The 144,179-nt window shown below is 42.1% G+C and overlaps 1 protein-coding gene across 5 annotated transcripts; it reads left to right on the top strand.

Annotated features, from left to right (window-relative positions):
* Nucleotides 1–70,803: 70,803 nt before the first annotated feature.
* Nucleotides 70,804–136,354, top strand: LOC144931729 (adhesion G protein-coupled receptor B3-like). Of its 5 annotated transcripts, none has more exons than XM_078855953.1 (29): nucleotides 70,954–71,184; nucleotides 74,657–75,609; nucleotides 77,970–78,137; nucleotides 78,879–78,986; nucleotides 96,087–96,185; nucleotides 97,173–97,279; nucleotides 97,453–97,647; nucleotides 103,571–103,639; nucleotides 103,928–104,036; nucleotides 105,164–105,310; nucleotides 107,893–107,962; nucleotides 109,645–109,747; nucleotides 110,429–110,472; nucleotides 114,741–114,870; nucleotides 117,688–117,794; nucleotides 118,139–118,241; nucleotides 118,986–119,136; nucleotides 119,777–119,846; nucleotides 120,889–120,955; nucleotides 125,414–125,499; nucleotides 125,843–125,941; nucleotides 126,502–126,673; nucleotides 127,658–127,753; nucleotides 127,946–127,985; nucleotides 128,419–129,077; nucleotides 129,393–129,428; nucleotides 130,762–130,866; nucleotides 131,203–131,247; nucleotides 134,030–136,354. In XM_078855953.1, exons 2-29 carry the CDS (start codon nucleotides 74,838–74,840, stop codon nucleotides 134,204–134,206), a joined length of 4,134 nt encoding a protein of 1,377 aa, XP_078712079.1. In that variant the 5' UTR covers nucleotides 70,954–71,184; nucleotides 74,657–74,837; the 3' UTR covers nucleotides 134,207–136,354. The 5 variants fall into 5 exon arrangements, with proteins under 5 accessions (XP_078712082.1, XP_078712079.1, XP_078712077.1 ...); XM_078855951.1 differs by having other exon boundaries at nucleotides 74,654–75,609; XM_078855955.1 differs by lacking the exon at nucleotides 125,843–125,941 and having other exon boundaries at nucleotides 74,654–75,609.
* The last annotated feature ends 7,825 nt before the right edge of the window (nucleotides 136,355–144,179 follow it).

Here is a 144,179-nt window from a genome sequence, read left to right as displayed (position 1 = left end):
GGTTTTGATTTTGTTTTTTAAACCACACAAATAAAAGCGCAACTGTTGTCATTGAACTCTCGAAGGCGTCGTTAATATTTTAATAGCATTTCAGAAAATTTGATGAAATCGTTAAATCGCGGCCACGGTTAACATGAGTGGTGCATGAACCGGTCCTGAACTCTGCCTCTCACCCACCCACACCAGCTCAAACTGACCAGTGTGGTGAAGTATGGTCAATTAACTCCCACGACTGACGTGGCGTGGTGATATCGGCATCCTGCCAAAGATTGACAAAATCTTTATACCACAGAATTGCTACTTGCAGCCAATTACGTTTTTGTTTCATTTGAAAAAAACTTTTTCGAAAAATGTCTACAAGGATATTGATGAAGGTTCAATATACAGCCTTCCCATTTTAAATACATGAAAATATTGAATTATATTTCTAAGTTTACTAGGTTTTGTTTTCTCTTTCATTTGTACCTGATGATGATTGCTTGTGTTGCAATCAAAACGTCGTACGCTATTATTTAATGTATTATTTTTTCTTTCTACGTGACTTTACCGAAAGAACCAAAGAGTAAAAATATTGCTGCTGGAATAAAACTGAACGGGTTTTTTTTTTATCAGTGGCATATTGCTAAAGTGACCTAGCACTGTGCCTTCCAAATTAAATTATGGCATTAAACCACTTGCATTAAATTTTGGAAGCAATTATTATAAAATAGATTAATGAAAACTCAATCAAGTCCAAATAAATGTTTTATAGAGCTACAAAGCAATTTCAAGGGGTGTGGGCTTTTCTTTGTTCTAAAACTATGATTTCATATGTAAAACTGCCATTCGTTCGACACCACTGAATTCCCATTATAAAAAAAAAACCCACTTATTTAATTCCAAGTGATTAATTGCAGGTGTCCTAGAGAAGGCCCGTGACAGCGTGAAAGCTGCCAAATGCAGCCCTCCTCATTATTTTATAATTATTTTGCTCAACAGCGATTCATCTATTCGGTAGCCGTCTCGCCAGTCTGTTGCGCAGGTGGCATGCCAATCTGGATGCGCAGATGCTTAAATATTGTTCCCGCTTTCCCTAATGCTCCTCTTGTTGTCTGCTGCAGACGGACCAACTCGTGTGGATCACGGAGAATGGCTTCGCCTCCAAATTTGGTGAAAGTTTTACATTGGAACTCGAGCAACGATATTATTTACAATATTAAATATAGATTGCAACTTCAATCCACGCATGCACTGAATTTGTTTACTTTTACTCCTACTGTTCAAATGCTGCCAATTTGACTTTGACATTGATGTCTGTAAATATTGACACTTTATAATTGTACTGGGAATACGAGGTCTTGGGCAAAATGTATGTATTTTATTTATTTATTATTCCGTGAATAATAAAATATGTATATCTATTCTGCAAGAAACCGGCATATTTTAAATTGAATTTGAGATATCTTTTTGGCATTTAATTCCAAATAACATACGATGATATCAAAATGTGTGGAGGCCTTCATTCAGAAGTACATTGACCATGGCTGATGATGGTTATTATGACAATTGTTATTTAAAACGAGTAAATGGCTTAAAATATTTGTAAAAAAACAAACAAAAAATATAAGGTGTTATCATGTTTAATGAAACTTGTATCATTATGATCACAACACAGCAATATGGCGGCGCGTGTTTATTTTTTAATCAATGGAAATGCAGATGCGGTGCCGGCCCCTATTTAAATGAGTTGTAACAATGACTCATAAGATGAATGTTCCATATTCGTCATTGACAACAATTCACTGAGTAAATCTAGTTCCTCAACCTTAGGGGGAGGGTTGGAGCTCTCCTCTTACAAGTGACTGATCAAGTGCACATTCGTGTGTGTGTGTGTCTGTGTGATTAACACTTCCCAACCCCCGTGACCCAAGCCTCATCAAGATCACTCAGTGGTTTTACCATATTAAAGAGTCGGAAAATGCAAACCATATCAACCGAGCCATAAGTTAATTAATTCGGCCTTAACAAAAAAAAAAATGCGCGTTGAAAGGCGAACACATGAATGGAGTGTTTCCCACACTGAAATCGTGGTTTAGATGGACTGTGCTTAAATATACAGTTCTGGATATCACTGTTGGCTACGTGCGGTGCGAAAGAAGTTCAGCATACAAGCATGCTTGCTTGCGGTGGCACGCACCCGTGATTTAGCACTTTGGAGGTAAGGGTTTTTGCATCACACAATGCCGTCATGGAACTCTCAGACCCACAATGCTGCGAGATGGATGGCATATTGCCTTACAGAACAGTGGTTTGCATTCATTTATGTGTGGAGCTTTGAGTTTTATAGTTTCACAAGCATCGCTTTTCTCAATGTTTTTCAAGTTTCCTTCCCAAATTGAGTCGACAACTCATCGATGGAATCCACCACACATTTAAAGTGTAGAAATCTCCCTAAAAAAAAGTGTTGAGACTCAGTGACGAAAAAGGGGCATTCATATTTTAGTACATATTCCTAATGTTCATTATCATTACACCAGATAAATCTGTGACGCCAATAGCTTAAGTAGTTTTACTTCAATAATGCTACGGTTACGACTGTGGAGACGGAGTGATGAGATCAGTTTGTTTCATACTCTTTGTTCTTTCGGTAAAGTCACGTAATGAATAAAAAATAAAATAATAAAATCACGACGTTTCGGAGGCAACACAAGTCTCCGTCATCAGGTGGGACCGTCACAGCCAGATTTGTTACCTCCGAAACGTGATTTTATTGTTTTATTTTTTATTCATTTTAATTTAATTTTTTACCTACGTGACTTTACCGAAAGAACTAAGAGTATTAATCCTTGCAGTCACGAAAGCTTCAAATCTAGAATCAGTTTGTTTATTTGCGTCAGTGGGATGGATTGTGGCATCACAGAACCATGAAGAATGACGATGGCACGGAGAGGCCTTCATGCAGCAGTGGATACACAATAGCTGGTGAGAATGATGATTAGCTCAACTAATGAATTCAGAACGTGATCACTCGCTTTGTGAATATCCAGTGTGGAGTGGCTGTGTGTCACAATTATATCGCAGGTGCATTTTCCAGTGGGGATGCCTTTAATTAAAGTAACTGCCCATGAATAACACAAGGCATGTTTGCCACGACCTGTAAAGTGACTAAATATGCAAATTTCAATACTGTGGTAATGGTGTAGTGGCTTGCACAGCATATACTATCGCCCAGTCTGAATTATCACGTTTGCAACAACCTGGGCTTAAGGTCTTAAATAGGCAAGCAAAAGGCCAAAAATGTCACGCATAGTTTATGGGTTTGTTAATAGCAAATGACATTATGAGCTATTTTGCCTTTGTAAATGTCCCTAAGTTGGGTCAATTGTTACCAATAGACTAAATAGCATTGTACAATGTTCAATTTGTAAATAATATAATGGAAAACATAAAAAATGCAAAACTCACTCAGCCAAAAAAAAATCTATTGAATAGTTCAAAGGCATTTTGTGGACAATATCTTAAAAATGTAAGCTTATTTGCAGAACAAAACATCGTGGAAATATTTTTGAATCAAAACTGTGGGGCTGTTACAACGGAATGGATGAGATCCTTCTCGCACTTTCATCATTGTCATTTCTTTCTTTCTCTTCCATCAATTTTTATACAAAGGAATTTTCCCAAAGTGGTGTACCCGAACTGGGCGGTATGGGCCGATTAATTTAGATTGGTGTTTCTTTTTAATTAAGATGTGTGCTTTATTAATTTAGATGTGTGCTTTATTCCCCGTGAACAGTGCGAGATTATGAGTCGAGTTTTAATTGCTTTTATCTGGCTGTACGTACGTAACAATTCATGCTATTTCCTCAAAGCAAATCAAAAGAATTGGCCCTTACTATGTTCACATTCACCCAGGGAACCACAACATGCTTGTTGTGTATGCAGGCATGCAATAGATTACGGTTTAAAAAGAAAAAATAATGTATTAGAGGTTCCTGCGTACCAGGATTGCTGTTTTGATATTAAATGTCCCATTCATCTTAAGAGCCACTAAAATCCTGGTGGCGCTCTTGCTCGCATTGTGCATAAACTAATTAGAGTCATCCACAGTTCATAATGTAATTTACTTATACAACATATTTTCAAAGGTTGTAAAAAAAAGTTCGGTACAATATTTTATTTTATTTTTCCCGCGAAGGACATTTTTGCATAATTATTGAGTGAATAAAAGTAGAAGTAATATTGATTTATACACAGATTAGATATGTATGGAATGTTGTGTCTTGTGTTGCAGCTTGGTAGACATAAGATATGTTGGCTTATTGGATTTTACGATTCAAATTGTTGATAAAAAAAACTTAGTGCGCTTGGGGCAGGACACATTACTGGAAAAAATGATGACCAATTATTATTATTAAAATGGTTTGCCCAGGAAAGCCTCACTGAGTCTCGATTCTCTTTTTCAGGATGGTCCTTCCAGGTCTTTGCAGTCGTAGTAGACAATGTTCCCACGTGTAATCCAAATTGAGTAATTTGCAGGTACATTTTCAGCCTTGGAATGTACGCGTGTTGAACTTCTTTCACACCGTGTGTAGCCAACCGTGCTTAATCGGAGGCAAACACCAATTACACTGAGTGGTTGTTTTTTTTTTATCTTATCGAGAATAGTGATGGAGTGGTAGTCAAGGAATGGTAATGTCTCCATGAAGAAGTCTGTAATGGAGATGGAGTGATTAAAGCCGTTTATGTAGGTGATGGGTGGATTGTTAACATGGTAAAGCCATGAGAGAGGGCATCGGTGGAGATGTCTTCAGTAGTGGATTTATCATGGCTGATGATGCTAATATAAATTACAAGATGCTCGGCTACCAACTGTTTTTTTTTATTTGTGGACGATCATGAGCAACATAGCAATGAATACGTATAATGAATGTCCATCTCTCCATGTCAACATGGAAAAAAAGTAACATTCAGTCCATCGGCTAATGTGCCTTTGGACTAATGAATTCCAGAAACGTTTACATTGGCAGGGAAACCGTGAACCAGTTAAATGGGGTCCAGAGGCCCGTAACGTCAGTGGTTGGCTCTTGCCAATAACATCTGGCAACACAACAAGCTCGGCTGCTGATGAGACCAGGAAGGTCAAAGCCAGTGCAAAAGTTGACCGCTTAAACGAATACCGCTAAGAAACATCGGTGATGTAGGACCGTTGGCTGACAGACTAAAACATTATAATGCAAAAATTATATGGAAAGAGGGACTTTAAATTATTCATTCAGATTCTTGCCGAACATTTGTATTTTTAAACTTTTTGATATGAATAATTTGCTCGGGAATGGCTTCAGTCTTATTAACTATGCATATGTGACTTTCGACATACCTCAGAACAGGGCAACCTCAACAAGAAAAGACAGAGTCTCTAGATGTAATATTTGATGTCATGCTACTATCGACCATATTGTTTTGCTCGTGTTTAAAATACAAATGTAAAAATTACACAATGTGTTAATACATTTGTTAAATTATTGATACGGTATATTGAAATGTAAAATACTAAGAATCATCAAATATCTCACCTTAGTTCTCAGGATTTAAAGGGAAATAAAAATTAACCCGTAAAAACAAAGTTTTTCACTATAAATCCTTTATATGCGTGGCGGCTTGAGATGGCTGCCACCTATGGGTCAGATGATTGCCTGCCACCATTAAGCAATTGGTAATTACATGTAAAAAAATGTTCCTAAAAAGTGTAAAATTTTGGAAAACATTTTTACGAAAATTAATTGTCACGCACAACGAGTCTGTGTGCAAAATGTCAGCTCGATTGGATCACGGGAAGTGGGTTAAAAAACGACCGAAAGATTTGCACGGTCGTAAGCGCGCAAGCAAGTGAACTTAATATAAAGGATTTTAAAAAAACATCCATCCTAATGCGTGGATAATAATGATTATGTATTGGGACAAAATAACTGTAAAATGAAACCAAATAACTATCAATCCACCGCTGGATCAAGTCTTCCCCGACAATACTTCACCGTGGCTCAGAGATCACTCACCACGAATGCAGTATCAACCATGGTCTGGGATCAAACTCAAGTTGCTAGGGTGTATAGTGCAGTGCAGATCCACTGTGTCACTGTTCCCCAGTATTAAAATGAGGTAAAGGTGCAGCTCTGCAATTTCTTGCTCATGCCACTGCTGACGAAAGGGCTTTCACCAGAGGCATCTCCAGAGAGCCCCACCCCCCCCCCTCTCGAGAAGGTATTTGGCCTACTCTTTCCACACTGGTCACACATCTTGCAAGAGTTGGGAGTACCCATATTTTACCCCTCCCTACTGACCTGCTCTCACTGCGGTGAACCCTTGCTGAGTGGACATTGAACCGACAACCTCAGAATGTCATGTCCAGTGCACTACCGGCTACGACACACCAGTATCCCTCCGTGTTCATATACCGCTCAAGAATCGTTGAGCTTCTCCTATTGTATCGTGCACACGCGCGCGTGTGTGTGTGAATAGCTGGTAGCGCACTGCGCCACAAACTCGGCAACCCGATTTAGATTATATGAACTGCTTCTGGGCCATCCCCTAGGTCGACTCAGCCCAAAATGAGAACTTGGTGCGGTGTGTAAACATCACCACGAGGGAGACAAAGGCGGCCGGGCGTGTTGCTGAACACCCACTCCCTCGTGTTCCATGCTGGCCTTCATAGATGCTCGCTAACACCACTTGCCCAGGATATGGGAGGATCTTTGGTCTTCGTTGCAGTTTTGGTTGCATCTAGCTTTCGCCCATCTCCCTCTACCCCATGTCTATTAATAAAATACAACACAATTAAAGGAGGCATTCGCCTAATAAAACAGATTTCTCAAATTGGCAAACCCGGGAGGAATATAAAGCAGGGTAGACTGTATTGCAGACAAGAAGATCTTGTTAAGATGGGCTGAACCCTGCAAGTATATCTGCAAACAATAGCAACCGGTTGGGCAAATTAGGATTCACACTGGCCTCAGGCAGTCCATTGATGCTAATGAGGTAATAATGATGCCAATAGATGAACAAATGGATACATCTCATGTGGCAAAAAAATGGGTATGGAACATACTTTTTTATTTTACTGTGTGTATATATATTTTAACCGCCCCATAAAATTGCAGCAATTTTAATGGCAAGGTCACTCACCTCAAACACGGCAGATCAATAAATATCTTATATTTTGTTGAGTCACTTGAAAACAGTTCAGGCAATTTTTTTTTACCCTTATAAAATATTAAATTTCGGCTTTCATTTATATATGATTTTTATGGGCTTTTAGAGCCCAAAACACTTTCTTTCTGAGCGTATTTGCCATGAAACAAATAAATAAGTAAATAAGCACAGCACGTGAATGCAATGGAGATCAATTTACAAAGATTGAACTGAACAGCTGAAATTAAAACTGATGGAAGGGACCTACTCCACGAATGCCACATCAATACACGATGCCGCTGGGTTGCCACCTGTCCTGGTTTTCCCAGGATCATCTTCTTTCTGAACAACTGCTGTCCTGGGAAATCTATAAATATTCCTGGGACATTAAAACGTCTCACGTAATAAAGCATTTCTCAAAGACGATGCATTTACACGTAAAGCTATAAACTACTCATTTATTTTACCGGGTAAGGCCCACTGAGCTGTTTCTCTTTTTCAGAAGCGGTCTGGCCACAAATGATAGCTCAACGAAGTGGCTTGTCATGTTTATAAATGTGGAGGAAAAAAAAACGAAAGACCTGGAGAAAAATCCACGCGACCACGGGAAAAACATGCAAACTCATTCAGCAGCCGGCAAGGTCAATAGATCGAACCAACGACCTCCTGTACATCAGGCGAGGTAGCTAACATCTCGCGACACGTATTTCTCCCGTCCTCCGGTATTGTGAGAGTCGCTTTTCACACGGCATGTCCTTATTGTGTTGCATCTCCAGTGGTGGCAACCCCAGACCGCGTGCACGATACACAGCACAGCACCACGACACGGTGTACGGCATTCCTCTGTAATTTTGACCCTGTGTGGTACTCAGGCGGTAGGGTAGATGGTTGGGTGGCAACTGCAAAAAATTGCTGGCCACCCAAAACCATATATGCTGGGTCTTCCTTCCGGCGGAGGCTTTGGCTACGTGCCCTGTAAAACATTACCGCACTTCCTTCATTTTTAATAACATAAATTGAAGAGAACATTGAACTGAAATGTAATTCTTCCATAAAATGTTCGCCTGTCGTTTAAAGGCGCTCGTACCATAGTTATATGGCTTAAGGATTAGGGGTGGGGTGTTTCCTTTCAAGGGATGCGTTACATTTCCCATGGCGCATTTTTCATTGATTTCTGTCACAGAGGAATGTATGATTCATAGATATTTGCGTGTGGTTGGTTGCTTCCCAAGCTAATCATAATCATGGGCGTATGCACTGTTAGTGCTGTCTGTGTGTTGAATGAGCTTTATAGGAGTGCAGCCTTGTACACAGCTAATATTGTTAGAAACCTATAAATACTTCATTATCATTATAAATAATTATCATCACGACCAATGTTATGTTCTTATATTTTTTGTTTTTGGTTCGATTGTCATGCAGCTACGATGTCAATTTCAGTTTTCAACTATGACCCTCCACCACCCGACAGAGGCAATCAAATCAAAGTGATCACGTGGTGGGCACATGCGCCCAATGGAGGTATGCTTGAGCAAATCGGAGGAAAGTTGTGAAGCAAGGAAAATGTTGATAACTTTACTTGAGATTGCATCCTGCATCATTAGGTATTAACAAAAGGTCAGCTATTGCATCAACACACATGGGCATAAAGCCACACGCGATGTAACAAAAATAAAACGAATTATGAATCGAACGGCAGTAATTGTACCCAGTGTCCTACAAGTGTACAGGCTGCGCTGTGCAAGTCGGGTCTTGAACATCAAAACTTTCCAAATAAAGAAATACTGATAATTAACTCTTCATGGACATGTACACATTCTTGACCTGTAACATCACTGCGGTAAGGTGCCCCAATGCTTGCTATCCATTTTCCTTATCATTAACGTTCTCAGCCATGGTCAATCTACTGCTGGATGAAGACCTCCGCAAGCTGCTGCCACTTCTGGCGATCCTGCGATGCAACAGTGCATCCAGCACCTGCACATGAACTCATCTCGTCACTCCATCTCCTAAGTGGTTAGCCCTCTTGGAAGTGTTCCATTCATTGGCTGCCAATCCATTATTTTTCTTGACCATTATCCATCATTCCTTCGAGCAATTTGACCTACGCAAGCCCACTTACCGTAAAAAAATGTGTTTGGATGATGTCAATAACCTTGCGTACGTTTTCTTAATCCGTGTGTTTCTCATTATCTCTGTCAATGCAATTCCAAGCATGCGTCTCTGTCCATGCTTCTCTGCGCATTTTTCAGTTTTTGTTGTATCTAATTTAACATACGGAAAACTGTTATGCATTAAGTGAAAATGCAGGAATGCGATGCATTTACTTTTGAATGAATATGGTACTCGGGAGGTGGGTCCAGTTTGTTGTCCTTTCCCTGCACCATCGATTAGCGCGGTTGGCTACGTACGGTGCGAAAGAAGTTCAACATACGTGACTGCCATGAACAATGCAAGTATGTTTTTTTTCCCCACACAAACCTGTTCAAACAGTAACATTTACCGTGTGCATCATTTAATGGCTACATATTTGTTTGCGATGGTGCCCAAAACAAACCGTTTCACTGATATAACTGAACGTGCATTAGAATCAGATATTTTGAAAAAATATATATATACGCGTAGGCAATCTCCTTTGCAAAGTAAGGATCGGTGTGAGAATGCATGCACTGCAAAGTAAGGTCCCTTGCTTGTGCACATTTGCACTGGGGCACAATCAAACTATGTGCAGAAGGACGTACGTTCAGTCACCCGCAAGCCGTTAGCAGATTGTTAATCAAGCTGTGGGGATGGCGAGATGGTGGATGTTGGCCCTCCATTCATGGGGTAGTCTCCAGTGCAAAGCATTCGGTGGTGGCTCTAACAGGGAAGCATGCTACCATATTGTCCCAGCTGGCAGCTGATGAATTGCCTCGAGATAATGAAGCAGAAACAGTCCCCCAGAGACTTACAGGAATAGCACTCAATGCACTCCGCACTCTGTGCAGACAATTTCTGGTCACTAGTTTTTGCTGCGACTCTCTTGGACACAGACACACAACAAGTTTAAGTTAAGTGCCCTGGGCTCTAATGGTTCCTCACTAACTTGGGCTGTGCTCTAGCGCAAGAGGTTCCGTCGTTTTTGGGAACAAATACTGCATAGGCTGGGCTGCGTGTCTGTGCGTGCGTGCCTCAGCCTTCGCTTACAATGAGGGACAGACCTTTAAACCGATGCAGATTAACTTAAAATGACAACATATTGAAGTATTCTTGGTTCTTTCGGTAAAGTCATGTAGAAGGGAAGTAATAAAATAATAAAATAAAACATAATAAAATATTATTACTTCCCTTCTACGTGACTTTACCGAAAGAACCAAGAAGATGAATCCCTGCAGTCACGAAAGCTTTAAATCGAAACATATTGCAGTTCATACTTACGTTTGTGTGTAGAACTTATTTCGCACCGTACGTAAGCAACCGTGCTAATTGGAGGTGCGGGGTGTGGGGGGGACAGCAAGCTAAACACAAAAAGCAGTGCGAGATTTGTCCGTGCAACATAGAACAGTTTTAGTCACACATTTCGAACGTGTTTAATAACGTGAATGATCATAATAACAAGGTTACTGCGGCAGTGTATAATGGTCATCACATTGAACCTGCAACCTGACTTGCAATTCTGGGGTTGCAGTTGAAACAATTGGCAATGTTTTTTTTGTATCTCCTCTCCCAGCCCGCCCGCCTCTGCCCTCTTAGCAGTATAAAGGCAAAGTTGGTCGATGCGTGGTGGGGAAAAATGTAGGAGCTTTCACAACTTCACTGTTTCATTGCTTTCATGGCTTTATTTTGGTGATTTCGAAAAGTGTTTTGGTTTAGCCAAGTTTGTTTGTTGTAGTACAGAGTTAGACTGATGGCCTTAATCTAAGTTGTCTTGTGGTTGTTGTTGGTTGTTTGACTTGCATCCCACTGGGATTTTTGCACACAGCGTTGGTGTACGGTGTTATTTTCTGCAATATTTTGCTGTCTTTTCTTGGATTTTCTGTTTGCACTCAGTCACATATCACTTTAAGATGTTTTTTTGTTCATGTTTTTGTTTTTTGTTTGTTGCGGTTGCACCCGATTCAAGAGCCGAATGGCTCACAGGGCTATATCTAATAAATAAACTTGAACTTGAACTTCCAAGATGTCTCACCGGTACGTGCGAGAAAAGTGTGACCGAGTAATTTCATGTGCGCATCTACAGAACCTGTTGCTTAACAAACGCGCTACAGATGTTACTCGTGTGAATATTCATAAGCTATGATTTTCACTTGATGTTACGGCGTAGTATTTCATATTCATCTTCGTCAGCATTGCGACCATTTCACTATTTAGTAGTGGCGGAGGCAGTGACACAAGGCGAAAGAGGAATGCTACTTTGCATGATAATTTGGGCTGAACTTTTCGAGAAAAGCAGTGATTTTTCAGTCGCTTGCGAGGCACCAATTGTATATGATTTGAAACTCTTTCCCGTGCACTTGTTAGCTTGGAAGCAGGCGTTGCGTTTAAAATGAGACCACAATCCACATCGTGCGCCACCAACTTCATTTCAGCCATTGGAATTGTATTAGCTACAATTTCCTTTTGTACTCAGGTAGAAATCAAAACATCAATTTAGTCAATTTAAAACAAATAAACAAATTTTATGTCATTTTTAAACGTAGCATTACAATCCGAATATTAATGTGTGTTGTGCATACATTGTATAAAAACTATTGTCGTCATATATAAATGGAAATAACATACAAATGCTGGTTGAATTTACTAAAGTATAATGTATCATTGATTTCCAGTGCTCAAAAAAAATACAATGCACTGTTCAAACTCATGAAAATCCTATAAGTGTGAATATCGTATTGATGAATATTTACTTATTTACATAGTTCAAGTTTGCAGTGGAAACATTGACAACGTTCTGTTGCTCAATTAGTTGAATGACACATGTATGTACATTGAACTTCTACACGTGCTAGGGCAGAGACGTGCTGATGTGGTATATATAGGAAGACGTAACGTCCAATTGACTTGCTGCTGGCCCGGTATTGGCCTCCATGGAGGCTTCTTGTAAATCGTGTTATTACCCAGCCCATGCCGGTTACCCTTCAGCAACAACAACAACACGAGATGGAGTGGCGATCACGACAATGAGCAAAGCTTTAAGATAGGGCAAGTTGGCACACTGCGCAGTGCAGGTGGTGTCTCTCTGCCAGTCACCGTGCTCTAGTAACCAGTAATGGGGTACCTGGGTCGATCCCACTATCTGCTGTCAGCAAGCCCTTGCCGCTTCACGTGGATTCAAAGTGTGCCTAGCCTGGCAACAGAAGTCAGAGCGATATCAAGGCCATCGCATTGTTAAAGGAAACCTGTTGCTATTTGTATGTCTGAATGTGCATGGATATATGAATCCCGCTGGCAAGAAAGCATACAATTACTCGTGGAAATGTGATAAAAAAAACACATTACAAACCGACGTTCGCTCCGTTTTTCCCCAATTCCAATCTCATTGTGTGCCCCCCTCTCCTGTATTCACCATCGCCACTGTGCACCGTTGATTAGATTGGTACGATTCAAAGCGTAATGTGGCACTCATGGACAGATCAAATGGTGACAGCTTATTACGTGGTGCATTCTAGTGGAGTATCAAATGCTCTTTCAGGTCCTGAAATAGAGGTTCCTTGGAATAAATTGCAAAGTGCATTTGATCCGTGAATTCCATTAGAGCAGTCGCAGTAGAGTGCGCGAGTCGAACACCTAATTGATGACCACGTTTTTGTTGTGTGTGATGGAACTGCGCTGGTGACATCACTTACCCTTGGATTATCCCATGACACTGCAGAATGTATGGTGTGACACTGTAGAAAATGCCACACTTGTTTTTTTTTGCCATCAAATGACCAACGCGTTTTCAATGTCAAACGTTGTGAAAGCTATGGGTGCAGCCCTGCAATTGCCTGCCCACTGCTGGCAGAAGGTCCTCCACTTCCAGAGAGCAGCGAGACTTCTTGTAAGTGGTCGGAATACCCACACTTCATCCTGACGAGTGACTAACAGTGGTGCACCCATCTAGACTGCTGGGTGGACAAAGGCGGAGGGATTGAATTAACTTGTCCCATTGTTTCAACCGCCGTGCCGGAAGATAAATCCGGCGACCTCTGGATTGCAAGTCCAGAGGTAGAATCTCCTCGTGTATGCGAAAAGCAGTTAAGAAAAATAGTAGTTGGGTTGTGGATGCTGAAATAGAGATTGTTTTCAGGTTTTGTGGGTTTACAAAATGGGCACGTTTGAAGTAGGACTCATGATATCTGTCCGTCTTCAAAACCATGATGGAAAGGAGCCTTGTGGTACTGCCAGTAGCTGTGGTCTCCAAAGTCCTATGACATCTCCATGTTCTCCACTGGATATCTGGAAGGCATACTAATGGCTACATCTTGGTTCTACTAAGGGTGCTACCAATATGTAAAGGTTAGAAATGTGATTAGCGCACGAGACTTTGCCAATACAAACATACCACTACTGAAAAGAATCGGTACTCAAAAGCGTATTAGTCAGTGCTTGGATTGCAACACCCGACTGATCGGAGATACAGGAAAATAAGAGAAAACGATTTTATTCTAGATTCTGTCTACTTGACAGACCTGTTCTCCACCTGAAGACGGCTGCTTGCGTTGTGGCCGAAACGTCGTGAGAATTATTTTATTATGTTTTATTTTTATTATTTTATTACTTCCCTTCTACGTGACTTTACCGAAAGAACCAAGAAGATGAATCCCTGCAGTCACGAAAGCTTTACATCGAAAAAAAAAAAAGATTTCATTCTATTTTGCAGAAAGTCGACTCTATTCAACATTTGGGATGGCTGTGGCAATCATTTAGCAGTAGATCGAGAATGGATGATGATGATGGAATTATTCAAGATCTACCTGTATGCTTTGGCCAAACAATGCAATCGGCCCTTTTTAATTTCAACGAGGTTGTTTCTGAAAATTCTGGCCCGTGTAAGCCAGCCAGGGAGTGCTATTGGTATCGTGTAAAACATTTCATACTTGGCATTGTCAAGTTGCAATCGTATGCATAATTAATCGAGCACGGGCGTTCAGAATGCTGTCGGTAATTGCTACTTGGGCTGGTCTTTCTTGCCTCCCTCCTGACAAGCGATCTTCCCACAGAGGCAGTTAAAAAAATGCATTTTAAATAAGAATAAAACAAATCATTCAACAACTCCTGGGGTAGCTGGAGTGGAGAACTATACTTAAGCTTATAAATTAAGGATTGAGGATAAGCAAGGTGAGAGAGTTTGGGTGCTGTGGCTCAAAGTACAGGTGGATTCTTGAATAAATAAATACCAGTACGAAGGCACATATACTCAAACAACAGCCTTGACAATGTATTTATTTGTAGCCTTTAAAAAAAAAAATACGGATGCATTTTTTTGGTTTAACAAATTTAGCGTGGCTGAATTCTGATTCGCAAAGAGCAGCTTACTCAGAGGAATGTATCATCATCTCATCACTACAAACAGTTGCTGTCAAGCATTTAACGTTGCAACATAAATAAATGGTCAAAATAAACGTTGACCAGTCCCCAATTATTGGACCCAAAACGAATGCCATTTCCACTGGTAGCCTATTGCCCAGTAAACTATGTGCTTCCTTAAAATATTCATGATTTAATGCAAGTTGTTTGACAGTGACTTTTGTATGTGGCTGCCAAAGTTAATACTAATTATCATCTCAACACCTTTCCCTCCCTTTGATTTCTACACATCTCCCCCTTTTTTTTTTGTTACAATCCCATCTGGCCAGAAAATACTACGCAGATGCCCTTAACATTTGTGAGCGAAGTGGGGAGAGGGTGGCTGTGGAGGGTGATTGGATGAGTGAGCATGTTGACAGTGTGTCTATGAGCAGGGTGCCTACAATCACAAGATTCCTACCAAATGCCATAGCCTCGCTCACAGAGCCAAAACAACAACAAAAACAAAAAAGGGGATATTGACCTATTTTAATATTTGTGTTGTTTGGCCAAAAAACAGTCACTTCAAACATTCGTGCAAAAGGTTGTGACTTACACACTAATGCAGTAGTTAACTCATGAATGCATTGATTAGAAACATCTGCATCTTTTTTCGATGCAAAGTTGGATGAAGGCCTCTCCATACCATGGCTGACGTGACAGTTGTTTGGCCATGCTTTACCACGCTTGTGGGCTGGTGCAGATGCCCCGTGGCCGGGAAATTAACTCAGGTCACCGGGCTAATAGCTGAGCACGCAAACCACTGCACCTTCCGCTTCCCCCCCCCCTCCCCAATTGAAAAGGCTGACACGTATTTAATATTTTGTCACAAATTACTCGCGGTAAATATCTATCCCCTCCATCAGATGAAATAAATTAGAAAAGTAAAAGCTTCGTGCAAGCCAATTCAAATGTTGACGTTTTATGCGAGATGTTGCAAATTTGACATATACGCACATATGGAACAAAAATATAATTGGATACATCCAGTACATTCTATATTATTTTTAAATTGGCATCCTGAAACCCATGGTCTCGTTGCATCTACTTGCATAGCTGGCTACAGCGTAAGTAAGAGGCTGTTTGAACTTCGGATTTAACAACATATATTTTGCATGTGGCAAAACGCTTGTCAAAGTCTTCATTAAAATTTGTGAAATGTGCACGGTATGTCGCTCGATTGTTGTCAGCCTTCTCCCAGGGGTACGTGGTGAATTGTACATCATTCACACGTTCTTTTGATAGTCAATATGATTAAAGATGTGAGTTCATTTGCTGCTCATCATTCATTAACGTTTTCAGAATAAATGTAATATTTAATTTATTCAGCCTGTGCTGAAAACACAACAACAAAAAAACACTTCTTGTTACTGAAGGCAAGAATGTATGTTTCAGTGTGAACTTGTATCTGATATACACAATTATGGTACTCTACTGAACATTTGTATACTTACGTGCTTATTGATTCATGTTTCAACATACTCATGTCAACATTGGCACGTGTGAATATGATGTATGTGAACCAAATATGCACTTAATTATCCTGCTATTATAAAAAAAAAGATTTCGTGAAATATTGTCGACAGGGATAAATGCATTATTTTTGTTTTACCATTCCATAAAACGAGACCTTCGATTATTTTTATCTTCAAATGAATACCCACTGCGAAGAAAATGCTCGCAGGTGGCTCAGTAATTCTGTCTGAAACAAATGACAATTAAGTCGATTAGCTTCATGAGCATCAATAAAGTGTTGGTGTCAATGGCATCATCACCCCGTTAAAATATGAAAGCAAGGGGAAAATCAATTTCATATTATATTTCGTCTCTATTAACCATAATGAAACATAGTTATTAACACAGCAACAACAAAAAAACTGCATAAAAGACACGCCGTGTTGAATATATAAAACAAATCAAAGTGAATTCTTGTTCAAATTAGAATTGAGATACTCTATATAACTGTGCTACACCCCCTGAGCCCATTTACAGTCCTGAGTGGTGGAAATTTCATATTGCCATGGAATTGGAAAGTCTATCCAAAGGACAATGTTGACAACCATAAAAAAACGAGTACATACTCATTTTTTTATCAACCCTGGGTACAAACGATCGATTGAGTTAACCCTCAACCAGGAATTGAACGCACAACCATCTGATTGCGAGACACTCGCTGTACTGCTGAACCATTTGGCCAGGTATACAACAAACACGACAAAGATCCCCCTGTATAGCCTTAGCAGACTGTTGGGGCAAGTGCTGTTAGCGAGTAGCAGCGCTTATTAAAGCTGGCATGGCACACGAGGGGGTGGGTGGCCAGCACCACGACCATCACGGCCTTTGTCTCCCCAGTGGCGATGACGTTTACACACTGCACCAGATACACATTTGAGGCCGAGTCAACCTAGGGGAGGGCCAGGACCGGTTCACATAATCGTCACTGGCGTTGGCCGTGAGCGGGAATCGAACTCGGCTAGCCGGGTTCGCAGCGGAGTGCGCTAACTGCTGCACCACCGCTCCCACACACACACACAAACACCAAATACGATTGCAAGGATGCCCACTTTACGGTGCATTGAAATGCTCGCCAATGGCCGTGAAGGATCCGTCTCATTGTGCTTCGAAGTGCCGTTCATGCCACGCGTTCACGCACGGTAGGGTCGCTTGTCCGTGACATTGGCGTCACGCACGCGCCGGGTGGCGAGCGATTCCGCACGCAAGGCAAGAAGTTCGGTCAAGGTGGGCGAGGTGGGAGGAGGAAGAGGATGTGTGGGGGGGGGGGGAGAGATGCCGCTCCTCTTGCGTATCCACCACACCCATACCCCATGGCGGAGCCAGGATTTTTAGGTAGAGGGGGGAGAGGCAACCCCTCCAGCAATGAAAACAATTATAGGAGTTGTTAGTAAGTAAGGAATTGTCCCTTGCTTTTTATTCGACGCGTGTACGGCGATGGGGCAGCCATCGATCGAGGGTCGCTGAAGTCATGTCCTGTATACGCAACTGCGCACAATTCTGAGTCACTTATAACCGCTTTGCCGTGACTTATTACCAATTATGGACTCAGACTATTGTCCCATCATCTCATAGAGTCCCTGGCACGTAATAATATGCTACACAGTGGCAGTGGGGGTCGCAAAATGCCGATTTTTGTTACTAACAAACCTCAATGATCCGATCGAAATTAGGGATTTCGATCGGATCATTGGGGGGCCGGGGCACGTGCCACCCCACCCCCCATCTCATCGTCACCTGGCCACCAGGTGAATGCGGCTCTGGGTGGCCACCACCGTCCACACACCGTAGCCACAGCTGTTTGTTTGTCCTGCCGAGTGGGGTGAGGTTTGTTTGTGTGTGTCTCTCTGATGGTTACTGGCGTCTGTACGACGTACGTGTATGGTATATCTATGTATGTGTGTGTAGGGGGAGCGGTAGCCTCATATGAGTACCTGGTGTAAAAAAAAATCATTGCCACTGGGGAGACAAAGGCGGCCGGGCGTGGTGCTGGCCATCCACCTCCTCGTGTGCCGTTCTGGTTTTCATCGGTACCTGCTAACAGCACTTGCCCCAATCGTCTGTGAAGGCTATACGGGGGAACTTTGTCTTTGTTTTGTATACGGGGAGCGGCCGGGCAGCGGCATTCGCGCTCACGGCCAACACCACCAGTGACGATTATCTGAACCGGTCTTAGGCCTCCCCCTAGGTCGACTCAGCCTCAAATGAGCACCTGGTGCGGTGTGTAAACATCGCCACTAAGGGAGACAAAGGCGGTGGTGCTGGCCACCCACCCCCTCGTGTGCCATGCCGGCCTTGATAGGTGCTTGCGAAAAGCACTTGCCCCAACATTCTGTCAAGGCTATATGGGGGATCTTTGTCTTTTTGTATGTACGCACGTTGAACTTATTTCGCACTGTACGTAGCCAACCGAGCTAATCGGAGGTGCGGGGGAAGGATACCAAAACTAAACACGAAAAATAATTTCTACAGAAATTCGTTTTCAACCTAAAATAAACGAAACTAACACTTTTTGTACCACCACCGCGTGTATTTTTTGGCAAGATGGCTCAGATTTCGTACCATATTGACAAGGCTCGTGTCTTACAGTGACAAGGGCTCGTGTCTTACAGTGGCAAGGCTCGTGCCTTGCAGCAACAAGCCACCTGGATTTGATTCCCGACTCACGTGCATTTGTGCGTGGAGTTTCGGTGTTCTACCATCTGTTCAACACGAGGTTTCCCCCTCCCCTCCCCTCCAGGCTCCCCTGTTTTCTCCTATAGCTTAAAAAAACAACCGAACCAACCCCATCCCAATGCAAAAAAAAAATCCTGCAAGTTACTCAATTGAGATTACAAAAAGCAATATCGCCCCCTACTGGAGAGGTTCACATGCCCCTTCTCAAAAAGAGTCTTGTGACTTGCTACGACACTCTTGGGTAAGTTAATACTGGTAGGAATCTCCTGGTTACACCAGCCCTCAGGGGATTATTGTGTCCGTCCGTCGTGCATCTAAAAATGGGAGGAGTGGGGCTGGGTGGAGAGGGGAGGGTGGGGAGGGGCTGGGTAGGGAGGGGCTGGGTGGGGAGGGTGGGGCTGGGTGAGTGGTGGGAGGGGTGGGACCGGATGGGGAGGGGCTGGTCACCCCGTGGTGCCCTTATAAAACTCAACGTTTAACCTACTCACGCCGGCTTGTGCCCGCCCTCACAGTCGGCCATATTTGCGGAATACACCACGCCGCCGTTGACCCTGGCCATTGACCGAGCAACCCAACGTTCCTACCAGCTCCCTCTTCAGGAATGTGTTTCAGTTCCTCACAAAATACACATAGCAGATAAAGTACCAAAAAGCAGTTGAATGGGTAAATAAAACTGTCTACACATAAATACGGTATTCTAGTAGTCCAAACCGTTTGCAGCTGCGCTGTGTAGCTCTCAGAAGGGTTTTATGGTTGTATAAGCTTGATGTTTGGCACGATAAGAAATTGCTGAATAAGCCCCAACACGCAAGAGTGAAACGTCGGACATCCTAGCTGAACAATTTGCGGCACAACCTGAAACCAATTGGAGTATAGCGGTGCTTTTGGTGGAGCCTTGCCGAAATTGTTGCAGTCGCCCATTCCCGGTCCTTAATCGGAGGAAACCTCCGCTATGTCACGGTGGCGAGGTGTTAACGACCTCGCCTGGTATGCAGGAAGTTGTAGGTTCGATGCTGACCCTGACGCCTGCTGTATATTTGGAGTTTGTGTGTCCCCGTGGTCGCATGGACTTTTCTCCGGGTCCTCCGGTTTTTCTTTCCACATTTAGAAACATGCGCTTAGAGTATTTGGCTGCGAAACATTTTTGCATGAAATGTATGGCAGGTCCCTTCTGAAAAAGAGCTATTTTAGCTCAGTGGGCCTTTCCTGGTAAAATAAAAAATTGTTTAGTCAAATTGTTTTCTTTAGTGTCACATTCCTCCTGCTATCCTCGCCCACGCGTTGTGGATTCTACCAAATGACATCCTGCCGCGCGACCTGTGAGCAAGGCCCGGGTTCGCTGGGTCTCGTTTGGGTGCCTCTGGGCGCGGGCAAGGGTCCCATCCCCCCCCCGTCCCCCCACACAGCATGCCACCTCCAATTTGGCCAGCTCGCTGGGAGATAACAAAGCAAGGGTGGAACCGCACAGGCAGGCGTGACTTAATTGGGAGTTGGTTTGGCAGGGTGGGCGCGCTTTGGTGACATGGAAATGTATAGCTCAGTGCTGGTCCCATGTTGTACACAACGTTCCGATTGGGAGCAGGCAATGTGGGGGAGTCCTACATTGCCTTCTGCCAATTGTAACTCCCAATTGTCATCTCGCCCATCGGCAGTGCACCCAGTGGACAAGGAGATGCTGCGAATTAATTGAATGGCACATTTGTTTATGTGCACGGATCTCTGTGGCCATGTATTTGGCAGCGTAACAAACTGTCCCTCCCCCCCTTCCCCCCGAACTCGAGTTATGTGAACCGAATTATGAATCAAAAATCAATTATTCTTCAGGGACTATTGGTGGTCTCCGACTGTTTGCAGAAGAATGCAGTGCTCAAAGAGGAAATTGCCCAATATCACGCCGCCGGATCTCCATGAAATATAATCGTATGAGCTCGAGACTACTCTAAAGTATTGAACGTAGTTATTAAGAGACATTTTTCAGTTCAGCACTATCGAACTCTCAAAAAACCTTTTTCATATTTAAGTCACGGAATCTTTAACGTCAACATTTAACCAGAAGGTGCATATTGATGGTTAATACAACCACTGTGCTAACCACGGCAGCTGCAGGGCTCATTCGGCAACCCTCGGCCATGTCACTATTCCACCCTTAGCTGGAGTTTAACTCATGTTCACAGCTCAGAAGTCCATGCTCCTGTCCATTAGGCTTTCCTAGACCCTTGAATCTGTGCTTATTCATAATTGTATTACCCACAACCCACCATGACAATGCATAGCACATTTTGTAAAAACCTCCTCATAGAGTCTTGCGACAGATTTTCTCGTGTAAACATACAATATAATAATACGATTAGTCGAGTACTTTGATTAATTGACTAACAGCTCTAATCAACTCATCTTTTAGTGGTTAATTACTAGGGCCCCTTTAACAATGGTGACTGCCCTTATATGCTGCCTCTCGAAAGTGTGGGAACCCTTTAGAAGTGGGGCCGGGGTGAGCGCACATGTGATTAATCACACCGTGTATAATTATGAACTCTCTAGCATATGGGAACCTAATAAACCATTGTGCATAGCCAGGTGTGTTTTTATTACTATTACACTGGTCAACAACAAAAAAAACATTTTTTTTCTGGCCTGGACTTTTGCAGCTGTTTTAGACTAATTTCAGGGTGAGGATTACAAATCTGATCTCAGATTTGCTCTATCACATCTCATTTTATGCTATCGGCATACCCCATTTTCATTGATTTTAACCGAAATTAACTCTGTCACTTATGATTGCAAGTTGTTGCGAGTCAGTGACTGCTTTAATGTTAAAATATGGTGCTGTATTTTTAGGATAGTGTGTTTATAATATCATTTTATGTAGATATCCACATTTATTTAATATTTTTATTCTGCAGTTTTTTATTGAAAATGCAATATTTGATATTTCAAAAACCTGATGTGATAGCCAAAAACTGATGCCAGATTTGGAATCAGCACCCCAAAATTACATTGAAACCGTTGGAATACCTTATGCCAGAAAAAGTGTGTTGACCAGTGTTATTGTTGTTGTTATTCAAGATCACAGCAGAGGTACGAAGCACGTCTCTAATTTAGATTTGGTGGCTATCTCCTGGACCGAGGAATTCAGCCGCGGTGTTGTAATGTGGAGGGTATCTCTTGTCCCTATTGTAGATACACAATTGCCCTTCAAAGAGGACCTTTGGAATAAAGTTTTGCCGTTTCCCCCCGCCTCTCCCCCGGTGTTCATCTGTTGTCGAGTCGCCCACTTCTCCGGTGGCAGAACACAACGCAGAGTCTTCTCATCGTCTCCGAACGTTATTGTGTTTTATTGTTATTATTCTTGTTGTCTGTTTAGCCGAACCACCCCCCCCCCCCCCCTCTCGAAAATATTCCCAACGGGAGGAGAGGGGACAGAGCGGACCGGCTACACAAGCCATACCCAGCGTGACAGGGCAGATGGATGCTGTTGAGGTCACCAAGCCCCACTCATGACCTCCCATCCACCGTCACGTGGGAGAGGAGAAGTGACACTTTTTTCTCTCTCCATATATTAATAAAGCAATCGAATTGCTAACCTGTAGAGTAAGCATTTACTCGAAATAATCTGATATCCCAGCTGTATATGTTATATTTAATGAGAAATCACGACCCAAGTTACATCCAACGGGGAATGAATCGATTACATGAGCTCATGTTGGAGGTTCTATATGGTTTGTTGCAATGCAAGACCATTCAATTATTCTTCGTATGGCTGATGTACATGCAGGGCAACAGCTATAATTTTCAATTGAGGTGGTTGAGCCAGATAATTGCGCCAGGAGTAGCGGCGTGGTGCACCGCGGGGAAAATGCCTCCGTCGTATTTCTGAATTGGGCATTGAATGGTTATTTGTTCCACGGTTTGTTCTGGGTGAGAGCTGTTAGCTTTACATTTGTGCATTCGGTATGCGCATCAGCTGCCATGGTTTGTGTGCGTATGCGGTTCTGGGTTGTAGCCCACGAGCTTCTCAGAAGATAGAAGACAAAGATCATCCGTGTCGACGGGTCTTCCACGAGGTGTTCGTTTTGGACTTCTTGACCACTCCATTTGGCCTTCTTGTCCACTCCATTTCGCTTTCCGAGCATCATGAAAGAGGGTGATGGCTTCCAGCAGTGGATGCATCTTGGCTGAGGGTGGTGGTGATGATGATGATGATAATGTTCTATACGAAAAGAGAAAAAAATATGATTTACCGAGAATGCCACTGGAGGCGTTGTGGCACCGTTAACTATGTTTGGTACCTGAGCACATAGCACCTTCACCGCATCTCCTAGGTCCAAAGGGACAAGGCGATGACTCCACATTGGAGTGGTGGCTTGATGCACCGTGATTCCGCTGCAGTTGTGTTTGTATTTATAGCAAGATCTTTCATGTGCTAGGATATTTTTAGGTCGCCAATTATTTTCAGTGCCAAGGTGGATTTTTCATGACAGTGTAGCCACTGGCGTGAATTATATTTTTTACATATGTATGCCAACTCAGTGCAGTGTGAAGCGTTAAACATGCATGCTACATAGACTATCCGTGTTGCGCAATTGTTGGAGTCATTTCAAGTTATATAACTTATAGCTGTGTGCGCAAGATTATTTTAGCTAAGAGTTGAAAAAAGATCAATTATAATATAATTTTTTTAAAATAACGTGTGTTTGTAAAATGTATTAAATTGTGGCTTTCATTGTGTTAATGGAAATATTAAAGTGGCTGTGAGATACATATGCGCTGAAAATATCCAAAATACAGACGAGAATTAAAAGAGCAGACTTTTATAGAGCTATCATTCGTTTCAATCGTAATTGTGTTCCAACTTCAGCTAAGTGATCGCATCATCGAATAGACAAAGTAATGGTGTTAAACCGGTTTGATTTGCAATAGTTTCGGAGTTGCTTGGCTGCATTGTGTTGTTGTTGTTGTTGTTATGAACAACATGAAGTAATGAGGCAGCCAGCTTTTAGCAGAAGACGTGTTTTTTCACATTTAGAAGTTTAAACCCAGCCGCTTGTTGCACTGAACACAGTTTTGCTGATTTCGATTTTCTTTTCTTGAAACAAAACACAACTTCCTTAGAACAAGTTGCCTCGGCAGCTTACGTAACACATTCAGTGGTGTGGGTCGGGGTAAAAAAAAGTGGCAGTGGAGAGGTTTAACACATTTTATTCCTGCTCACCCTTCAGCAAAATTTGGACAACGCGTACCATCGCTGACATGTTAACAGCTGGTGAGTATTTACGTGGTTGGCGCACCGTACTTATACACCTGGTGACCTCACAGTATGATACCTGGCCACAACGATCGGTGAGTGATGTCTCAACCAGTCCCGAGGGCCGCTTCACCGACCAGCCCTGATCAGCGTGACACGCGGTCAAACATCCACGTGGCATTTGGGTGGCCTTCATCCAGCAGTGGATTGACAAGGGCTGTTCATGCATGAAACGGCCAGTTCCGGGTGCTACGTTATGCACTGGTGAAGAGGCGTTCGATGCTCATAAGTTCACACACTCTGCCTTGGCACTTAAGGACCTTAAGTGCCAAGGCAGAGTCACACAGAGTCACAAACCACAGTCACGGCACTCCACTGACAATAGGCACGCGTCCACGAGCAGGAGACACCTTAAATTCTCAGGTGTCGCCGATAAACAGGCACGTGTGCTTGTGTTCGTGAAAGTTTTAAGAATTGTTCGAGCATCGCGCGGCGACCTCAGGGCGCATCTGCCGGGTGTTTGAGCCCCGGGTGAATCCACGTAGTCCGCGTTCTTGTCAGTTCTCAGCAGGCGAGCGGCGGGCTTACAGCCGGTGGACACTGTCATTGCCTCAAACAAAAGCCATTACACGCTTCGCTGAGCTGTTCCTCTTACCATAATTAGGACGACGCCGGAGTACGAGCTTCCTCCCCACCCGTTCCGACCAACAACTGGGAATGACTCTGTCGGGGTTAATGATGCGGACAATATAAAAGTTGGGGCTTTGCGGCAGCATATATGGGGCGTACGGCGAAAAGGCACCTGATGCACAATTTCGACAAATTCGCGTCAACTGGCTTGCACCATTAGCAGCGGTGCCACTAAAAATTACTGCGCATGCACCGCGAATTTCCCCACAGATGGAATGGCCCAACAAAATATATAATAATCAATATTTGAGAGCAAGGGGTAGTTCATTGTGCGGGGCCATCTGCTCGGACCATTAAAATGCGCTTAGCGGTCCCTCCCACACGGCCACATTGACGGTCAGGGGACCCGTTCAGTGGGCGGACAGGTGCTATGTATGCAGCGTGCGTCTCGGCTCCTTCTCTGATGCTCTGGGCTTTACGCGGGACTGATTAGGATTCATCGTTGGGCGCAGGCGTTCAAACCAGCAGATGGCAGGATGACAGAGAGGGCCCAAAAAGCAGACCGGAGGGACCCGGTTTTGTTCTCGCACGGTATCCTAGCCGCCCCGTTTTTAGCAGCACAGCCTAGCGCTGCGCTATTGTCTCTGCATTCGATTAACCCTGCTGTGTCTTCAATTACACGGAATTTACATCACTCTGATATCTGCTGTGAAAAATATAACCTCTTGTATCTGTTGTCTGTTAGCATTATTTCGACAAGTGTCTTCCTATAATGATGGCTTTTTTCTGACCTTGCGCGCCGTCAGAATAAATAGTGTAATGGAGTTTGAGACACAGCCAAGGATGCTGCTACTCTCGGAGGTTTAATTTTAATAAACATGATATCTCTTGACAACAAAAAAAGTTAATCGCCTCAAATTATAGTGCACTGGATGAAAGGCATCAACAGTTGCATGTTTGAGAATGTTTGAATTATGCTCATTACTGCTAATAAGGATAGGCTGCCTCATTTGCAATACTTTAATTAGCTGGTGTAGATTTGTGTTTGTTGATGGACAACTGATTTATTAGCAGGGATTCTGCGACGTTTCGCAAGATATCTATGAATCGGCGTTTTCGAATGCAAAAGGTATGCAGGTCATGGCTTCGATCCCGATCATGACGCCTGTATATTTGATGTTTGCATGTTTCTCTCCTTGGTCATGTAGAATTTGTTTCCGGTGTCCTCCTGTTTTTTTCCCCCTCCACATTTAGAAACACGCGTTTCGAGTATTTGGCTGCTATAAATTGCCACTATATCAGCCACTTCGTTGAAGCTATCGTTTGTGGTAATGCCGATTCTGAAAAAAGAGCTATCGGTCAGTGGGCCTCACCTGCTAAAATTAAACAAAAATAGTTGATAGTAAATCTGTAAAAATAAAAATGTACACATACTGCCGACGATGATAACCGCCGTTCGATGTATTCCCTCCCCACACGCGTTGGTTTTTCAATTGCGTTGTGACAACGCAACAACAGCAAAAACAAAAACGGATGTAAGCGTCGTCTTTGAAATTTTCACGACGCTCATTGGACGTTGTGATTGAGCCAGGAGTTCACGAATGCGGGAGAAAGTTACCAAGTTAATTCTATTTTTATTTTTACAGACTGGCATGCGACAAAGGAGGGTAATTATCTCGGCACGTGGAAGCTCGGAAGAAGTACGCAAAGCAAGGGTTGAGCGTATTTGTATATTTTACGAGAAAAAAATTCCGTACGACGATAGCCGTGGCAGATGATTCGATCAACAAGTGATTACGTAGTCACGGAATATTGCCTATGAGTAAATTTTAAATCGGAGGGCGAAAATATTACAGTGTAGGTTCTCGCCGTTGTTCTGTGGCGTTCCCTGACGGATGCTCAGTCTGTGCCGTGTGTTGTTGGGGATGAGCGTTACGTTCCTCAATAAGCTCCCAGCACGTAGGACGAAACGTCAAACATCGTGCCGCACAGCGCAACCCGAAAACACATTTTGGAGAAGAAAATAATCTTAAACAATGACATGTGAATCGTTCTGAACTTTAACAACTGGAATTTCCCCTCCTCAAAGTGCATGTAAAGAAAATCAGCAACTCATTACATGGCTACTTTTGGCAAAGGAGACAACATTGGTGCACCTGTAGATTCTGCTTCCACAAATGATTTGTTTTACCTGGTAAAGAGTCAACCTGGACATCTCATGGGTTGCACACTCATCATCTTCTTGTGTGCTTCCCTGTGTGTGATAATTTGATGCTTTTTACACAGCATGTTGGAATTATTAATACAACTGTTAGCTGGGAAAAAAAAATGTGCAAAATGATTCCAAATGAGCATTTAAATGAAGGATGAATACGCCTTGTAACATTTTAAAATATTCATGTTGGCTGCAAAATGGATACTCATTGTTACTTGGATAAAGCCTTCAATTGTCCACATTAGACAGTGAAAATTGGCTCTGTAATTGAATATTTTAACCATTTGTAACGTTCTTTTCAAAGTGCAGTGTGACCTTCAACAGGAAATAAGAGGTTAGTTTGAAAGACAATATGGCAGAGAAGGTTTCCAATTAAAACGGGATTATCTGTGGAATTGTACAGGCACCGTGCTTAATACTACAGTAATTCCATTTCAAAACGACTGTAATTATTAAGAAATTCTCCACTTGTATCTGGTAACTGAAAATGACAGATACACGAGCTTACAATGGAACTTTTACAATGGAGGGAAAAAAAGGTGAGCTTCCCAGATCTTAAATTGCAAATACAATTATTCATATGCGTGCGTCTCGTCATCACGACAAAGCCGAGTTCTATTTTCACAAACACAACTTTGTGATTGCAAGTTTGAATCAACGCAATGTCATTTATTTTCCGGCCAGCATGCTAGCGTATTGGAGTGTTTAGATGCACACTGAAAGTGGAGTTTTGTTTTGCTGATGTCAGGTGAAACCACTGGAAAGAGATTTGGCAGGCGGTCAATGGTGTGAAGCGGCGCATCCAGGGATTTTGAGAGAGAGAGCGGGGGCGGGAAGGGGGGAAAGAGTGCAAGTCCGTGTGATGGGCTGCTGGGAGTGGGGATTGGATCCACTCGGGACCTCGTTGGCACGGAGTTTGTGTCAGCCCAGGGGTAGTTGGCACCCTCCTTGTTCAACGAAGGAACGGAATAAATGGGTCGTTTTTGCTCGTAACAATGTGCAGTTTTTCTTTCTTTCTGCAATGTTTGTTTGTTGCTTTCCTTCCTTCGGGTTGTTACCGCGAGTTGGTGGCAGTGATGCCCGACGCCGTTCGGCTGTACGTGCTGGGAAATTCTATCCGGGAGCTGAATGCGTGGGGCTCAAGCTTTGCTTGTACTCCCCGCCTCCCTTACTTGGCAGATAAATATCACCCTGAAGGGTGATGTGAAGGGTGATGTACTTAATAGTAGCTGGGTCAAGAAGGTCCACACAGATTAGCAGGGTCACTACAAAAGAAATAAATCTTTTTTTAAAGACTCCACATGGTGTTGTCACTTCTCCCAGTTGGATAGCTCCTTTATGGTTACAATTGCACCAACGTTACAAATGAATGGGAGTAAAATTAGAAGGTTTAATAATAGTGTATTTGTTGCTTGTAAATAGCAATTCAGAACCGCTGGCGATATATGTATAAATAGTATTTTTATATTTTTGTTCATGAAAAAAATTATGACAATTTCTATAGCGCTGTAACATGGAAAGCGATTACAAGGTCGTCGAATTATACACCAGTTGTACCGTGTAGTATTAGACAACTCTCTCGTGCTTTTGACTTAAAACATTCGTCACTGCAGGGATTAATATTTTTTGGTTCTTTCGGCAAAGTCACGTAGATATTAAAATAATAATAATAATAAAAGTGAGCATACTGGCAATCTATAATGTCGACTGTAGCCTGGTAGACTGTGGCCTGGTTTTTTAAATATTTTTTGTATATTTTTATTACTGAAAGAACCAGAATAAGTCGATATTATAGACTGCCAGTACGCTCACTCAGGTTCAGTTTAATAGCCATTGCTACAGTCTACATTATAGACTGCCAGTACGCTCACTCAGGTTCAGTTTAATAGCCATTGCTACAGTCTACATTATAGACTGCCAGTACGCTCACTCAGGTTCAGTTTAATAGCCATTGCTACAGTCTACATTATAGACTGCCAGTACTCCCACTCAGGTTCAGTTTAATAGCCATTGCTACAGTCTACATTATAGACTGCCAGTACGCTCACTCAGGTTCAGTTTAATAGCCATTGCTACAGTCTACATTATAGACTGCCAGTACTCCCACTCAGGTTCAGTGTAATAGCCATTGCTACAGTCTACATTATAGACTGCCAGTACGCTCACTCAGGTTCAGTTTAATAGCCATTGCTACAGTCTACATTATAGACTGCCAGTACTCCCACTCAGGTTCAGTTTAATAGCCATTGCTACAGTCTACATTATAGACTGCCAGTACGCTCACTCAGGTTCAGTTTAATAGCCATTGCTACAGTCTACATTATAGACTGCCAGTACTCCCACTCAGGTTCAGTGTAATAGCCATTGCTACAGTCTACATTATAGACTGCCAGTACTCCCACTCAGGTTCAGTTTAATAGCCATTGCTACAGTCTACATTATAGACTGCCAGTACGCTCACTCAGGTTCAGTTTAATAGCCATTGCTACAGTCTACATTATAGACTGCCAGTACGCTCACTCAGGTTCAGTTTAATAGCCATTGCTACAGTCTACATTATAGACTGCCAGTACTCCCACTCAGGTTCAGTTTAATAGCCATTGCTACAGTCTACATTATAGACTGCCAGTACGCCCACTCAGGTTCAGTTTAATAGCCATTGCTACAGTCTACATTATAGACTGCCAGTACGCTCACTCAGGTTCAGTTTAATAGCCATTGCTACAGTCTACATTATAGACTGCCAGTACTCCCACTCAGGTTCAGTGTAATAGCCATTGCTACAGTCTACATTATAGACTGCCAGTACTCCCACTCAGGTTCAGTTTAATAGCCATTGCTACAGTCTACATTATAGACTGCCAGTACGCTCACTCAGGTTCAGTTTAATAGCCATTGCTACAGTCTACATTATAGACTGCCAGTACGCTCACTCAGGTTCAGTTTAATAGCCATTGCTACAGTCTACATTATAGACTGCCAGTACTCCCACTCAGGTTCAGTTTAATAGCCATTGCTACAGTCTACATTATAGACTGCCAGTACGCCCACTCAGGTTCAGTTTAATAGCCATTGCTACAGTCTACATTATAGACTGCCAGTACGCTCACTCAGGTTCAGTTTAATAACCATTGCTACAGTCTACATTATAGACTGCCAATACGCCCTCTATTGCATTTGATTGTGTTTGCACCACGTGTTGTTTGGTATGATGACGTCCAACTTCTTGTCTCCACGTGCGCGCAGCTTCCTCAGGAGTTGAAGTCATCAGCTCACATTTCCCCTTGGTCATATTGCCAGATGCTGATAGATTTTTGCCAGGCATTGGCACTCTGAAAGATATTTTGGGCATGGGTCAAACAACGTTGTTTTTTCTTCTTCTTCATCGCTTCATTTGGGACGTAACCCAAACATCTGGAGGAAGCTCGCGACCGCGCAATGTATGCACTGTTTTTGGTTAAACGTGCTTTTGGCGTAAGCCTTGAGCGTGTGTGCATTTTGTACATCGCCTGCTGATGTCCGGGTGAAGCGTGCTTTAGGAGTCTAAATTATCATTATTTTGTGAAAAAATGCCTCCGGTGTATTTAATCCAGCACTTGGTTTAGCAAATGCGAGTGAATTGAGACCATAGCTTATGTCATGCCTTTGGACGTAACATTGTGCCGACCAGCTGAATTGAATATAGAGTATAACGCAAACATTAACCGTACATTGGTATGTCCATCGAGTTAAGCAATGACCTCTTGTCAGCACTCTTGTATTCTGAAAAAAAAAACTGGATAGAAATCATCTCGACCTACTTATTTATCGAACGCTTCATACATGATACACTGAACTCAAATTGATCCATTATTTAGAAAAAAAGAAAGAAACGTAATACATTATTGATAAAAAAAAATTCCAAGAAAAGTTTCCACCGAGTCTTTGGTACCAGGGAGGTGATGAATTCTTTATGACAGCCATTCCTGTGAAGCTTAGGAAGATTTAATGAACAGGTGCAAAAAAAAAAAAATACTGGTTTAAAGGCAATTGTTTTTCTTTTAGTATATAATTTTGTCCACACTTAAATTATTCATTAAAATCTTTAGGTCATTAGCGATATTGACCAACACCACTCAAATCATTTAAGACAGTGTCCAATAAAAAATAATTCCCCCTGGATTTTGAAATTCAATGGCAAATTGTAAGACTTCATTAAAACATGATCCAGGGGGAGCTCTGGGTTTGCTGAGGTGAGGTAACAGTCATTGCCAATTCCCAAGCACAATTAATGTCATCTATAAGTGGAAAATGTGCTTCAATTAGCTTCTCACCTTTTAAGAAGAACATAACAATTGTCGTTAAAGTCCGCAAATGAGCTTGCGTCTAATGAGAATTGCACAAATACACAAGGTGACGTTTTTTTTTCTTTTTCGGCAATACATAATAAAGTGTAGGATACATTGTATTAACGAAGTAGTCAAGTAGAGTCAAGTAGCCTTGACGACTCGGTTGAGAGCTGAGAGGTTCAAACTGGATGCTTTCCGAAATCGCTGCTGACCAATATTGGTCCAGAAAAGCCAAATGGACGTTTTTAATTTGTGTTTACGTATTCGCACGTGGAGACGAATCGGAGTTCCGCTTGTACACGTGCGTAAGCGATGGGCGCATGCAAAGGGCACGGATACCCTCTTAAGCCTCACCTTACCATATTAATAAAAAGTGTGCTGTACTTGGCCCCCCTTCTCCAACCATTATATAAACGGAGTGGCAGCTCCTGCAATCTCTCGTTTACTTGATACAGCTGTCGTGGCTGTGACGGTTCCACCTGAAGACGGAAGCTTGTGTTGCCTCCGAAACGTCGTGATTTTTTATTTTATTTTATCTTACTTTTATTAATTTTAATGTTTTAATGTTTTACCTACGTGACTTTACCCAAAAAAACCTAAGAATATGAATCCTTGCAGTCACGAAAGCTTCAAATCTAGAATTAAATGGCACGGATACCATTTCACCACTGCTTTGGTGGCTGAGCAAATAATGTGCCTGGTATGCTCTTGCACGGGCCGTTGAAGCCGCATTTCACTGCAATGCGGCCGTAGGAACACCACCGGAAGAAAAAAAGTGCGGATCGTAAATCGACCACTTGAAGAGCGGTTGCTTGAAATGCATGCCCACGTCCTTTTAGTGATCAACTTTCTAAGTTACTGATTGTACAAACAATCAGCTGCAATGTCTCTGATGACGACCTGCATTGTGTGTGTATTGTGTGCTACAGGTCGACTCAGTCTCAAATGAGTACCTCGTTCGGTGTGGAAGCATCACCACGAGGGAGACAAAGGCGGCCGGGCGTGGTGCTGGCCACCCACCTTCTCGTGTGTCGTGCCGGTCTTAGTTAGGTGCTACTCGCCGACAGCACTTGCCCCAACAGTCTGTTGAAGGCTACACGGGAGATCTTTGTCTTCGTGCTATTTGGGAAATTATCCTCGTGGATGCGCAGCGAATAACGCAGTAGCGTGACCTTGTTTAGCGTGACCTTGTTTAGCGTGACCTTGTTTAGCGTGACCTTGTTTAGCGTGACCTTGTTTAGCGTGACCTTGTTTAGCTTGACCTTGTTTAAAGGGGCAGGAGGGTTGGGCGTGACACGGCGAATGAAAAAAACAAAGTCGCGGATTCACTGAACTGAAGCCGACGCATAAGGGCACTTTTTTTTTGGTTATGGTTATGGGTGTTCGCCAAATTGGAAGAGCTTCGAAGAGAACCCGCCACTGGGGTTAAATATTCAACCAACATTTTTTTTTTTACCTCCCTACAGGAATTTAGAAGTGGTGGGAGAGTAGAGTTGGGGGTGGGGGCGAGTGGGGGGGGGGCTCAGTGCCCCCCCCCACACTGGCCCCCACCCCCCTCTCTTGCGCCAAAGGGCTGGGCACCATCGCAAATTCTGCAGTCTGATTATAGCCCCTTGGTTCCAATTTGCGCGCGACCAGTGGTATTCCATACACGCGCCCCAATCGAGTGAATTATGTGCAGCGGTGAGGGGTAAATGAGGAACAATTGACTATCAGTTTGTTCCCATTACCAGTGTTGGATGCACTTTGATTATACATTTTTTTTAAGTCCAATGCCTGCTTGGCTAAAATGTGGCTATAGGAGACTAGAGCTGAGCCATGATATCCAGTCCTTGATTATAAACTTACGAGAGAAAGCCCATAGTGGCAACGTTACCACAGTATTCATAAGAGCCCTGGATAACAAAAAAAAATAACCGAGTGCGATTCAGTCACTTGGTGCATTTCTCGTGAATTATTTCAATCGAATTTGTCCGTCTTCTTGGTTCTTTCGGTAAAGTCACGTAGAAGGGAAGTAATAAAATAATAAAAATAAAACATAATAAAATTAAATATTATATTATATTATTTTATTATATTATTATATTATTATATTATTTTATTTTATTATGTTTTATTTTTATTATTTTATTACTTCCCTTCTACGTGACTTTACCGAAAGAACCAAGAAGATGAATCCCTGCAGTCACGAAAGCTTTAAATCGAAACGAATTTGTCCGCTTAACTGAATTACAAAAATGCTTCGAATAGCAAATGAGATGAGAGAACTCGATACCTTACATGAACGTTAAACCCATAAGATGCGTTATCGACAATGATATACGTACATATGCAGCCCGTGCAAAGTAACGTGTCTGTCAGGGCACGTTCACCGAGACGGAGTGACGAAAACGCCAGGTGCATTGTAACGCCACAGGGTCGTGAGAAGGGGCGACAACTTTTATTTTCACCCAGTGGCGGATTGATCATTGGTGACGATGATGTGATCATCCACTCACTTTGTATGCCACCTACAGCGACACATTGTGCACACATATATGACTCAGATTTGATGTTCTACTTGTTATGTTATAGCGGAAGTTTCAGCACGATTTTTGTGAGTATAATTAAGTTGGCCTCTCGTGTTACTTTGAGTTCCAATAACATAACACGCCAACAGGCGTTCCATCTTATACAGCAAGGGGCGTTATTGCTTGATGTGAGTGTATTTTAAAATATATTAACAGACACAACCGTATATTTGTGCATGTCAAGGACAGTGTTTGTAATCATGCGATCTACATTTGTGCCACTGTTTTAGCGTGTAACTTTCTATGTTCATGAACGTTATACACATTGGTATATTTAACATCGAAATTTGGTTAAAGGAAATGCACGAAGTGGTAATGTTTTGCAATTTTTTTTACAACCCACTATAATTTAGCTTGAGGAATTTATGTAGCCACGTCAAATCGTTTTAGTTTTGCCAGCAAATAAATGCATATTTTATATTCCGTTAAACATGATTGCTTTGGGTCAATCTGTAATTTAAGGGATTAATGTATTAGCTAAATGAGAAAATACACGACAATCATAAATTATTCCCGAGAATCCATTAATTCAGAATTATTAGTTACGACCCAGTGCTGATACAGTTTTCACTCTGAGCTTCGTTCCCTGTTATTTCACGTAACCTTGTGAATGCTTTTAAAACGCTGTCCCAATAGGAGGCATGGGAATCTGCACCGTGCCGTAATCTCGTGACTCCATGCGTCAGTGTCACAACCTAACAGTGGCATTCGGGTTAATCCGGTTACAGGACTGTGGCTGGCGTGACGGCCGACGAGACTAAGCCAGGAGGCTTGCCCTGGCCACTCTTAAGGACCTTGCCACCTTTTGGTTGCGACGCTACTCGAATACGTTTACCCACAGAACTCAATATCCAAGCAAAACTTTGGTGCCGGGAAGAAAAGTGCGCATCAAACGAACAATTTAAAAATCGGTAGTTTACTTAATGACTTCCAGCGTTGTCTTAAAGCGAATGAAAACTCTACGGTTTCGGCGTGTGCCCCTGATCGATGGAAACAGTTTAACTTAATTTCAGCTGAAATGTCTACGTTAAATTAACTTTTTTTCCTAATTATAGAATAAACTGTGGGGGCAATTACCAGGCACAAACACTGTGCATTTCCTCGTGGGTGCCGAAGGTGTGTTAGCGTGTAGAATGTTAAAATACATCTGTCGAGACTAACATGTTAAAGAGACACATCAACTCAGAAGTGATTGAGGTCCTAAAAATTCAGTGAAGACCCCCCCCCCCATCACCCATCCCAGTATATAATTCGCGGTTCATGATTTCCCAACCATTATTGGAATACTTGGAAGAATTTATCTACGTTCTCACCCCCCTCCCCCTGCCCCACAACTGAGTGGCCCCCTATTCTAATTGGGGGAAGTAGCAGCTTTTTTGTGAGTTGCGAGTTAAATTAGATGGGGAGCTAAATAAATTGCGTTTGCATGCAAATCCACCGGCTCCTGTAATCCGAGAGAAAAAAAACCCCTGCAGTGTAATGGAAAAGAATCGGTGTGTACAGTGTGCGACGATCCACAATGCTCGCATGAGCGTGGCATAACGATTTTACAGATCGTCATTCCTCGTGGAGTGCCACAGGGAGCTTCGTAGGCATGCAGGAATCTTTTGTTTATATGTTCTTCTCTGTCTCTCTGTCTCTCTCCCTGCGAGCTTCATGAATAATATAGGTATTGAAACAATGCAGACGGGAAATCAAACAAAACAACAATTTCAGTGACCGCTAGCGTGAATAAGCCATTAAAATTTCATCGCGGTACACCTTGCTTTATTATTTGCTGATATCTCTGTTATCAATTTGGGCTGTTCACAATGGACTCAGAAGTCACACGGCTGGGCTTGCAATCTGCCACGCCATCAATAACCTTACACGGTCGAAGACATTCATCTACTCAGGAAGCAAATGAATGTTTTGCCATGCTAAGCATTCTAGCCCTGCATCATTATCTCCTGCTTTGAAGACTCAGAATTACTACACAAGAATAGATTCCATTAAAAACTGTGTACACATGGGTGGCGTTGTTGTACTGTTGTTGTATTTGGGGCATAAATACACCTAATTTGTTCTATCTCGCCGTGGATGGTTAAACCATGTTAAAACCACTGTTTACATGTGATCTTAAAGACTTGCATTTATTTATGGGGTGTATTTATTTTCGGTGGTGTATTTATGGGGTGTATTTATTTATACGCACACATGGGAACAATATGAATTGAAACGAGCGGACATGACATGAGATCGTTGGTCGACAAGGAACCAAAAAAACTACTTAATCAATTTCCTATTTAATTAATTGCATAGTACACTTTGTAGTCGCACAATTATTCGAGCTGAGGGCAATTTTGAAGGCGATATTTTTCACAGACTGATATATAGTCCGCCAATAGGGAGGGAAGTTACTTTGTAATCTCACATGAGTAGTTTCTTTTTTTTTCATTTTTAAGATTTGGCATATTTGGACCTTGACGCCGGCACACAATGGTCTGTGCATTTTTGGATGACGTTGGGGGGGGGGGGTTGGGGAATCTTTAACGTCCACTGTATGATTGATAGCCGCGGTAGTAATAACCAGGGTGGCCTGCCGGATTTGACCCCCGCGAACCCCTGCAACTGGCATTGAACGCCATTCGGCTGGGCCACGTCACCGCCCCTCTGGGCAACGTCACCGCCCCTCTGGGCTACGTCACCGCCCCTCTGTGCGGAGTAACGGTTTAATATACTCCATTTTCTTTTGGCTGTGGCCCAAACCATTGAGGTCTTGACCATAACCCACCACTAATTGATTTAGAATTAATGTGTTTAGCAGCCAAGTTTCCTTTTTTCTTACGCTTGCATTTTCAACTTCCCAAATAATTCACGTGCCGATTTTTTTTCCCGTTCCGTTCAGGCAATGAATCCAAGAGATCAATATGAGATTTGTTTTGCACTTCAGCAGCAATGATCATGTACAATAAAACCTCTTGAAGCCACACTTGAGTAAGCCGGAATTCAGGGTAAGTGAGAAAGGCAACTGAAACAAACACAAAAGCCAACAAAATAAATGAATACACCCATAAATGTTACAACATAAACCAAATAGATATCACTAATTTCCCACAGGCCGTTCTCCAGGAAGGCACCATACGTTACTCTGCATGAGTTGTGAAAAGACATTTACTAATCTCGTGGCATGATGTCGGCAGGACAATTGGAATGAGATTGAGAGGGGTGGGATCCAACGTAATACAAAAAAGTATGACTGGAAAAGTTTGAATGCACAAAAGCTCTACGTAAGTGAATGACAATCCGTTCAGACTTAAGACCTCATCTCATTGTGCAGTTCCGAATTAAATACTTTGGAGGACAAATGCGTGTTGGTAAGCGTTCCAGAATCCATGCATATGTGTGCTTTTTCTGCCTTGTGTTTATTATAAATAGTTTTTTTCTTACATTATCAATCCATCATTTTGAATCATTGCCTCACTTGATGCAGCTAATTCGGCTGTGACGGTCCCACCTGATGACGGAGACTTGTGTTGCCTCCGAAACGTCGTGATTTTTGTTTTATTTTATTTTCATTAATTTTGATGTTTTACCTACGTGACTTTACCGAAAAAACCTAAGAATATGATTCCTTGCAGTCACGAAAGCTTCAAATCTAGAACCATCAGCTTATCACAACTGTAGCAAACGAAATGTCAATACAGGGCAAAAGTTGGCAGTTTGCGATTATCTGTAAAATATAAAATAGCACAATACCTTTTGTAAAGAATATTGCTATGCAACTTTTTATTCCTTGCTCAACTGAACTGGCAACACATTTCAGCTTAAATTTGGCCTCACACTAGACTTTTTAAGGTAAGCCAAGGTGCGGAAAAGCATGCGATGCAATTTTGGCTGTACAACGCAACATAAAATATGACTCATTTGGGATTACACGACAACAAATCATCACCCCCCCCCCCCCTACTGGGAAGACTGATGCCCAATTTTCAGGCCAGGTACCGAGTCACCTTGTGTCCACAGGGTTAGCAGCCGATCTGGGTACTCCTTCTAATATTTCAGGACGACGTGATGGAAAGCGCGATGAGACACCCATGCCTATAAGGTGCCGTATCAAAACGAATGATTAGCCTTATTGGGGAGCATTATCATTCTTGAGTTGAAGCTTTCGTGACTGCAGGAATCCATACTCTTTGGTGCTTTCAGCAAAGTCACGTAGGTAGAAAATAAAATAAATCACGACGTTTCGGGCACAAACAGTCTGCCTCAGCAGCAGACCATGCTTTCCCACCTGAGGACGGACGCTTGTGTTGCGCCCGAAACGTTGTGATTAATTTTATTTTACACCTACGTGACTTTACCGAAAGAACCAAAGGGTATGGGCATAATCATAGCATTCCATATGTGCCTGTGTGTCTCGATTACCACAGTGTCAAATAACTCAACATCTGGAAGCGGCATGCGCCAAAGGGTAAACAAATGGCACCACCGTGACTTACATTGCCTTGCACCCACATTTGACATTTTCAGAAGCACGCCTTATAATTTCGTCTTTGGCCAAATCACCGGGAATGCACATTATCGTTAGATATTGGAAATCTGAAACCACCGTGCATGACAGGTGTTATATGCTGTGGTGGGGCTACGTTGTGGACAGCAGAGGGCACTTCAGCAGAATCCATTATTGTGCTGTAGTTCTATGCTTCCACATCTATGCTCCCCACTTTCATCCACACACTAACCAGTAGAATGAAGTATGCTCAGATAACCTCCATGACCTACCACAGCAAGGGGGAGGCCTTCATCCAGCAACATTTCTGCACGTGATATTATTTACTCGTGACGTGCGCAGTATTCACTCACTTTTGAAGAGAGAGAGAGTGAGCGTGACTAGGAGGCATGGTGAACCACGCGATGCAGCCAAGCTCTGCAAGTCCTCGATATATGATCAACCAATTCACATGTGGCAGAAAACCGGAGCACCTGGAGAAAACCCACGTAGAGATGGAACAGGTGAGGTCCACATTTGCTGTACCGCCTTCTCCTGCCCATTCAGGGCATGGCGTCTCTTCGACACCCCCCAAGGAAAGGGAGTTTCACGACATTTGTGCGATCCACTAACCGTCGTTTCCAGAGTGCTGGATTGCAGGCATGACTTGTGACGCCACCGCATGCCAACGCCAAGCTTTCGTCGGATGCGAGGTAAATTGAAACGTTGAATGTCCTGTTTCTACGTGGGTACGTCGGCATCCACCAGAGAGCAATATAAAAAAATAGACAACCATTGACGTGATTTTATGTTGCTAGTTTTTTTTTCTCTCCCCCTATTTAGATTCCATATTAAATTTTGACTTAAAACTTTCGTGACTGCAGGATTTCATGATCTCGGTTCTTTCGGTAAAGTCACGTGGATGGCACAGTCCTCCTCCCAGCTCTCGTCTCCCGCCCACTCACTTTGGGAGCCCTCCTTTGCAGCAGTTGCATTTGGAGGCTGTCCCCCTCTTGTGTCGCGATCGAAACGTCGTGGGTTTTTTTGCTTTAATTATTTTCAATAATTTTTTTTTCTTTTTTCTTTTATTTTATTTTCTGTCTACGTGACTTTACCAAAAGAACCAATGATATAGATTCCATATGATGTTTTGTAAATAGTCAATTATCATTGCTCATGGTTTTTTGTTCACGTAGTATAAACACCGACTGCAGTCAATTTAAAGCATTCCATACGTGACCAAAGGCGTTGACGTTATTACCCAGGTAATGTTGGGATGTGCAGGTATTCTATTTAAAGATTGCCTTCGTATGAAGTCCATTTAAAAAATGCACACTTGATGACACGCCGCTACTGGACATCCGTGAAAAAAGGGCTTCATAGCTCATCGGATTCCTCCTGTCGAAATAAAGATTCTGATTGGGTTTTTATCTCAAAAGATATTTAAAATCAATATTCAGAAAGCTGTTTTTTTTCAATAATCATACTCTTCCAACATGTATGGCTAACATGGAAGATTCGGCCCAAACCCTCCAGATACCTGTAGTAGTAACAGCCCATCGACCAGCAGTGTTGTAAAAGTAATTTCAAGGCTACACCATGACTTTGTTTCATCAATGTTGTCATTTCTACACAGACACCGCGCACAAAACATTATTTCAATGAATGAGACGAGGCCCGTTTGCCCGGAAGTCGGGGAGTTGAGCTGGCACGGCTGAGGTCTTTCTGAGCTTCAGTTCCTGCAACTACGAGTAGCACGGTTGGCTACTCACGGTGCGAAAGATGTTCAAAACACATACATACAGTTCCAGGCAGCTACCGGGTTTGAAAGACGAGTAAGTGTATGGTTTCAGCCCAGTCACCAATGACTGCACACACACAACAAAGAACTGGAACATTACATTTAGTCCTGCACTTGATTATGCAAAATTATACTCTTGAGTTGAGGCTTTCGTGACTGCAGTAATGCATACTCTTTTGTTCTTTCGGTAAAGTCACGTAGATAGAAAATTAAATAATGAAATTAAAATAATAGATCACGACCTTTCCATCGCAACAACAAGCGACCGTCTTCAAAATTATACCTCTGAGAATTGAAATATCAGTTTGACTGCCGTTTGATGAACGATTGCACTCTCAACTTCAGAGCAAGCGAGAAGTGCTGCCCTCTCCTGTTGTGTGGGCCAGAGGGCACTTGAAGGCATCTCAAGACTCGCTCTGTGGTATCCGCTTCTGAGGGCCATCTTCAACGCGAATACACGCATTGCTCTGTGATAGTTCTGAGAAAAAGATTTTTTTTTAAAACATGTTTTTTAAAGGATGTTAACAAATTTCAATGTTTATAACAAAGGCTCAGTCATTTGTTATGCAGTCTATTCTTAGTCTTAAGCCTCACCTTCCCATATTAATAAAAAAGTGTGCCGTTCCTGGCCCTGCCCCCCTCAACCATTATATATGCGGAGTGGTATCTCCTGTAATCTCTCATTTACTTGATACAGCTGTCGGGCTGTGACGGTTCCACCTGAAGACGGAAGCTTGTGCTGCCTCCGAAACGTCGTGATTTTTATTTTTATTTGTATTTTACTTTTATTAATTTTAAATTTTTACCTACGTGACTTTACCAATACAACCTAAGAATATGAATCCTTGCAGTCACGAAAGCTTCAAATATAGAATTTCAATGTTTATTTTAAAATGCATACATTTTGCTTTAAATGGCAAAGATATACTGATTGCATGTTAAATATAAGCCCTCGTTTTTGTTTTACATTACACTCTGAACCCCCACTGTTCTCTGTGCTCACGATGTTGGTTTGGGAAATTTTTTGTGCGGTAAGTTTGAAAGTCACGTAAGATGCATTATTGAACAGACACGTGAGACCCTTTGTCTAAAAAAAAACTAAAAACGCCGCGTCATTATTAATACTTTAGGAGCGACAGCAGTATTTTATCAAACATGACAGCAATAATAATCTTGTAAAAAATCTATCAGTTTAACTGATACCTGTCAGGAGTAGTTGCACAGTGGGATTTTTTTTATGAGCTCAGTGTATTGCCTAAAATGTGAATTAATAAAGTGTGGCATAAATTTTAGTTTCCCAATGAGTACTCGTTAAGTGATTAATGATTATATTTTGTGTCCATTTCTACTGAAGACAGGTAATGGCTTATACGGCTCTTTGTTATGTCATTATATTGTATCTGTTTAATGTCGTACCACTTTTGGCATATCAGGATGCATAAAGGCCAAAGATTGATGGTCTTTAATTTCCTCTTCATATAACTAATTGCATTTGCCTTCATCGTGATAAATGTGGGCGGATATTAAGGCTGATGAATCCACTCTGCATTTTCTACAAGGTCATTGTCACTTTCATACAAAATTAGCAAATACACGCTATGTATTTTATAATGATTAATTGACGAGTCTCACAAAGGGGAGGTCTGTGATCCTCATCAGACAACAAGCCAATTCTTTGGGGATTGAAAGTATGCTTCTTGGTTTGGAAAAGTATTGTGCACTTTTTTTTAAATCACTTCCAACAAAGTGAAATCATTTTCAGGCCCTCTTAATTTCAGAAGAAAAATAAGTTAATGTGAATGTGGCATGATGGGCACGACGTAACTGAATTAAACCGCGAGGCATAGTTTTGCAATCTCCTGCAATCAGACATAGCAAATATGATTTTTTTTTCCTCCATTATTTTTAGATTTTTTTTATAACTACAAAATTAATAAATAGATTAAAACGGCCAATTCGAAGAAGCTGGGAAATGATTCGCATTGACTAAAATAAAATACTCAACTAGCTTGATGGTGCTTTGACAATAACAAAGGTAAGATAATTCGTACAAATAATATTGGCAGTCATTGAAATGCATGGGCGCACCTTTATTGAATGTCCACAGACTGAGAAAGGGTTAATAGACTGACCTTAATAATATAATCAGTTATTCAAGCTGTATAAATATAGAGTATTTTTAGTTGGTAAAAATAGTGATGAGTCTGATTACCATCCTCAGGCATTTTAATCTGTATTTTGTTGGATTAGGATAAGCACTTGCTTAAGACACATGTCACCTTTTCACAGAACGAGGTGAGATGAGCTAACATTCAAATTGGTCATATTCGCTTTCGTTGGAGTAGCTGGTGTACGCCAGACATGATTACCACGTAGGAAAGGCCAGCTTATGTATATTTTTTAAAATGAAAAATGTAGAAGATATAAAGGTATAGCCCTACAATTTGCACGCTCATGCCACTGCTGGCAGAAGGGTTTCACTAGAGTGAGCTCTAGACATCCCTTCCAGAAGATACTTAGGTCTACTCTTCCCCACTGGCCGGCAGAGGTGGGACAAAGTCATTGTTATGCAAGTCCAAGTCGAGTCGCAAGTCATCAAATTCATGACTCGAGTCTGACTCGAGTCCAAGTCACATGACTCGAGTCCACATCTCATAGGTGGGACAAAGTCATTGTTATGCAAGTCCAAGTCGAGTCGCAAGTCATCAAATTCATGACTCGAGTCTGACTCGAGTCCAAGTCACATGACTCGAGTCCACATCTCAGAGGTGGGACAAAGTCATTGTTATGCAAGTCCAAGTCGAGTCGCAAGTCATCAAATTCATGACTCGAGTCTGACTCGAGTCCAAGTCACATGACTCGAGTCCACATCTCATAGGTGGGACAAAGTCATTGTTATGCAAGTCCAAGTCGAGTCGCAAGTCATCAAATTCATGACTCGAGTCTGACTCGAGTCCAAGTCACATGACTCGAGTCCACATCTCAGAGGTGGGACAAAGTCATTGTTATGCAAGTCCAAGTCGAGTCGCAAGTCATCAAATTCATGACTCGAGTCTGACTCGAGTCCAAGTCACATGACTCGAGTCCACATCTCATAGGTGGGACAAAGTCATTGTTATGCAAGTCCAAGTCGAGTCGCAAGTCATCAAATTCATGACTCGAGTCTGACTCGAGTCCAAGTCACATGACTCGAGTCCACATCTCAGAGGTGGGACAAAGTCATTGTTATGCAAGTCCAAGTCGAGTCGCAAGTCATCAAATTCATGACTCGAGTCTGACTCGAGTCCAAGTCACATGACTCGAGTCCACATCTCATAGGTGGGACAAAGTCATTGTTATGCAAGTCCAAGTCGAGTCGCAAGTCATCAAATTCATGACTCGAGTCTGACTCGAGTCCAAGTCACATGACTCGAGTCCACACCTCTGCTGGCCGGACAGCCTGGAGGACGTGGGAGGACTCACACTGTACGCCACTACACGCAAACTGTAATTCGACTAACTGCGGTACACTCATTTATACTGCTAGGTTCAACAGAAGCGGAGGGGGAAATTGAATAAAGCTGTCAAAACGTTCCAATAGCCGCACTAGGAAATCGAACCGGCAAACCTGTGGATTATTTTCTTTAGAACTTGTGTGTGAACCATTGTATCGTGGCAGGTCATTATTTTTTTTATGAAATCAAATACAAAAACAATGCACATTTGTGTCGCCAAATTAAACATTTGTGTCGTAGGGGTTTATAATTGCCCACATTTTTATCATGAATGTTGTTTAATGTTGGAGATTTTTTTAATCGAATTTAATTACTGTCATGATGCGCAGTCTAATTCAATTATACATTTGGAAGCTTATGAAGGACATGCACACACCAACACATCAAAGTTTAATTATTTTCATAGCATATACTTATGTGAATACATTTAGAGTCAAATTCCAACAAATATTAAAATCAGCATTTTTTATGCGCGTTGTATATGAAAGCATTTGATGAAAAACAAGTTAATTGACACTCAGCGAATATCACCTTTGAAGTCAGTTTCTGACGTTTTAAAAATATTTGAATTAACTATTATACAAAATTTTTTATGTAAAAGTAATACAAATGGTCGTGATTAAACTTGCCTATTTTACAACGGAATTCTAATTACATGTTTGGCATTGCGACAATTTGTTTAAGACAATCACCACACAAAAGTAATTGTATTCATTATTGTAAATCCCTCTTGGTACATCCAATTAAAATTGTACTGAAATATTATTTCATCGTGATATGTTTTCTTTGATTGTTCATTCTCATGTACGTGTATATATACCCTCATTACTAACCCTGTAAGCAAATTATCTGCTGTAAACTTCCCAAAATAACACCTCTAGAGCATCTCTCTATTACCCCATGCCCTGCAGCTTCAAACGCTTTATAGCCTACTATTCGCTAAAGCCAAACAAACTTCATATCCGGCTCTTATGGGCTCAACTCAACCTCAGGTCTCTCTTCCTAAACATTTATGTTCATGATCCATCACAGCCACCTTCTTAGTAACCCTTGGAATCCCATGGAGCTCTCCAACTCGTTTGTTTTCCAACTCACTCCCTTCATTGCATCCTAACTTGAAGACTTAAACTCTTCTCTCAGCCTCTCCTAAATCGCCCAGTGTCAAACTCCAGATGATCAAATGTGCTTCTGCCAGACTTCTTAACCACACCTGCAATGCTCAACTCCCTCAACTGGCTCTCGAAATAATTCCAAATCAATTTCGAGATCATTCTCACTGTCTTCATGATCTTCCATGGATTTACCCCTGCCTACATCTCCCCTATTGCCTCACTCTGCTCCCTTCCACGTGCTCTCCTACCTCTCCCCTCTCATCTCACCCTACTTCCCTCCACGCACTCTCCTACCCTCTTCCCTCTCATATCACTCTCCTCCCCTCCACGCACTCTCCTACCTTCTCCCCTCTCATATCACTCCACTCTCGGCCACGCACTCTCCTACCTCTCCCCTCTCATCTCACTCTACTCCCCTCCACGAACCCTCCTACCCTCTCCCCTCTCATATCACTCCACTCTCGGCCACGCACTCTCCTACCTCTCCCCTCTCATCTCACTCTACTCCCCTCCACGCACTCTCCTACCTCTCTCCTCTCATCTCACTCTACTCCCCTCCACGCACTCTCCTACCTCTCTCCTCTCATCTCACTCTACTCTCCTCCACGCACTCTCCTACCCTCTCCCCTCTCATCTCACTCTACTCCCCTCCACGCACTCTCCTACCTCTCCCCTCTCATCTCACTCTACTCCCCTCCACGCACTCTCCTATCTCTCCCCTCTCATCTCACTCTACTCCCCTCCACGCACTCTCCTACCTCTCCCCTCTCATCTCACTCTACTCCCCTCCACGCACTCTCCTACCCTCTCCCCTCTCATCTCACTCTACTCCCCTCCACGCACTCTCCTACCTCTCCCCTCTCATCTCACTATACTCCCCTCTATGCAACCTTCTCTCCACTCCAGCAACCAAGGTTTTCTGTTGAATCCCTCAATCGACGATCGTTACGATGCTAGGTCGCTCGCCCCCCTCTGCAGGATCCGTACCAGAACCCTAACATTTCCCCAGCCATCCATTCTGGTAAATATCCTGCCCATGTCCAAGTTCAGGCTCGAGACCTTTCATTTTTCTTCTGCCTATGACTTGACTGCCCCTCCCTTTCTTTCTCACGACAAAATATATACGCTCACTTTTATGTACAGCGTACGGAGGAATGGGTTGTGTTTAGACTGTATGAATGCAAAGTTTTTGTAGCTGCACCTTTTCCATGGTCGCGCACGAAACATCGGACTTATGATTTACATTTTCTTAGGTTTTTTCGGTAAAGTCACAAACCGCACCTCTCCATAACAAACAAAGGCTCAGCCTTTGTTTGTTATGCAGTCTATTTTTAGTCTTAAGCCTCACCTTACTATTTTTAGTCTTAAGCCTCACCTTACCATATTAATAAAAGTATGCGGCCCTTGCCCCACCACCTTCTCCAACCATTATATAAACGGAGAGGTAGCTTCTGCAATCTCTCATTTACTTGATACAGCTGTCGTGGCTGTGACGGTACCACCTGAAGACGGAAGCTTGTGTTGCCTCCGAAACGTCGTGATTTTTATTTTATTTTACTTTTTAATGTTTTTTACCTACGTGACTTTACCGAAAAAACCTAAGAATATGAATCATTGCAGTCACGAAATCTTCAAATCTAGAATTATGATTTACAGTTTACCTTGACTGCGCAATCATTATCCACGCAAACATGAATGAATACGAACAAACAGCATAATGGCACGTGGCATCGGCTGCAACACCGACACACAGGCCTATGTGCTGACTACAGATTTACAAAGGGATAGAACCCCAGATTAGGTCGGCGAGCTGGGAATGATTGCAGATAGCGTAGCAGGGGATGCTCACTGCAGCCGTGCGATACACCCGGTACCAAAGGGGATAAGGGGGGGAGGCCAGTGGATTTGGAAAAAGTGTAGAAAAAAGCTAAAACTTTTAATCTGTTATCCACTCCAGGAGATTTTACAGCAAGTCTCGGCTTCCAGCCATGGACCTGCACACTTGAAGGAGAATTGATTATTAACAATGTATACAAGGGTGCACACAGTTCAACGACAAAGATCACCCGTATAGCCTTAACAGACTGTTGGGGCAAGTGCCGTTCGCGAGTACCTATGCAGGCTGGAACGGCACACGAGGGGGTGGGTGGCCAGCACCACGCCCGGCCGCCTTTGCCTTCCCAGTGGCGATGTTTACACACCACACCAGGTACTAATTTGAGGCTGAGTCGACCTAGGGGAGGACTGGTTCAGGTAATCGTCACTGGCTTTAGCCATGAGCGGGACTCGAACTCCGGTGTCCAGGTTCGTAGCGCAGCTTGCTAACCACTACACAACCGCTCCCCGCAGTTCAGACACACACACACGACCACACACACTACACACACTACACACTCGCACAATATCGAGCATATGTGTTTACTTTAATTCCGAACAAAATGCTTCAATGGCACGTGCTGCAGATTCGGAAACAAAACTCGCAGTTGATTGCATGATTCAGAACCCCCTTTGGCCTGTCAGCGCTGCCACACAACTCCCGTGCCTGGGCAAATGGCTATTGCGGAAAACTGCTTTCATTCAAAATAATTTGACATGATGCTTTGACGTGAATCGTCGGGAACAGGTCGCATTAACACAATGAATAGCGGAAGATCATGGGACTACACACGATCCCACCTCGAGCCCGCGGTCGACATTGTGTGTGCGCAAGTGTGTTTTTAGTTTATTGCACGTGCCGCGACTCGTCAACTGGTTAAACGGACACAGCCCTCGCAAGCAACTTCACGTATATAATGCCCGATGATGCATATCGTGAAAGAGCTCTTAAGTGTACTGCTTGCTGCACGACGATCATAATGTGTAGACGCGTGCGTGGGGTGACAGGAAGAGGGACACGTGGAATCCGCGAACAAACACAAACCAGGGACATTATATTTGACTGTTGAAAAACGTCACTGGGATTGAGGAAGACGCATGCCCAGACGGGATGATGGTCGTTGGACTGACGTATATGTGTGTGTGTGTGCTTACGTAGCCAAATGTGCTATCGGAGGTGGACAAGACTGATGACACAATTGCAGCCAAAGGAGGAAGTGTTCACACCGTGGAGGTGTAACTATGAAGTCAATTTACGTGCTCGAAGTCGGATGGATTGTGACTTTGCGCAAGGGATGGCGATGGAATGAAGAGGCTTTGATCCAGCAGTGGATAGATCATGGATGATGATAATGATCCACGTTTCATTTTATGCAAACATTGCAACAATTCTAAATTAATATATATATTCAAAGCGATACGTATTTAATTCCATAAATAACATGTCAAATAATTGTTTTAACTCAACGTCACATCTGATATCTTTAGTTTACTCTTTGGTTCTTTTGGTAAAGTCACGTAGAAATAAATGTAATTAAATAATAAAAATAATATTAAAATACGACGTTTCGATTGCAACACAAGCAACCATCATCAGGTACAAATAAATGAAAGAACCAAACACTAATTGCTGCAGCCACGAACGCTTCAAATCTAGTTTAAACCACCTCTACGGGGAGGGTTTGCCGTGCTTGTTTGTTTCACACTTAACTTCTAATTTAGCAATCTTTGGAAGAACGTAATCAACCAGGCTATGCGTTAACTGTGTGCTAACCGACTCTCTGTGTTGCATTGCATTACACTTCCTAATTTTACTTAATTTTCTTTCTACCGTGCTTGTTTATAGGTCCATTTTCTCCTCCGGCCGCTATGGGCAGTAATTCCACACAACGCTCCGTGCCTGTTTGTTTAGAAGTCAGTGTCCAGCTCGTCCATCCACCGATGGGCAGGAATTCCACACAACTCCCCTCTGCCCCACCCCCCTCTCTTTATATTTAAGGCCTCGACACAGAGACGTTGTCTTTTTGTGTGCCTATGTGTGTGTCTCTCTCTGTTTGTCTCTGTGTTGTCTCTCTCTGCTTATGTGTCTGTCTGTGTGTCTCCGTGTCTGTGTTTTGTCTCTCTCTCAAATTTAGCAATCTTTGGAAGAACGTAATCAACCAGGTGGGTGTTGACTGTTTTGTTGGCCGACTCTCTGTGTTGTATTGCATTATATTTCCAAATTCACTATGTTTGTTTTTTCATTCATTTGCACCTGATGATGGTTGTTTGTGTTGCAATCGAAACGTCGTTTTCTATTATTATTTAATTTATTTCTACGTGACTTTACCCAAAGAACCAAAGAGTAATTCCTGCAGTCACGACAGCTTCGAATTTTTAGTTATATTTAATTCATATATTCTTCATGTGGATTTTTTAGATCGTTATTATTAAAATAACACTCGATGGAAGTCAAATAGATTTCCCGCTCAAACGAGTATGGGGATTTTCTACTTTGATGTGCTTCAACCAGTGGTGAAACTTCTACATTTCTACGTCAGGGGGAAAGTCGATCTTTAGGACAACCACAGTTCACCTCTCTCAGTGTTTTTTTTATTGTACAAATCTCACGGGGCTGTTCGAACCTCAACCTCGGATCTGAACTCAAAACCATCGCAGTGTGGCACTCGGCCATATCACAACAAATGAAAATAACACAGTCAAAGACATACAAAATACAGAATCGTGCCATAGCAATGTATTATTGTTATTATATGTCATGCTGTAGAATGCTACATAGGCTCTCTGGCCCATACTTCTCTTTTAAATATTTATAAAGCGCCCTCCATTCCCAAGCAAGTTGTGAGTGTACACCACTCGTTATTTATGCGTGGTTATCAAGAGATGCTACTCAATTTTTGGTAAACGCGGCTCCCCACTTCAGCAAACACAGGTCGACTAAGTCGTATTCGTTGCAGACGTTGAGCGAGCCTGTTCGCCATTTACTGCTGCCCGTATGTTTTTTTGGCACGCAATTTACAGCCGTGAAGGTGCGAGATTCTCCTGAAAGAGTAATACAGCGGCGATGGATTTTTGGACCCCCGTATTCAAAGCTAATAGGTTGCATGCAGAAAAGTGTAAGGCAAGAGCTGCACAGGTACGGATAAATCAACAACTTTTATTTGTACCCTGCAAAAAGAAAATCACCACAAATTGGGCACACGCATTCCAAAAACTTGTTTAATTAACAGTAACTTGATGACCTGTCAATACATAAACTATTATAACTAATGCCAGATGTTCGGTTATACAATCAATCATGACGTTATGAGCTTGATAATTTAAGGTTGTAGTTTTTTAGTTTGTTTGTTTAACAAACATGTAATAACAGCTGTAAAAAAATATTCTGACTTATTCCTGATGTTAGGAATCGTGCTCTTTTTGAGGTAGCTGACCTGGGAAATCTGCATGTCTTCCCAGGTATTTAAAAGTCCTGTTGTGCGTTGTCGTCAGTCGCATAATAATACACGACTCAAGACAACGCATTCGCATCTAGAGTCCTCCCTTCTGCCCATATTGTGAGATGTTCTTCTTCCCGTGATATGTCCTGCTTTTTCGGACAGTACCTCAGAGGTAGAAACTTTACATATTGGTTATCGAACCGAAAGCTCTTGTTTGATCATATGCAGTTGTATTCAAAGGCTTTACAACAAAATGGCGCCGTAACATTTTTGTCTGATTCTTTTTTTACTTTGAAATATTCGATGGAACATGTTATTTTAAGTGTACTTTTTTGTATTGTCTATGGGAGCGCCATCTGTTGGATACCCCTAAACTACCTTTAAACGACTGTCAAGTTTTAATTCTAGTTTTGTGAATGTACAGTAAATCAATTGACGCGTTTTACTTGCTTTTATCGTCATTGAAAGCGTAATGTGAAATAGAGTCGTGCAAATGAGTTCTGCATTCATTTGCAACCCACAAGATATGATGTTTACAACACAACTTATCAGGACTTAGTGGCGCAGTGGTTTGCGCAGAGCACGTATGCACGCATGTTTAACTTCTTTCGCACCGTACGTAGCCAATCGTTCTAATCGGAGGTGAGGGGGAAGGACACCAAACCAAACGCAAAAAGCAGATCACAAAAACAGCAAGAGCATCATGAACCCGGCATCCAAATTACGCGGCCACCGCTATCATCAGTGACGAGCACAAACAAACGCCATAAACTGACACGGCAGTGCAGAGCAAAAAGTATCGCTAAAGGACTCAACATCATCCTCTTAAAAAATATGATGCTTTTTCTTATGATATAAATGAGTCAATTTCGGAATATGTTTTGATCATTTGAAGATTCGTAACTCGCGAGTTACGAATCGATCACTGTAGATACGCTAATTGAAAACCTTGCCATCTGAAAATCTGTTTTACTTCATGTTTTAATCTCAACAGGCCCCATAGTGTAAGGTGCAGTCTCCAACTGTGAATATACCTAGCTTTGAAGCTTTCGTGACTGCAAGGATTCATACTCTTTGTTTTTTTCGGGAAAGTCACGTAGGTAAAAAATAGAATAAAATAAATGAAAACAACTAAATTTAATCACGACGTTTCGGGCGCAGCACAAGCATCCTTCTTCAGGTGGGGACAACACTTAAGCGGTTGTGCTTTCGCTACGTTGTCCCCACCTGAAGGAGGACGCTTGTGTTGCGCCCGAAACGTCGTGATTTAATTTATTTGTTTTCATTTTTTCTTTATTTTATATGTTTTACCTACGTGACTTTACCGAAAAAAACAAAGAGTGTGAATATACCCCTCTATGTGCGTGCTGTGAAGAAGAACCATCACCTGAAACTTACCAAAAGAACCAAAGAATATTAATCCCTGCAGTCACAACAGTTTAAAATCTAAATTTCCAATTAATGCAGTGTTATTGACGAATTTGTTGACTTTTTAATCATTATTATTTAATGTTTAATTTGGAATTCATGAAGAAACTAAACAAAATATAAGTTACAGAACGTTCTTTCTTTCTGCAGAGCACATCACTTCGATTTCCAAGATAAGTGCTTCTTGAACTAATATATTTTTTATAATCAAAATGAGGTTAAAAAAAATCCACACAGCCAATGTTACAGTTAGCATGAAAATGTGTTATTTTAATCTAATTATATTACGGGTCATATTCATGAGAGCCGTACAATTTATGCAAAGTACATTTTTTACAGCCACTCCATCTTAGGAAGGTGCAATCAAAATTCCACGTGGCATATGTTTATGTGTTTTATAACAATTTACCGTCACTACAGACAAACGTGTATCATGCTACATCGCAAGAATCGTGAGAGGTGGTAATAGTGGAGTGGATTTATCATGGCTGATGATTAAACAAAAAACTCATCACATTCCTCAATAACTCTGCCATAAAAGTAAAGGTGCCACTACAGGTGATGTTTTCGCAATGGCTCTTCTTCATGGCACGTACATAGTGAGGCCAGAGAGGTAGAATTACCTTTTTTGTTGCAATGTTTTGCAACACAGGCAACACAATATCACGAAATATTGTCTTTTTTTTTGTAACGGCTGACGATGACACTGATAGACACTCAAAAACGAGCACTGTGCATTACTTTTGGCAAACCCCACCCCCCACCGCCCCGATCCTTAAACTACTCAGCGTTTTCCGTGGCTGCTGGATCCAGAGCTGGGTGCTCATTGACCTGGCTGGTGGTTTTACCGTTTGACCTTCACTTCGCCATGGTGGGCAGTGTAGCGTTGCAAAAGGGGCATCATTTGACCTCGCCACTCGCCGAGTAGCCCGACTGGTGCTGTTGACCCTGCCCAGCAGAGCTACTCAGGTCTACAAGGCCCTCGAGCTTGTTTGCCGAGGCAAGGCAGTGGCCCCCAAGAAGAAGTAATGCCGGATGATGATAATAATAATAATAAAGTGTTTAAATGAAGGGAAGAGAGAGTGGCTATGAAACTGGCACCAAGCTGAACTAAAGTGAGTGATTAATATTCTTGGTTCTTTCGGTAAAGTCACGTAGAATGGAAATAATAAAATAATACAAATAATACAAATAAAACATAATACAATCATTCTCACGACGTTTGGGCCACAATGCAAGCAGCCGTCCTCAGGTGGAGAACAGGTCTGTCGAGGAGACAGAGTCTTCAGTCTGAAGACTCAGACCTTTTCTCCACCTGAGGACGGCTGCTTGCATTGTGGCCGAAACGTCGTGAGAATTATTTTATTATGTTTTATTTGTATTATTATTTTTATTTTTTTATTATTTCCATTCTACGTGACTTTACCGAAAGAACCAAGAATATGAATCCCTGCAGTCACGAAAGCTTTAAATCGAAAAATTGAGTGATTAGTGTTTGATTTTTTTTTTTGCATCCAAGATGCGTTCAACCCGTGAGCTGTGTGATTCGTGAATGCATTCTGATAGGAGCCATGCCCAAGGTTAAGTGTTTCAATTTGTTTTGCTTAACGGCACCAGCGATGCTGTTTTGGCCTGCTTGTTTAACAGGGCAAATTGCCATTCTGGGAAGAAATCAAGAGCATTTGAAGATTGTGTTTGGTGTGCACAATATTTAACGGCGGATAGAAAGGCAGATCACCGAGAAGGTAAGGTGGAGGGATTAAGCCCACTTCACTACCCCGTATTCTTTTTCTCAACCAAAAGTGGACGTGGTGGCATTGCTTATATTCCGTTTACAGCCCAAAGGCAGTTTTTGGAAATTCCACATTCGTATGGTGGGGGTGAGCCGAACCCTCTACCGCTGAGCTACCAGGCTGGCTTTTTGTCTTTTCTCGGTAAAAGGCCGTCCTGCTGTTGCTTGCTCACGCTACTGCTGGCAAAAAGGCCTCCACGAGATGGAGATATATTGTAGAGAGCCAATCTAGAGGGCATTAGGCTCATTTTTCATGCTGGCCAGACGTCTTGGAAGAGGTGGGAGCACGCACACTTTTCTCAGTGCCCTTCCGTCTATAACAATGCTCTGTCCTTGCCATTATTTCCCCTTATAGCTCTCAAGATATGTTCAACCAATGCGATTTAAAACTTGCATTGAGCTAAATGAGCGTATTCAGGAGAGTTGTTTGGCAATGGCTTCGGTGTGGAGATGTGGTGAGCTGTACGATGCTTTATGGGTAATTTTAATTTCAACGATTTGGCAACACTTGGCTGAAGTAAACCGTTGATGTTTGGAAGTGGCCATCCATTGCACAGTGGCAATCACAAATTGGCAGAGGTCCTTATCCCGGCAGTAGGAATCCAGTTACCGGCTGAGAACCATGACAGCAACATCCCAATGGCAGTTTGACTGCGTCTGACATATTAAAACAAGCATATACAGTTGGATATGTACGGTATTTGTTGAATTTAATTTTGAATACTGATATCGCCTACTGCACCAAACTGAGTTAGTTCTAAATGTGATGGATGCCCAATTTAGCAGAAGCTGTAGTCCCGCCCCCACCCCCCCACCCCCCCATTGCATTTCATAGCCTCTCAATTATGATTACAAAGCATCCTGCAGTTTGACATAAATTAGATATTATCCTTTTGCAATCTTGAACCAAAATCAGACAACAAAAGAAAATGTAATAAAATAAGTATAACGGTAATTAATTACACATATAGTATACCAATTAAATTCTAAAATTACTCTCCCACATGCTGATTTAATTTCAAAGTACAAGATTTTAATTTCAAGCACACAGCATTTGGCCTATCTTGATCTGCAGTTTACAAGATTATAAGTTTTTTTCTGCGTGCATGTGGAACATGAAGCTGTATTGACTGAGCTCCCGGGATTGAGATCCCTCTATATTGGCAAATGTGTCAGAAGCATCCCAAGAAATGAGGTAGCCTTTCTCGGATCTACTGAGCTCAGAGGTTCTTGCATTTATTGATCATATCTGAAGCACCAATTAATGCATAATAATTGATTTGGGGGATTTTGAACCGGGATCATGCCTTCCTGTCAGTGGTGTTGATGTGGGCTGCAAAGTGTGTTCACATTCTGAAATAAGTGTCGGTGCATTAATTTTGGAGTATGCTTCAAAAAGCAGTGGCTTATATATTTTATTGCATTGCTGTGGAAATGCTGTTTTCCACTCCTCCATGGAGGAATTATTGGCGCATCCTATAATCTGTACCCATCTGTGACAATAAGTCCCAATATCGACGCTGTTATCCAGAGATAAACGCGGGCAACAGAACGAATGTGCCACCTCTTTATGGTAACACCTCATCTACTAAAAAAACAACTCCTGTAATAGAAAGAACCCATCCATGGATAGTAGGAATTGTAATGGGTCGACTGGGGCCGTCAGTAATAGGAGTCGTGGATAATAGGGCTACATATGAGAATATGTTTTTTTACCATGTGTGTTTCGGCATGTCACGTGATGTTGAAGGCCAACACGAAAGGTAAAGCGGTGGCCCTGTTCTTGCTTGTCCCATGGCACTGCTGGCAGAATGGTGTCCGCGAGGTGGAGCTCAAAAGACCCCCTCTGGATAGTGTTTGGCCTACTCATCCACATTGACCACACGCCTTGGAAGTTGTGGGACTGCCCACTTTAGCGATCCACTGACTCTGGTTGAACACTATTTGTACTGCTGGGTGAAGAGAGGTGGGGGATTTCAGAAACGTGGACAATTTTTTTTTTTTACCGCTGAGCTAACCATGACAGCCACTTACTAATCAATGCACCACATATGACTATGTTGATATTTGTTTAGTAGCTATTTTTGCAAGCCTAGGGTGACAAAATCCAACAATTTTCTGCACATTGTTGGATTACATATATAATGTATATATTCAGGACAAAATAGTAATATTCTCACAGAGAAGACTCAGTGGAATAAACAGGTGCAAGTCCTTGGCAGCACAGTGCAATCTAATGCATGCGTCGGGAGTAATTGCTGATGTAATGTGTTAAACCCGTAACGCTCAATCGGCCGAGTGCCTGGCTATGCTATCGACATTGGCCTGTCAATAGCGATATCCAATTGAGCATATTTAATGGTGATGCAAAAGGTATAATTTTCAAAATCAGGGCTCGGCAAGAAGCCCTGACAAAACCCACGCAAAATTATGCAGGTGCTAGCCAAAAATAAACGTACAAAAAAAATGAACCTGTCATTTTGCACATTGTGACACGTGCAATACGTTCCACGTGTCTTGTAATTTGTTACGAGCATATTAATTTGCCTGTGGCACAGACGTTTCCGCTGACAAATATGCATCTTGACTGTGAGCATGTTCGTAGACATCGCTTTGGACGCATCGAGACAGGATGGTATTTTCGCTTGCTGTACGAACAACTCATCTCTGACATTGAATTTTAAATGCATCGTCTAGATAGGTGGTTGTGTGTTGTACTGTATGCTGGGCCATGCGGAGATGACTTTTGCTAACGGGAAAGCAGTGCGATGACAGTTATTTTAAATGTGTTAATGCAAAGTACAACGTGGTTCATTATGATCCCTTGCTGTTCCTTTTTGTATCGTGTCTTGAGATACGGCTGCCATTAGATGCTGTAAATCCAGGTTGCCATCTTTTTTATACAGGGTGTTTAAAAAAATGTTACCACTTATATGAGACTATCGGTTTTTAATTTAAAAAGAACGGATACTACACTTTAAAATTATAACAAATGTATGTTAATTCGCCATCTTTGTCAACACATTGCCTGGAATCTTCTCCAGGTGGTCTCCAGAGCCCGAGGCATATTTATCGTGGTATTGTTGCAAATTCTCCGAAGTGTTAACATTATTTTGAAGCACCCTGTATATAGCGAGAGAATGGACGTGTTTCCTGGTACGACATCATCATCGGACAATGGATTATCCCTTTAGGCCATCTTTACTTTTGTCAAATTAAAAATTCACGCAACTTTGTTTATCAACTTTTTAAGCAGTGTCGCATTGAAAAAGAAAAAAAACATCTGGCGGAATGAAAATGCATTCCCTGTTGACGTGATGGGAATATTTAATTCTGACGTTTGTTTACTACCCCCACCCTCTCCACCCTCCCCACCCCCACCTTTGCCACAGTCTGTCATGCACAACATTTCCTCATCGGCAAATTACCCCTCATGTGCCCGCACTCGTCAATATCTCACAAGCTATGCGGGTTTTACGTTTTTAGATTTTCGATTTTATTTAGTTGCAATGGTGGTTCCATGGGTCTCGATACAAACAGCGAGCATGGGTACGTGCTTTACGCGTGGCATGCATCGAAAAGCGGTCGAAAACACAAGGAAATGGAATACAAAGCATGACTACATTTTTTTTTACCAACAAAATTCAAGGAAGGAAAAACAAAGTCATTGAACAAAGCAAACACAATCAGGAGCCTGGAACTTTAAGTACGATCCACGCAGACTGGAGCTCACCCTTCTCTGCCGATTACCTATGACAGCTACCTCAGGAGTGAGTGGAGATTTCTCACGGTCGGCAACGATTGAATTACCAAATCTTAACGTGGCGATAGCGAACCCACAACGGGGACGGAGCAGTCACCACCGAGCCGGCCTCACTTCCATAGAACGAATCAAACCTCGGGGTTTTGTGTTGTTCTTAAAGAGGGAGACTAGGCTCTAATGAAAGCTGTCTCGGGTGTGGGCCAATCAACTTCAAGGACAGTGCATACATTATCAGAGTTGTGTTTTTTGTTTGCATTATGACTGCATGTATTGTGGTCTATGCAAACATGACTCCTCGTAAAAAAAGGTGTCAGTGTTGTTGCCAGATAAAAGGGTAAAAAAATCAATTATCATGTTTTTTTACTGGCAAATGAGGTTCCAACTTGTAAGGCATCGCTTCATTTTCTTTTGGGGTTTAGGCTGACTGGGACTTGGATTGGTGGGCCATCTGGGTTTGTAGACGTGGAGCCACGAGGTGTGATCAGGAGAGGTCAGTGTGAAGTTCCCGTCCTATTGTACGTGTGGTAGGTTTACTCCCCACCGGGTTTTTCTCCCCATATGAGAAACGCTTATGAATGGTAATTGGGCAAACGTCCCAAAACGTCAAGGTTCAACGAGGCTTTTCTGGATAAGTAATTGGTATTATATTTAATAAGTACTTCTGTAAACAGCCAGTGAATCAAGTTTCACAATACGTACCTTTGGCATTTCATTCACAATCATATTCCAATGTTGACTTCTGAGAAATGATGATGATGATCATGATATGAATGGTCAATAGCCATAAAAATGAGTTTATTCTTAATGAATATATAAAGTAAAAAAAATAGAACCAGTATTCAGTGCGTACATTCTGTACTTGAACACTTATATATATTTAATTCTAAAAGTCATACCCATCTGCCACAGCGAAGAACTGCCAGATAATCTGAGGACCCCTTCACAACAACCACAACCCCGTGCAGCGTGAGTTTGGATCTTTGAAGCATGGCACCAGATGGTGCAAATCTGAAGCGTGGGAAACTGTGGAGGGTTACCCACGCTAGTACATATACACGACACGCATGTCCACGTGTTCAGGTATTTGAAATTGCTAATAACTAGTTTTCAAATAATTATGCAATACTGTGACGCATGGGGTGAGGACATTCGTCCAGAGGGCCGAATATTACTCTCAAACACCTTTGACGCGCCACGCATTATCGCACACCTTAGAGTTATCCAGTAAGGAAGTGAAAAAAATTACGTGCATTTCGCCCGGATCTAAACAGGCTTCTTGCAGTGACTGGAAAGTTTGAGACACGCGGTGTTGCTATGATGTAAATATTGCATTATGGTGAGTCTCTGATCCTGAAAACCCAGGCCTTGGCCTCAAAGCCAGATCGAGGACATTACAACCAGCAGTCATCGTCATCGTCATCAGGTGTTAGCAAGCGCCCACTGCAGATCTGAGTCTGGCTATACCATCTTACCATCCTACAAAATTGTTAACGTTTTGCTTGCTTTTCAACATAACAAGTTTGCTGAAGAAAAACCATTGGCACACTTGGCCATGTGACAACTTAATTTGTATTGCTTTGTTCGGTGGATGAGGGTGCAGAACTCTAATTGACATTATGCCTCACGACGTAATCCAAAAATAAACGAATTACGAATCTATATATATTTTCTCTCGCAAAGACCATATATTGCAATATTCTAGCCGCATACGAAAACCTGCAGCTTTTTGCACAAACTAATGGTCCTGACCATTGCTTATTTTTTTTACATCTTGTCTGTTGCGAATTTGCATGGCTTGACTCACATTGTTGTGAGTGACATTTTGCACACATATAACCGGGTAGCGCATGCTGGGACTCAAATGAATGTTCTAAAATGTACGTGGATGCTGGAGGATGTGTCAGATTTGATTTGCTGCAGGGATCTTGTGCCTTTGATCAAGTGAATTGAAGCAGCAAAGATGAATAATCGACTCGAGCCCTGCAGTAAAAAAAGAATACATACTGAGCTGCGTGAATGCCAGGAATGGTGTCAAATGGCTTCTTCTTTTTTACCCTCAATTCAATCGCTTGAAACTTTCCGAGGTTCCTAACATTGGTAAGTGCATAATGAGGTCCCAGTTGGAAATCTTCAACTCACCCTTGAGCAAATAACCCCCCCCACTCCCACCCCATCCAACTGTGAAATCAGAAATTGTGATTTCTTCAAACGTGTTCGAACTCATTATTTTTTTATCATCATTATTATCGCTTGTAATTTTTTTTTTATTAAAAGACACAAACAAAATCCCGCGAACGGATGCGTGGAGTGGCAGCCAAGAATTGAGACGCATCTGAGAGTGAGTCCACGGAGGAGATGGAGCAATGAAATGAGCTCGTGTGCAGGTGCCTCGTGGATTAATGCATCGCAGGATCATTAGAGATGCTGACGGCTTGGTGACGATTCCAAGCAGCAGTGGATTAATTGTGGCCGATGGTGATATTATAAAAAAACACCTAATTTATGTATGTATGTTGAACTTTTTCACATCGCACGTAGAGGACTGGGCTAATCGGAGTTGCGGGGGGAATGTACGACAATCTAAACACAAAACGCAGTTCCAAAGAAATTACTTTTCAATACAGATACTTTACACATGCAGGTCAACATGCGGGTCAACATCTGACTTTGGAGCTTTTCAAACACAAGACATACGGTCTAAAAATGGGGCTTCTTATTGGGTGTTTCTTTGTGCATTGGCCAATTCAACAACGATGCGTTCTCGCCGTTGGACAGGGGAGCTGATACACCGATTTTTGGGTGCAAGGTTTTGTGGACCACACGAATCAGTGAGACTGCCACACCTGGATATCAAGCTGGCCAGCAGAGTGCTTGAATGCGCCAGAAAAAAAAGAGTCGCGTTACGTTTAAAGAGTGCTTGTTGCATGTGCGTACGCGTACGTCTATTTTGTAATTCCACTGCTAGATGAGGGTTTCCCCATCACATGCAGTTTGTAGGGGTCGGTTGACCATATTTCACCGCACTGGTCAGTGTGGGCTTGCGAAGGCGGCGAGCGTAGACGTGGAAGCATAGATTTTGAGTACAACAATGGATTTCCCCTCACTGCCCCCCAATCCCTTGAACGTTTTGTTCCCTCCCCCCACCGCCCCCCCTCATCGGGAAGTTTCTAGATCGCCCTCCAATTCCACGTGATTCGAAGAGTGTTTAATACTCTTTCTGCATGCTGTGTGTACAGGTTGTGTGTTTATTTAGGTCCAAATGTTCAGACTTTCACCTCATGTACGAATCTGAAAATGTCAGTGTAAATTTGGTTGTGTAATGAACGGCTTGTAAAATTAATCTGCATCACGTAATGCATATAAACACCTTTCCTTAAAATGTTGCGTGGCAAAAAATGTTCACTTTCATGATAGCATTTCATTTATGAGGAAGAAACAAAATATATTATTTTATATACTGCAATTGAGCATTGCATACAAACATATATATTTTGTAAGAACAACAAAATCACAGTCATCAGTTCTAAGCATTTATGATGAAAAAAACATCGGTTTATAACATTGATTTCTGTCCCATGATTATTATATTCAAAAATCTCCCGAACGATTTTTCTCTTATCGCCATAATAAGATGCTTACATGCTGACTCGAAGGCGGATTTTCTCCCCTCGCATGCCAGTCACTCACACCCGGTAATCTCCAATTTCAGTCACAGAATTTGTAAAATAAGGGCTGCTGCAACGGCATTCAACGTGTGAGTGGCATGTGTTTAGAATAACACAAACAACTTCTCAGCATAGAGCATATGGCCAGATAGAAGGATGCAAACCACCTTGCCTGGTATACAGGATGTCGTGGTTTTGATCCTGACAACGACGCCTGTATATTTGGAGTTTGCATGTCTCACTCCCCGTGTTCGTGTGGATTTTTCTCTGGGTCCTGCGATTTTTCTATACAACTTAAAAAAAACATGCATTTTGGGTATCTGGCTGCTAAAATCTCCACGTAATAAGCCACTTCGTTGAGATATCATTTGTGGCCTGGTCGCTTCTGAAAAAGAGCCATATAGTTGAGTAGGCCTTACCTGGTAAAATAAAAATAAATTTTCATTTAAATCATCCTTCATGCTGTTAGAGCTGTAGAAAGTTATCTCTACCAATACAACCCCACTGCAGCGTGGTATCTTTTTCATGCACAGTACTGTATGACTTTTCTATTCATCATACTACTATGAATAATAATCATCTATGCCTCGAGTTTCCTGGCTGGCTGCTGGCTGGGTTCCTCTCCAACTTGGCAGTAACTCTGTTGTTGTTCGTCGCTGTGGGCCATTACCACCGAAACTAGCTGGGTAACTGGCTACACTTGATTTTCAGTGTAACAAATAATCACGGAATTAAATTTCAACAAGGGAAGAAGTTCAGAAGACGTTTCATAGATAGCGACGCTGAAGAGGGGGGAGGAACGAATATAGAAAACTGACGCGGCACATTTGAAATTGCTACAACTTTTCAATATGTGCGTTTCTTTTGTCAGAATATTCATTAAATCCTCCACAATATATAAACACCTCACAATACATATTATCTTGGCATTTTATTTGGTAAAAAAAAGATTATTACTGCGAGTGCTTGGAGTACAGGGGGATTGTGAGAATAGTATGGAAATGACAGAAGCCTCTTATTTTCTGTTGCAGGGCGATAGGTTCTCTTCACGTTTTTTTTTATTCTAAACCTCTTTGGCATGCCACATTGGCAGCGGTACACAAGGACAAGTATGTGCTCTGCAGAAGGCCCATTGCCTGAAATGTCCCCTAATGTATATGTTTTAATTTAAAGCCAAAGTGTAATTGACGAATCTGTTGCAGTTGTAAAACTGGGTTCATGGTCACCATTTATAAGAAAGGGGTCCAGAGGGATTGTGCTCCAACTACAGAGATGTCACGTGACACTCCTCAGCGTCCTAGGTAAAGCCAGTGCCAGAGTGCTGGAAATGAGGCTGCTTCCGGTCAGGGTCGTGGAACAATGGACCGGCTCTTTTCTATTGAAAGCTTTTGTGACGGCAGGGATTCATCTTCTTGGTTCGTTCGGTAAAGTCACGTAGAATGGAAATAATAACATAATAAAAATACAACATAATAAAATCATATTTTATTATACAACATAATAAAATATGATTTTATTATGTTTTATTTTTATTATTTTATTATTTCCATTATACGTGACTTTACCGAAAGAACCAAGAAGACAGCTCTCTTCTCTCTCACAGATATTTTGAGGGGTCATAGGAGTACCCTTCTCCAGTCTACCTCTGCTTTGTAGACTTGGGGGAAGGCATATGACCGTGTTCCACGGAATGTCTTGTGGGAGGTGCTGAGGGAGGATGATGCACCGGTGCCGCTTGTGTGTGTGCTCTCCTGTCCCTCTATAACTGGAGCGAGAGCTGTGTCCGTATTCTTGGTGTTAAATCAAAGTCGTTCACTGTGGGTGTTGGACTCCGCCGTGGGTGCGTCTCGTCTCCACTCCTGTTTGTGATGTTCATGGACAGGATATCAAGGCATGGAGGTAGCGTCGCAGCTTTTGAAGATGTCGTCGTCCTCTTTGCCTCGTCAGTCTGTCATCTCCAGCGCGCACTTGAGCGGTTTGACGCCGAGTGTGAAGCGGCTGGGATGAGAATCAGCACCTCCAAATCTGAGGTCATGGTTCCCTCCCGGGAGATGGTGGAGTGTGCTCTCCAAGTGAGGGGGGAACAGCTGCCCTCAATGGAGGAGTGTAAGTACCTCGGGGTCTCTTTCACGAGTGATGATAATTGTGAGCGGGAGATCTTGCCAGCGGATCGGTGTGGCGTCACGTCCCACCGGGCACAGACCCCGGGAACGGCCCAGGACACGCTTCTGGCGGGATAATGTCGCTCGGCTGGCCTGGGAACGCCTGGGAATTCCCCAGGAAAAGCTAGAGTCTGTGTATTGTAGTCCAGTGTATAGTAGTGTATAGTGAAGTAGTGTATAGTAGTGTATACTGTAGTATATAGTAGTGTAAAGTATAGTGTAGTGTTTAGTAGTGTATAGTGTAGTGTATAGTGTAGTGTATAGTAGTGTATAGTGAAGTAGTGTATAGTAGTGTATACTGTAGTGTATAGCAGAGGTGTGGACTCGAGTCATGTGACTTGGACTCGAGTCAGACTCGAGTCATGAATTTGATGACTTGCGACTCGACTTGGACTTGCATAACAATGACTTTGTCCCACCTATGAGATGTGGACTCGAGTCATGTGACTTGGACTCGAGTCAGACTCGAGTCATGAATTTGATGACTTGCGACTCGACTTGGACTTGCATAACAATGACTTTGTCCCACCTCTGGTGTATAGTAGTGTAACGTATAGTGTATAGTGTAGTGTTTAGTAGTGTATAGTGTAGTGTATAGTGTAGTGTATAGTAGTGTATAGTAGTGTATAGTGTAGTGTGTAGTGTATAGTGTAGTGTATAGTGTAGTGTATAGTAGTGTATAGTGTAGTGTATAGTAGTGTATAGTGTAGTGTATAGTGTATAGTAGTCTAGTGTATAGTAGTGTAGTGTATATTAGTGTATAGTATAGTGTATAGTGTAGTGTATAGTATAGTGTAAAGTGTAGTGTAGTGTGAGTAGTGTATAGTGTAGTGTATAGTAGTGTATAGTAGTGTAGTGTATATTGTAGTGTATAGTGTAGTATATAGTAGTGTAGTGTACATTGTAGTGTATAGTAGTGTATACTGTCGTGTATAGTCGTATATAGTATAGTGTATAGTAGTGTAGTGTATAGTAGTGTAATGTATAGTGTAGTGTATAGTAGTGTATACTGTCGTGTATAATAGTGTATAGTATAGTGTGTAGTAGTGTAGTGTATAGTAGTGCATAGTGTAGTGTATAGTAGTGTAGTTTAGAGTGTATAGTTATGTAGTGTTGGAGTCCGTCGCCAGGGAAAGGGAGGTCTGGACCGCCCTACTCATCACGCTGCCGCCGCGACCCTCACCAGGATAAAGCGGATTGAGAAATTAACGAAAGAATAAACTATGGAAAAAATAAAAAGGTGAAACTCTGCAACTGCTTGTTCATACCACTGCAGGTCGAAGGTCCTACACCAGAGGGAGCTCGAGAAGTCCCCTTTGGAAGATATTTTGGCCTACTTCTTCAAACTAGCCAGACACCTTAGAGTAAGTGGGAATACCCACACTTTACCCCACCACTTACAACCTGGTGATCGACTACCGGTAACTGTGGGGTGCCCATTTATACTGCTTGTGTGCACCGGTGGGGTAGGGGAGTGATGATGAGGAGGTGAAATTTCGATTTAAAGCTTTCGTGACTGCAGCGATTCATCTTCTTGGTTCTTTCGGTAAAGTCACGTAGACGGCTGCTTGCGTTGTGGCCGAAACGTCGTGAGAATTATTTTATTATGTTTTATTTTTATTATTTTATTATTTCCCTTCAACGTGACTTTACCGAAAGAACCAAGAAGATTCAGAGACTGCTGCAACAAAAGCGTAGCTGGGCTCACAGACGCACGCGCATTCACTTCATTAACAAGACATAGCCACGTTGACTGCGAGATTTGTCACAGATAAATTATAGAGGATGTTGTGGGTCTTGTAATTCTATCCAACATTTTGTCCAACAGGGGCTGATTCATGATCACACACGAGTCGATACCAAAATTGCTGCTTTTGCCCTTTTGACATGAAAGCATTTAAATAATGTAAGTGGCAATTTCATAAAGAATTTGAAGTCCGTGTGACATAAACCCGTCGACTTTTGTGGCATTCCGTTCAATGTTTGGAGTTTGTAAAACAAATGTTTTCCTTTCTCTGACACAAAATTGACAAATGCACATTTGTAAATGTTCTCCCCCAGAAAAAAAACAATATAATTAGCACAGCAGCAGATCAATGAGAACTAGTATTTAATTTAACAAAACAATTTAACAATCAAAATATATAATCCTGCCTGTAAGTAATACCATTAACGGTACGTGTCAATTAATTTTCACGAAGCAAAAAAACAAAGCGTACACATATTAATTTAAAAGTCTTAATTTCCTGGGTTCAATTTTCTGAAAATCGCCCTGAAGCACTAAAAAAAGAAAATGAAGTTGAAATCACGAGGCACAAGTAAATCTGCTTGGCCGATGTGTTCACCAGGTCCCCGACTAAATTAGCTTATTGAGCCAGATTCATCAGCCGGAATATTGACAGCTAATAAAATAGGAAAAATAAAGCTTCGCTGGCGATTCTAGATCAGGTCCGTGTGGCCTGGCCAAATCAGCCAAACTTGCTGATTGTTTATTATAGAAGAAATCAGTTTAGTCTTTTGGAGAAAAGAAAAAACACGCTTTTCAACTCCAATTAGGGTTTTTATTTGTAAGACGTCACTTCATATTATATTGAAGATTTATTATGATTACGGTACTCACAATAATGTCACCTTGTCTTCAAAAGGAGCGTGGTGTTTAGAAATGTTATTGTCTTCTTTCCTATGCTACAAATGGGATTTTTTACTATGACTTCTTGATTCATCGAAGAATAAATCGAGTACAGCTCTCCGATGTATTTTCGGGATGTACCACGTGTTGTCTGGCATGAAACGTCGGACAATCGTGCCGAGCAACGTGCAGTGCCTCGCAGAGTGATACATCGTAACGGTGAAAGCTGACGCTGTAGAAATTACCGCGTGTACATTAGGACGGGAAACCATTGCTCCTAATGGGGTTGCCTTGTGAAGTTTTATTAGGTAAAATCTATATACACCCATACAGGATATGTAATTCGCGTTGGTTATTAAGAATGTTGTATAAGATACAAGTGTGAACGCAGCTTTGTTTTAGTACATTGACTTAACAGTCAACACGACCATACTACATTCTTAATAAGCGTGTAGTATGATGGCGTTTACTATTAGTTATGACTATGCTTAAAGAAGCATATAACATTATTATTCCTAAGCTCATGTGTTTATATATATATCTCCAGTTGCAACACGATGTAATCAGAATATATCGTAATATGTTACTAGAGGATGAGTAACTACACACATGCATAATGGGTGAAACGATGCAATGGTTCAATAAGGTAAGGTCGATTCCGAAGCACGCGATTTGTACATCGAATCACCTGTGAAAAAAGTCAATGTTTTCATAGAATAATTCATATGCAGTATACATTCCATGTAAATGGCCTCACTCCTTCCCTGCAGCCAATGTCATTCAGACGCTGTCTTCTCGACAGACCTGTTTCTTCACCTGATGACGGCTGCTTGCGTTGTGGCCGAAACGTCGTGAGAATTATTTTATGTTTTATTTTTATTATTTTATTACTTCCCTTCTACGTGACTTTACCGAAAGAACCAAGAAAATGTTAAGACAATTATTGATTTTTAATGTAAATTGCGACCCTTAATAGCAGTAATTCAGGGAATCGCTGATGGGGGTGATGCAAAGTGTTACATTGTTTTAATGTTAATTGGCAACCTTACAGCAAGGCACATCGGCCTAATGGACAATAAATATTTGTATTCGATGAGCAAAAATAATATCTGACTCATTGGCTATGAAATGTAATTTGTACCTGCTGCGTGGTTTTGACTGGACTTGGAATAAGCCCTGGAATAGTATTCCAGCCGGTTTTGACGATGAACCACTGGTTGAGTGGCCAACATCACTCCCGGCCGCCTCTCTCGCCCACTGCTGACATTTACACACTGCGTCCAGAGCGCATTTAAGGCTGCATTGGCCTAGAGAAGACCCAGGACCGTTCAGATATCCGTCACCGATGTTGGCCGTGAGCGGGAACCGAACTCGGGTCGCCAAGTATCGTAGCGCAGCGCGCTAACCCACTGCGCTACTGCTCCCCAGAGACATATACACATGCATATTTCACATGCCTGCAATCATTCAGCCATGTAATCATGCGTAAGCTTTCACCACCCACTAGATTTAATGTACAGGTCAAGGACTCCAGTACCTTTATTCCCATAGGGTCAGTCCATAACTCAGATAATTCATTGCTCAATCAGGTGAGAACCTACTGAGACTAAAAGTCTCGTTGTCAAGGGGTGGACCTGTCAAGTTGCAATGGCAAGCACAGGAACAAGAGCAGTAGCACAAGCATGGCACATGCAAATGTGAAGCTAAATGCCAATAATATAAACCGAACAATTAACACTGAAAACAATTATGAGCAAAGGCAAATGAGAACAGGACGTTGACGAAATTAAGTGGGGGCAACAGTGAAATGAAATCGCTCTCACAATCACCAAACACGGAGTCCAGAGATCGAGAGGCTCGCAATCAGACGGCTTAGAATCAGAATCTTTATATTTTTTTCATCCTGGAGAAATCCGATGAGCTATGAAGGTGTTTTTATTTGTACAGATGTCCAGTAGGTGCGGGTTAGAAAGTTACAACAACGATACAAAAACACCCAACAGGAGCACAAAGTATAGGAAAGGTAAGCAAATACATTTTAATAAATACACGTTTTTTTATCTTACCAAGTAAGGCCCACTGAGATATTAGTTTATTTTCAGAAGCGACCTCAACACAAATGATAGCTCGACGAAGTGGCTCGTCACGTGGGAATGTTTAGCCGCCAAATCCTGGTTGGGGGTTCACTCAGCCCATTATCCCTCCAGATCAATCAAATGTGTTCCACTTTTTTTGAGGGGGGAGTGGGGGGGTAGTGGCGGCAGTCAACAGTCTTGTCCTTCGGATTGACAATTCTCCCACCATAAGATTGTGTAATTTCAATAAATGGCTCAGAGCCGTGAATCGGTGATGGTCACCGGCTCAGTGCTCAATGCATGTTGCTCATCACTCCAACTTTGATTTCACCGCAAGAGATCGCGCTTGGGGAGCGAGGGGCGCGATGGATTGAGAATGCGTTTTTTGATGATGAAACGCTTTGTGCCAGAATATTTGGTGGTCAAGTGTTGGGGATATACAGAGAAGGTTGAAACTGTTTCTAACGTTTGACGCACGTTTGCATGTATGGGTAAATCTCATTCTCATTCACCGTGCGTAGCCAAACGTGCTTATGGGGAGGTGTGGGGGACGGACGGACATACAAACTAAACACAAAAATCAGTTCCGAAGAAATTCGTTTTCAATCTAGATTTAAAAGGGCATAGCTCCAGTAGCTTCCTAACATCGGAAGAGCATTCCAGATGACCGCAGAAGCACATCTGAAAGCGCGCGATGCGGTGACCGTGTTTGTTCGACGGTTAGCCGACAGCTGCTGAGAGGAAGACCGGAGTTCGGGTGATGGTTTATTCTCCTTGAGATCAGCAAAGGGGCCGTGCATAAATGATTTCACGCACCTGGGGGGGGGGTCATACATTTGTGACGATGTGTGACGAGGGGGGGGGGGGGGTTGCGAAATGTGACGTCACATCAAAATGCGCAACTTTAAATAAATATAGACAACACGTTCTATTAAATTTCGATTTAAAGCTTTCGTGACTGCAGGGATTCATCTTCTTGGTTCTTTCGGTAAAGTCGCGTAGAATGGAAATAATAAAATAATAAAAATAAAACATATTTTATTATTATTTTTTTACTTTACCGAAAGAACCAAGGAAGACGTTCTACTTAATTAAATTGACTTTTAATAAATGTTTTCTCCTACAACATCAGAGTGCAGTGGCACATTAAATACGCACGACAATGACAATAGTTTAAAGCGATTTGAAGCATTTTTTTGGGGGGGGGGGCAGAGCTTTGTGTCGTCATATTTGAGAGGGGGTCTGACTTTTTGTGACGCCATGTGACGAGGGGGGGGGGTGTCAAAAATCGTCCAAAGTCGCGTGACGTCATTTATGGACCGCCCCAAAGGTATTTCGGTTTATTTGTGTCAGTTTGACGTTTAAATCGGCCGCACCGTAATGAGGGGGGTGGCCGTGTGCGCGCGAGTTGTTGTTAGCGATGCGCAAATGTGCGCGGTGTTTGCTGCCTTTAGTATGTGCACAAAGTTACATGTCAGTGGGTGCCCTCCAGCTGCCGATGAACTCTGGGTCACTGCCTGGCAAAGTGAGTGGCTTCAGTGTTCTCCAGCTCTGATATAGACGTTAAATAAAACATATGGTGAGAGAGAGAGAGAGAAAAAAGAAAAATTGCGTGTGAAGTAATTTCAATACTCGTAAAATATATATATAGTACATCTGTGATTGTGTGATTCACGGAGCAGCATGTGTAGCCCCACAGGCTATCTGGGAGAGTAACCGTCAAATAAGCGAGATGAATTCATATTGGTTAAAATTCAGAGGGTGCACGGCCACCGTTAATTCGTATCGCTCGCAGGAGGGGGGCCCACAATAAGGCTGGCTCGATGCACGGTTTGCTTGGCCATTCCCCCGTGCCGAGCCGAGCCGAGCCACCTAACAATGGGGAAATTTCGATTTAAAGCTTTCGTGACTGCAGGGATTCATCTTCTTGGTTCTTTCGTTCAAGTCACGTAGAAAGGAAGTAATAAAATAATAAAAATAAAACAATAAAATAATTCTCACGACGTTTCGGCCACAACGCAAGCAGCCGTCCTCAGGTGGAGAACAGGTCCGTCAAGTATTATTTTATTACTTCCCTTCTACGTGACTTTACCGAAAGAACCAAGAAAATGGGGAAATTGTGCACGCGTCTGCTCCTCGCGCTAGGAGGAAGGCGGGGGAGGAATGCACGGTGCGTCGCTGTGTGCACCGAGTCTCTCATCTTCGCTGGGACGCCGTTGCAATCGCTCTCGATGCATTGCGCACGCGATGCGCACTCGCTTAGACCGTCGTGGGCCAATCTGCGGATGACGCGTAGGTGGACGAGGAAGACGCAGGGACATGCCTCGGTGAAACCGGGATGTCGTCGCAACAACAACAAACAAACAAACAAAAGTACGCAACATGTTGAACAGTTTGGTTTAGCACTTCGTATCGCTCCATTCACCAGATACTGACGGAGGCTGTGAGACTCGGGGGTGAATAATGTTCGCTTTTTGTTGTTGTTGTATCCTCTCCCCTACCCGCTGCGTGGATTTAAAGCGCACCGCAGGGAGCGTTCGCGCTGCCGGTGGCCGTGGGGGTTTCGCGTTTGCGAGATTCCAAGAGCGGCGCACGGATTTATTGAAATGTGCGAAGAGGGGTGGCGCGCAGATTGCTTGCGCGCCCTCGCCATCTCCTACTCCCTGCAACTGGATTCAGTGCAACGCGGCGGGGAGAGATTGCTAGGCTGGGTTGTTTAGTGGGAGGGGTTTGCGAGGAGAGTTAAATAATAATGTATAAGGTTGTTCCCGCTGGCATGCAGCGATATCGAAGCGCCAACAAAACGAACGCGTGCTCTTGCGAAGAAGGGGAGGACGCCTCCACGAGTACACACAACCGGCTTCCGTGCCCAACACGCGAATAATAATAATATATAGTTCAGTATAATATATTGCAATGTATAAATCAACAAACATAAACATCGGCCGTTTCGAAGCGTAAGTTACGAGACACAGTCTGGTAAAACAATAGCCTTGCAATTATGAACCACGTGCCAGCAATAGCAATGTTTGGAAGATGTAACTCAGCCAGCACAATCAAATAGTAAATCTCGAGACGCGAAAAAAAAAACCTGCTGCATCCATCCACTGCTGCTGGGACCGCCGTCACGAGCTGCCGAGGGGGTGGGGTCTCGTGGTCTCTGTGTGCGTGTGCGCTGCCTCTGCTGCTGCTACTGCTGCTGCATCTGCGCTTTAAGGACTCGACTCTCGTGGACTCCAGAAGGTGGACACCCCCCCCCCGAAACGCGCTCTTCCGCGATCCAACATCCCCCCAACCTCCACCCCCACCCCACCTCCCTGCACTCCCTCAACTCATCCCCCCCTTCCCCCCCCCACAACCGACCTCCTTTTCCCGACAGCTCCAATCGGAGCAGCCCTCGGGAGCAGCGAACGGGCGCCCCTTTACGCAAGCCCGAGCTACGACGATGACGATGGTGGTGGTGGTGGCAGCATCAGCAGCAGCAGCTCTTGGTGTTGCGCCGGGCAGCGAGCTCCGAGTCCCGCAGCGCTCGCAGCGGCGTCGCTGCGCTCGTGTCCTGGAGGGGCCGGAGCTGACGGAGCAGCGTCCATCGTTCGTTTTGACGCGGGGGGTGAGCGACGAGGTCCATCGCCTCCGACCGGGCTGTGGTGTCGGGGTGTGGGTTGGCTGGGCGTGAGGAAGGAGGGGTGTGTGGAGAGAGTGGGGGGGGGTTGAGAGGATTTTGGGGGGGCGGGGAGGGGGTTGTCCGGGAAGAGTGCGGGAGCCGGAGAAAGAGGAACGAGCGAGGAGCCAACCAGCCCAACGAAAGAGGAGGAGGGGAGGGGTGGTGGACTGTGGTGGGATTTTTTTTTTCCTTCTCTCTTTGCTGCCGAGCCCTGCTCTTGTAATTACTCATTCAAGCGCCAGCGTCCCAGACTCCTCACTAAATGGGCTGTTTTACATTCTAGCCTCGGCCACGAAGACGGTAAGTAGACAATTATAGCTGTCACTGTAATTCGATTAGCGTTCCCCGGCTAGAAACGTGTAGGGAACGTGACCCGTGCACCCAGGGCGTGCGTCTGCGGGAACCCAACACGTACACACATCGCAATTTTTTTTGCTCGACATATCCACACGCTATTCTCTGTTTAAAGCCACACAGTGTTTACTTTCGGCGTGTCGTTTTTTGTTGTTGCTGTTGTTGTTGATGGAATCAAAAAAATCGCAGTGCAGCGACTTTCGTTGCAAGGGGTGGGGGGGGGGTATGTAATCACTTTAAGCTTAGCCCATAATTATGTCCACTACGGGATAGACGTGTTAAACTGACGGGTGTGTAGCCGACAGAGGCGTTATAAGTGCGTAATACTCACGGATGACAGAAATGAACACGTTGTGCTGCGCGGATCAAGACAATGATCGCTAAATGCTTACTACGCAGCAAGTCGTTTACGGATCGAATCTTCGCTGCATGTGAGCTCACAATGCAACCGTTACACTTAACCAATCTCCGCCGCTTGCTTTGAAACGTTCATCATTTAGCAGCCGCGCTTCCTGCGATTACTAATTCAAATTCATCGTTGGGTGTGGAGGGGGGGTGGGGGGCATTCGTATGCTCATTTCCAGAATTAAAAAGTCGATGCTAATTTTCCGTAGCCGCGGTCTGTTTTGGGTGTTTGGAGAGAAAACGCGAGCGCGTGTCAGACGCGATTGGAAACCACGCAAACCCGGCACTAAATGCGAGGCATTATTCCGAGTGTAGGCGAGATACACGCTGGGCACGAAGGCGCTCTCTGCCTCAAGGAGGGGGACTCGTTGCCATTGGGTGCCTCAGCGCGCACAATGGAAAGGGCCCACGGCCTTCGCATAGAAAGTGGGGGGGGGGAAGGAACATTCATAAAAGGCTGCGTCAAGAAAAAAAATTCAAGCTGCGCGCATTCCTGCCGGAGTGTAATCGTGGCCCAGTGGCATGCATCTCACAAGCCGACGCGTGTTTTTTGCGTGGTTCTGAAACCGACCTGTGTTATTCGACTTGATTCTGTTTGTTTGTTGTTGTTGTTTAAACGGTGCTAATCCTTAGTTGGAGTGCAAATTGCAATTGCGTTTGCTCCGAACTATCGCCAGTGCTCAACGCGGCACGAGAGTTACCGCAGTGAGGCCAAGCCAGAGACGGCGCAATGGGATGGGATGGGGCGACTTTTAATCGGAGATAAATAAACAAACAAAAGGCTTTAAACGAACCAGCAACTCGCGCAATAATATTATGATTGTTATAAGTCATTGTCGCGGGTGACATTTTTCGATCCGTTTTTTTCGTGTCCAATCGATCGATTCGACATGCCGTATTGAAGTCATAGATGCCACACACGGAGAGGAGATGATTTCAGCTTTTAGCCAGCGCTGCGTGGAGGTTACAGGAACGGGCTACTCCATACACATCCTCGCACGTTATCACCTACCTCCAGAGAGAGAGAGAGAGAAGCAAGCTTCATCTCCCTTTAGCAATGAGATTTTACAGTCGAAGCTAAGCCTGCCAAGATACAGTTCACCGGCCCCGGGGTGTCTGTATACGAACGCGCGCCTCTCTATACGGTTCCAAATTGGCGAGCCCTTTTGGGGCTATGCGGTTCAGCATCACTGAGAGCCAGGACACTGCTGGCAAATCGTGAACGCTATTTTGTTAGTGCAAATTAAAACGCGCACGTAAACACACACAAAAAAACAAGTGCACGCACAAAAACGCGGTGGGCAATTGGAGAAAGTTAATCGGTCGCCCGCGTTCAAAACCAATTTAAGAGATGTTACTGCGAAATTATATTTCGAAACAAAAAAAACTCACAAAAATGCAGCACGCGGCTATATATTTGGCGAGTGCAACTTACGTAACGGGGTCGAGTCCGGCAGAGCATGGTAATGATTGCGTCCGATATTTACGTGGGGCGTCACATTAATACAACGCTATTTTCGTTGCGTAAACCCATAATGTGTTTCGTGGTGCAGTCGCAGCGGCACCAGACCGTTTTATAGTTTTAAAAAAATCCTTTACCATCTCCTCCTCCTCCTGCAACTCCTCCGCAAACAGGCGCACGCACGCACACAAAAAATAAAAGATTCAACAACAAAAAATATTCAACAAAAAAAAGCCACGCAACCGTTGCCGTAATCGTCCGTTCCCGACGATCGCCACGAGGTGGAGCCATTTGATCAAAATCCGTTCGGCTTTCGACTTCGCTTTCCGAGTGCAGAGCGAGCGCACGAGAAGCGGCGGAGGAGAGGGGGGGGTGTGGTGGGCAAGGAAGAGGGAGAGGAGGTGTGTGGGGAGGCTCGTCACGCGAAGGGAGCGCAGATTCTCCACTTTTAGACAGCGCCGATTATCATCGCGGTCGCGCGCCGCCTGTTCAACTGCGCGTGCATCGCGCACGCGTCCGGGCTCACCCTCGCTCGGGGAGAGACGAAGGCGACCGGGGAACAGAGGGAGGAGGGGGGGGTAGGAGGTGGTGGGGGGTTAAAAAATTAAGGGACTTTAATGCCGCGCTACGGTCGGGGGGTGTTTTTTGTGTGCGTCCTCTTCTTTGCGATGGGAGCATCGTGACATTTATTTTGTCTCAATTCGATTCGCAGCTGCGCGCCCGCGAAGCTGTCTTGTCGTTGGTTGGCGTGTTCGTTGCGATTTAACTGCACGTCGTAGTGACGACGACAATGATGACGATGATGCGTAAACATGCGTAAAAAAAGGAATTCGAGCCCCGTAAACTGTTAACCCCGGCGCGTTAGATAAATTAACGGGGCGATGGACACAAGCAAAGGTTTTGCGCACAAAAGTAGAAATAACGCATTAATCACGCGCGAAACATAACGCGATTAACGGATGAGACGAGCTTGAACCGAGTGGTAGCAGGCTAGTTGGATAAAGTGCAGCAGTCGGGAGCCTGAATCGTTCCCGTGGTGGCTTTCTTGTTTTTACGCGCGCGCCTCCCGCTCGTTCCGCGCTGCGCTGCATGGCAATAATGCCCCGGCGGGCGGGTCCGTCCCGTCCGCTCGAGACGGCACCACCACCACCACTGCCACCACCACCACCACCACAGTTCATCTCTCGCTTACAGCAGAAGGAGGAGCCGGGCGTGATCGGCTAGCACCGGCAGCGGCGCGGGAGTGCGAGTTTCCACCGTGGCATCATCGACTGCGCGACCTTCCTCCTCCTCCCTCCCAGCCCACCGCGACTCCCCCGCCGCCACTGCCACCGCTGGCGTTTCAGCAGCACCCTGCGTGGCCCCGCGGCGGAGGACGATGCCGTCCCCTCGAGTGCTCCGCTTGCTTCTGGCCGCCTGCGTGTCGTGCCGCCTCGTGTGCCTGGCCGCGGGACTCTGCGGCGCCGAGACGCGAGCCGAGGGGGTCTTCATGGGGCGCTTCGCGTTCGGTGGAGCGCAAGGAGCGCCGCGCAACGCGTCCGCGTGCTGCAGCAGGCTGGTGGTGAACCCGGACCCCGGGAGACACGTGCTGCTGCTCAGGTTTACCAAAGGGAACGGATCCTGCGCGGAATACAAGCTCGGGGCGCACGCGTACGACACTCGAGGCACCCCCGTGGTGGAGGAGGAGGAGGTGGAGGAGACGGAAGACGCGTTCTTGGATGTGTGCGACTCTAGCAGCCGCGTAACTTTCATGCAGAGCGACAGAAAGTACGTGAAGCTGCAGTGCACTCGCGAGGAGGCGCGGGGCAATCGGCCGTCGCTCTCCGGAGCCCTCTCGACATCGCCATCGTCACCATCGTCGCCATCGAACAACTGGATTTCGGTGGATTACATCGTGATGGATAAAAGCGGGGCGAACGCCGATGCTTGCCGCCTCTTCTGCGACTGGCTCGAGAGCTGCTGGTGTACCGAGAACCCCAGGGGTCATTGCACGCTGGCCAAGTCTCCCTGCTCTTGCCTTGCCCCTCGATCGGACGAGGAGGACATTGGCCTCGACTCTGGACCCTGCAACGGGAGGAGGGAAGGGGTCGGCTCCAGGCACCTGCTCTTCGTGGCGCATGACTGCGATAAGGCGTCGTCGTCATTATCAGGTGGGGCTGCTTATGAGATGCTGTAATAGAATTCAGATAGTATCTTTCCCAGGGGATTTGCTCGGGAGTTTTAGATAAACGATTTACCAGGGGTAGACTGTTCGAAAAAAAAAAGAGATGCGCTTGATATATGAGAGGTTTGTCATTGCGTCAACGTTGCGCGATTCTAAACATTAAATCCTATCAAAGACCCAAGGTGGGGGACTCGGGTCAGCGTGTCGCTGTGCAATAACCGTAGCTAGACAACGTGTGTGTGTGTGTTCAGCTAAGTTATTAAAAACAAAATATCATTGGCACGCTGATAAGAGAGGGGAGGGAATCGTAAATCTGCGAGTCTGGCTTTCGGTTCACGCACAGACGCCTAATGACAATAATTGACGCGCACGATTCAGTGAAATTCCAAATTGAGATGCAAATGAGGGGAGGAATATTTTAAAGAATTGACCATCCGAATCTAACCGCATCCAAAATCTGGCATTTTTATTACGTGTTTTATTTTGTCGTGAGTATTGTGCACAGTAATCGGGTTTTATATATAAAAAAAAGTGCATGCAAATAAACGTCCCACTAAAAGAACATTCTTATAAAATTTGTAAGCATTTGTGCTAAAGCAATTTTTTTTCAGATCGCTTTGATCTCACACTGCAGGGCTATGCGAGATTTCCACCCCTGACATGTCTTAAAAGTGTGTAATTATGCAGTGCCCGGCTATGGTGTCATGTGATGCTTCTGTATATCCCACGGAAATCTAAATTGTACTTTATTTGAAAGTGGCTGTCCTCTCATGGATAAGTGTCCAGTAAATGAAGTGCATCGGTGATCTCTCACCCTTCTATTACTCAGAGGCTGCACATCATGAATATTTTAATAATATTGGGGGTGGTTTAAGTGACATTTCACCATGAATCTGCTGCCAAATTTATGTTTGTGTAGCAATAACATCCATCAGTTATATATATATAACATGTTGAAGTGCCAGTGAGTAAAAGACGTTTCCACGTGTAAAGCAGATTGTTTCGAACAACAAATGATGCATTGCATCACTTAAGCATTGAGTGCAGGGTACGGATAAACATGCAGTCACTGCAATTATAGCGTTGGAACTGCAGTCATATTATCAAGCAGCATGTGGCAGTCGGAATGATCTTATGATTTGTGGCATAGGTTATAGAGTCTGGTACATCGTCTCTTGGAAACTTTTTTTTAATAGCCATGACCGTAATGAATGGGCCCGCAATGCACGCTTGTGACGACGGTGCCATTCAAAGAGCCGGCGTGCTCAATGGCAATTTGAACAGAGCCGCATTTTTTCACAGTTCATTCTTGGTCATGCAAAAATGCACACTGGCTCTCTGTACATAATCTTACTGGCAGTCAGGTAATGCACCGAATGGAGCCTTAATTAGAACACGCGTTTGGGTTGTGTAATTACGCAGTCTCTACAAGGCATCGTTACAGAGAGGGAAATAACTGCGTTTGTCTTGGCAGGAGGACGTAGTTGGCAGTACAGTATATTGCACAATTTCTGCCCAACAGTGCCTCCCTTTGGGCTGTGATAACTGCTTGGATTTGTTATAATTGATTACGGACTGACCTCCATCTTAACCGACGTTTACAGGAGAAAAGTGTTGGAAATAATTGGCATTAGGTGCGAGGGAAGTGATTGCTCTTAGTGTGTTTTTAATATAAGCACACGCGGCTTAGGTGAGGAAACTAAATTGCATGGTACGTTTGCTTGCTCTGAGAGGCTCCCAATGTTGTTTAATGATGGGAATTTTTGTACTTGAAAAGTAATAATTCATATTCTTGCATGGCATGCTGTTGCAGCTTGCCAGTTTATTATTGAAATGAATTCTTACCTCAATAACAGGGCAATACATTTTCATTTGGAGTACATTGCCATGTCCTGTCAGTATATAAAGCATGCAAGCATTCACTTAAAATTGTACGTGAAATATATATAGCTTACGCACTGTCAACATTTTTTGGGCACAATGTGGCTTGTGGGAATTTTTTTTGTCAAAGCTAATTCTCAATTATTCGGTATCATAAAATTGCATTGTGTAAAAAGGCACATGTGCCCTTACAATATTTAAAACACACACTAAAAACACACCTGTTACATAGAAAATAGTATTACCATTGCAGTAAGAAATAATACATAACACATGGTTTTCTAACATGGGTATACCTGTTAATGGAACACCACACATCTCATCTCACAGTACGGACAATTCCTGAGCACCGCAAGTCAATTGGTTTGCTGAGGCTCCTTCTCTAGGGACGCTTAGCTTTCTGCGGAGCCAATGCCACCATCGTCATCACCATCATCAGCAGTGCGCCGTGTGTTCCGATTGCAGTGCCGTGGTCTTCGTGGGGCATCTGCTCGGAGCCGTGCGGCGGTGGGCTGCAGATGCGGAGCCGGGCATGCAGTGGGCCGTGCCAATGGGAGAATGTGTGGGAGCGTGGGCGGACCTGTAGTGGATTAAGCGAGGAGTGGCGAGAGTGCAATCGCCACAGTTGTGACAGTAAGTAGCTTTGAGCGTGACGCGGTAATCCTCTCCTCCTGGAGGCGCAGCTTATCAGCTCATTCGCCGTCAGGTCAGCTGCCTCCCGGCGCTTTGTGCCGTTAACCACTTTTTTTTTTGTTGGATTCACGGTTACAAAATCAAGGCCAGCGCGCTCGTGCAAATGTTCACATGAGTGGCGAATACGTGCCCATCTAATTTCTGTCTCGTATCTCATGAGGTTATCTCGTGAAAGGCCCGCTGAAATTGTGGGTCAGACCCCAGTAATGACAAATCAGCGAAAGCAAATTGGTGAAAAATCAACGGTTTAATTTTGGTCGTGATTTTTTTTTTGTAATATTAAAAATTGGCAATAGTCTACCTCGAACAATGACAAAATATTACTAAAGAAAATGTGTTTTTTTATGGCTTTCGACAAAATGTGTTTTTGTATTGTACTAATTATTTAAATGAATGGAAAGACAAATTACAGTAATTAATACCATTTAACGATTAGCCACTTAGGTGACACATCCACACACAGGAAAATTAGTCTGACATATAAATCTGAATTTAAACCATATTAATTCAAAATTTCAAGTTTATTTTTCACACTTAATCCAATTAAGTTCGAATTAAAATGTAATTTTAATACAGAATATGTCTAGTATGTATATATACACGTTCACTGCTTCCTCACTAATTGTCCCTTCACAAGACTTGCGTTTTTTTTCTTTCAAGTTCGCCTATTTTCCATTTCAGGCCGATGGGAATCGGGCTACACTGCACATCACACTCACTCACTGCGATCTGGCATCAAAGACACAGACGGCAGCTGGGATCAAATTCCTGCAATGGGATCACGATCAGGTAACTCGTGCTTCTGCAGTCGGTCACGCCTGATGCTGACAACCAATTGTATTTCACCACACCTTTCGTGGCATGTTCTTTCTCACACGTAGCTTGATAATCTTGATAATTACCTTAATGATTAAGGTTGAATAGAGACCGCATCAGAAACGAAACCTAAAACTCACATTTGTAAATAAAGGCCACTTCAAAATATTGGTTTTCAACCACAGGTCTGTGGTTCGATATGGGGGTTTTGTGAACCACTCCAGCATGATCCACAGGGGGTCCTCAGCCACAAAGGAGTTCACAACTGAAAATGTGCAAAACCTCCAGCGCTGGCCCACCGCAGTGCACCTTTCTGCCTTCACAAATATTCTGATGCTAATTGGTGAAGACTGCGCTGTGGGACAACGTGGCGGGTCTTGATATTGGGAGATCTTGAGAAGGCCGGCGCATCGTGTGATTGAGACACGGTGACATTTATTAATACGCTTTATCCCTCTCGATGGGCTTCACGGTTGCACCGCGTGATGCTCAGCGTGATGTTGGACATTTTGCTGTGCATGCTGGGAGCACCAGGGAGCGATATAGCACAACCGCAAAAACCTACGCAGTTATATATATCTCTCGTTTTAATCTTTTAAATATTGTTTGCTGAGCTTGGAAATTGAGTGCAGCTGCATTTGGCTCCGTGCATGGAGCCAAACATTGGACACCGTCCCGAACAACGCGCGGTTCAAACAGATTAAACAAAACAAAACCGCATCGGAGGGCTACACAGCACAACCGCGAAAATCTACGCGGTAGTGTTCATCGATCATCTGGTTATGTCATGTTGAATTTGTTAACAACCCTCAAATATAGTTGGCTGAACTTACACATTGAGAGTTGCCGCTGCTGCTTCTGCTGCTGCAGAGGGTAGTGGCTGCCATGGTGGGGTTTGTTGGCTGCTGCTGGGAGCAGAGCCCCCAGCACCCTCCCCCGGGAGGGAGCTGGAGATGTGGGCCGAGTGGGGCCTCCGCTCCGTGTCGCGTGGCCACGGCCGCCAGGCGCGTTCTCTCCCTGCGCCCGTGCCTCCTCGCCACGTGTCAGAATCATCGATCTTTACTGAGGCTGGAGGAATCCGATGGCCTGTGAAGCTCTTTTTTCACCGATGGCCAGTAGGTGGGCACGGCAGGTCAGAACGTTACAACAAACAATGCAAAAACACGACGAGGAGTGCAAAGGGCATGGAAGGTGCCGGCCGCCGCAGTGGGTCCTGGAGCCAGCTGTGCGGCTGCGATGCCGCCTCGCTGTGCACAGGTGAAGCTGCAGACGCAACGATGCGTCTTTTGTTTGTTTTGTCATTGAGCTCGTGTTGCAACAATGTGGCGGGAAAACGAACCGTCCTTCAACTTCCCACGTGACCAAAAATTCATTGAGTCGCTCTGTTTACATGGTTGAAAGGAATGGGGTAAAGGTGCAGCCCTGCAATTACCTGCTTGTGTTACTGCTGGTGGCAAATCCTACACTCGAGGAGGTCTTAGAGAGTCCCACTAGAGGATAGTTTGGTCTATTATTCCATTACACGCATTTCCCCCCCCCCCCACCATATGCCACCAGCGAACAGACTAACTGTTGTGTACCTATTTATACTGCTAGGTGGACAGAGGGGGGGGGGACTTTAAGAAACTTGCCCATGCCCCGGGAGATCGAATCGACCTCTGGATTACAGGTCCAGTGCGATAACCATTGCAGCATCTAAAATCAATTTGTGAAATCACAAATGTTCGGGTGAACTTTTTTTTTATGGATTGTCATTTCTCATTTTTAAATTATATCTGGATGGAGATGATGCATTTTTGTATTCCACGAAAATATACGTTTTTTGCGTTGCTAAAAATTGCACGTTTTCAAGTGGAAAGTTTCGAGTTATTTTGTGTGCCTTGAGTTATATTTTACAGCTTTCAGTGAATTTATTGCTGGGATATTTAATGGGAAGCTCTTATTTTATGGGAGGCATAAGTTGTGAGAGGAATACACGTGGCCTTTTTCCGTGAGCTTTGTTTTGAAAAGAAGATTGCAACTTGTGGCTTAGGAGGCAATTTCACATACGACTTCCAAAGCAAGCATTAAACTGGCATGCACAGAGCCAATATGGGTTGCCATTTGTGTTTTGTGTGAATCTACCTAATCTATTTCCAAAATAAATGTACGTGTGGAAAATCTAACAGCTGGTATTTCAGTGTTTATATGTCGCTTGTAGGTGTCTCTTTTAATTATAATTATGAGAAAATGCAAAACAAATCATTAACTTTACTTATTATGCAATAAAACCCATGGGTCATTTATGTGCTTATTTATATTCAAATACTGAATAACTCTTTGAAGGGAACTAAAACATCACATTGCATATTTCTATGTTGCTTCTATATATGTGCCCATATTAAGTTAAATAAAAGCTTTGAATTATTACGTTCTTCATCATAAATGCATGCATCTTGTAACAAATTATTTATCTCCAGTGCTCCTCTGTGGGTGTATAAAATGTTTAAGAGCAATGGTTAAACAAAGTTGAATGGATTCTCAGAAGAGAGTCTTGTTACAAATGTCTCTGGACATTGTGTAGTGTATTTGTCAAAAGCTTATTTTTTTAAGTATAGCTATTAAACAATGAAACTAATCATGCAACTTGGCAAGGTGGGTAATTATGGTTATTGTGATTGGAAATTATCATTGCTAGTCATGTTTGAACATAGCATCAGTGCGACCTCAAGTGTGTCAAGGTAAAGGCCCTCTTACGTACGTGTGTTCAACTTCTTTCGCACCTTATGTAGCTAATCGTGCTAATCGGAGGTACGGGGGAAGGTCAACAACCCAAAAACTAAAAGCAGACATGCTTACACTGGTGACTAGCCTGTCATGTTCTATGGGCATGACAGTCACACTACACCAGGTCAAATAAGAACTTTACGTCCAAATGCAATACTGTGCACTGAAGGCTCACGGTTACAAATCATTTTTAAGAAATATACAGTGGCCCAAAAGTCAGCATACATAGGATTATTTCATTTATCTTAACACTGCCATGAAAACATTCTAATTGTTTAAGTTAATATTTTATCAATTGTGGCGTCACCTCAAATCTGTCGTTTACAAAACTCCACCGAGAAGCCGGAATGAAATGAGATTACAAAACGTAATTGATGAACATTCAATAATTACACCTGTAATCTTTTAAAAGTCCTAAATTCATTTCAAAAGAGAATTCATGCATATGTTAGTGGAAGGCAGTTGGAACATTCATTCAATTTTGTAAAAAAAAAAATAACTGCGTGTGATTTGATAAAATAAAATAAAAACCTTTTGTGTCCTAACTTTTGGGCCACCCTTTATATATTTCTTTTTTTTTCCACCACATAAATTAGGTGTGATACCATGTGTGCAGAAATTATGTTTTTTCTAGGGGTTTTATCAGATTATAATTCCTTGAGATGTTTTATTCAAAGCTATATTTGTACATTCATTGCAAATAAACGGGACATATGCAGAATGTATACACTGCATTCCACAATATATTTATGATCATTTTTCCGCGTCTCTCTTTCTGCCTACGTCTACCAAATTGCACTTTATGTACTTAACACGACGGATGCATAGCTGTTAATTAGACGACCAAAAGAAGAGCTTTAACGGCGGACAGTGACTGATGAATAATAACGACTTTGGAGCAAACAATATTGACGACTGTGAATGATTGTTTGAGATGAAGAGAGCACAATAAAGTGTGCTGGTCGATGGGTGGCAAAGCTTTTTGTGAATCAATGTGGCAGGGTCCTTAGGGGGGTCGAGGACAGACTGCTTGTGACCGACGGCAAAGTTGGTTGCAAATTGCCCACCGACTTGACACAAGAGGCATATTTGTTAGGTCTATAGAACGACACAGTGGACACATCACAGTGGCATGGGATGCAGTGACGCGACTACCAGCAGGGCCAGCTTACGCTTGATAGGGGCCCAGGGTAGTAATTGTTTGCACGTGTCCGATGGCCCAATAACTTAATCGTTATTTAAGTTTAGTTCGTATGCTTTATTCATGCCTTTTAATGACAGTGCAGGGTCAAAGTACCAGACAAGGAGATATCAGTGAGGATTTAAAACAATAAGAGAACTTAAGATCTAGATTTAATGAGAAGAACGTTAAACGACAGGGGCGGAGGGACCAGGATAGGAGGTGAGGGGAGGAGAAGAGGATGATAGGGCGAAAGGAAGTGTCTGCTTCTACGTGTGTTGAACTTCTGTCCCGCAGTACGTAGCCAACCGTGTTAATCAGAGGTGCAGGGGAAGGACAACAAACTAAACACAAAATGCAGTTCTAAGGAAATGAGTTTTCAATCAAGATTTAAAAGTGCATCGTTCCAGTGGCTTCCTAATATTGCAAAGAAGAACATTCCAGATGGTCGCAGAAGAGCATCTGAAAGCGCGCCATGCGGTGACCTTCTTTGTCCGATGGTTAGTGAATAACGACTGCGAGGATGACCGGACTTTGCGTGGTGGTTTATGCGCCTTGGCGACATTAGAACATGTATTGTGGTTCATTTGTGGCAAGGACTTTGCGTGTAGGAGTTATCTTAATGCTACAGCGATGTGTTTCAGCCATAGCGCAGTACAGTGTATATTTAACACATTTCTGGTGATACTGCATTGGCAGTGGTGCACAAGCACAGATAACAAGAACAACTCTACACATTAATAAAAAAAACACTGCCTTAAAAGTAAATCTATATAATAGATGACATTTTGGATGATGGGCTTTCTTCATAGCACAGAAATTGACAGGCGATAAAGAAAAAGTGGTGAATAAATATATATTATCTATATATATTATTATTTTATATGCTTTTATTTCTTGGAATCCCTCTCAATATCTGAGGCTCAGGACTGCAGACCCTAAAGCTTCAGTGTTAATCTGGCCCTGGATACCATGAGCCGTGTCTGTGCGAATGATTCCTATCTTCCGTGGAGTTTATTACATTTTTAATATGACTTTTGATGCCAATCGTATCACCTGAGCAGATTGGTGCCAGTGCTTAGTTTAATGTGCGAATGGCTCATAGCAAGGGACTTGTAAAAGTGGTGATAGAGTGCAAAATATGCCTGGGCTGAAATAAAACGTCGCCTGTTAAAGCGGTCCAAGCTATGCAATGCGTTTATTAGCATAAATTGTTTATTCTCATTAACTAATAGCTGCTCCAGTGTAATGAGCCGGAACGTGCTTGATCGTGTCAGATCTTGGTATCTTAAGCACGGTTGAGCTTAGTGCTTGAATATTGAGAGGGCCATAGATTACATATAGACATACAGTACTGCATTATAATGGTTAAAACTTAACACTAGAAGTACTATGATGAATCACGTATGTTAATTTGTTCATTAAAGCTGTAGAATCAAGATGTGTTTTTCTACCATTAATGGGCTGAAATGTAACTTCTTTTGTGTGTTAGTAACTTTATTTAGAGTCACAATTAGTGTCACGTTTTACGAGCTTGAACTGATGTGCTCTCGGTCTGAACTGTTTCTTGAAAATTTGAGTCGAGCTAGAAACCCCCCTGTTTCCCACTCTCTTCTCTAATCTCCTATCCTGCTCCCTGAAAGATGTGTAAGAGATGGCAGAAAATCAATGGATTCCTTCATCCATCTGTGCAGAGCCTTAAACATTAAGCCCCCCACAAGCATAGATTGTCTTCATGTACACCTGCTTTCTGTCAAACATGAATTAATGCAAATAGCAAAAAGAAGACCCTCTTAAAGCGAGTATTCAACATTCCTGCGGAGGGAGCTGGTAGGAACGTTGGTTTGCTCAGTCAATGGCCAGGGTCAACGGCGGTGTGGTGTATTCCGCAAATATGCCCGACTGTGAGGGCGGGCACAAGCCGGCGTGAGTAGGTTAAACGTTGAGTTTTATAAGGGCACCACGGGGCAGAGGTGGGACAAAGTCATTGTTATGCAAGTCCAAGTCGAGTCGCAAGTCATCAAATTCATGACTCGAGTCTGACTCGAGTCCAAGTCACATGACTCGAGTCCACATCTCATAGGTGGGACAAAGTCATTGTTATGCAAGTCCAAGTCGAGTCGCAAGTCATCAAATTCATGACTCGAGTCTGACTCGAGTCCAAGTCACATGACTCGAGTCCACACCTCTGCCACGGGGTGACCAGCCCCTCCCCACCCAGCCCCACCCCTCCCACCCCCCACCCAGCCCCACCCTCCCCACCCAGCCCCTCCCCACCCTCCCCTCCCCACCCAGCCCCTCCCCACCCTCCCCACCCAGCCCCTCCCTCCCCACCCAGCCCCTCCCTGCACGACGGACGGACACAATAATCCCCTGTGGGCTGGTGTAACCAGGGGAATCCTACCAGTATGATATACCAAGATGCTACATCTATTTAAGTTGCATATATGTATATGACACCGCACCTCCGATTAGCATGGTTGCTATGTACGGTGCAAAAGAAGTTAAACGTACATACATTTGTTATTTGACAAAATAAAGGTCTAAAACGTTGTGAGTGCACACTAGATATTTGTTTTTCACAATAAAAGGTGTTTGGGTTAGATCGTGTTATTTATACATGTGTTGCAACCCTCCACCACCCGACACGGCCAATCAGTAAAAACTTAGTACTCAAATTTTGTTTAATGTTGTGGATTCACTCTTCAACACACTGGTGGGCTAAAGTAGTGAAATAATTGTCTTTTGTCAACGTGACACAATTTTTTACTGATTGGCCGTGTCGGGTGGTGGAGGGTTGCGACACATTTATAAATAACGCGATCTAACCCAAAAACCTTTCTTATGAATAATATTGGTCGTGAAAGCCTGCGTGTTAAAGAGCCTTGTTTTATTCAAATTTTTCCAGTAGGGCCAGGTCATAACGTTACTAATCAAACGTACATGATAGGAAAATCAAATAACTTTTTTGACATTTGTACAAACCTCAAATGACACGAAACTAAACCATTTAACGAACACACAACTTATTTAAACCTTACTTCATACAACATGTAATTTTAACAGAGCAAAAACAGCACAGTGTTCATGCAATCAAATCAAATGTGAATTAACCGTGAAAAGAACATTTCTAATTGTAATGAAAATGTTAAATAAAATGAGGTCATATACTCTTAGGTTTTTTCGGTAAAGTCACGTAGGTAAAACATTAAAATTAATAAAAGTAAAATAAAATAAAAATCACGACATTTCGGAGGCAACACAAGCGTCCGTCTTCAGGTGGAACCGTCACAGCCACGACAGCTGATACAGCTGTCGTGGCTGTGAAGACGGAAGCTTGTGTTGCCTCCGAAACGTCGTGATTTTTTATTTTATTTTACTTTTATTAATTTTAATGTTTTACCTACGTGACTTTACCGAAAAAACCTAAGAGTATGAATCCTTGCAGTCACGAAAGCTTCAAATCTAGAATTAATGAGGTCATATTTAGACCGCATCAGTGTAGGGTGACAGCTTAGTATGATTATATGGTCACCACAAGTCTTAGTTATGCACTTTAACGGAGGTTGTCAAAACATTTACACGAGCTATAAATCTACGTGCATGAATGTTAAGGTCCAGACATTTCTTCATCAAGCATGATAACGCCTGCAAAATAGTGGCGAATAGATACGACAGTAACCATACATCTTCTTGGTTCTTTCGGTAAAGTCACGTAGAATGGAAATAATAAAATAATAAAAATAAAACATTATAAAAAGTAACCATACACATATAATAATGCAAAAAAATACTCCAGCAGATGCTTAAATGGCCAGGTTACGTTTGTATTTGAAATGTAAATTAGATATTATAAGCTGAAATAATAATTTGTATAATAGTACAGTTCAGTGGCATTTGGGAAATCAGTATTTGAGTCGAAGATAAATGTCTGAACAATTGCATATACTGGATACTATATACACCGATGCTGAATTCAAAGTCAGCAAATTATCTCACATCAAGCCAAAGCCACAATGGAAAAAAGAGCTTCCTAACACAGGATGTGCAAGTTATTTATCCAAAATGTTGTGAATAATGAGTCTGTGCTTCGGAAACGAGTGATAAAAGATTGGTAATTATCAAAGGCGTTGAAAATAATCTCCAGTTGAGGCAAGCCATGTGTGGGTGATTATTGAGCCAGTTGTCTATATATGCTGCTATTACCACCAGGGGGATGACATGTGAGCCTAAAGTTAGGGATGATTGTGATTTTATTGGTTTGGCACATTAACACCCTCCGATTTTCACGGGCAATTTTCTAAATTCTTAAGGGAGTTTATTACAGATAACTGCTAAGGTGGTGATGTAATTTATTAATGTTTTTTTTTAATGAAGGTACCATATGCTACTCCACAATGTGTGCATGTACTATTATTAAACTTGTTTACCCAGGAAAAGTTTACTGAGTCTCAACCCGTTTTCAGGAGGTTCCTGCCAAGTACTCCTGGGGCATCACAGTGGAGAGATGTTAACTACATCACCTGATATACAGGAAGTCGTAGGTTCGATCCCGCTCCTGACGCCTCTCTGTTTGGAGTTTGCATGTCCTCCTTGCGGTTGTTTGGAGCTTTCTCCGGGTCCTCCGTTTTTCCCCTCCACATTTCGAGTCACGCGTTTAGAGATTTTGTCTGATATACATTTCCACGTGATAAGCCACTTCGTTGAGCTATCATTTGTGGCCAGGTCGCTTCTGAAAAAGAGATTTTTTTACCTCAGTTGGCCTTACCTGGTAAAATTAAAATAGTTTATTTTATGGTTTAGTTGGGAGTCTCAACCCTTTTCAGGAGGTTCCTGCCAAGTACTTTCAGCAGGGGGAAATGCAGCTACATGTAATCCAATTCAGTAATTTGTGAGTCATTTTTCAGCATTTGAGATGTTTTCGTGTGACATCAGTTACATTGTATGATTTTTTTGTGTTAGCTGTGGGAGTTACCGGAGAGCCCTGAAGAAACCCATGCAGACAATGGGGAGAACATACAAACTCCACAAAGAAAGGCACCAGAGTTGACAATCAAATCTAGGCCATTCTTGTTGCGAGGGACAATTGTTACCAATGCACTACAATTCCACGCAATTCTCATGATAATTATTGCCATTAAAGTACGTATTCATGCTCTAAGAATGATGGCCTTCACGTGGGAAAACTTCACTTTGCCACAAGACTCTGTTTCAAAGCTCCCGACAGATAGATTTAATCCATAACATAGGTTAGATAGATAGATTTAAATGTTATCATGCTGCTCTCTCTTGGCCGCAAGCCTACAACACATTGTGTTCCCATCCAAACACAAACCAGACCCAACGACGCTACCACAATGAATGGGCACCACATTCAGGGTGGCATGCTGCCACGTTGCTTCTAGACCTCATTCTCTTATGGAGAAATATTCACGGAAGCTTAAAGGGAAAAAAAAAACTCGAAGGGCATGCAGGTTAATGTCTATAGATGGAGAAGTCGCTCTTCTTTTGTAGGTAAACACCTTAAGCAGTGTGTCCTGGACTGTCTGACACGAGTTTGAAACTTTGTGAACAAAAAAAACCAGTCAAGAGCACAAACACTCTCACGAACAATTTTGTCATTGTCAGCCGTGGTCAATCCCCTGCTGGATTGAGGCCTCTCCAATCCAACACCATCTCTCATGAACCTCCAAATTAATAACGCGTGTGCACATAATCTGATTTGATTGCTCCATCTCCTCGGTATAGATACACTCTCATGTGTGATCTGTTCCTTGGCTGCAACTGCCATAATGTTGTGACTGTGTGCCGTCATCTCTTCTAGCAATGTGTTATGCCCAAGCCCGCTTAACTGTTTTAATTACGTTATTAACCTGCATGTATCCTTTAATCCACATCTTTCTCTCTCAATGTGGATGCAAGCGTGCATTACTCTAGTGCTTTATAATAGAACACGAACTTGTTATATTAATAAATGTGCAGAATATAAGGTCCAAGTATATAAGCATACATTTTGTCTCCACATATGTTTCTCCGATTAAAATAAAACAATAATCACACAACCTCACCGGTCCCACGGCTTTCTGAGTTCCAAAATTTCAGCTGCATTCACTCAGCACGCGAAAATATCTACGTAATTGTAATATAACGTCATTAATTTCATGCCACTACAGTAATGCCAATAGATTTTAAAGTATTTTTTTTGTAATCGTGAAAAGACACAACGTTGATAGACTTATTGCAAGAGAGAAGCTATTTGTTAGTTTGTTCCGACCTTTTGTTGTTGTTGTAACTATGACGTTTGCATACCGACGTAAATTCTGGCTTTATTAACGAAGCAAAGAATAGCCTAATGGAAAAGGCACATTCAGCTCAATTCTGTCGAATTCTCGAGTGTCATTTGTTAGTCATCAAGTAGCATTGTGCGTTTCCACGCGTGCTCTTGACACGCGTTCCCCTCCGATAATTCTTCACCTTCACTGCTGTTGTCATTGTTAGAACCTTTTTTTGTACACGTATTAAATACCTGCGTTTGACCAACGCACAAATAAGAGGTCAGTTATCACGTGTTGCTTTGTTAAATGTTATTGTTTACATTACAATTGTGTCAATATGAATCATTCAACATTTCAATTACCTCGACTGAAGTCCCAAATTAATTTCAACGTTTATTTGCACTGAGCATAATTAATGTTTTGCCTGTGTTATGTAGAAAGTATTGAAAGGTATTCACACAAGAAATCCCCAAAATTGGATAACTCTGCCTGTAAAGATACACGAATTCACCAACTAATATTGATTCGTAAGACCTTGATATACGTATTGGATTATGTGTGTATGGATCAACGTTCCTAAATTTTAATACATTGTACATTATAGGTTCACGTGACTCTTCCAGTCACTTAGAGGTCACTAGATGTACCACGATGTTACACAATGGATAGATTATTGAATAATCAACGATTTGTTGAATAGTGAGTGGTGATAAAGGAACCCATTCCACTCGCAAAAGCCACTGCCTGGCTGATTTCTAAAACGTTTAAAACATTTTGGCAAACTGTAAAGCATAAAGGAAATATTTATTGAGTGCAATGTATAATTTTATTCGTAAGTGTTCTGTAGCTTTCCGATTATCCTTGCATGTAATAGGATTTCCGAGGATACATGTTTTTTCCAGCTTAAGAAATAGATTGCATTTAGATTTCAAGTATATTTAAACCATGATTATTACGAACGAAATAGTATATTAAAGAAAATTATCAGAGTGGCTTTAATTTCAATTGAAATAAATACATCAGAACATTAAATATTAATATTACAATCTTGAGAGTTGTATGTAATATTTAATCAATTACTTAATTATTATCTCCAATATGAAACTACCTATTTGCAAAAGCACTATATATTAAAGTAAATGTATGGCAATTTGTCTTGTAACATGTACATTGTATGATTATATTTTTTTAGATTATTGTCCTTCCCCCGTACTTCCGATTAGCACAATTGGCTACATATGGTGTGAAAGAAGTTCAACATGCATGCATACATGATGTACTCTAAGAAAATCCCCACATACACTTATATGTGATTTAATGTCCATCACATACCTATAGAATTGCTCAATTGTGAGATCTTTTATAATTACTTAATATTTTGATTTGGTATTTCTGACGTTTCTCTTTTTTGCCGATTATCCCAAATCTCCTACAATTGTCAAGTGGATCATGTCACGAGATGGAGAACCTATTTTTCGATCTCAGAGAGTGATACATGTACAAAAAAACATAGGATATTCCTGTAATTGGCCAAACATACTAATGCTAAAAAGTATATCTGCATTTTACTCAATTGCAATTTCACAGCAACATCCCTCCCCTCCTACTGCGAATCTTGATGCAGTCCCTCCCGAATAATGTGTTGTTACTAATTGAGGCTTTGCCGGAAAAAAATAGCGGAATGATAATACAGTAATAACAATAATAAACAATCTGGAAATATATATTTTCCAACAGTCCTTCATAGCCTTCATATCTTGTTGAATTTAAGCCGTGCACCTTCTCACTCTCTGCTATGAGGTCCTTGCATAATGACCATGATGTTATTTTAATTCCCAGAGACACGCCAGGCTGAGACCATGAATTTGTTACACTAGAGAACCCAATTGAATCACGGAGGCCATGCTGAGACTTGAACCCAGGCACTCGGCGTTGTCGGCTCAGTGGCACCCAACAACATCAGAATTGTTGACGTTTGTTCAACATTTTAACATATGTAACATTTGATTTTAAGCTTTCGTGACTGCAGGAATTACTCTTTGGTTATTTCGTAAAGACATGTAGAAAGAAATTAAATTAAATAATAGAAGACGACGTTTCGCTTGCAACACAAGCAACCGTCATCAGGTAGAACTAAATTTGAGAGAGAGACAAAACACAGACACGGAGACACACAGACAGACACACAAGCAGAGAGAGACAAGACAGACACAGAGAGAGACACTGCGTGTCTATGTTGTGTGTCTCTCTCTGTGTGTCTATGTTGTGTGTCTCTCCCTGTGTGTCTGTGTTGTCTCTCTGTCTCTGCATGTGTGTCTGTCTGAGTGTCTCTGTGTGTCTCTCTCTCTCTCTCTCTGCTTGTGTGTCTGTCTGTGTGTCCCCGTGTCTGTGTTTTGTCTCTCAAATTTAGTTCTACCTAATGGCGGCTGCTTGTTGCAATCGAAACGTCGTACTCTAGTACTTAATTTATTTTCTTTCTACGTGACTTTACAGAATAACCAAAGAGTATATGTAATATGTTTCAGATTACACAGTTGTTTATATATTAGTAGCGATGTTTCCATATTTGAGTTATTTTTGTTGTTTTGAAATTCAAAAATATTGTATATAGAATAGTTATTGTTCAAGAATATGTATTGCCTGAAATGTCATTGCACACAATGTTTTCATTATGCTCAATATGTGGTATGGGCAAATCATTAATATGGTAAATATGCTGTAATGGGTTGTCTGGGCTTTTACAATCTGATTGAATTTTTTTCTAGGCCAACAAATACAATCTGATACACTGATACTTTGAGAAATGTGTTGGGCATATTCTTCTTGCAAGAGAGAACCGCTATAATTCGTCTGATTCTCTGTACTTAAAGAGATTTAAGTTTGAAGGACCCGTGGTGAGAGTTTATGAATGGAGTTGTTCAGACCCGTTTTAAATTATAAAAATCCCCCCACGCACTTTCATGGAATTAAAGCGAGAGCACATACTGACTCGCCCTGTAATTTGAATTTATGAATACTCATTTCAAATAGTTTTTGCAAAAATAAATTAACTTTTCATACATATGTAACATACTTTATGAAAAAAACATAAAATATGTGTTGTGATTCAACTGGCAGATACACATTTTACATCTAATGATTTCCATTTAACAACGCCTAACATGGGTTAATAAATATTCGTATTATTGCTTAAATGTTAAGCATGTGGGCAAGTGGTAGTGCTGTGGTTTTGCGAACTGCACTATTAATTTGATCACTCGAGATTCAATACACGGATGTGGCTATCATCAGTAGTGAGTGATGTATAAACTTGTCTCAGGCCACCCATTCACCAACCTGAGCTAACCAGCGTGGTGAAGTATGGCCAAACAGCCCCCGATGGTGGTGATGTTGTACAGTCGGGAGAGAGCTTCATCAAGCAGTGGAATGACAAATGTCTGTCAATGATGATGTGAATTATGAGTGTTGCTATCCAGTGTTTTTACTCATCATACTACGTGTTGATTGATGTCCAATGTTTTATACCATGCCCTGGGAGCCAAATTCAGTTCCTGAATGTGGAATGTTGAGGAGGAATCTTACGCATATTAAGCAACACCTTTCCATCAATGTACATTAAATACCATATGGCCGTGATTAAATTTCCAACATGAAGTGTGCACTTTATACACTACACGCTATTTTGTGCAATCTGTTCCTAAGGTGAGAACCCAGTTTGAAATTTATTAGCCATGAATGGTGTTTTGTTTTAGTAAATTCGAAAAGAATATTGCATTCACCAAGTATTAATATAATTCTGTGTATGACTAACAATTTCAAAGGAAACTTTTTTTGTCATTTGTTGAAATATACATCATACATTATTACAGAATCATCAATATAATAAAATGCATATATATTTTTACTACTCGTACAATGTGGCATCTTCCATATACTGTTATTTAGCGCTAATGAGGAGCGCTCTATTGTCACAATAAAACTAAAGCAGATGCTCCCCTTAATGAATTATGCATGATAATATCCTTGTGTTCTCCATTTCGCCAGTTCATGCTGTCATTTTATGACATTCTAGCACATGATCTTTACTCCTTTGCAAATTTGATATTTTTGAACATTTCGGGGGTATTCCTACATTTTTCATTAAGCCCAAAATTCTTAACAGGTTTTTACCTTATCTCTCATTTTAGTTGAGAGTCTAACCACAAAAAAGTTTGCCACCCATGTTTTATGTTTATAGTTAGGGTTAATGAGCTTCGATGATGAAAAAAAAACCAAGGCAAAATATATTCCCAGAAATGTTTCGTACTATCTGAGAGAATGAATAAAAAGATTAAAGGTTACATCATGTGCGTCTCTTTTACTATAGTGCTGGTAAACTGAAGATCAATTTATACTCTTAGGTTTGTCGGTAATGTCACGTAGGTAAAAAGTAAATAATGAAAATATAATTGAAATAATAATAGAAATAAAATAAGGATTTATTGTTTTATTTATATTATTATTTCAATTATATATTTTTTTTACCTACGTGACTTTATCGAAAAACCTAAGAGTATGAAACCTTGCAGTCACGAAAGCTTCAAAGCTAGAATGAAGATCAATTTGTCAGCAACAAAGGACGAGTGGGAATGCTTCTCTAATGACGACTTTCATGGTTCTTTCTTTCCACTGACAAATCTTAGTTTATTCTCAGATGAAGATCATACTTGTTGATAATATTCCCAGAAAGCACTGCAGCAATAGCACAGGTGGCAGCTCACACCGCCACCAATGGCATGTTCCCTATTACAGTCAGACCTTGATCATCCCCCAAATGTTTTTGTCCCTTATGTTACCTATGGCACAAACACAACGCACACAAAAAAACGCAATACATTCATCAATAACACTGCTCTAAAAGGATAAAAAAAACTACTCAGTGGCATGTTCGGCAAAGCCCTGTTTAAATATATAATACGTAAGTCATCAATTTATGTTGGAGATGCGTTGCTGGACAATACGACATGATGCGAAAGAATCTAAATCAAAACCTATAGTTGTCATTGATGTAATTATATGAATTTAGGATACATTCCTGGGGGGTAATTTTTCTTTACAAAATTTGAAGAAATATTAAGTAATGAACAAAAATATATAACAAAAGATCCCGGCAAGTTTAAATGAACAATATAAGTGAATACAGAGTACCCACCAGAGATGGTGGTGGATATTGCATTTAGGTGGTTGTGGGGTCAAGTGGAGTGGAGTTACAGTACGACGATGTTGTACAGTACACAGTATGGCGGCGATGTTGTACAGTACACAATATGGCGGCGATGTTGTAGAGTACACAATATGGCGGCGATGTCGTACAGTACTCAATATGGCGGCGATGTTGTACAGTACTCAATATGGCAGCGATGTTGTACAGTACTCAATATGGCGGCGATGTTGTACAGTACTCAATATGGCGGCGATGTTGTACAGTACTCAATATGGCGGCGATGTTGTACAGTACTCAATATGGCGGCGATGTTGTACAGTACACAGTATGGCGGCGATGTTGTACAGTACACAATATGGCGGCAATGTTGCACAGTACACAGTATGGCGGCGATGTTGTACAGTTGACAGTATGGCGGAGATGTTGTACAGTACACAGTTTGGCGGTGATGCTGTACAGTACACAGTATGGTGGCGATGTTGTACAGTACACAGTATGGCGGCCATGTTGTACAGTACACAATATGGCGGCGATGTTTACAGTACACAGTATGGCGGCCATGTTGTACAGTACACATTATGGCGGCGATGTTGTACAGTAGACAGTATGGCGGAGATGTTGTACAGTACACAGTATGGCGGCGATGCTGTACAGTACACAGTATGGTTGCGATGTTGTACAGTACACAGTATGGTGGCGATGTTGTTAAACACTTTTGAGGGTACAATGCCCACTTGGGGAGCACTGTGGCCTAGTGCGTAACCGCATACGTCGCCCAAACTCCTGTGTTTCTTTTCTTTAAATTTTCCAAAACGACGTTGAAGTGGCTCCACGCATTGTAAATCGAACCACGATCCCTAATTCGTTGGCGACGTTATAGTGAAGCAACGTAATTAGAGGACTCTCTGTACCTCTTTCGATTCAGAGCGGTGTTAGTTATCTTGGTGGTTCTTGTGGGGCCGTCCATAAATGACGTCACGCACCAAGGGGGGGGGTGGGGGTCAGACATTTGTGACGATGTGTGACGAGGGGGGGGGGGTTGAGAATTGTGACGTCACATAAAAATGCGCAACTTTAAATAAATATAGACAACACGTTCTACTTAATTAAATAAACTTTTTAATACATGTTTTCTCCTACAACATCAGAGTGCAGCGCCACATAAATACGCACTACAATGACAATAGTTTAAAGCGATTTGAAGCATGTTTTATTTTGTGGGGGGGGGCAGAGCATTGTAACGTCATATTTGAGGGGGGGTCTGACTTTTTGTGACGCCGTGTGACGAAGGAATGGGGGGTTCAAAAATCGTCCAAAATCGCGTGACGTCATTTATGGACTGCCCCTATGCACCACTACCAACGTGTTATCACACATTTGTGCCTTTTAACTAAGACAGGAAATTAAGGCCCTGCTTAATAAATGATTTTCAGGCCAGGTTGTGTAAGTAAAATCTGTGTCGTACACCCTCGTCCACCCGACACAGCCAATTATTAAAGTTATCACTTGAACAAACGTGCCAATGTATTACTGCTTCAGCAGCACTGGTGCGTTTGTTCACATGACAACTTTTGTTAAATGGCTGTGTTCCAAAAGCTTACTTGTTAAAATTAGGTTATGTCTGAACCTGCGTGGTGTTTGTCTCGTAGAGGCCCATGAGGTTTGTGAAGAAGACCACTTCTGGGTAACCTGGAGGAGAACAGCAGCCGGTGAATCAACAGGAACTCTCTGCCCTCCAAACGCCACAGGTCTGTGAGTCACTATCGTAGTCATCTGTTTGTTATATGTACATGAAAGACTAATGACCATAAAGGCAACGTGGGTTATTGTTAAAATGAAATTTACTCAAAGGCTGGTGAATAATTGTTCCTGTGAATTATGGCATAACACCTGCCTTTACACCCATTTATACTAAAGTATATCCACTTCATTGATGCATCTTTTTTATTGGTGTGTTTTTGCTTATGCTTACATGCAAGGTTTAGACAATGAGACTAAAAATGTATCTAATCGAATGGAGCTCCATTTAAACATATGTGTGTATATGTTCGCAATATATACATGTCTTTATATAATTGTTTCTTTGCTTGCTTGTACATATATAGTGATATTAGAGCCTTGCTTCTTCTTGCTGTTATTTGTCTTCTCTATCTTGGGTCTGTCTTCCTTGTCTTGTGTCTCTTTCTCCTTCCTCTCCTGGGCCATCATCTCCACATCCACTCCACAGTACTTCATATCTTAGTTCAGCACTTCGACCCAACGTCTCTCTACGCCTCTCTCTCACTCTCTGCCCTGTTGCTTTCATGATCACCACTATTTTTCTGATGTAGTTTCCTCGCATCATATGCCACATCCTATCCATCTAAGTCAACTTTATTTAGGCTTGTTTGTGATGGGAACCACTCTTGCCTTATTCCTCGTATCTTTGTTTCTGAACCGACCTTGTCTAGTGCTGCCTGAGATCAATATCATCATCCTTATTTGTGTGGGGCACAACATTTACTTTTTCACTGGTCTCATATACTTTCGCTTTCACGTGATTGGTTCTCAACATCATCGCTCACCCTCCATGCGTATAATGCTCTGTGTGTGTGTACATGCATCAGTATGAAGTGAAAAATCTCAGAAACGAGTCATATTAAAAAAAAAAATTTCAGCATTTCTCGTTTTACTGATCCTAACTTGTTTTATTTCTAATGTCAAACTAAACTAGTCTAATTTTCTCTATGTGCTAGGAGTACTCGTACGAAGATGTGCCCTCACTGAGAATGGTGTGGCCTTTTGGGAAAGTCCAAGTTTTGCTCGTTGTGTGTCATACGAATATCGTAATCTGCAGCAAGACGTAAGTGCCAATTTCATTGTGATTTTTTTGCAAGAATGACCAAAGCACTAATCGCTTTTGAGGCACTTTAATTCTGCTCGTGGGTATTTGATGACTAATGAACATGGGTTTTACATTTGCTGCAAATAAAATCTGTACCATGGTTGTGAGAAGTCTTTCGTTGTGCATGGCAGATTATGGAACATTTGTCCAAAGGTCACCGCATTCTAGCGGGAGAAGGGATGTCCCAGGTCACCAAAGATCTCCTGGATTTGTCCCAGCAGAAGAGGGGTTACAGTGGTGATCTTTTGGCCTCTGTGGAAATTCTGGCGAACGTGACGCAGACACTAAAACGTGCCAACTACAACCCATCTTCTGAGGACGTTCAGGTAAGTGCCACAAAGTGTCAGTCGCATTTATCAAAGCCTCGATTGTATCGTTTTGTGGAATCTACGTACTTATTTATCGCGTTTATTTTTAGAAGGTGTTAAGCTGGTGTTCTTCGGTTCTCTGATGTGTGTTCGGTTGTACAATGAGTGTTGTTAAGCACGACGTTTGACGTTTCGCTGCACGTGCTAGGAGCTTTGTGTGTATTGAATTGAGAAAATCCCAGCGCATTGTGGAGAACCAAACACGCGTTACAATCACCAAACACATCACAGAGCAATACAAGCACGAACACCTATGCAGGAAGTATTATTTTGGGGGAAAGTTCGGCCCTGTTAAGAGGCCATTTTAGGGACATAGCCTCATGAAATCGAAGGATGTTTGATGCTGCTTTACATTATCCAGATGCATTTGAAGAGGCAGGCTTACTCACAATTCGCTCCAGGTAAGGCCCATTGAACTAAGAAGCTATTTTCAATGGTGACCCAGCCAAAGTGGCCATCCTGTACAGGGATAGCAGAGAACAAAATCAGGGAAATTGTAGATACAGGGCTAACAAATAACCAGAACTATGTACAGTTAAAATATAGTTAGCAATTCCCAATAACATTATGCATGACACTAGTGAGAGGAACTCACGTATGGTATTTACAGTGGCATTTAAACACAGCATGAATACAATTTAATTGTATGTTTTAAAGTAACTCGCACTCCCCGCACATTTCCATGGGACACACAACCAGGGCGGAGGGTGGATGGGGGGGAGCCATGCCGTCAACACTAATGGCCCCAACAATTGATATGGTTGCATGTTTTTTTTCTGTATAAAAAGTACAAAGACAAAGATCCCCCATATAGCCTTAAATACTATTGGGGCAAGCGCTGTTTGCGAGTACCTATTAAGCACGGCACGGCATACGAGGGGGTGTGTGGCCAGCACCACGCCCGGCCGCCTTTGTCTCTCTAGTGGCTATATTTACACACTGTACCAGGTACTAATATGAGGCTCAGTCGACCTTGGAGAGGTCCAGGACTCGTTTGTAAATTTGTCACTGATGTTGGTCATGAGCGCGAATTGAACTCAGGTCACCGGGTTTATAGTCCAGCGTGCTAACCACTACACTCCAGCTCCTCACATGTATAAAGTACTCATGCACACACAGAGCCTCATTATAAACATACTGCAATTATAAAAATGGAAAATTGTAACTTTTTCAAATAAGCCGATTCGAGCATGAAACAATTATTGTTGATTTAAACATGAAATAATGCTATGGCTATATGTCCAATTCGTTTTTAACGATGTAATTGTTATACATATTACGTAAATTATATACATTATTCCGATTCTAGGCTATCACAATACTGTATGCTGAAATTCCAGGGTTCCAGCATTTTTTGATTTCCTGGAAATTAAAAGTATACTATAAAAAAGACATTATTTTTACATTTCACATTAACTGACTCGTTATGTATGCAAATATTAATACGAAATATTCAATGCAGTAGCAAGAAACTAATGGAAAATGCATAGGAGTGTTTAAAATGATATGACCCTTTCTTGGCATTGTATTAACTATAGATGGCACTGTGTAATTAGGTGTCTTATTGGCAGGAAAGTGTTTTAACCCAGACATTGTTATATCATACACTCTCATTGCATGATTAAAATATATGTAAGTGAACGCCAAGTTAAGTTTAGGCAAACTGATTTTGAGTAAGGTGGAGGAAGAATGAATTTAATGTTTTCATCATCATGGGACCTCCTTTGCCAGTACCAAAATAGGAGAATAGGTTTTCCCCTTTTTTCTGGCAACAAAACAGGTGTTGAGATGTTAAAACACCAAACTGAAACCTTTTACAAGGAATCATGTCAGCATTAACCACAATGCTTGTGGTCAGAATGCAAACAAAAAACATACTCTGATAATATATGCATTGTCTTTGAAACTGATTGGTCCACACCAGAGACAGCTTTCTTTTGAGCCTCGTCTCAAAGCGGCGTTAGACCAGAGGATGCCTTTTTGGCATCCTCTGGTCTAACACCATTTCTAACACCTGTTTTATTGCCAGAAAAAATGGGAAAACCTATTCTCATGTTTTCATCATGTGCATATATTTGTTCGTTATTGTAAGAAACATTCACATTTCCCCATGATTCTAGTTTAAAAACCATTGGGATTAAACAGTAGGGATGCCATCTTTGAGGTACAAAAACCAGGACATGTCACATCATAGGTAGAATAATATCTCACAATACAAGAAGACGGGATAACCACATTAACACATTGCCTTGAGTCGTGTAATTTTAATATGTAACTGACAAAACCATGGATTCTTTTAACGCTCTACGAAGATGTACACATAGCTCAGGACAGCTACCTCGACGAGAGAATGATCCTGGAAAATCAGGACAGATGGCAACCTTTTTACTAATTTTATTTGACATGGGGTCGAGGGGTGGAAAAGCGGTTATCACGCTGCCCCATAAACCCGGCGATCTTAGTCAGATTCCTGGCCTTGGCTCATGCAACTGGCAGGTGATGTTTTACTGGTTTAGAACCCCCACTTTACCAACCAATACTGCCCAGCACAGTGAATTACGGTTACAAAAATAGCCTCCATGAGCAAAATGCAAAGGGTAGACGTTCATCTCGCAGTAAATTGGCAAAAATCGACAAATTATTATTGTATTACCGATATACATGAATACATTTGACATTGCAGTAACGATTTTTTGTTGTACCATTGAAAGAATGGAGCAAGTTTCGTACATCTCTCCACCTCTGTTCACACGGTGGGGTGAATTGTGGGTACTTTCCCGTCTTTTAATGCGTCTATCTGATGTGGTAGAGTCAGACAGAGTACCCTCCACAGGGACTTTCTAGAGCTTTCTGCAGCAGTGGCATGAGCAAAAAGTAGCACGGTTGTCCCTAAAATGATCACATCCTTGAGTGATCATTACATTTATGATTCAACATATAAGCAGCCTTGCACATTTTCATGTAATGGAATTTGGCACACCTGACATCGGGAAAAAAACCCAGGCCGACTCATTTTGTTCCACATCATGGAGTTTAAATAAAGCTTCGCCCTGGGACCACTGTAGCATTAATGTGATTCAGGAGCTGGTATACTAATGTTCAAATAACAAGCCAGGATTTTATTTTATCAATCGATGTGGATTCAGTTGTGGGAATAATTCCTGTATTCAGTATTAAAAGTGGTTACTACGTATTTTTTTCAACAAATGTATTAATATAAATGACTAATTTACACCAAACCTTGTAGTGTCATGAGTAATCGTCCATCTTTTTTTTTTACAATAATCAACATTTAATAATTACCATTCACATAGTAATGCGAGCTAATATTGAATTCAATGCAGCATTGCATTTACGGCACACCCTTTTGCAATATACGTGTATTTATAGTTGCAGCGTGTGTGGATATAAAATGTGTATGTAAATGATAGAGAGTATAATGAATTAATGGGTTACTAACTGAGTGCATTAATTTAAAATACAGGACAGAACATTACGTTTTTTTGACGGCCGATGCTCTCTCTGCAAATATTGGGAAAACAATGGTTATACAATTGCCTCCTGAACTTAATAATTATTAATAATTATTATTAATAATAATTATTAAGTGCATGATATAATTATAAATAATTATCATTATTAATAACAATTATACTACTAATAATTATTATTACGTTATTATTGATAATTATTAAGTTCAGGGTATAATTAAAGAGCCCCAAGGTACTATTGCCATGAGTTATCCTGGAATATGTTATGAAATTGGTTACTGTATAGGTCAACATCTTGGGCCACCGGGGCAAGACATGCTGCAAATGAAGGACGATATCCAATATCAACCAATAGAGTTGTTTTATAAATATATAATATAATAATAATAATACATTCCAGAAGAATGGCAATGTATACATGTATCACTTTCCAGAACTTACAGTGCTTATATCCATTTACGTCGTTCCTTCCATGTGTGTGCCAGTTCAAGCTAGCACACATATTCTGCCCATTATAGTGGGAGACAACCTTTTATATCTCACTACAGTAGCCTTGGTAAGTGCATTTTATTTTTGACCTCAATATAGCGTTTTCCAACTCATGGTTTGTGCCTGTGTTAGTGCAAGCCAGAAATTGGGTTTGTAACCATTATAGCACACAGCAGATGGATCGAAATGCAGTTTGAACGTCGTGCTGTAGTTTATTGTGATTACAAGGTTACATTTGTTGAGGGTCGCATTATGCCTGGCTTGCTATATACCTTATATATTATTCCTCCCTCCTTTTGAAATTCCCACTGTATTCTGGGTGCTTGAATAACAATCCAAAATGCTGACAAAAAAGGTGCAATTTAGATTTTCTTGATTGCGGGAGGAGCAATGGCACTGTGCGGCAATTCCGATTAGCGCGGTTGGCTACGTACGGTGCGAAAGAAGTTCAACGTACACACGTGCATACACTGTGGCATGCGCACGACCACCACGATGTTGCTTCCCCCATCGCGCTAGTCATCGCTGGGCGAGCGAGCCTGGTAACGAAAACGGTCCCAGATACGCGTCTCACCAACCCGCACTGACTATACTATCATGGTGAAGTGCGGTTGAACCACCCACAAGACTGACACGGCAGTCGATTGACAAAGGGTTGTTCATTTTTTTCGTATTCGTTCTCGTAAAAGGTTCCTACGTAGAAATGTCACGTTTCATGGTGAACTGCGACACATTCATGTTCTAGCAAGCCGCATTATTGTTTTACCTTGATTGAGCTTCAGCGTATAGATTGCACTGGAGAGCACGGTTTTTTTTCACGTGCAAATTTATGTGGGCATGAGTCCTCTTAGGGTCCTTCTGTTGTTGTTTCATGGTTAGCACACTGGGCTTGCAATACAGAGCTCACCCGGTCAACCTCCCAGTGTGACAATTGATACAACAGGCAAGTCGCTTCAGCCTCCCTACCCCAGTCCACCAAACAGCATACATGGGTGGATCACAGTTGATCAGTTGGTCACATCTCGTGGGGTAAAGTGTGGGTATTCCCACCTCTTTCAAGTAGCCTGGCCAGCGTGGAAGGGCTGGTAAATCAGCTGTCTAAATCATTAGTACTCCTTTGCCAGTACCAAAATATAATAATAGGGGTTTTCCCCTTTTATCTGCCAACGAAATTGAAACCTTTTTACGAGGATTCGTGTCTGCATTAACCACAATACTTGCAGCCAGAAAAAAGGGGAAAAAGAAAGAAAGCTGTCTCTGGAGTGGACCAATCAGTTTCAAGGACAATGCATATATTATCAGAGTGTGTTTTTGTTTGCATTTTGACTGCAAGAATTATGGTTAATGCAGACATGAATCATCGTAAAAAGGTTTCAGTTTTGTTGCCAGAAAAAGGGGAAAACGCATATTATTATAGCTCTCTAGAGTTCCCTCTCATGGAGAGCCCTTTCACCAGCAGTGGCATGAGCAAGCAATTGCAGGGCTGCACCTTTATGTTTAGATTTTTTCTGTCTCGGTGAGTGTATCGAACTAGGCCAGGAGGTTTATAAGCCCCAGTGTAGTTAACTGGCAATAAAGACTGTTTTATCTCAACAGGTAGGAATAATTTGTTTTGCAAGATAGACCTAGACAACGGTAGGTATGTAAGGACAGTGAATCATTGATGCACTATCTTTGCATGGATGGATATGTCGTTTGAGACTTCCAATGGCCAATACCGTGAATAAACCATTACCTTTACATATATTCGTAATTAAAACATTCCGATTCAATTGTACCGTTCTACGTTTGCGTGATGTCAAAATATTTATACGTTACACTTTCATATTACTCTGATGATTAAAAAACGACTTTAATTTATTTGCAGTGACCATGTGTTTCTTTGTGACAATTATTTTTAGAATTTTGTTCAAGTCGTCAGCAATTTATTATCTGAAGAGAACAAAGAGAAGTGGGATGATGCCCAACTGGTAAGCAACTCACATTTATGTTAAATTATTATAAAATATCTTATTCCATAAGTTAATAAATAGTTTTAAAAATGAGTATTATTCTGACTTTTAACAATTTTCATATGACTCACACCTTTTGTCGACACCTCCAACTTTATAATTCGTGGAATAACTTGCAGAACAATTATTTAATTATATTCGTGATATATATATGAGAAGCTCAACATTATGCAATAATGTCATAATGAGATGGCAAGTAAAAAAAAATTATGTATGAAATAACCTTTCAATATTTTCATTCTGCAGATTTACCCTGCTTCCATTGCACTGATGAAAATTGTGGAAGATTTTATTCACGTCATGGGAAATGGAATTAAGAATGCCCAGACTTTTTATCTCGTCACAGAAAATTTAGGTAACGATCACTTCCCCATGGCTTTTAAAGTATATAGTTTTTTTTTTAAATAAATGTGCCACATTTAGGTCCGTGGGTTAATTGGTGGATCTTTTTCGTTCAAAGTTCCAGTTTTGGTTAATAAAAAAAGATTTACATTTGTAAAAACGGTATCCAGTTACAGTGGCGCAGGGCAGGGCACTACTCTAAAGCTGTGTTCGATTCCTGGCCAACGGTGTCGAGTGACATCTGAACTCGTCCCGGCTACCCCTTGCCCCTCCCCTCCCTCCAGTGGGGGGGTGAAAAAAACAATTTCCATGACTGGCACGCCATCGCAGGAGCTTCACTAAGCAGGAGATTTATAAAGAAAGGGGCTGTTAATTAGTATTATTGTTATTATTAGTCTTGGTTCTTTCGGTAAAGTCACGTAGAAGGGAAATAATAAAGTAAAAAAAATAAAAAAAATACAATTTTCACGACGTTTCGATTGCAACACAAGCAATCATCATCAGGTGTGAAAACCGCCACTTTTTTCTAATTTTCTTGCTGTGGTTTTCACACCTAATGATGATTGCTTGTGTTGCGATCGAAACGTCGTGAGAATTTTATTGTTTTATTTGTATTATTTTATTATCTCCCTTCTACGTGACTTTACCGAAGGAACCAAGAATATGAATCCCTGCGGTCACGAAAGCTTTAAATCGAAAGTTGTTATTATTGTTGAGCATTAGGGCTACAAGGCGGGCAGGAGAAAGCACTGCAGCAAAATCTATTATTGTACTGTACTTATAAGCTCACCCCGTCTATAATATCTGCCTACACAAACCCCGGACTGACCAACGGTGATGAAGTATGGTCAACTAATTGCCGTGGCCCACACAGCATGGGGAAGTCTCCAATCCAGCAGCGGACTGTTTGATGGTGAAATATATGCAGTGTAATGCTGTCAACAGGACATATTTATAACGCTATCTATTTAAAGTGGAAAGCGTTTTCACATTTGCTGTCTGTCAATCCGTAACAGGGAGGCACTGTAACACTGGTCAAGATGGTCCAACGTCGAACAAACTTGCAGTCTAAAGTTGAGTTCAGTTTCGCGCTTATACTTTCTGTGAAGTGCAAAATTAACAGACGTGTGTTCTCTTTAGTAATCAACATTTACAAGTTCTTGATCACGGAGGACAACACAGACATCATTTTTCCGATGAAAGGCAGGAATGGGATGGTGGAGTGGGCACGTAACTTGGAAGACAAAATGGTTGTGCCAAAGTATGTCATATCCTCTCTACCGTCAGGTAAGGAAGATTTAATTTCAGTCCGATATATTACGAGAAGCACAATGTCAAATAATTACTGTTTGCGCTTCGTGAATTTAGGGCATGGCACGTAAGTGATTAATTGAATTAAATCCGAATGAAAATGAGTTGTAAAAGTTAAATGTAGTCGAATGTATTGAGATATATATATATAAGTGAAAATATGACGACACAATGTATTATTTTAGTCTTTCGGTAAAGCCACGTAGATAGAAACAATTATAAAAAAAAATATCACGACGTTTCGATCGCAACACAATCAATTCACCTGATGACGATTGCTTGTGTTGCGATCGAAACCTCGTGATATTTTTTTTTTCCCATCTACGTGGCTTTACCGAAAGACCCAAAGAATATGAATTCCTGCAGTCACAAAAGCTTTAAGTCAAGACACCAAAGTAGTTTTATAAGACTATATGATTGAGTACTCTTCATAAAAAATAATACTCTATTAAGCACACCATAGTTCATTAATAAGTAGTGCAGCATCAATATGTAGTATCATGTATTGACCCTCCTGTCAGCTTACTAGTGACGAAGCTAACCAAAAGAATTTGTGTTATGGACGATGCAGCTGTGCCAATTCCTGCCAAGGTTATCTTTCTTTAGCTAGTGCCACTGCTTCACTCAATCTCAATCGCTTCTCTTATAGATCTTTTACCACTCGCTCTATCGGACCTGGTTTTCTGCCTTTCCCCTACTCCTGATTTCTTCTGCTTCTGTGTCTCAGCACCTGGAAACAGCCTCCTTTCTTGTCACGTTTCTGAACCACTGTCACCTTCTTTTCTTTCCTTTTTCAAATCGGATAGTAAAATGGCCAAATTGGTAGGCTCTTTGTGCTTTTTAAACACTATGATTAGTATTGCAAAAAACAGATGTACCAATCTGCGCAAAGAAGGGAGTTTTTAATTAGTGCATATCACCTGATATGAAATATAGAATTTGAACATGAACATGGACAAAGAAAAAAGGAAGAAAAGCTTAAGTGTCCAACGGAGAATGGGGATTTCGATGCTTGAATTAACAACTAGAAACAGAGGGAGGAACTCGTGGAATTTGAGAACAGGTTGAAGGCATCATCACATTTACTGTTAAGTAAGTGGGCATGAGCTGGATACATTGCTAGATGGGATGATGGCCAATCGTGAAGGATAACGATGGACTGGCAACCAAAGGGGGATGATTGATAATAGCAATATCAATGTGAGGGTTAAACATAAAGTCATCTTTGCATTGGTGAAACTTTTAACTCCATACCAGTTCTGAAAAGTTTTTACTTCTTGGCACAGTGCTGTCTTTAAAATAATAATAATTAAGGATCAATTCTTGAGAAGTGTTGAGTCTTGTGTGAGTAAATAAAGATATATAATTACACCGAATATACATAGACATCATTTGAGTTGCAGAATTTTGAATTCACTTTTTTCATTGCCATTTCAGTCTATAAAAAAATTTCCAATATGAATTAGACTTGTTAAAATATTTACAATTGATCAAGTACAAACGCATCAACCAGCTCTTTATGTTACCTGCTGTGCTACCTTTCTTACTACGATATGAGAATTATAGCTAATATATCTTACATATCTTAATGCCAGCAATGAAAATCACTTTTACCATGCATTATTTTACGTTTCAAACCTGACATGTATAGCTGTGCCAGAGTATATATATACACATATATTTAACATGTGTTTATATGTGCATATTTGAAACGTGCATCATGCATTCCTTCACATTTTAAAATGTAAATTATACAAGGACATCAAAACATGTTTCGCTATGCAAACTGCAATCATTTGCATTTTTCACGTAAAATCTCTGCAGCATGCATTACGTTTTATTACCAGTCAAAGATGTCATTCTTTCTTGAAATGTCAGATCCGCAAGATGCATTGACAATTTTCATGACAGGATTTTGACTTAGCACGTTGCATATCATGCTTTTTTGTGTCACCTTGCTCGTAAACACTATGTCAAGGAGGTGTGTAGGTGCACTGTGAGTCACCCCACCAGAAATTGGATTAATCATCACAGTTTTGATTCGGCTTTCAAATATGTTGGTATAATTTATACTTTCCAGTCTGTGTAGTTATCTTTTTTGTTTCCTCCGTTAGCCTTAATCTAATATGTGGAAAATGAAAGACACGCCACAGTATGACTGGCCATGCAACCCAAACTATGGACCTGTTAGTCCACCACCATAGTTTGTTTTCGTTCAATGGACGAGGTCCTGAACTTTGTCTTTTAGCTCCTGAACACATGAGGCATTTTCAGGAATAGAAAATCATGCAATGTTTCCGCATAATGTACATTATATGCACATAAATAGTTAATAACTCGTTACTCACACACTGTGATTCGATGTTGTGCGAATCATTAGCACACGAGTCCAATTTAATTTGTGAACTGATGCATTGTTACATGGCTAAGAGAGGTTATGGGATGTACTTAATTTATTTGGCTTCGGTGCTAGTCATGAAAATGATAGAATTTAGGTCAAAATAATCATCTAAAATGTTGACAATCGGTTGTAAAATGTTTTCTTTGAATTTACTTAGAAAAGGGAGAATTTGCTGTTGTTGGAAACATTCTCTACAAGAACATAGGCTTGCTCCTTCCAATAACAAGGTGAGCCACGCACCCGCAGACTCGGATGGTTTATGATGCTGCAGATATTAAAATCGTATTCATGAATCGATTTGAATTTGCCAGTGCAATCTTCCATTTCAAAGTATTGTTTTGTCGATACCAAATCCTTACATTTTAAATACTGATTTATTTTAGATGTATAGCAATTCGTTATACAGTTGATTAATTTAGTGCAATATTAATGCATCGGGTGGAATTGTGGTGCATTGGTTAACGCACTGTGAACCCAGCCCGATAAGTTCGATCCTTGGCAATGGCTGTCATCGCTGCCAGGTGACATCTAAACCGATCGTTGGAAAGTAATGAGTTTCTCAACTCGCACTGACCAGCGTTGCAAAGTATGAACAAATTATTCCTGTGACGAACAGAGCATGGGGAAGGTTTCATCCAGCAGTGGATTGAGAGAAAGTTGCACATTATTATTCGAAATTAAAAAAAACATCTGTTCTTCTGCATATAAATTAGCTTTTTCATTGTTCTATATTATTTGAAAATATGGCATTCATGTTAGCAGAACACATTTTAAGTCTGCCATAGTTAGAACTGTCATTAAATAGAAAAAAAACCCTGTTTATTGGCTTTGTACGAAAGATCTGCTAACCTATATGAATAAAATACGATCTAAAATGTTACATGTGAAGACAGTTAAATGTCAGAGCCTCATTATTCACTGCTGGATGAGTCGAGTTAGTACTAATGTAGTTAAGAATACTGAATACTGTATAAGCTAATATTTGCTGAGACATTTATTATTATTACGTGAAAACACACAGCAAACTTTACTTTCAGTTAAGAATTAATGTATAACTTAAAATTCATGTCAGAATGTAATAATAAAATTTTGACAGAGCACATTTTTAAACAGTGAAATAAGCTTTTTTTTAAATCACATTGGCATACCTTTAGAAAAATGAAGCTACACATTTTAATGTTTTTAATTTAACTGAGTATGCAATGCATCGGTGACATACTTGTCTATATTAAAATCTAGTTTCTCAGTATTATACTCTTGACATCAGGAATTAAATTATTTATCGCAATGGAATTGCAGATTCTGCTTGCCTTTGTAAAATAACACATGGTATCGCAATCCCTCATGTATTGTCGTTCTTCCCAAGACAGCTGACTTATTTATTCTTTGTCTCCAAGCACATGTGTAGCCTGATGCTATTACACTCACTGCATCGGGTGTCGATAAAGGTATCATCCATTATTAGATTAAAAATGATAGTTAAATTCCAGTTTTATGATAGGTCAATACAACTATACACATATACATCTTGGTAGCGTGACTTTAAGTTTATTTTGCTTAACCGCTTGAAAACTCAAGAGACCAAGTAATCTGTTGGTAATTCCTGAGAGATGTTTTTTTTCACGTAATTCCCATCCCTCTAACCCTCCAACATGCCCACCGTGGCGTTGCGATGTGCGTCGCATGGACATTCAATAGAGTCCTTGTTGTCTGCCAACATTGTGGCTGTGATTTCTTCGAATGCACTCAATCTCTTTGCTTTCAAAATGCTGGTCACATTTAAACCACTGTACATCCGTGTTGATAAATGTCAAATTTCTGTTGTTTAGCAAGTGCACTGCGCCATCTCTCGATTGATACGCACATGCAAAATAACAACAAAGTGCCGCGTTGTTCCCTCCTCGCGCAGGAACTCGACGATTGTGAATTCTAAGGTGTTTGCCCTCACGATGCGACCCATGCCCAGTGCCATCGATGTTCCAATTGAGATCACGCTCTCGCACCTGAACAACGTGAGTACACAGACAGATGTTGCATCGCAGGTTCGCCGAGTCGGAGTTTGCAATCTTGCGGTTCTATCAACGGTTGTTTCAGCCGAGGCTTACCCACAACGGTTGGTTGCATTTTGGTCACGAAAAAAAAGAAATTTTTAGCTGGGTTGCAGGAACGCTTGATGGTGGTGGTGGTGGTAGCGGTGATGAGTAATACGGAGGCACTGTGACAGGGAGTGCTGCTGGGACTCTGGACACCTCTAATACGTTATAGATACGGTCTAAGAGACACCCACAGCCTTTGGGATAAAAACAAAAAAGTCACAGTATTCTTTGGATTCTGCATTTTTTCCCTCTCTTCAAGAACGGCGAGACCAGTGCTGATTGCCGATGACGGAAACCTTGAAATTCGCAGTCATGCTCGTGTGGTGGGCTCGAAAACTGGCCTGGTAGCCAATGGTTGTGTAGATTTTAATTTATCATTGTAGATGACGAACTCCTACTATATTCGTGGTGGGAGCGTGGTGGGGGGCGATTTTCTCATTCTTTCGAACCTGATGGTAATCTAACCAATAAGCATGGGGAACAAGTCACTGGGTAGAGCACCCTCAAATCTCATAAGTGCGGCAGTGGCTTCTGGCCAGCGTAATAATTTGCAGAAGGCTCACAGATAAAAGTTGCTTTGTTCATTTGTCTTTGCAGTCAACGACTGAATCGTTCTGCGTCTTTTGGAATTACACCCAAATGTAAGTATGCAACTTTTGCTTCATCTGTTTGTGGACTTTGCGCAGGAAAGCAGCTCATTTGCATGGTTGCAAATGAAACCGGCCTCATTAGCATTCACGTCAGGGAAGTTGCTGCTTTCACTGACTTACATCCCTCTCTCTGGTTGTTGACACCTCCAGATGGCAGTGAATACTAAGTTTTCTTTGACTGCGACTAACGGCGGTTGATGTTAAATAACACGGCGCATTGTGCGTCGATTATTTGATAATGTGTGTGTGTTTTTTTTGTAAAGACCAGTGTTGGTATGGTGAATCTGTTGCGACGTCTCCAATCAGGCATCACCCACTGCGCATTTACCCTGCCGTCTTCATGATCGTTTTGCAGGGAATACATTACGAACGGCTTCTATAGCAACTGTTATGTGAAAACATTTTTGTACGTACTATGTTGAACTTCTTTCACACCGTACGTAGCCAACCGTGCTAATCGGAGGTGTGAAAAGTGTCGTACCATCATGTACTGTATGCGTACATATATAAAATATAATGACATGAACTTCAATAACATAATACTGTACGTTACATGTGATACGCATGGAACGCCAGGCCAGACTATCATTCAACTGCAGTGTAATCTTTGACCATTAAATGTAGTACGTCACTGTAAAGGCACAGATGTCCAGTTGAAATGAGTTCCAAAAAACAGTCTACTTCGTGTAGCTTGCAAAGCTGTTGGCATGAGCATCACCAGCATTTCCACCAAATCCGTCTCTCATCACGCATGTCAATTAATCTCCTGTCATTATGCTCCCATTAACATTTGTTCAGTGCAATAAGAATATAACCCCATGCAGATCGCTGTACATTTACATTATGAATATCATAGGTTCCAATTGGTATTATGAATATCATTTGCTGAAATTTATTTCGCTGGTGATCTCAGACCACAATGCACTGTTGAGGAAATGCCGATGGAACTTTTTTGTTTTAGCATTTTGCACAATGTCCGTGTCTTGTTTGAAACCTTTGGTTCAGTTGTTTAGGGAATAACAACGTGCCCCAGTGCACCTGCTGCATGATGTATTGTCTCCTGTCAGGGTGAGACCCCGTGTAGTCCGGGCGAGTCTAAAATGTAGCCTCCGGTAAAGACCCCACATTTCCATCTTCGGTAGAGAGCAGGCATGCAACCCATTCTGAAAGTGTGACAAAGTGTCACAATTTACTGAACGGGATTCGATTCAAGAGCTTAATCTTTTTTTTATATCAATTTTACCACCTAATTTTTATCGTGTTTTTTTTCCTATCTGTACATTAGTTTTGCTCCATTATCCTGACTGTGACATTAACATATGCCGTTGCCTGTAATTTCCCGATGAGAGGAAAAATCATCGATTCCGAAATAAGTTATTTGTTGCATGCGTCAATGTTAATTGATTGTTCAATGTTTCATCGCATGCCCTCTGAAAAGGATAGCCCCACGGGATATTTTTGTTACGATTGTCACATCATCACCATTCAGAACCTATGGGTAAAATAATATGAGTGGGATTAACAATCTGCAGTGACACTGCAACAAAAATAACCCCACTGCGTTCATAAACACTGCCCAAAGCAAAGTAGTAGTTGTAGTAAACTCATTGTCTGCTTACACACCGCAGACTCTGAATACTAATCCTGAGTGACTTCATTGTGTTGTTCTGTTTTTTTCCGGAGGGGAATTTTCTTTTTTATATTAACGCAGTACGACTGCTGGGAACATTCCTGGGACAGTCCGATCTGTACTTTGGCGTGAATCGTAATCACAAGTGAAACAATTTTAATTGCTAATCATTTGCGCAATTCTAATTTGACATGCTCTGTAAAAAAAAGCCACATACACTATGAGTGGAATGCATGAACAGGGGGGAGGGGCGTATACTAACCCAGGATGGGGCACAATCAACAAACTTTAAACACAAGTGTTTCATGATCCGCTTCCATTTACCCGTTACCCGCATTTATTTACTTAGACAAGTAATTTAGAAGGGTGACTAAACGCTTTAAGCAGAGGTGGGGGGGGATGGAGGTCTGCTCCTGCACCCCTCCCTCCCCCCGCAAACACTACAGAGCTGATAGTCCCATACTCTATAGTACTTAAAAACAATAGTACATCAGGCGTCTTGGCATTTAGCGCAGAGTGCCGCTGGAAGGTGGGGAGAGGAGTGGTGGAGGAGGCGGGGGTGGTGGTGTAGCAGCCTCCTCGACTTTTTTTTTGTCAATTCCCTTCGCCCCGACGATTTGTATTCATGGCAGGGCCATCATTTTCATACTCGGCGGCTCTGCGAGCACAGAGCGAGGGTGGCCGTGGTGGTGGTGGTGTGGGTGCGAGAACGCAAGAGGCACGACCGGCCGCTCAGCGAAAGTCGCTTAGCTGACAACCCACCACACGGTTTAAACCCCGTGTTCTTGTACAGGGGAATTGGGTTTTCAGGTCCATACGGCGTTTCCATACGGGCACATTTTTTTGTCTATTTGGTTGCGTTTCTCCCTTGTGATGGGACTTTGTAGGGGGAACGTTAAGATTTGTAAGGGGTACGGGGTGACCAATAAGATCTGAATTGGTCTACAACAAGGATAGGCATTGATAAGTGGTTGACAGGTATGTAGTGGTGAGTATACTAGTGAGTGTACTAGTGGTGAGTGTAGTGGTGGTAATTGGATATTAGTTTCTGCTTCTCCCTTGTGATGGGGACTTTGTAGGATCAACGTTGAGATTTATAAGGGGCACGGGGTGACCAATAAGGTCTGAATTGGTCTGTAATAAGGTAGGGCACCGATAAGGGGTTGACAGGTATGCAGTCGGGAATTCCTGTTTTTGTTACTGTTACGCGAAATGCTAAATGTCATTTGGCGGTACATTTGGCGGTAACAAGCTTGCAGGCAGGGCGGCACTTGTGGGCACGCTCGTGTTTAATTGTCTTAATGGACGTGTGCCGGTTATTTCTTTTTGTGCGATTAACCCGCTCAAAATACGATTGGTAATTGCCGAGTGCGGCGCGATTCAATTTGGCCGGTGAAGGGAGAAAGAAGATGACGAAGAAGACCTTTTGTCTCACGTGCTCGGAGAATAATCTGAGCCGTAAATAACCGCACACACACCAGCGGTGCGTTGCAGGGCTGTCGCGAAGCCACTGTTTAGCCCACGTGTGTAATTGTTGCAGATGTCACTTTAGCATGGTAAATAGTCGTTTAATTTGCCATCCAATTGCAATTAAACGGTTGTGGAAGAGCGGTATAATAGTTGTTGTGCGAGCATATTTAGCGTGACCAACTGGAACCGTTGCATATGTCGTGTGCAGAGGATGTGCTTAAGAACAGGTTGTGATGAGATGTTAACAACCTCGCCTGGTTATACAGGATGTCGTGGATTCGATCCCGACCCTGACGCCTGTTGTGTATTTGGAGTGTGCGTATTCTCTCCGTGGTTGCGTCGTTTTTTTTCTTTTTCTCCGGGTCCTGCGTTTTTTCTCTCCACATTTTAGAAACGTGCATTTAGAGTATTTGGCTGCTATACATTTCCACACGAGGAGCCGCTTCATTGAGCTATCATTTGTGGCCAGGTAACTTCTGAAAAAGATCTCTATAGCTCACTGGGTCTTACCTGATTAAAATTAACAATAGTTTGGCTTAGTTATATATTAACATCCACGTGAGATATGACTCTAAATGGCAACAAACTGATTATACAAATTAAACTATGATCACGTAGTTACTACTTTATTCCTTATAAATAACATATGTTGACATGTAATCTCTATCAGAGTCACGTGAGACTTGAGATTTATTTTCTGGCTAACTTTTATTTAATTTCTATTGGTCAAAACATCAAGTTTTTTTTTTCAATGCACGGTAACTAAGTCGGCGCGAATATATTCATAACACTGCGTCTACATTGTGCCCAAGCTTGGCCATTTCAAAGCACCATTTATTGTACATATGTGGTTGGTCACCAGGGATAGCGCACGGAATCTAGGGCATTAATTTCATTATCAAAAAATCACTCATCCGTTCCCGTTCCACCCCATTGCACTTTTGCTCAGAGCGGCTTTCATCTCGTATCATCTGGCGGCTCGTTGCTGCACTCCACATGTACCAAGCCTCTCTCTTGTTTTCTTTTGCCTTGGCTGCGCCTGTGTTTGTGACACGTGCGCGCGCGCGCGTGTGCCCGCCGATGCAATGAGTGTGAATCGTTCACGCGAGTCCAAAATTGTACGCGTCTGTCGCTGATGTGCGCGCTGTGCGCCCGTAAGGCACGGACGTGCGGAGGGCTGGTTGGGACAGCCATGCGCCACCGTGCTCGGAGATTCCTGGCAGACCAGATGCCTCTGTAATGGCTTCTCCGCCTTCGCCATTTTGTCTCCCTATCCACTGCCTCAAGAGGTAAGTGCAGAGGCTCCGATGCAATGCATTAAACATCGCGTCCTCCACTCTTTTTTTTTCTATTAAACGCGCAATTCCAGATCGCATGCAAATGGTTAAAATGCGGAGCATACCGTTGGCTGTTCCAAAAATAATATTTTTGCAAGAAAAAAAATGACAAAGATTTGTGGTTTATCTTGACAGTAATCTTCCGGCGTGCTAAATCAGTAGCAAATCTGAACTGTAAACAGACGGCTGATGGATGTAAATATATTCACTGAGCCTGTTTAATATCTCTTGGTGTTTTGTCTGCCGTTAGTTATGTTCTGTATGCATAATACATTTATTTAAATCGTGGGGCTCGATTTTATTGAGGTGTTTGATGAAATGTTTTTTTTGTTAGGTTTCCCGTAATAACGTTTGGGATTTTTTTTGTCTGTCCATTACAATGCGATGTTTTTTTTACTTTCGCGGTTGCACCCTAATTAATTTTGAGTTGATGGGAATTGGAAGCTGTGCAGAGACGTCTCTGCGTGGGGTCATGTTTCTTCAGCATAGTGCAGTTCGACCACAACGCATTTTACCGGCTTAACATTTGCCGTGTGATATTGTCTACAAATGCCGACATTGTAAGCAATGGGTAATGTGCACGAATTTTATTAACTCAAATACACCTGCATTAAATTGCTGTTTTGCCTAATAATTTACGTTGTGTGTTTTTTTTGTATTTTTATATTAGTTGTTTAAAAAAGAGCCAGAGAGAGAGAGGGAAAAAAACTCAGGTTCGAGTGCCACTTGTTATTTTATTACGGCAATGCAATCTATGGGCGTATTGTTAAACGAATAGGGAAATTGTGTAAGCGGAATATGCAATGTGCATTTTAGAAGCGAAAAAAGGGTGGATAAAATGCAATCTGATGAATAAGCGAAAGAGGCAATTGCCTGCTGGTAATTCAAACTGGACTCCCACATGCAAGTGCCCTAGTGTTTCCTGGGAGTGGTCGATAAAGCTTTGATCTTTGCACGGAAGAGGGCCCGCTTAGTGATCCCCACAGAACTGGCCGCTCATCTCTAAATTGAGTACCATTCCTTCAGTTACCCCCAGGTCATCACAAAAAAGCCCCTCCAATGCAACAATTATTTTAATCTTGTTCTGCCAATTTGACTGCCAAAGCAATTTCGATGGATGCTTTTTTTTTCAAAAGAAAATAAAGAAAGCATTGGGCAGTGAATGTTATTTTAGGCAACAAATATACAAAGGAACCTAATAAAATGTAGGGGATATTTGACAATGTTTGCTCTTCTTGCTGCGTTGCCGGCGCTGTGATGTTTTACGTACAAACGTGGCAATAAGGAATAACAGCCAAAGTAACTAACAAGCACTGCTGATATATACATGATGTTGCTGGTTATGTTTGCTTACACATTTATCTTCAGTATAATAAAAAAAAATGACATTTGGTTTGTTCGTAAAACTAAATAATAAACTCCTTACGTAAAACGCAAGATGTTTTTCAGCAGTACATATAATCTCCCCTTGAACATCAGACGCATCGCCAATTAATTGTTAACAACATTTTAGAAAATTATTATTTTATTCCAGTTTGCGGTTATATTCTTCCTCCCGCCCCCCCCCCCCCCAAAAAAATCGTCTGTGGTCTCTTCTCAGCTGCCGAGGGCAGGAAAGCCATTAAGACATTGCCCACAGTGGATTTACACCTCCCGCAGGCCCACACGTTATTGTCCTCTGTCAGATTAAAGCCCCAGAATCTTTTCCACTCTGCAACATTCTTTTTCCAATTGCATTCTCTTCACGCGATACATTACTGCCAACAGGAACATGATGCTTGCACATTTAGCACCAGAGATTCTGTCAAGCGGACAGTTTGACAGGTCATCTCAACACTGCTACATTCGCGAAATCGCATGGTGTACTTAATTTTTTTTAAGTTGGTCGAATGGGAGTGTTGGTGAATTTGTATGCGCCGGAGATAAGTTCAGATTTAAACGTTTCAGAAATAGATTTCGATTTTCTAGGACATTTTTGGATCATTTTATGGATTTTCTGATCATTTATATTTTGTAATAATGTCACGCTTCTTCGTGTGAGGAATCATGCCACCGTGCCCCCCTATTTTTGGCTGGGAAAAGTACAGAAGTGATGTAACATTAGTGAGGTAGATTTGAAGTTTTCGTGACTGCAAGGGTCCATACTCTTTGACGACGTTTCGGAGGCAACACAAGCTTTCGTCTTCAGGTGGCACCGTCACAGCAAAATGACTGTATCAAGGTGTGTTGCCTCCGAAACGTCGTGATTTAATTAATTTTTATTTTATTCTTTACCTACGTGACTTTACCGAAAAAACCAAAGAGTATTAGTGAGGTAGTTTCCTGTGGAGTCATACTTTCGGGAATTTTTTTTTTGTCTCGATCATCCATAATTTCAAGTCTACTCTTGAGTGTAAGATTTGGCCGATTAATAAAAAAATTGGAAACACATCCTTATACATATATACACACCCTTTGGCCACATGCCGAAATTAATACTCATCGTAGTTAGTTTGTAATTGTGATTACCATCTTAATTGTGGTAAATTTTTCGTGGTAAATCGTGTATCATTGTGTTTGTATGTATGTTGAACATCTTTGGCACCGTATGTAGCCAGCAGTGGCAATCGGAGGTGTGGGCCGTGCTAATGAAAATAGAAATTCAGTTAAATATCGTTGGAACTAGAACTATATATCATATGCATCGCATTGATTCGTTTTTCGAGTGCAGTGAAACGTGCTGCACGATATGTATGCATGCGTTCAGTTAAAACGTCTCGTTTTTTGCAGCCAAAGATGGACATTGCAGAGGCGTCGTCATTTCCCCTCGTCATTGGATGTGGCGTCTCTTCTCTCGCACTTGTCTGCTTAATGATCATGTACTGCATCTTTTGGAGGTAGGCTTTTCACGTTTACTTAAAACAAATCAGTCGTGACCCTCTCAAACCCTCTCCCGGGATCCTTCTGAATGACTCTTGACATTCAGTGCAGCTTTTAATTAGTAAATTGAAGAATGTGTGGGGTGTTTTTTTGTCCTTCTCACTATTGTATGTTTTCTTGAGATGCACTTGATTTAGATGCTTTTTTTTAATTCAAATTGCTCATGTTCATAATTTGCGACCCAAGATCTGTTTTGTTGACGCACATTTCCCCGTATGAAATAGTTAACTTTTGCGATGGTAAAAAAATGCACGCAAATTTGTTCCAATAACATCAATAGCTTTTCCTTCTGTTTTTGCAGGTCAATCAAATCAGAAAGATCTGTTATTTTGATCAACTTCTGTGTTTCCATCATCTTATCCAACTCCCTCATTGTGGCAGGACAAGCACAGCTCAATAATAAGGTTTGAAATGTTTTTTATAACAATCAAAAAATGGCACGATATTTTACAGGACTTTTGCAATCACTGACAATTTAACATTTTTGCGAAATGCAAAAATATAAGCAGTTAATCAGAAAAGATGTGCAAATAGCATGATAAGCTAATGCTTAATTCCTGCATTGACACCATACCAGTCCTCTTTTAGCTTTATATACACACACACAACTAATTTCTGTCTCCCCATATCAATACAAATAGTCAATTTACATATTGGCTTTGCTAATCTATATTAATGAATAATATTGGTCTATTGGCTTTTGAGACTAATGCTATTGGATCATATTTTTCTGAAAAGCCAATAAACTAAAACATTTGTATTAACATGTACAGATATACAATGACGTTATGCTGATGTTTGATTTTACCCATAGTGCTCCACGATAATGCATGAGTGTATATAAAATATCACTTGTTTTTCCTTGATCAGGGCCCAATATCTTGGATAATTAGCTCATGCCTGGCACAGTAGCAACTTCGATCAAAGATGGCCGACTGCTTATGAGACCCAGTAGGTCAAAACTGGTCCAGAGTTTGCTTGCTTAAACAAATGCTGCTGAATAATATTGGTATGGAAACTCATAATGCCAATGGATTAAAACATTTGTTTTGCTATGTGGAGAAACATTATAGGGTCCTGCTTGCATATGCTCTTGCGCAAAAGTTTCCAGAAAAACGCGTTATGTGTTTTGTATTCTTTAACTGCAGGCCTTCTGCACAGCGATCGCTGCTTTCCTCCATTTCTTCTTTTTGGCGTCCTTCTGCTGGGTTCTCACCGAGGCCTGGCAGTCCTACCTTGCCGTCACAGGGCAGCAGCGCAGCAAGATCGTCCGCAAGCGGTTCCTCTGCCTCGGATGGGGTCAGTGACCGACTTGTGATACGTGCCGTGCATTGCAAACACACGTTGCTGTACGGGCCGAGTCTTTGTGGGTTAAATAAACCCGTTATCAGGCGGGAACCTTTAAATGTTTCTTGCAAACCAGTGCTTACATACCCAATGACCTTTGCGAGCGGGAACACGGCTGAGCGGCAATGCCTTTGCCGCTTGTTGCGAAGGTTTTGCGGTTTTATTCCGGCAGGCATCCTTGGCGTACTTGCCATAAATTTTACGTGCTGTCCGTTTCACAGTGACCGTTCGAGGTCATGTGATATCATTCGAAAGGGTCAGGCCATTGTGTTCTGGCAATCGTGGTCCAAATTTTCTAAATTTGAAGCGTTACCTGCCAAGTACTCAATTGGGGTTATACATAGTGGAAACGTCGTTTCTCGCTGTGAAACTACTGCGGACTGCGTCTGTGAAACGCAGCACTTGCCATGTGCAGAGTAAAGAGAGAGCCACTTGAAACATTATCGTGAGGAACAAGTCTTTAACAAAACTCAACAACGTAAAACCGTATTCCAACTGACCATTTGTGTATGCGTGCATACAACGTGTATATATTGTTTGAAGCAATCTTCGTAGAGCACACGCTGACAGTTTTTTTTTAATTCATGCACAGGTCTTCCTGCTCTTATCGTTGCTATTTCTGTCGGCTTCACGAAGACAAAGGGATATGGGACCATTCAGTAGTAAGTAGTCGTTACAATTATTTGGTCACGGTGACATTAGAACATTTAATAGCCTCATAAGTCCCGCTTGTGTTGTCAGTTAAAATCATTTCACAATGAGCCCATTCTAGTTGGCATCTCAAACATAAGTTGCATGCATCTGTGAAGTTTGTAGTGGTATAGCCATAGGACAGCAAGGTCTGGCAATTAATTTAATTACGATGCTGCTGATGCATATGTAGAGTAAATGAAAGGGGGGAATTAATGTCGCACTATCTTAACATCTTGACATGTCATGTTTAGCATCTCAGGATCAAGCTTCGGTTACAGAAAGTTGTTTTTTGTGCTCCCTCTTATTCGTGTTTGTAGTCCAATTAGAAGAATAAATAACACGCCCGAGATTATACAAACATTTGTTTGAGTAGTTGGACACATCCGAATTAATTAAACTGCACAGAGAATATTTGACCTTTTTTTCCCCTCTGCCCAAACAGTAAATAGTGGAGCCTGTCACGTCTTGCACTTTCATGCTAATGTTGTTTATTTTAAATCAGAGTTGCCTCTTATAACCGAGTTGTAAATGCAGTGGGCATACTCTCTCCTCAAAAGGGCAGTGGCAGGGCCCCTGTAATGTATTTTTATTGTGCCCTCCACCACTGCACATGTTTACAAATTGACTACTCAGCCGTATGTGTGTGCGATTCCCTGTTTCCCAATTCATATCTCAATTGAAAATAATGATATATACGCAACAGTGTTACTCAAGCATTAGCTCTGTCTGTCCGTTGCATGATATCATGATAGTATAAAGGTGTGTAGATATTAAGGGCTTATCTTAGAGAAAGCTAGCCAACTTGATTCATAGCGTTGCCCAAAACTTGAAGACCCAAAGCGGAGCAAAATATGCTATTTGCAAATAAGCAATTGCTTTTTGCCTTAAAAGCTAGCAATCAGTTTCTGTACCGATAATTATGAAACACTTTGTAGGACTGAACACATGATGGAAAGCGTTACAAAAATCAATGCGTGTGCGTGATTTTTCCCCAAATTCGTTGTTTTTCAGTTGCTGGCTGTCGCTCGATGGAGGGCTCCTTTACGCCTTTGTTGGCCCAGCTGCGGGGGTGGTATTGGTAGGTCTATAATACATAAAACATAAAAATAAAACATAATAAAATTATTCTCACGACGAGTTTCATTCAGACTCTGTCGCCTCGACGGACCTGGTTTTCACCTGAGGACGGCTGCTTGCGTTGTGGCCGAAACGTCGTGAGAATAATTTTATTATGTTTTATTTTTATTATTTTATTACTTCCCTTCTACGTGACTTTACCGAAAGAACCAAGAAGATACATAAAACATGTAAATGGGTAGGTCTATAATAATAATAAATACAAATTGGTAGTTCTCAAATAAAATAAATAGGCCTACAACATTCGCTTATTTGTGCCATATGCTGTAGAATAATATCCCCGTTCTAATGGATTAATATCAATAATGGTGTTCCCGAATTGATTTAGGGAGTATGACATTTCATTCATGCATTGATTTTGGAGGAAAAAATAACAGAACCCCATTTTGATAATCCAAATTTTTTTTTTGTCTTACACTAATCGGACACATATTGAAAAATGTCTCCTGTGATTGAAATCCAAATCCATCTCAACCAGTTTGGCATGCAATTGGCCGCCTTAATTTAAGATATTTGGAAGGCGGGCTTGAATTAAATGAAAGTGCAAGTTCACTGCCAAACCACCTGGGTGTCGTTTCTTTTGGCGTACACTTGTTTGTACTGGCAATGCGACTGACGCGTTTGTCCAGATACATCTGTTTGTGCTGGCAATGCAACTAATGCGTTTCTCCAGACACTGACCAAGCCTATGAATTCTTGGCTTGTGCTCGCAAATTTTATGGAGGATTAAGTCCCAATAATTAGCTGCATTGGCAGTAACCGCACTAATGTGTTAAGCATTTCAAAAAAAATAAATCACATTGTATTTCATTTGCATGAGCATTACATGCCATGACGACGATTTACAACGACGTGAATAGTGTAGTCATGTCTAAAAGTAAATAAAAAATAATAGATCACGACGTTTCGATCCCAACACAAGCAATCGTCTTCAGGTGAGAGAGAGAGATAGCTGCTGAGACAAGGTCTTACGTAGGCCTCAGATGGGTGCATCAAGGTAGGTGGGTGGAGCTAGAGATGGTCCAACCACAGAAGCTGGGGCAGTGGCCTTTGTATTGTGAGAGATTAGCCTGTCCTGAGATGGGTGCATCAAGGTAGGTGGGTGGAGCTAGAGATGGTCCAACCACAGAGGCTGGGGCAGTGGCCTTTGTATTGTAAGAGATTCGCCTGTCCTGAGATGGGTGCATCAAGGTAGGTGGGTGGAGCTAGAGATGGTCCAACCACAGAGGCTGGGGCAGTGAACACCCAGCCTGTCAATATCAAGACATACAACCTAGTAATGAAAGAGTCAGTTAACATCTCTCTCACCTGAAGACGATTGCTTGTGTTGCGATCGAAACGTCGTGATCTATTATTTTGTATTCACGTGACTCGACCGAAAGACCCAAGAGTATGAATTCCTGCAGTCACGAAAGCTTTAAGATTTAATGTCTAAAAGTATTCATGTATAAGGTCCATTGTAACATATCTGTGCTAGAAGCAGAATATACGCACGTGTATAAAAAATGCAATATATGTCGTATAACTGAATCTACATTCACTTAGATAGTATTACATTTTGCGTTAATTTTATTGTCTTGTGATTCTACTGAGACGTTACAAAGGGTGTGTATTGAAGATGGCACAAAATGTGACAGTAATTTGACGTACGAAATCCATTCATTCTTCACTTCTAGTAAGGGTTTCTTTATTTCTTGAGAAAAAAAGAGGATTCAGACATCCCTCTTTCACTGATGCTCACGCTAATGTTTCATATTAGAAAGCCACAGGAGCTACATTGAAAACTAATTTCTTTTCGAACTCATTTTTTCGTTTAGTTTGTTGTCCTTCCCCCGCAACACCGATTAGCATGGTTGGCTTCGTGCGGCGGGGAAGAGGTTCAACATGCGTACATTTAACACAGCAACATGAAGGATGCTGCCTTGGCGTCATTGTTAGCAGACTGGACTTGCAATGCAATGGTTGGGCTGCTTGATTTGATCTTTGGGCACTGTGATTGAAACAATGGTGCATGTTTCTTAAACCATCGGACCTCTATCCACCCAGCATAACAAATGGATGCACCACAATTTGGCCGGTCGTGTGTGGTGGATGTCTGGATGGCATGGAAAGTAGACCAAATATCCTCTAGAGAGGCTCTCCAGAGCTCCCACTAGTGGAGGCCCTTCCACCAGCAGTGGTTGGCTACGTCCGGTGCGAAAGAAGTTCAGCATACATACATACGATTATAGGGAATGTACCTTTACCATAAAATCAAATACATTTGAAAGATAGAGTGTCTTTACTGTGTCACGATAAAGTAAAACAATTTAAAAAAGCGGTGCGTGAGTGGGCAACATTGACTTCAGCAAAATGACAACTCAAAAATCTGTCGACGGGAGAAAAAAAAAGAGCAGCCATGTTCGGAATGTGATTGAGTTGCAATGAATAAGCACATTTCATAAGCAAATGCCCACTGAGCGAACAGCTGGGATCACTTGCTGGCTTGGTAATAATATATGGGAGCAATTGAAGGGCTTTTCCATCAGGAGCTGTCACTCTGCAAGCCGCTTAACTACGGGCGGCTGAGGTTAATCACATCACTGCTAATGGTCGTTTGTACATAATTTGCTGAAAGTTCGTTTAGAGCAGCATACCCTTAATTGCTTGGGTTCCGATGCCTGTCATTCTGTTTGGACGGGAGCAATGACAACCATCATTTAACGCTTAACCAGATTTAACCATTGGTTTAAAAATAAGCCGATTAAATGCCCGTGTGTATATATTTTGCTTTTTATATCAGTTACATTATGTAACTGAAATACAGTGCTGTGGTATGAGTATGTGCTCTTACAGCATTAATTAATAATCATTATCACTGCTCTAATATATTTCCCAAACGATATTTAATTTTACACAGTATCAGATTTTTGTTGTCCAAATGTTTTGAGATGTAAGTTGTTTGCAATGGATTAAGTAGTTAACGTCTCGCCATGGTGGCGAGACGTTACTATCTCTCCTGTTATACAGGAGCAGTTAAACGAATGCGTAAGTTTCTTCACTCTTTTCGTCTCTCTCCGCTCAGCCATATAAATGAGTACAAACACAGTTAGTCGATGGGCAGGTCACGTGTCGTGAGATAAGCTCCCACCTCTTCCAATACGTCTTGCCAGCATGTAAACGTTTGTGAAATATCCTTTAGAGGTGCTGTCTGCAGCTCCCTCTAGTGGAGGCCCTTCTGCCAGTAGTGGTGTGAGCCAATAATTGTACTGCTGCACCGTTACCTTTATTGGGAGAGTAGAGGGTTTCGGGTATGTATGTGGGATTTTTTCAGTCTTTCTGTATTCTTTTTGGGAAAAAAAATAAAATCATGTAACTTTGGTTATGGCTATAATTATATATCCAGTGGAGAATAATAATAATAATAATTCTAGATTTGAAGCTTTCGTAACTGCAAGGATTCATACTCTTAGGTTTTTTCGGTAAAGTCACGTTGGTAAAAATAACATTTAAATTAATAAAAGTAATAATAAAAATTAAATAATAAATCACGACGTTTCGGAGGCAACACAAGTCTCCGTCATCAGGTGGGACCATCACAGCTAGATTTACTGTATCAGAAAATCAGTAAATCTAGCTGTGACGGTCCCACCTGATGACGGAGACTTGTGTTGCCTCCAAAACGTCGTGATTTATTACTTTTATTTTTATTATTACTTTTATTAATTATATTTTTTACCTACGTGACTTTACCGAAAAAACCTAATAATAACAATAGTTCACAACACTGTTGGATGAAGTCATGGGGATTGTTTGAAACCACTCGCCATGCTGCTCAGTGCAAGTCCGTGAAAGCGGGTGTATAGGATCGGTTTCGTCGTCACCCACCACTCAAATTATCCGTGACCGGATGTCGAACTCATGCTGCTCGGTTCAGTGCGCAGCGTGCTAACGACTCCACCACCACCACCACTCTCAAATTCCCCCCAAAAGTGGGTTTAGTAACTGAAATACTTTTACTTCATGAAATTGGTCTCGATGAGTCAATTTTAAGAGGTGAGGCAATTGCTGGTCTGTGTTACTGTGGGGTACAACGTCTGGTGACGGAAAAAAAACACGCGAAGAGTCGATCCAAAGGAATAATTTACGTGAAAACATTGTACGCTTTCTCAACCAATCTAATTGTCACGGTCAGAAACACAATTGCATGAAAATGTATTTTTTTAAAATAATCATGTAGGTTAGACCTGTTTTGGCATTTTCTTATAAAGTATTAAAACACTTGCTAAAGGTCAGAATATTGCACACAGCATGGATAAGCATAGATGTTGAATGATTACGGGTTGAACGGTGTATTATGAATTATCCATTACATTGATTGACAAGATGTGTGTGTGTGTGTTGTCTTTGTGTTTTTTAGGTTAATATGGCCATCTGTATTCTGGTGTTCAACAAATTAGTGTCCAAGGAGGGTATTCCGGACAAGAAGTTGAAGCACACGGCTAGGTAGGGGAGTATTGAAAGACAAGAGATGTGTTATTTTTTACTGAAATATATATTTTAAAAACAATAATAGTGGATGTTAAGTTTTCAAGTATTTTATTATTTATTCTCATGATTACGACGTAAAAAAAAATAACGTGATTCAATTTTCACATGTTTTTTTGTGTTTTTGGGTTGTTTTGTACTTTTTAAGTTTCGTAATCCCGTTCTTTATAATTTAGGAAAAGTGATGCGCGATGCTATAATTGCGGTTTTGGTTGCACGTCTTTCTTCTTTGCATTGCTTGTGTTGGTTTTTTAGGCTCCAACCATTTTGCTTTTGGTTTCTTCTTCACTTTTGTTTGCAGTCAGATGGCACTTCCACATAACGGTATGAAGGTCAAATGTTCCAAGTGTGGAGTTGTATCAGGAAGCTCGTTATCAGCCTCAACTGCCAGTAATGCCATGTTAGTCTTTTTTTGCACACGACAGCTATCACAGTGCATGCACAGCACCGCCTGACAGTTCTGGGAGGGGAAAGCGAAGGTTGTAACCAGTCCAAAAAAATTTAAACGACATCCCTCCTGCACGGTCACCGCATCACAAGTGCACAGCTCCAAAGAGGGCTGTTATGAATTTCGCGATCGTGCCGCGCGAATTATCCAGGCTATTAATAACGCCCGCTACTGTTTCCAGTTTTCGCTTTCCTTCTGAACCTATTACTGCAGTGTACACTTAATGACATAGTACAAATATTCAATATTTCTGTTTATATATAGAAAAATGTAATTCATAATTTTGCACAAAGTACACATATTTTTCTATAATTGAACGACTAACAAATAAAACACGTTAACAATTTTTTTAATGTCATGCCGCAGCTGTAAACACGCTTACCAACAGAATCGGGCGTAAATGTCTCATTTTCTGCCCAACCACTGCCCCCATCCAACCACCCCCTCCCCCCTGAACCCCCCCCCCGCACCCTGATGATGCCCCCTCTGCCTGGCTTGGTGGTGGCATGCAGGGCCTCCCTGTGGAGCTCGTGTGTCGTGCTGCCCCTCCTCGCCCTCACTTGGATGTCTGCCGTGCTCGCCATCACCGACCGTCGCTCGGCCCTCTTCCAGATCCTCTTTGCCGTCTTTGACTCCCTCCAGGGCATTGTCATCATGGTCGTCCACAGTTTCCTCCGCAAGGAGGTCAGGCTGGGGGGGGATGTGTGGTGGAGTGGGGCAGGGTGGGGCACTGAACAATAGAATAAATCCGCTTTGTGGATCGGCAGCGTTAGCCATCCCTTGCGTTCGCCGCGGTGCCGCGTGGCTCCATTCACCGTCACCGAGGCACATACGTCACAGCCTTGTGTGTATCGTGGATGTCCACGAAACCCACGGTACCTGCAGCTCTGCTGTGGCTAAGAGGCACCCATAAAAATTTGGATGAAAACCATGGTATTTTTGAGTACATATTCTATCTCCTTTCAATACGTGACTTGCTGATTATACTGATGATGGGACCTTTATATACACAGTAGTTCGCAAACAGTAGACTAACGACAGAGTCAGTTGTTGCGTAGATTTTATTTAATTACCATACGGTAACAAATATTTCGTGAAGTGGGGGGGGGGGTGAATGCTGCGGATCCTCCCTCTAATCTGACCAATGTCCACAGGGAAGCAATCACTTGTAAGACAGCCCCAACTACCCAAGTGTCGTTGTGCCCCTGCAATAAAAATAGACGTGGTGGATGGTGTAATTAATTAACTCTTATGCTACTTCCATTACTGATTATAATTTAAGTGGCAGATTGGCAGCAAAACAGATGGGCTGGTGGTCTATCAAAATGGTAAATAAATCTTTCAAGATGTGAATCGGGCTCACGTGATTCCTAAGTCATAGGGAAAAGTTCCACACATGTTATATTTTCGCTTATATATTTACATTGAGCTGTAAATAAATATGTCATGTTTAAGCATTCATAAATGTGTACTTTCCTCGAGTAATATTAATCTGGGAATTTAATTTGTGGTCACTGGGTGTTTGTGTTTCAAACAAGATTAAGTTGAAATTCTGTCCACTCTTGCTTGGCAGAAATATGTCTCAATGCCAGCCTGACACAAGGCGAGAGCTGACACCATTGATGTTGACATGCCCATGCCATGCTGTTTGTAATTTAAATTTTCCAGGTACAAGATGCCCTGAAGTGTAGAATTAGAAACACGGCCGACCAAAGCAATGGGGAGTCAAGTGGAACGTTTCCAAACGGTCATGCTGAGATTTTGGTAAAGCCACCATTAACATCGAATCCTCAGTATTAGTGGATTGTTGGTTTAAGCTTTCAGTAAATGACCTATATTTTATCTCAAAGTGTTTTAATGTTAAGCTGATTATATTTTTGCAATGAATGCTTCTTTTAAAACAATTGCATTTGTGATGTTTCTGACCCAATTTTTGTTTCAAATTTGTTTACATAGTCTGACTTTGAAAAGGATGTTGAAATGGTTTGTAGATCAGGTGAGTTTATTATCTTTAAAATGTTTGCATTATTTACATTTTTATTTGTGTAAACTGGAATTGCTCATTACGTAAGTGAAACAAAATGCCTGCGAAACAAAATGCCTACCATGTTCTCTTAAAATATTGTTCTGCTTACATTGCAACGCTCATGATAATCCGTTTCATAATTAGAATGTAGTGTAACTTATTAATGTATAATAATGCATTAGCCTGGAAGTGTATGTCAAAGTACCCTCCAGAGTAGCTCCCTTAATTCCTCTCAAATGGAGGACTTTTCCGCCCGCAGTGGCATGAGACAGATATCGCATTGTGGCACCTTTACCCTCCATTTATATTTTTTACCTAATAATTAATTGTCCTTGATTTCAGATACATCGCTGTATAATTCAACTTATGAGCCGCTGTTATTTGTTCTCACCATTGCCCCCAGTGCTTAGCAAGGATAGCAGCATAAGTAGGACGGCCACAATGACCACGTCGATGGCCACGGACATCCTCCCGGAGCAAACGAGCCTGGAGAAGCCCGACTATAACCCAGAGGTGGTGAGCCAGCCGGGCTACCTGGTGAGCAACCTCCCAGACATTCAGCTGCAGCAGCTGTCCACCTCCGTGCTGCCCATGGGCATGAACGATCTCGGCAACTACCACCTGAGCATGGAGATTGCGAGCGGGGGGCAGGGCCCCGTGTACCTCTGCAAGGGGGAGAACATGCAGGACGTGGAGTTGCTGCGAGCGCAAGAGCGGGCCCTTGCCAGCGACTACGTGGTGCTGCCGAGGAGCGCGCCGTCGTCGCAGGGTGGCGGCGGCGGCGCCGGTGGCGACGGCTTGGAGGGGAATGTCGACGAGGTCACCCTGCGACGTGTGGCGCGTTTCAACGAGGACGGCACCGAGCGTCAGCCCATGGGCGATTGCGGCATGGACCTGACGAGCAGCCTATTGGAGGCCGCTTCGATGAGGCACCAGGGCGCCCCTTTGGAAGCGGCGGCTCATTCGTCCTTGAGATTTGGCTACGGGACTCTCAACAGAGAGATGCTCGGCCAGGTTTTAAGGAGCGAAACGAGCTCGACGGTTTCTCTTAACTCCTTGGAGGTATGTAAATAATTGTTTGAACCGCCGTAAAAAAAAACAAGCTTGGCTTAAAGAGAAAAAGAAAATTGGTCTGGCTGCGAAAATGTGCTGTTTGTTCCCAGTGTTTATTCCCAAAAGCAATGTAATTCATTAGCATTTAAAGAAGTGCTCTTTACTGGCTTGTAAATGATCAGTGGCATTTTTTTGTATTTCATATTCCACACGTTGAAAAAACGTGTATTTTCACGTGATGCTGATGTATCTCATGTTAATTTTCAAAAGCTGCACTCAGGATCATTTAATCTTATGTAGCCTGTTGTGTTCCCTCCATTTCAGAGAAGAAAATGTAAATATTCAGAATTGGATGTTGAGGTGAGCAGATGGTTTTGCTTACGTGAACTGTAATGTAATTTCTCTCATGCAGTTCAGCTTAAGCTTAATCAGGGGGAAGTGCAAAGCTTTCTGATATTACGTGAACCAAATATGACTTTAATCATGACGGGTTGGTTTTCATATAATGGAGAAATTGAAAAGTGTGTTCCCTTTATGAATAAAATACAAACATGTTTTTTTTGCGATGAAGTCATTTTTCCGATTTAATATTCAGTGCGTATCGACCAAACGCACGTTTGATACTTATGATGACCCTATGGCATACCCAATACCAAAACCAAATTCAAAAATACGTTGTGTGCATTTGAGCTTTGCAGATAGAAATTCTGCATCACATATATATGTTGGCAAAATTGCACACTTGCCACTGGCCACTAACCCTTCAATTTTAGCCCTTAAAACTCAGCTCCTTACTAAGCAAGCAGCCCTCTCCGAAAGTCAATTTGTTGACTTCTGGCAGATTCATTCTCCAAATTGAACACTTAACCTAAGAGCCATGAGGGTGGGTGGGAGGAGGAGGGGGGGGGGGACTTAAAAAGCATGTGTCTGACTAGCATTTAATTTTGAGCTATTCCATTGGTTATTGCTTTCAATTATTGGATATATTTAACTGGAAAATAAACGAATACATTGTGTGTATGTATTGAGTGATGCATCACATCCCTCAGGTATTTGGCTGCTATCAATTTGCACGTGATGATAAGCCACTTCGTTGAGTTATCAATTGTGATAGGCCAGGTCGCTTCTGAAAAATAGCTACGTAGCTCAGTGGGCCTTGCCTGGTAAAATAAAATATTGTTTAGTTAAGTTAGCACCACTGCACAATAGGAATGTCCACTCCTACCACCGGCATTCACATTTCACGTGCGCTACAGGTTATAGCTCTCGCATCACCTGCTCAGGAACGCGACATCATATGCAAGGAAATAAACATGTATTTGTTTCTAGATTTGAAGCTTTCGTGACTGCAAGGATTCATATTCTTAGGTTTTTTCGGTAAAGTCACGTAGGTAAAACATCAAAATTAATAAAAATAAAATAAAAATCACGACTTTTCGGAGGCAACACAAGTCTCCGTCATCAGGTGGGACCGTCACAGCCGGATTAGCTGCATCAAGTGATGCAGCTAATCCGGCTGATGACGGAGACTTGTGTTGCCTCCGAAACATCGTGATTTTTATATTATTTTATTTTTTATTAATTTTGATGTTTTACCTACGTGACTTTACCGAAAAAACCTAAGAATATGTATTTGTTTCTCAGCCTTGACCAACATAATGGCCCTCGTTGTATACTCATCTCTTTGTTTTAGAAAATTATGCGTACACGCAAGAGGCATTTAGACATGTTCCAGGATTTGAACCAGAAGTTCCAGCATGTCAACAAAGACAGGGATATCTCGACGGTTGATCTCATGGTAAGAATTGAAGAGCTGTAAGTACCCTCTCACAATGCAATTCATGTTTACAACGCTCAACAGTATTATTTTATGTTGTGGATTATATAGTTGTACGTCAAACTAAGCCCCGCGGCAAACAGAACGTCCTTGCCTCATAACATCTGGCGGTTCATCAGCAATGGTTTAAGCAGGCCTGATGAGATGCTGAATGTCAAAACTGGTCCAAAAATTGGCTTGTATTTGCCCAATTCTGCTGAAATGATGCAGGACATACGTGTGTGAAGGAGACGCATTATCTGCTTATTCCCTCGGTGTTTGTTGTAAATTTGCTCTCTTGTGGTTTTATTTGAATAGAAATCGAGCCAGAGGTGGAGTGTTTCTTCAGCAGGAAGTGAAAAGGTAAAAATTACATTTACCACTGCAAATTGGAGGCAAATGTAGCCGTCTAATTATGAAAATGCAGTCAATGATGCAATGGAATACATTTGTGTTATCCTATTTGTTGTTTCGTATATTGTGCATTGGGATGCTGCCGTTGTGTTAAAGTGAGAACAGTGGACAAATCCAGAGGTCGCCAGTGTGATTTAATCTCCCGGGATGGTAGCTGAAACAACGATGCAAGTTTCTTAAATCCCCCCCCCACATCTGTCCACCGAGCAGTATAGACGGCTCCATCAAAGTTAGTCGATCAGCAGGTCGTGCATGGCGAGGCAAAGACCAGGTACTCCTACCGCGTCCCAATTCGTCGGGCCAGTGTGAAAGAGTAGGCCAAATACCTTTTATATAGCGATTCTCCAGAGTAATCAATTGTGGGGCTGCACTTTTGCCTTTTTTGTTTTGTCATCTGCTGGAGATGTTGATATATATTTGACTATCCCAATCGATCAATCGTGCACCATGACCATGCAACTCATGGACCACCCTAAATCGCATCCACTGCACAAACCATGGCGGATGCGGAGACCTGATACACAAGTGGAAAATTAAAAACTCTCCAGAGTGCGACTGTGGTCACCCAGAACACACCGTACAACGTATAACGAGACAATGCCCTCGATCCACAAATACGAAGGTGACATCACAGCGACACACTCTGCTACTCCTGATGTGGTTGACTGGCTTGACCACCTTGAATGTTAAATTGTATTCGTTGCTCTGTATCTACATCGGCCAGACGAAAGACAAAGAATTGTGCACCAACTCTAGCGTCGTCTGTGTGAGCCTTGCTCAAGTTTTGTTTGAATTTAAAATGTGTTTTTTATTTGTCAAAATTGTCCTATTCCTATATCCAACCGTATAACCCAGGTTGCTCTGAAAAATTAACTCTTGTCTCAACTCTCACTGGGTCATAACCTGGTTCAACAATAAAGGATCTGCATGCTATATTCCATTTCCCATGAAGCCATATATGGATGGCTTCATGAACGAATCTTTGTTGATAGCCAGTGGGCTTGCAAAGTACCATCGTCTTGGAGAAATCAGTTTCGTGTGAGCCAGCCGCATTAAAATAATGATCAGCCACGGCAGAAATATTGGTCCTCCCGTGTTTCATGTCATCAACCACTTTGGGTCATGGCTTGATTTGTGTTTCCTTGTTATCTTACCCCAGGGCACATATGCCCCTCCCACTTCATTGCGCCGCCAGAGCTCTTGTGCCACGCCCATTTCTGAAACCTTTATAAACTGTTGCCTTCGGTGACCTCCCCCCTCTTTCTACATGAAGCCGACGCTCGCTTGTGATCGAAACATCGTGGTTTTAATTTGTATTATTTTTTCTATCTACGTAACTTTTCCGAAAGAACCAAATAATGTGAATTCCTGCAGTCATGAAAGTTTTATGTAAAAAAAATTACGGTCTTGTTAAAGAAACCAGTAAGACACATTTTGTGTGATTTACAGACTTGTAGAAGGGGAATAGATGCAATCCAAATTACCATATCTGTTACATTAGATTCACGACTGTGTTACACATGCATTACACATACCCCAACCCCTATCACTATTTCTGCCCTAAATCATGTATTGCATGTGCAGTGTCAACGATTCAGAGACAGTTTCCATGGCCTCATCCGCACACTCTCCACAGTAGCTCAGCCTAGCCTGTGCATTACCCGAGCCGTCTAACACTAATGCGCTGACTGAGATAGCCGACTACTATCCTTCCTAGCGGAGACGTTTAACGACGACAGCGACGAGACGACAACAACGACGAGATGAGTCAACTCCCAGAACCAGCAGCCCCGAGCCCCCCGCTCTCGGCTCCTTTTATGCTCCCAGCACGGCCTGGCTCCGCCCTGAATGCGCCTCTCTTCTCGAACCCACTAGCAGGTTCCAGGGGCCTCCAGACGGGGTCCTCCGTGACCCTTGCCCCAGTTCCTCCGCCCTGCCAACACACACCGTGCTCACACTCACCGGCGTGTGTACTGTCTGTCCACCACAGTTGCCGCTGCTGCCCACCAGCCAGCTCCTCTCTTAAAACAACCCCCATCTCTTCTCCCTAGCCCAGCCTGTTACTGCTACTTCCCGCCCCGCCCCCCAGCTACGACCAGTCTTACCCCAACCTCTATCACTAACTACCCCAACCCATATCAGTACCACTACCCCAATCACGACTCTAACCCATGCTTAACCTCCCCCACCTTTTCTCCTGACACCATAACTGTCTTGGTACTTTCAAAAACCCCACTCTGTAAAGTGCCTTGGAATAAGGCGTTATATAAACATATGTAAGATTCGATTTAGAGACATATCCTGGAACAAGACAGACTCAAGCAATAACGACTGGAAACATTTTTTAAAGGAAAAACCGGCTAAACGAATTCAACGATAACAGTAGGTAATAATTTTTGTACAATATAATTTCTTACTTCTTTGAGTCTGAATGAAAGAAGAAAAACATCGCTCTTCTACCTTATACATGCAACTCCTCTCGGGAGGGGCCAATTGTGCTAAAGACAGTACATTTGGCATGTAACATTGATTGACTCTGTCATATGTAATGTCAAGTCATCCCCAGTGGCAATACATCCTGTTAAAAACAGAGGGCTCGCTTGGATGCGTGTGAAATACGTAACGCGAGACGGAAATCCAGCGGACGTCGTCTGCCTCGCGCGACATTAAAAAGCAATCCTCGTTCACGTGCCCCCCCTTTTGCCCCTCTCGCTGCCCTGCAATGGCCCAGGAGAAGCTGACCCCGAGTCGCAGCGCGTGGGACGGACAGCGCAGTACGTCGAACCACATGTCGCCCGCGTGGAGCGGCCTGGCCTGCCAGTCGCAGCCCGGCGCCGCCGAGTGGGAGAAAGCCGTTGGGCCTCTGCCCCTGGTGGCCCACGAGGGGGACATTCAGACGGAGGTGTAGGAACGTGTGCGCGCACTGCCACGCGCCACGTCTTGCACGTGTCTCCCCCCTTTCCGCGACTTGGAGGTGTACAGAGCAAGAGGACTTTTAGCGAACGAACGTTGTGTTTAATACCAGGCACCCGCGTCCTGCTGTTGATCTGTTGATCATGATTGTGCTGCTTTATAAATACACGATGCCATTTATCATCCCCCCCCCCTCGTCGAAGCAAATTGCGTGGTTTTGTTTAGTTGAATGTGTTACAGCGTTCTAACATATTATTTTAGTTTGTTGTGCCATTTGAGTTGATATATTACAAATGTTAGGAATGAAATTCACCCGAATAGTTTTTTTTCCTATCACTGCAATTTCAGTATCTTGCAAATATCTAAATTTTACTTAAGGTATGCTGATATGTCGATATATTAAAGTTACTGGTGTATACCAGTATGGTATTTTTTTAATATATATTTCTGAAAATATTAAAAAGCCACCAATGTGTTGTGAAGTAATGTGGAATAAACGTGTTTCATATGGTATATTTTCCAACATTGCCTTACATAAAATCCTATAGGGCAGCCAATGAATAGCATTTAAAACATCCTTGTTTGATCCTTATGCACATGTAATATAGATTAAGACAACCTTCTATAGAAGAATGTACACATTTCAAATTTGCATAAGATCACGTGGGGATATCCTTAAACTCTTTAAGGTGGTTATGTAAGGGACTGGAATGAAGTAACATTTTTATTTTTTTTTCAGATTGTTTATTTTATTGCAGGAGATGGTACGTTTACATAAGACATGCAGTGAGAAAAAGATACCTAATATATATAAAAAAAAAGTTACTACCTTTGGATACAAATAGATATGATTAACCTTTTAATTTGCATTCACAAAAAATGTATAATAGAAATGCCACTGTATATTTACAACAAAAGTCAGCCTTAATTGGACATGCCATCGAATTATAAACTAGAAGGTAAAATGTTATTACATTGACAATCACAAAACAGGTGTGTAATTCATGTGCCCATTGGCCCTTTTAAAAATGTAGTTTACCACTGAGTATTAAATATGGTGACGTATGATTCGACTTTGCTTATATTTACAGCTTTAATGTGTAAAAAAGCATAAATTATAACTTTTTAGTTTTGTGTTTGAACTCCCATTTTCAAAAGCATCCTCTCCACTTGCCAAGTTGTACATATAACCTACCTTATACACTGTCAACACAGAGATAACTTATTTTTTAAAATACAATAATATTAAATATAAAGTCTCGTAGATATTGCAAGTATTTTGTTTCTTACATGCTCACTCTTAAATCTTTCATACAGCGACCTCGGTTTGAGTTTGCAATAGCCATGTAGAACATTATTTGCACAATTTTGCTTTTACAATGGGTAACAAGTCACACGAAAAAAAAACAACGCTACTTATAAATAGGATTATTAAAATGAAAAAAATCGCTTGGGGCTGATGAATTTTAATTTCTGTAAAAAATATTTATGCATTCAGCTTTCCATCTGCACTATGGCATACATTGTATAAATTGTGCTAACATGTTTCTTTTTTTAACAGAACAAAAAAACTTATACTATTAAGCAACCTATTGTACATTGATATAATATGTAAGCAGAACATCTAACGGTTTAGTTTAAAAAAATTAGGATGAGTATATGTTTGGCTGTTTTATTAACAATGTATTATTCAATAGAGATAAAAAAAATTGATTACGTTTTTCCCCGAGCTAATGCAACGCTTGGGTTTGTCATTTATTTATAGTAGCTTAAAAACTGCTATTTTCTGATGTATGAAAGTTTGTAAGCTGTACAAGGCTTCAGAGGGTTACTAGACATGTAAAAACATGTTTATTAAAATAAATCAATTTATAAATAAAATATATTGTGCCCAAGTTTTCGCAATTGTAAATATTATTTGCACACATGCATATTTATAATTGGGTGTGCAGTGGAAGTCACGTTTGAGTGATTTCATTGGGTGCGTTTTTGTGGATGCCTGTGCTTTGCTAACTTAGGAAAGCCACACTTATTCATCATCTGCAACCTAATTTCACTGCTTAGGGAGGTAAACGAAGCCATGCATCGAGTGTCTTTGATTGCTATTATTTTTTAACGTACAATAAAAAAAACGCAATCATAATTTCAAGCCTCATTTCAACTCACACGGTACATTAATAATCATTCAAACAAATGTGGTAATTGTGAAGAAATATGTATGCCATAAAATTTGCCGTAAGGTGCCCTTTCACTGTATTATATGGTTTTTGTTGTAATGTTTCCACAATTGCTTCATTGTTCTAGTCATGTCATGAGATGATGCATTTGTATTTTTTACAAAGCAGTGCATTCCTACTTATTAGAGAACGGCCTTTGGAAGTGGATATCACAGAGCTACTACTGAGATCCCTACAAGTGACCTATGGTTCAAACAGTAGGTCGTAGCACTTTTTTTGTATCTTCTCTGCATATTAGTGTATTGTTCAGTCAAACCAATAGTTTAATTCTCAGAGCTGAAATGTTATCTAAATTAAGTGCAGCACCAGGTTTAATGTTTTTTTTGGATGCTGTTAATTTAAATCTAGATACTAGAAAAACTAACTTTAGTTTTTCAGGTAAAAGTAATCCATAATTTAATGACAAGAATGCCATCAACAAACAATATTTTAATAAAATTTACCAAAATGTAAGAAACAATCACTTTTTCCACCGGATACAATTATACTAAATTCTACCTCCTGCAATACCGTTCCATAGGTGATTTATATGACCAATCAATACAGCATAAGTTATCACCAATGTAATGTACATTGATATAATTAAGGATAGCCTATCACGAGGTCTGAGTGCTTGTGAACACCTGGTGATGCAGTTTGTAATCCATAAGAGGTTTTGGGGTTAGATCGCGTAAATATATAAATGTGTCGTTAAAACCCGCCAACACCCGACACAGCCAACTAGTAAGGGTTGTCACGTAAACAGAACATGCCAATTCGTCACTTGTACAGCACATCGGTGTGTTGGAGAGCCAAGCCACAACATTTACAATCGGAGTACGACTTTTCACCAGTAATTACAACTAGCTTAATCCTGCGACAGCCAGATTTGGAGAAGTCCACCTGTTTCGTTCCTTATATAGAGGCGTAGATGTGTTGACCATGCTTCTGCACTTTTGCACAATGTGGTGGGGGGGGGATGATTACCGAGGCAAGGTACGTTATGCATGTGCATTATGCGAGCCCTTTGAACTTGTCCTTCCTGTCTATTGTTTATTAAAATAGCTCTACCAAAGGTAATCCCTATTGAAGTGTGCTGCCCTTCGTAGGCATGCATTTGTAGTGGTGTTATTTCACACGGACAACTTATTATTTTCTCCTGTGTCACTTTATTCGTACAAAACTTCTCGCGTTTAACACCACACGTCTCCGTCGCAACTTGCTCGCTCCGCTAGCCTGCTACGTTGCCCTCTGCCAGCTTCTCCACTGCCAGCCTCTCACTAACTGCTAGCCTATCACTATACACTCCGCTAGCTTCTCCACTGCTAGCCTTTCACTATACACTCGGCTAGCTTCTCTACTGCTAGCCTTATCACCCTCTCACTTAAGCCGCTAGCCACTCTACTTCTAGCCTGTCTACCCTCACTCCTCCAACCTTGCCCGTGCCTCCAGCGGGGGATCAGCCAACACCGCTGCAGAGGACGAGGTGTGGCGAGCAGGGTCTCGGACTTCTCTTGAATTCACTCTTGTCTTCACTCCAACCAACTCAACTCCTCTGCCTCACACATTCCCCTTTTATCCCCCTCCGTTTTAAGTGCCCCCAGATGGCCTTCATTAAGCCGGCGTCCTCCCCACGCCTCACGCACGTGTTCTCCCCCTTATCGCCACTATCTCTCGCCTCCGTGGCGCCTACTCTGCATTTGCAGCCAGCCAATCACTGCCTCTTTCCCTAATTGCGGGCGTCTCTCTGTCTGCTGTCACGCAGGCCACCCGCCTGCACCTGCTTATCCTTAGCTGACCTCACTGCAACCCCGTACATAATGCAACTGCTGTTTGCAAACCCTGCGCGCGTTACGCCACTACACATTTAAATAATGTATTATTTGATGATTCACTTCCACGCAGCACTAAGGCGGTATCTATCCGAATGGTCAAAGTTATTTTGATTTCTTTCAATTTCGATATATTTTCTAATTAGTCTTAGCTAGTAGTAGCTATTTTTGCACACAACTTCAACATTATCAAAATCAATTGAGTGTCCTTGTTGGCACGTGTATTCTGCTACTGCTGACAGTTGTATTTTGGAGAATTTACTATTTATCTGATGTTCTTTTAGTCTTGTGCTGATCATTCGTCCTGTTTGCCCAATATAACATTTACCACATGTGCAGTTAATCCTGTACACACCTTCTGTTGGTAGCTTCGGTAATACATCTTTTGTACGAGATATTGATTTCTGCATTTTATGTACCATGCCAAATCTGACTCGGATGTTATGTTTTTCCAAACATCTGGCAAATGTATCAGTTACTCCCGCAATGTAAGGTATTTTGATCATTTGTATTACTTGGGCATTTTCAATGCTCTAGGAATTTTATATTCAATGCCCTGTTGATTTGTGCATTGAAGAGGAGTCGGAGACTGGTTACGCACTTGTTTATTCTTCAACCCACAGCCACACTCGTTCCTAAAACCAACCAGGAATACGCGTCTCGCAGCCCCTTTTAAAACCTCCATCTCCGCCCTCGTTCCCAATACACATCTCCGTCTCGAGTCCATGCGACGTCAGTGCCCTTTAACCCTTGACCCCCGTCTCGTGTATTCCCGTGCGTGTGATTGGTGTATGCTATGCTAAGTGTGGAGATTTCATGTCTGCGTGGTGCGAGTGCGTGAGGATGGCTCGCAGATTCCCTACAATTGTAACCGTTCATTTGAAGCACTTCTTTAACATGTTGAATTTCACTTCTCAAACTGTCACCATCTGACACTTTCTTAGCTCGATGAATGAGCATCTTGATAAGATTTCCGTGCGGGGTGATGGTGTGACTCTGCATTCAGATAGGAGTCAGTATGCATTTTCTTTCGGTAAACACTGTTATTTTACCATTTTTACCCCGTCCGAGTAGAATATCCAGAAATGGTAGACTTCTATCAGCTTCCACTTCCATGGTGAACTGGATGGATGGGTTTTGCGAGTTGAGATGATTTAGAAATGCGTTCAGTGTATTTTTGTCGTGTGGCCAGACCACCAATGTGTCATCCACATATCTAAACCAAGCAGATGGTTTTAGTGTGCTCCACAATTCTGGCTGTTGCCTGATGAAGCTAGTTGTAATTACTGGCGAAACGTCGTACTCAGATTGTAAATGTTGTGGCTTGGCTCTCCAACACACCGGTGTGCTGTACTAGTGACGAATTGGCATGTTCTGTTTATGTGACAACCCTTACTAGTTGGCTGTGTCGGATGGTGGCGGGTTTTAACGACACATTTATATATTTACGCGATCTAACCCCAAAACCTCTGTTATGAATTACAAACAGCATCACCAGGTGTTCACAAGCACTCAGACCTTCGTGATAGGCTATCCTTAATTATATTAAAGGACGATACTCACCGTTGCATAATAACCATTAGCCACGGAGCTTTGAGGATGCTGGAGGCAGAGCCCCCCCCCGCCCCCCCCCTCTTCGAGTCAAGTCGTAGAATGTTGGTACATCATTCCACGGGCGCCGGAGCCTTCCTCGTACATAGTGTCGACGAATGTACGAACTGGTGCCATAATAATGCCCGGGCGGGTGTCTGCTCTTCACAATTCTGTACTTTGGGCATTGAGGCACCAAAACTCCAAAGAGGGCAAGCATGTATATACGTTGAAAAATAAGATACACTCAATCTCACATTTCCTCGAAAAGGGTGGGTAAACCTTGTGCCGTCGTCTTGTGATGGTTAGAGTGCATTTCTTTACCAAGAGTACCGTGGTGTAATTACGCAACGTTGTTTCCTAGCAAAATTAATTGATAATTCCTTCGTTCCGGACTGGCAAACTAACACCATTGAAGATGTCCGGCATTTTTGCTCTATAATGTTGGCCTACAATAGTGCTGTTGTATTTAAGCAAGCCTTGTGTATCAATATGCTGTCTAAAACTGTAGCATGATGTGTATGTGTTTATGCCACAGTCAGTAGCTGTGATATGCATCTCATGGTCCTGAAAAACCACAAATCCATCTTCACACCTGCACATAACACATTCCTGCGGAGGGAGCTGGTAGGAACGTTGGGTTGCTCGGTCAATGGCCAGGGTCAACGGCGGCGTGGTGTAATCCGCAAATATGCCCGACTGTGAGGGCGGGCACAAGCCGGCGTGAGTAGGTTAAACGTTGAGTTTTATAAGGGCACCCACGGGGTGACCAGCCCCTCCCCACCCAGCCCCACCTCTCCCACCCCTCACCCAGCCCCACCCTCCCCACCCAGCCCCTCCCCACCCTTCCCTCCCCACCCAGCCCCTCCCCACCCTCCCCACCCAGCCCCTCCCTACCCTCCCGTCTCCACCTAGCCCCACCCCTCCCATTTTTGGATTCACGACGGACGGACACAATAATCCCCTGTGGGCTGGTGTAACCAGGAGGTTCCTACAAGTATATTTTGATCTCCTTGCTGCGTATCCAAAGTGGTCATAGTTGTGGGTGTCTGCCCTCCTTTTAGTGCCATTCCATCGCTAGCGCTGTGCATCGGCGATGATTCCTTTCAAGCGATGTTTCCTGCCCAAGTTTTATTAACGTTAAAACGATGTCTCTGATGCAGGTTTGTCAAGTCCAATACATTGCGCGTGTAAGGCCCCAATAGCTTGACCTTGTTTAAAGGGAGGGCAATGCACAACTCATGGGTGGACATGACAACGTCAATGTTAAAACCGCCACTTCTGTTAAGTAGCGTTCCAATTATTATTTTGACTTGACTATAATAATTTTGAAGGGGAGCAGAGCCTTCAGCTTGGAGGGGGGGGGGGGTTGGGGGGGCTGAACCCCCTTTAACCCCCCAGGATTGTGGGTCTGATGCGTGACGCATGCACACAGAATGCATTAACGCGTAATCGCATGCAAAGTCACAGCAGCATTATTCAATTGTGATATTCACCAATTGGTCGCTCCAGTTACTCCCCGTGGCACGGACCAGTCGATCGCACAGGTTGGCATTCCACAAACCTGACAGCCCCTGTGTTCCCTTGTTGATATCCCTTGTTGCAAACCATGTGCTTCCCTTGCTGTGTATTTCTGAGGGTGCATCTCAATCATTTTTGCTGTGGTTTTATGGGTTTTTGCTCCAATTTCTTAGGTTTTTTTTGTGTTTATGGCCCATACGCTATTTTATGGAAGTATGCACTGTTTCAAATTGTTTTACATTATTACGTTGAGTTTTCCAAAAAAACATTCTTGTTGGCCAATTAATTTCACCAGTTTGATCTATATCGCTTTATTTACTGCAAAAGTAAATTCAGCTGTAGTTTTACATTTCTAAATATGTTATCAGCAAACGTATACATGACCTTTGCTTGTTCACTATTATTACGTTGAGTCAAACATTGCAATCTTTTTTGTGCAAGACTGCAATCATTATTTTGCAATTCATTGTTATTATAATTATGGTGGCAAATCTGATATGGCTCACACATTCTCCACTGATGCTCATGCCTGTATTGCACTATACAATTTCCAGGGTATTTATATTATACGGAACGTATTTTATTTATATAGGGTTTAAGTAAAATATGAGCAAAGCGAAAGTCATGTGCACGTTCATGTGTCTTGGAGTTGTTATGGTGTTGGCATAACGTTGTCATGTTGGCATAACAACTCCAAAACACATGCGAGTATGTGCAGTATATATTTAACAGTCACGAAAGGTCGGCCTGCAACAATGTGATATAAAGAGATTGACGGAAGTAGGATTGCTTTTGGAAAACTGAACTGATAATGAAAAGCAACGTATCATTGTGCGACGGGGAAGAATGTGTTTATAATAGGTGAATGTTACATCCTGCTGTGCGTATCAGAAACCGAGACAATGACAAAGGTAATGGGACCACGTCTGATATGTGCACCAAGAAGCAAGTGGTGGTGCATGCGTGGAATTACATAAATAGGAACAGATAAATCTGGAAAAAGGAGTTCAAAGCTATACACGTATTAATGACTGAAATGCGATTTTGATGATTTGGAACCTAACTTTAGGATTTTCTGTTTATATTTCAGAAAACCTTAACACCAAATGTGCATCCATGTAAAATACAATCAGGAGACAATGCCGCCCTCGTGCAATGGTTGAACACAGTGGAGGTCACTTGCAATCAGTGGCTCGATGAGATCTCCCGGTGCGGCAGCTGAAACAAGAAGACAACTCAATAATACAAGTCACATTCAATTGGTAGGTCACGTGTGGTGGGATATGGCGTGGATACTCCCACCTCTTCCAAGTTGTCTGGCCGGTGTGGAAGACTAGGCCAAAGGACCGTCTAAAGGGGCTCTCTAGAGCCGTCTCTAGCGAAGAATCATCTGCCAATAATGGTGTGAGCAACAACACATCAGGCTTGGGCCTTTACCTTGTTATTAACAAATGTAACTACATTTTTTCATCTAACACGCTATGATGTGATATTATTAGTTTGACACGAAATGAATCTGTGGACAGGATTTAATCGACATAGAATCGCACCTCCGATGCGCAAGGTTGGCTAAGTATGGTGCGAAAGAAGTTGCATGCGTACAATCGCATCTGGGTTTGAAATGACTGGGTCTCATCAGTACTACTTCCGTGTATATGATCCCTCAATAGCATTGCAATTGGGCCACAACACCTTTTAATTCGCTATTGATTGGATGTTTGCTTTTGAGCTATATTCTTCGCAACAGGAAGTGACAGCAAGCATGGCTTGGTGTGGGCTGCTTGCTTGTTCTGTACACCATTTGTTTTCGAGAACCAGAGCAAATGAAAAACATGAACGAGCCCAAATTATGACCAAAACTTTACCTGAAAAAAGCTCTTAGGATTTTGAAGAATTTACGCCGTGGAAAAAAATAATTATTAATTTTTGTTTAAAACGGATCATTGAGTTGGATGGCCCTGACAAAGCATAGACCAATAACTCGTGTTATTATGCACAGACGTGTCGAATCTGATCCAGGGGCAATTTAAGAGTTTTAGTTTAGAGTTTTAGTTTTTGCCAGAACTTTCTTGAAGAGCTTACATAGAAGAGAGCAAGTGTGGCATCGTATAAGCCCAAGGGTTTGTTTAAGTATGGGGGGGGGGGGGGGAAATCATAATGGACTGTTCCTCAGTGGTTACTGTTGGCCACAAAAGCAGTTAAGTGCTGAAGTATCGGTTCTGCAGTGCACAGTTGTAAAAAATGTGATGTTAACTTTTTTTGGAAGTACTCCTCCCACCGCACATTATCCCTTGCCTTCTTACTTTTGCAATAAGTGCCACTTTCAAGTTTTAATGTATCGGATTAATTCCCCCCCCCCCTCCGTGTAGCACCTACGTAATGAACTGCACTGCATTCACTCGAATGGCTATTGCTTCAAAGCGCTGCGCGTTTACCCGTCGCAACAGTACTCCCCACAAAATCCGTTACGCCCATTAATAAATACATACATGTTTTAGTGTAAGTAATAAAAAAAATCATGTGAGGGTACAAGAGAGTGTTCATAAAACACAACACATGGGTGGCAGTAAGACTCTGGCTGCGATGACATTTGGCACAAGCCAAGGGAACACTTCACCCCGTGTGTCATTCAACTAAAAGTTTGCACCCACGAAGAAATGTTGCGCCTTATGGTTGAGCTAGCCTCTGACACATACCCACAGTGGTATGCAGTCAAGGGGTGAGAGGCAGCATTTTTCTCATTCATAAGTGAATGAGAAATGCATTTTTTACATGCGTTTTTGTGGTACCACTGAAAACTCTAAGCCGT

Source organism: Lampetra fluviatilis, chromosome 4 (assembly GCF_964198595.1).
Source record: "Lampetra fluviatilis chromosome 4, kcLamFluv1.1, whole genome shotgun sequence".
Taxonomy (NCBI): domain Eukaryota; kingdom Metazoa; phylum Chordata; class Hyperoartia; order Petromyzontiformes; family Petromyzontidae; genus Lampetra; species Lampetra fluviatilis.
The sequence above is the reverse complement of the archived record's forward strand: the minus strand, read 5'-3'. Positions and strand labels throughout refer to the sequence as shown.

Coding starts and splice junctions, on each gene's coding strand:
- LOC144931729 (XM_078855953.1), top strand. CDS start 74,838: ATGCCGTCCCCTCGAGTGCTCCGCTTGCTTCTGGCCGCCTGCGTGTCG. Junction 114,871..117,687: donor CCTATCCACTGCCTCAAGAG/GTAAGTGCAGAG, acceptor CGTTTTTTGCAG/CCAAAGATGGACATTGCAGA. Junction 125,942..126,501: donor TCAACTGCCAGTAATGCCAT/GTTAGTCTTTTT, acceptor GGTGGCATGCAG/GGCCTCCCTGTGGAGCTCGT.